The 144,179-nt window shown below is 36.2% G+C and overlaps 1 protein-coding gene across 3 annotated transcripts; it reads left to right on the forward strand.

Annotated features, from left to right (window-relative positions):
• The first annotated feature begins 19,687 nt into the window (after positions 1 to 19,687).
• On the forward strand, positions 19,688 to 110,603 carry LOC129004752 (LIM/homeobox protein Lhx9-like). Of its 3 annotated transcripts, none has more exons than XM_054433363.1 (6): positions 19,688 to 19,882; positions 35,555 to 35,696; positions 47,222 to 47,721; positions 80,705 to 81,123; positions 99,492 to 99,712; positions 107,733 to 110,603. In XM_054433363.1, exons 2-6 carry the CDS (start codon positions 35,649 to 35,651, stop codon positions 107,916 to 107,918), a joined length of 1,374 nt encoding a protein of 457 aa, XP_054289338.1. In that variant the 5' UTR covers positions 19,688 to 19,882; positions 35,555 to 35,648; the 3' UTR covers positions 107,919 to 110,603. The 3 variants fall into 3 exon arrangements, with proteins under 3 accessions (XP_054289338.1, XP_054289341.1, XP_054289339.1); XM_054433366.1 differs by having other exon boundaries at positions 80,705 to 81,114; XM_054433364.1 differs by having other exon boundaries at positions 47,225 to 47,721.
• The last annotated feature ends 33,576 nt before the right edge of the window (positions 110,604 to 144,179 follow it).

A 144,179-nucleotide genomic window follows, 5' to 3' on the forward strand; every position in this document is an offset into this window, starting at 1 on the left:
TTGATGCATAAGAGATATTCACGATTATTTCCGCGATTGCAAGGAATTTCCACCACAGGGGGAGGGGGAGGGCCGCTCAAGTAATTTGGCCTAGGGCCTCAAGTACCCTAAATCCGGCACTGTACTGTATTTTTAAAGCAATTCCTTGCCTTAAAACTCCATGAAATATGCGGGTTTATAACCAATCTTAAGCTAACCGTATAGTAAAGGCATTGAAATTTTCAGATAATATATAATAGTTAATAATATTCCAGATATAATAGTTAATAATATTTCTAGCAATCTTTACCGTGCGACATATTCACATTCACATTCACATTCATATGTGAGAAAAACATTTAATCTTAATCCAATTTAGAATGTCAAAATGGTGACCATTTATAATTTTTAAATTTAAATTACTATCTATATCTTTTCTCACACGGATTGCTTCTATTTAACATACCAAGTTTAATAAGGATCGGTTGAATCAATCCAAAGATAAAAATGTTTACGTAAAAATACAAAATGGTGGATATCTGTAACGAAGCGATTGTTCTTGATTTTCCTCTAATTTTGAACCAAGGAATCACTACTTTAATTATGTCGCCACCTTTTTGACCCTGTATAACTTTTCTGAATCTTGTCACGCTGTAGATATCAGGAAATACCCAGATTTTATATCCTTTCCACTCAAAATATACGTACCTTAAAGTATCAATTTTCGGATTATATAACTAGTCCCAACCTATTTGTGCCGTGTAGGTATAACAAATACGGAGATATTGGGTTTTAAATCCTGTAAATATCCAACCTGACATTAGTAATTAATTACAATCCGTCAAAAGATTTCTGTAAAGCAGATATAAAATACCTAGATGTTGGATACATATCATATCTATCTGTCACCGTACAATATTTATCAAGAAAATCTCATATATTAAATGTTATAGCCTACCCAAACCAAATCGTAAAGAAGATAGAGATAAAGAAATACCCATATAGTTGATAAAATATTCTGCATAAAAATAACCGCGAAGTATATATTAGGCAATGCCAAGATCTTGGATTGTATAACTTGTTTACGTCTAACCACATCGTTGATAAAAAAGCATATTTCTTGGATTTTGTAGCCTATAAATACATAACTGCGCCGTTATTATCAGGGAGTAGGCCTACCAAAATATAACATTTTCTTACCGTACCCCAGATTATAAATCATAAACATACCCACATAATATTTAAAAGTTTATAAACCCCTAACCAAACCTTAGATAAATACCAAAATATTAGATTATATTGCCTATCTACAGTTAACCGCGCCACACATAAACATCAGTAAATTTATAAATATTGTAACCTTTCTGAACCTAAAAGTACATTGGAAATTGCAAAAATCTCCAAAAATTTGACAACGTGTTCTTTCTAAAGCTAACTGCACATTAGATATTGGAAAATATCCACAAATATGAATATATGATAAAATAACATGTCAAAGCCAAACCGAACCTTAGATAAGAAGACACTCAGATATTGGATTGTATAGTCCTATAGTAGTAACACGGTTATTTTTAATTAAAACAGCACTCGTGAGCGAGTATATCATTTCCAGATGTTTATGTATGACTCAATTTGCCGAATGGTTCTCATTATTTTGATTGCTGGTTACCCCTCTTAATTCACCCGGATTTCGTTTGTTTTCGAGGGTGATTTGGAGAGGTGATAAGCCTGGAAAATTAATGGTGCTTCTCGACTTGGAAGGAAGGTGATGAAATTATAGCTGTTACTTACCATACCCAATAATGTGAAAGACTTAATTGATAGAACTATTTGTGAAAACAGGCTTAAGGAAGGGTAACGTTCTGTAAAAATATGCCCACGCGTTTATCATTTACTTAAACGCATCACAAGTTTTTATTTTTTATCATAAATGTAACAACCGTATAATTAATGTATCCCGGTTTACTTTGTCTCGACTTAAACTGAAATAGGTGTAAATATTTAGTTAAAATAATGTTTGATATTTTTAATTTTTTTGGTTGGTAGCCACTGTAATTCCATTCAATAGTCTTCTCGAATATAGTAAATTCACAAATTATGGCTTCTTTTTACTACAGTTTTCAGGATATAAAAAAAGGAAAATGTTACGTAATTAAAATACAAATTACTCTAAGTGTTTAATAAGGCGCTGTAAATTTATATTTTTAAAACTATTCAGTGTTGCTTAGTCATGTGTAGAATTGTCTTAAGTCCCGGATCATGATTTTACCATCGATACATAACAAACAAGCTGCAAATCCATTTCGGTCCGTGGTACGAACGCTATTTTTCACCACACTATACCCTAACTATTCACAAAAACAAGAATGTACACTAACAGTAACACAACTACAACATTAAGGTTATGTGAAAAAATAATTTGAGGAATCAGCAATAATAATAATAAATAGTTGCAAGGCAGCGGTGACGATAAAAAGTCTATTGCAATGCTATGGATACTGATTGTGTATTTAATATGCATTCATATTTTAAGAAAGTAAGTGGACAGCTGATTTTGCGGCCCTAGGGATGTAAAAACCTGCTCGGTCCCCAAATGACGATGACAGCTGGCATGGCCAGCAAAACGCAACTTCCAGCCACCAATTAACGTATGTTAAACAGCTTAAAACATCAAAGTGTGGTGAAAAATATTTTTCGTTATTTCTAAAAAAACTAATGTATAGTAATTAAAGTAAATTGACTCAAATGGATCCTTTCATTGTTTAAGGATAATAAATAAAAACACCTCTTATAACAAAACAATACCCCCGTCGCAGCAAACCTGACAACTAAGCGAATTTCCATTTGTCTGAATTGATTTTCAATTAAATATATTTAAATGAGTACCTAGGTTTGCTGCTACAAGGAAACTAATAAAGTGTGTTTTTTAGTAAAATATTAATAGCTTAGTACAAAATAAATAAGTTTGCCAAGATTGATCGAAATATATCCATAAACAACCAAACTACAACATTTTACAATATTCTCCATAAGAATAACATGGGAATTTTTAATTTAAATTTTTTTTAATTTTCTCCGTTACCAATAACCGTACAAAAATACTTTTATATACTAAATCATTTGTTTTTTTAAGCTCTTTAAAAAGGTATAAAGAGAAATTGGGAAACTTTGTGTTTTGAGGGTCAAAAGTGAGAAAACCCAATTTTTACCCCATAAAACCCCCTGTAAAGCCCTGTTCCCATGGTCCGATCATGCTGGTTCGCGAACTCATTCAAGTTTATCCCGCTTTACACCTTTAAACCAAATTTCATCAAAATCGGACAAAAATTACTCAAGTTATCGCGTTCACGGACACACACACACACACACACACACATATATATATATATATATATATATATATATACATATATAAAAATTTTAACGAATGTAGTTTTTGGCCTCTGGGGACATCAAAATGAAAAAGTAAATCGCTCCCGGGCTTAGGTCTTACCATGCCACCTACGGTAATAGCTACTTCCCTATAGGGAAATTCGCTAAAAGTAAATTAGTTCTAATGAAAAATAATCTTGAATAGTTACATAGAAAATCGCTTAATTTACAACACCTGTCAAAACAAAGATAGTAACACTATTTTCCTATGCGAAAGGATTTTGAGTGGACAGTGATTTTCAAAGAAAGTCACTCCTCATGTAAAAACTTCATAAATAATAAGGCCATAAAGACTTTGAGCGAAATTATGATTATGCAAACTGCCAGAGAATGTTGTAAGTTTAGAGAGCAAACCCATGAAATTGACTTAATGACAGCTTTAGAACCAAGAACAATCGCAGATACAATATCTCCCATCTATAATGCCACTTACATATTTATTCTACTGCATAATTACACACTGCCACGAATTTATAAACAGATGCGTGTTCCTCTTCTATTAATTTCTCAAAATTACGCATTTTTAGTTATTGCTCAGTGGCACGACCAGGCGATCCAACTAGACATGTCGGCATGCTCTAAAAACCTACATGTAGCCTGACCTACCCTACAACATCAATGCTTATACGTCTACTCGATAATCCGACTATAAGGCTTTTAAAATTGATTTGCTACTGTATCATGTTATGGTTTGCAATATAACGTTCCATTACGAAATCAGTGGAAAATCCTTTTATCACAGTTACTCTTGCAATTATTTCTTATTGGACTATCTTATATCTATTGTACGGGTTGGCGTCTGCCTTTTTCACCACTTTTGCCTACATTTTATCATTTTATTCTAGACAGATCATCATAGGTTCATGAGATTATTGTCATTCATGTTTTCAATCATTGGGAAAATCTTCGATTGTGTAATACAATACAAATAATACAAGTGCAGAAGTGTCTTATTAGCTTTAACAGTAACCCCACAGCCAATTTCTCAAAACTATGCTAGAGAGTTATTCATTGGCACAGAAGTACGATATGAACTGACGCGACGTGACGAAGGAAAAATCAAACTTATACTGTAACGGATAGACCTCTTTTTGAAGTTAGAACGAGTTTTCTCGTCAAACAGATATTATTCTCAAATAAAATCAAATCATAGATTAATCTTTATTACACTGATGAAATCGCGAAAGTTTTTAACTACAAAAGATCCACCAATACGATTTTAATACCATTTAAATTTTCTTCCAAAAGAAGAGATACCAGTTAAAATACTAATAATAACTCCGATGACGTACGGTATGGGAAACATTTTATTCATTGAATGATCAACCATATTTGATAACTAACGCAATTCATATCATTATATTTTTACACTTTTACTCTTTAAAAAATGCTAAATGCTCAAAACATGTATAATTTCACTCTATTTATCGCAGTTAGATGAATTAGCGTAAGCCTTGAAAGTAACCGTCAATTTCGACGGGTTTCACATAGTAAAATTTATTACAGAATGTAGTTCTAAGTATATCAAAACCAGTATAAACTATATTACAAAATATAGTTCTATATATCAATAGGGTAAGAAAATCAAACTTATGTACACAATATTTTGTAATCCTAAAATATTACGTCATCAAATTAATCAGTTTCTGCATAATGTTTATTGAATATTTAAATTTATTAATTTTACTTAAAACTCAGAAGTCGAGCTATACCACAATATCTACGGTAGTTGTTCAGAATATCGTAATGTATAGTCTATATGTACTGTATTCAGGCATACATGTATTATACAAGCTTCAATGCTTAAAGGACTGTTAATGCCTAATGCTTTTGTAACACAACTTATGTCCATGTAAAGGTAATATAAGTAACAAATCTTCTAACGTTGTCCTGCACAGGTGAATTTATTTAGAGATTCTATTTTAAACCCAGGCGAATCATAAATCTGATCAACATTTCAAATCCCCACCATGCTGTAAATCTTAAACTATTTACCATTCTTATTACTCAATTACTAAAACACCCAAATAATTCGTTAACATTTCATCGAGCCAAACTTATCTGATTTACAGCAACAAATTGACTCGATCCCTCACATTTACAATCTAATAGTTTTTCAAAAGCCCATAACACTAAGACAGAAATCGGTTATGAGGCTATTAATATTTGAACCAGCTTATCGCTGGCGGCAACAGTTATCATGGAACCGATTACTCACGGGTAGCAGATACCCCCGGGCCGCTCCGAGTGGTAACCTGTGATAAATCACTGTAACGTGACGAATCTGTGACCCCAGGTCAGATAAGCTTCCCTTGATAGCATATTTGTGTAGGGTCTGGGAGTAGCATACCCTATACACTCGGGGATCGGTAACATTAATAATAACACTGTATGACACATTAATACATTTCCTTTTATTTGATTTTAATTTTTTGTAGAAGCCTAAGTGAAAGTTATTGGGATTTCAATTAGTTTTCACCACAATTATAAAAAAAAAATGTCATGACAGAGTCTGGTTCTGTCCTGAGGCAAGGAAGTACCTAAACATTAAAAGATTTGTTAGATTATATTACATTTACAAAAACCTGCTCTAATCTTAAAAAATTCTCAATGTAAAAAGAAATTCCCTATTTCGGAGTTTTCTTTTTTCACCAAACAACTCGTTTAGAAAAATGAAAAGGTGTATTAAAGTGAAGACACCAACCTTTATTCAATCAAAAAACCTTTATATACATAAAAAAAATAGAACAGGACATTTTTAAGACGTGAACTTGAATTGAGTCTAGCCTCCTTGAAACGCGGTAAAGATTTTGACTTCTAGGTGATGTATTTATTTATTTGACGGCAAACGCCATTTTTGAAATAATTTTAGATTGTGATAGACACATAGGACAACATGAAATTATTAGCGGAAGACGACTGCCTACGATGCATTTTAAATTACCACTACAATATGTATTTATTTACATTACCTATTGGTGATCCGAAGGTTAATCAAAAATATTCTGATTAATTAATTAAAATGTTAACACCCTGAAATTAAAACATGTAAGGAATCTGCTTCATTTCGTCGAAGCACGTGACATCACTTTCGCATGTATACTTGATTTTGTATTAGAAAATCCGGGTAACAAACAGACCCCATGATTTCTTCTATTATCTTGAACCTTAAAATATGACGTCCCAAAAATGCTTTAGGAAGGTATGGTCTCCCTATATCACCATCCTATACCAAACCACCATCACGCTTGCTATATGAAAGGTTAGGCCTACAGCAACTGTGGTAGCTTCCACCCTCCGCTAGGAGGAAGCAGGGGTCGAGGACACCTCGGAAGGAAGGAATAGTCCTAATCCTTGTATTGTGTTGTCCATTGTAAAAGGTCAGTCTCCTATAAGGCTCACTGCACTTGGCATACAACAGGGTTGTTGGCCTTTGTAAAAAATAACAACACCTGAAGGAAAAGAGGTGAAGGGTTTCTGAGCCTCTTTCAGAATTACCGTCAAAACATCCCTTCTTGAAGAGAGTTAAGATGAGGAAAATTTTGTCAATGGCAATTCCAGCAATAACTTAAACATCTTTATAAATATTATTTAGATTTTTGAGATAAACCATTCTTTAAAATGTTTATTTAAATCATACACACTCTTAACGTAATTTTACTATTTTGTTTTGTTCTAGTAGTTTATTACAAAGAAACATGAGTGGATACTTTTTTCCATCAAACAAATTAAAATTAGTAGGTTTTTCTCGATCTGTTTATCTAATTTAGTTCCATTCCAAGGTAGGTAGCCTACGGGTTTACCGGAATACACTATACAATTGTTTAAAAACTTGTATCGATTTAATAAGATTCTTGCACTTAATGTACCTAAAGAACACTGTAGATTGGATAGACAGGTCTGAATATGATCTATGGACAAATCAATTTATTTGTTTTCTTATTATTTCTTGTCCTATAAACAATAATATTGTTTACGCTGTTTTGTGATTACAAATTTGTAGCCAAAAATGATGCATACTAATTTTTAGTAATTACTTAATTGTATGTATCACACGATTGTATCGTGTAAGCTAAGAATTTATCAGTTTATGAAATATATCTAGAGATATAATACGTTTTTAGCGAATTTCCCTATAGGGAAGTAGCTATTACCGTAGGTGGCACGATAAGACCTAGACCCGGGACCGATTTACTTTTTCATTTTGATGTCCCCAGAGGCCAAAAACACCATTCGTTCAAATTTTTATATATGTATATATATATATATATATATATATACGTCCGTGAACGCGATAACTTGAGTAATTTTTGTCCGATTTTGATGAAATTTGGTTTAAAGGTGTAAAGTGGGATAAACTTGAATGAGTTCGCGAACCAGCATGATCGGACCATGGGAACGGGGCTTTACGGGGGGTTTTATGGGGTAAAAATTGGTTTTTCTCACTTTTGACCCTCAAAACACAAAATTTCCCGATTTCTCTTTAGAGCTTTTTAAAGAGCTTAAAAAAACAAATAATTTAGTATATAAAAGTATTTTTGTTCGATTATGAGTAACGGAGAAAATTAAAAAAATTATAAATTTAAAATTCCCATGTTATTCTTATGGAGAATATTGTCAAATGTTGTAGTTTGCTTGTTTATGGATATATTTTGATCAAACTTGGCAAATTTATTTATTTTGTACTAAGCTATCAATATTTTATTCAAAAACACACATTATTAGTTTCCTTGTAGCAGCAAACCTAGGTACTCGTTAAACCTAATGTTATTAAAATATATTTAACTGAAAATCAATTCAGACAAATGGAAATTCGCTTAGTCGGCAGGTTTGCTGCGGCGGGGGTATTTACTAAATATGAATAGTTAGTTTCTGATTAATATGTATCGTAATGCCAAAGAGATTTGCTATTTATTTTAAAACCATTCAAGGGAGGTACTATTCCGTTCCGTCCAGTTATTTAATCAAATTTGGATTGGATCTATTCATATTTGGTCGTGCATATAAATATCCAATGTTTACAAGGGGGTAAAATTCCGACCGGTAGAAACAAATAAATCTGGTCGTAAGAATGAGACGTCACCGTGACGTCACTACCTCAGAGAGGTACAATTCCAGAGGGGAAAAATTCCAGGGGGTACCACTCCAGGGGGACACAATTCCGCCACCCCAGGATGTACGTACTCTTGAGTACATAGCAGTTGTCTCATTCTAATTACGAAAGGTCGATTATCTATCACCTCGGCAAAATAAAATATACTTTTTTTATGCTCACGAGGCTATTCCACTATCAAAAAATTTTGATAATCCTAACCATAATCTCTGCTAGATCTGCAGAAGCCTGATGTCATTCTGTGTGGCCTCGGTCAGTCTACTAGGTCTACTAGCAGAACACTCACGTCACGGGGACATTGGCTTCTTCACCGCTATTGTCCTTTGTAGGGCAGATTCTATAGCACCGCCAGGACATTTGTCTAAGTTTTCCTAGTCTTGGACAAAGATTTGAAACGAATTCGGTTTATGAAAACGTCAGATTTTAACACTTGGACGTGGTTTAGGCATGTTTAGGCCTATATATCGATATATATTTCGGCCTATACATTATGCTAAATGTATGGTCTGTTTCTATGGGATTCATGAATCAGTTCTTGCAGAACAATTCGTAGCGTCATCGTGGAATTTTTCAACGTTTTTCATTGTCTTGGATTAATATTTCAAACAAATTTGGTGGCGCATGATACCTAGTCTATGACAATCGCGCCTTTGACTATGAAGATTGGAGACTAGAAGTCAACGGATTCCCAAGGTAATTGAAGACAGATTTGATTTAAAGTTATCGTAGTTTAGCAAAACCCCGACAGAGGTTGCAGCTGTCAATTACTGATGACGGTTGTATTCACCCTTGGTATACCCGACAAAACTAAACCACAAGGCCATTCACTATTGACATGTTATAACGTATCAACAATCATAGGATCAGAAACCAACAAAGAAAATATACTTTTGACAGTGGCTCACTATAAGAGTAGTAGTTCTTGTAAAGTGTTTTCTATTACAATAAAAAATCAGCTACAGCTTTTCAATATAAAAGGATGTTTGCCCTGGTGTTTAAGTCAATATTACTACCAAACTAAACTTCCCTACGACTTCACAGGGTTTTTTTCGCATTAGCCCGGGATTGTTTTTCACATTACTTCAGGCTATACCTTTGGCTAGTGATTGCGGCAATATTATTTAGATAAAAATCCATTGGTGATTTAATGGGATCTAAACCCTGGACCTCAGGGATCGAAGTACCGCGCTCTAACCACTAGACCAGCTCGCACCCGAACGACTTCACAGGGTAATGGTAACTTAAAATGCAATCTAAATATCTAGAAGTCGTATTTCATATACATGTAGTAACTAACTACCAAACATAACTACTCCACATGGTAATGGGGACCGCATATACAAAATGTAGATCTAGAGGTCAATAAACCATAACATTGACAACATTAACATAACATTAGTTTGATAACATTAGTTTTTCAGTTATTATACATTTGTCGTAGCCTATCGAGGAGTATGGGGGAGCGAGCTGGTCTAGTGGTTAGAGCGCGGGACTCCGGTTCCTGGGGTCCCGGGTTCAAATCCCGCCAAATCGACAATGGATTTATCTAAGTGATAATGCCGTAACCCCTGGGTCTAGCCTGAAGCAATGTGAAAAACGATTCCGGGCTCGTGCCTAGCGTCCTAGGACAAAAAATTATCTAACTACCAAACTTAACTTTCCCACGACTCCACAGTGTAGAGGGATACAATGTAGATTTAGATGGCAAATATAGTATACTTGTAGTAACCAACTAACAAACCTAATGTGACGCGCAATACATATAGATGTAGAAGTCAAACCTCTTACTTTCAGTGGTTGGTAGTGACTACCAAACTTTAACTCTCCCTTGCCTCCACAGCGCAGTGGGAACCTCAGATGCAATCTGTAGATCTAGAAGCCAAACGTCGCCAAAGCCACCGCGCTCTAATGGAGACCTTCCCATCACCCGAGAGATAAGAGACTAGCAGGTGGTCTCTCGTAAATCGCTCCAGATAAGAGATAACGCCCTTCACCGCGCGTGATCACATTTTAATAGCGCACACCCCATAGGACATCCATCGCGGGGACGTTAACGTTGGACAGCGCAATACACCCTGATACACTGTTGGACAACCATAACCTCTGTCGTAATAAACTGGTTATTTATGAGATTCGAGATGACTTTTGAAATAGTTTCGGAGATAGGTTCGTGAGTGCGAATAGTTTATGGGATTCAAACGAGTCGAGAAAGTGTGATAAGGGCCTGGTAGATCCACGTGTGATGTCATTCTTTAAGATTTAACGAGAAAAGTGGTTTCTTATTATTTCAAAGTTGTACGTAATGTTAAGATGGCCTATAAAATTCTATCCAGTCACACATTTTCTTAAATACACTATCAAGAGTGGCGTGGTTTTTCAAATGTATAACAAGATTTTTCAAATCGACACAAATGCTGCTTTATAGTAAAATTATCGGATTTAAAATGCATATCGCCATATTTTAAGTCTATATTCGAAAGGAATAAATAGGTGGTCACGTTACGTTTGTTTATAAGGTGATCTTCCCATTAAAACTGCCATAATTTTTGTCTATGCGTGTAAACTAGATGTTCTGAATTATTCCGTTTCACCAGCTCGTTTATAATAAAATCAAAATAAATATCAGCGCTTATTGACAGTAGAACGGTAGAACGTATCTCCAAGGTGTCCTTGTTTTCAAACAAAGCAAAAAAAATTGTAAAAAAATACAAAACACGACATCTACAGTACACCGGACAGAGCTAAAAATTGGCTTCAGCTGTTCCATAAGGATGGGAAATGCACTAAGGAGTATGTTTTATCTATGGTAACATCTATCTTTTATATTACGAGAAATTGCCATATCATGCTTATGTTAATAAGTAGTGTAAACATGTATAGAAAGTCGAAGGAAAAATACTAAATGTGTGTGTTAGTCCAAGATAACAGTGAATCTCCTAATCAATTATATAAACATCGTGTGGTATTTTTCCGTTTGGAAACTAGCACCAGACCGGAGGTCTTGCGAGTTAAGACTAATTATTAATTAACGATTGGTCCTAATCCTTCACGAAGGTGAGATGTCGCCATTGAACAATTATCCAACTTAATCACAGTAAATATTTGCGTTTCATCCCCCAAAGCTATATTTCTACATGCAATTTGCAACAGTGATGGGCAAACTAGGCTCAACTACAGTACGATCTATATGAATAAAGGATACAGCTAGTAGGGTGGCAATGTGTGTATAATATTGTAAGCTTTTAAACCATCTTTTAAACCAGGCCAACCCGAAAGTAAACTACTGAAACATTACTGGAAAGTGCAGCACGTGTTATGTGTCACATCAGTACAGAATCGGTAACACAGAACATACAGCTTTACGGTATCAAGATGTCTACTTCAGTACCTGGTAAAGTATCCAAATGTGTATTTTAGTATTACAACTGAATTAATTTGAATTGCTTGCTTTTGTACTCACTTAGCTCTACTTTATTCACCTAGGCTAGGCCTAATTAGTCATTATACGATAAAATTCGGATCCTTTTGTTACCAAACAATAAGAACCGTTATCTATTAATTACCATGTAATTAAAACAATATTTAATACAGTTTTCCCAGATATCCTAATCCTGCCCATAAACTCCTGTCACTAAGCCAGTCTTGACCTCGTACATTACGAACGCCGGCCGGCGCCACGACGCCGATGGTCACATGATAGCCAGGGCGACGCTTGCGCGGTCTAGCGGCGGTGGCGTCTTCCGTAACGATGGTAACGGACTACGGTCTCAAGACCGGCCAATTATTGTCCGCCAGATGCTATAGCTAATTATTATGATAACTCTAATAAGTAAATCGTGATAGCGTATATTTGCATACAAATTATTTGCCAACACGGCAACGGAGAGCATTGCGCATTTATTTGCTTTTCGTCAGATAAGGAACACATTTAAAACGAGATATAAACGTAAATTACTTCATTACATGTACGATTGAGATCTCACATTTTCGGCCGTTCCAGCCCATTACGCACAAGTGCTGTTATTAGTTTGGGCTTGTAAGTACAAGGAATCGGAAATGTGATTTTTATGTAGATCGGAGAAGGCGTTTGATATATTATACCCTCGCCGGCGCGGCGGTGCTGATGTAATGTTTATTTTAATGTACCTTCGTGTTTTAACGGTTCTCGAGCAGCTAATTGTATTTTAATGTCGGCAATGCTGGTGATCTACGACATGGCACAATTGATTTGCGACTGATAAAATGTGATATGGTTGAGGCGTCTAAATGATACGGGGAAACAGTATTACTTTGCACTGATCAATTCTCAATAGTGAACTACTTGGTAGTGCCAGTACTAGTGTTTATAAACTATGACATATAAGGATAAAATAATTTGGGTGAATAAATAAAAGTTTCAATTGCGAGTTTCACCTTTTGATCGTACAATGAAAAGTAAATTTCACACTTTTATTCGGAAATTAATTGTTTTCTGACTGAGGCTATGCTGTTGAAAATGCACGGAAAAATAAATCATAAAATAAATCTTGTTAATGAATAATGACTGATTCAAGGCGTGTATTCATACAAGAAACGACAAAACACTAGTTACGCCTAAATAATGTTTAGTGCCTGACTCAAACCTTTTGTACACACAAAAAAGGACAAAATAATTAATCTGAACAATACATGGTGACTGACTGAGTCGAAATTAAAGAAGTTTCATCTTTTGATCGAGGTAGAAAATGTATATCTGAAGCTTGATCAGAGCATTGTTTATTTACTTAGGTTAGGCTATTAACACACGGAAAATTAATTACACAATTCATCCATTCAATGGATATGGACCTAAAGCTAAGCCTTTTAAAATGTCTAAAAAACGACAAACCACAATAATTCATCTAAAAAATAATCAGTGACTGAAACAAGCACTTTGAACATGCAAGAGAAGAGTTCACACACTTCATCCGTACAATGTTCAGACCTATCAACCGAGACCAGTCGCCAACGAGCCAGTCGCAGATCAAGAAAGTAATCCAGGTTTCAAAACTTCACCTTACCTAGTCTACATTTTGCCCATAGTTTAGACATCAAGGTAGAACCCTCGCCGAAGGGTCACCTGCCAGTAATCGAGGACAGATGATCAGAAACACCAGGTTTTATTCGGGTCTGCAACAGTTAAAAGGTCGTTTGTTCCGGACCCAGAGTTCATTGAGAGGTCGGGGTGTAGTAAAGTTGTCAAGATAGACATCGGACACCCTCGGCCGCTACGTCTCCATTCTAAGGTCACCCGAGGGATATTTATTGTTATCTAAGTGTTGATAGGCCCGAGGTTCCATTCCGGTGCCAAACAGCCAAATAAATTATTGGCCCTGACTCTCTGCTGACTTTAATGTCTGCGTCTTTGCGACTTTCGTAACGTACACCGGGAGTCCTGGGAAACAACGTGAACGCGGTGAGAATGTTGGAGGAACGTTATCAGTGATGTAAATGATAAATATATAACTGTACGCGTATGATGTATGTCAGTAAAGTTTTCGTGCTTGGATGAAAATTACAAAAGTTATCGTATGCAATTGGAAGAAGCTCTCCAATACAGAGAAATAGATTCATACCTGAGAAATTCTTTAGTTTTTTTCTGGATGATCAAACCAAGTTCAAGCAAAGATTTAGCTATTGACCTTTACTGAAGTAGGCTAGACATCTCATCTGCCTTTGAACCAGTTGTAGTTATACCTTTGTTCATACATGTAGTTGAACGAGCCTTTCAAAGAGTGAGCTATTGTTAAAATTGTATTTTCTCCTTTAGTTGTATGATAGTTGATAAGATATACAAGATGGTAGAGTTTATAACAAATGTCCTTTTAGTTTGGCAGCCGAAAGCTCTGGCTTGATAAACAAGTTGGCTGACACAATTGGCCACACGCTTTTAACGTGAGAATGGGATTACCACAGTACTTCAACCAAAAGTCAAAAATAAACCAACTTATCTTTCTTATTGAACAGCTTAAGAAAATCTTTAGTATAGATGCTTATGTCTGGTTTATAAAGAGGATGTTTCGTAACAAAAATCTGTTCTTGTTGTTAAACCAATGTAACAACTATTTTAACTTAATAGAGCAATATTTTCTATATACTAGTGCTTGTCTTCTGGTAATTTACAACCAAACGGGAGAACAAGATTGTATTTTAAACAGAACCATGTAAAGAGAGAGGGGTACACATCAACATCATAAAAAAATAAGGGAAACCAACATAAAAAGCACGATGTCAAATCAAGCCATTCAAGTAAATAACTTAAAGGGGTAGCAGAATTTTTTTAGTGTCCGCGTTTCAATCAGATGAGTCTAATACACTAATATATTAAAAAACCTAATGTTCTCTGATGAATCTCTGAGAATCTGAGGGTTCTCAGAGGTTCGATTCTGAGTAGGGTCGATTGTCTGTTGCCATTTGTCATTGGTTTGATTGTTAATCATCGGTGTTTTCTGATAGGTTGTCATTAGATAACAAGATCAGATTTTGGACCGATCCGTACAAACAACGTTAAACTTAACCTTCCAAATCACATATATGAAGTTATGTAGTTATGTACATCATATATGTACAAATCATAACCAGTCTTTTGTTTGATAAGATATTTTTGGTAATTAAATGTTTTTAATGGAACTTTAAGTCATTTAAGCTATCCCATGAGTTCGTTAACAAACATAATAAAACGTTACTTGTCTTTTCAATGTCTTCAACATGACAATTCTGATATTGGAAGTACAAGGGGATGCTGTGAGGTAAGATTGCATGTTTGACAGCAGCAAGTGAAGGGGACATTGTCGAAAGGAAAAATGTAAATGAAGTTGACTTCCGAGGACATGAGCTATTTATCTGCTTCCTTCGTCTACTTCCAGCACTCACTTTCAAAGTCACCCGTCATTGACTGCAGGGACAACATGACGTGAGGCAACAAGAGACAACTAGACACTGAGGCTATACGAGACAACTAGTCTCTGAGACAACGCAAAACACTCTGAGGCAATAACACCAGAGTACCAGACTCTGAGACAACAACACGAGAGAAACAAACTCTGAGGCAACAACACCAGAGTACCAGACTCTGAGACAACAACACGAGAGAAACAAACTCTGAGGCAACAACACCAGAGAACTAGACTCTGAGGTAACGACACGAGAGAAACAAACTCTGAGGCAACAACACCAGAGTACCTGACTCTGAGACAACAACACGAGAGAAACAAACTCTGAGGCAACAACACCAGAGAACTAGACTCTGAGGCAACGACACGAGAGAACCAGACTCTGAGGTGATAACACCAGGGAACCAGACTCTGAGACAACAACACGAGAGAACCAAACTCTGGGGCAACAGCAACAACACCAGAGATTCATACTTTAAGACAACAAAATGAGAGAACCAGACTCTGAGGTGATAACACCAGGGAACCAGACTCTGAGACAACAACACGAGAGAACCAAACTCTGGGGCAACAGCAACAACACCAGAGATTCATACTTTAAGACAACAAAATAAGAGAACCAGACTCTGAGGCAACGACACGAGAGAACCAGACTCTGAGGCAACATCACGAGAGAACCAAACTCTGAGGCAACGACACCAGAGAACCAGACTCTAAGGCAACATCACGAGAGAACCAAACTCTGAGGAGATAACACCAGGGAACCAGACTCTGAGACAACAACACGTGAGAACCAAACTCTAGGGCAACATCGCTAGAGATCCAAACTCTGAGACAACACCCCGAGAGAACCAAACTTTGGGGCAACGGCAACAACACCAGACATCCATACTCTGAGACATCAACATGAGAGAACCAGACTCTGAGACAACATCACGAGAGAACCAGACTCTGAGGCAACGACACCAGAGAACCAGACTCTGAGGCAACAACACTAGAGAACCACATTCTGATGCAACAACACTAGAGAACCAAACTCTGAGGCAACAACACCAGAGAACCACATTCTGATGCACCAACACGAGAGAACCAGACTCTGAGGCAACAACATGAGAGAACCAGACTCTGAGACAACAACACGAGAGAACCAGACTCTGAGACAACAACACGAGAGGACCAGACTCTGAGACAACAACATGAGATTACCAGACTCTGAGACAACAACTCACGAGACAACAAGAGTGTTGTCTCGTGTTGTCTCACGGTTGTTCTGTGTCATTTTACGTCAGTCGGGTTGTCTCGTATAACCTCAGAGCCGTGTTTTCGTGTTGCCTCAGAGTTAATCTGCCCCCATGTTGTTATAGAGTCGTTAAGTCAAATGTAGCCTTTAGCGTAGTTTTGCCTCAAAATTGTGTTTTATCGTGATTCCTCAGAGCCACGTATCCTGTCAGTTGTGTAGTTGTTTGATCTATGGTATTGTCTCAAAGATGTGGTCATCTCATGAGGCAGCATGACTCTAATACAACAAGACAAGAGCTAGTTACGCTTTGATTTTAACCTAACAAAAGTGGAACAAGGAGACTTACTGATCGTTTTCCTCTTATACTGTTTTACACTCTGACGGTTGTTGCCTTCTCAAAGACATAATATGTTTACTTTAAAAATAAACTACCCATTGTCACAGAAAACATACTGTGCCATTGTGAAACAATAGTACAATAAGATAAAACTGTATTTTACAAATACGGCAAATCTTTCCTCTTTACTCTCTTCATGCGAACTTATCAGAGCGAATTCAAATGTATTCGAAGTAGTTCTTGATAGCAAAGAGTACTGTATACAAATTTGTAAACGTAAAATTGTTTTGACTAAATTTTTTTGACGTATCTTATGACTTGTTGAATTGAATTAACGATAATTAAAGTGTATTTTTAAATTGTCGTAAGTGTTTGTACATCGTCATTACTTTTTCAAATTTAGTTTTATCTATATTCTAAGACAGTCACTTCCACAGTCTTTTTGAGCACTTTCCCTTTGTAAATGATCAATTAAATTTTCAAATGACAATCAATGTGTTTTATTGGCAACTAGACCTATATGCCGCTTGTGTATATGGTAAATATATAAGGCAACCAAGTTTAATGTCCCTTCTCTAGCATTGTTTAACGGTTTGGTTCTATATCTCGCTAAAGATGAAATCAAAGTAAACACCCAAATCTTTTATTTTCTGGACCTTTGGAATTTGAATACCTGATATCAGGTTCTGGTATTCAGCTGGAGACTTTGATCGGTAGAATGTTATTGTAGAGCATTTGCTGGGACTGACAGACATGCCATTGGCAACGTATCACTCCTCGGTATGCAGAGAGACTTTCCTGCAAGTTCTGATGATTTTACTTCTGTAAATCTTCAGGTCATCTGCAAATTGTAAAGCATCGACATAGATCACGTCCAGGAGGTCGTTGATTAAGACGTTAAAGAGACATTTACCCAGCAATGAAACGTAAGGGACCCCAGAAGATGGGGAGAAGTGAGGTAATCTTGATCGATGTGCCAATTTTCACTGTTAACATGTGACCCTGCAGATAGCTGGAAACCCAGGATAATCGAGGGCCAGCAACACCATATCCTTCAAGCTTAGATAAGACGATGGAGTGAACAACTCGGTCGAATTCTTTGGCCATATCAATGAAAATAGCGTCGACTTGTGTATTTTTCCGGAAGGCAGCCATGACACATATTCTTGAAAGAGCAGAAGGTTAGAAGCTGTAGAATTACCTCGTAAAAAGCCATTCTGAGATGGGTGAATGAAGATTCGTTGAAAAATGTTTGGAGGGGCCCAGCCTGAAGGATACGGCAGAAATGAAAAATTGAAGTGGGAATGTTGTCAATACCTTGGTCAATACCAGCTCCCTTCTTGATATTCAAGCGCTACAACTTCAGGTTGACTTCTTTCTTGCTAAATAAATCTCACAAATATAATGGAGTTCAAGACTGGATAGCCCTGAGTAATGGAGGAGTACGATGACGGGGAGTACACTGAACTAAAGAAAGTGGCAAAAGATTGCATTTCTATTTGGGATCCTTGGCTTCAATTCCATCGAGATAAATATGGGAAGGTATATCAGATGTCTTCCTCTGTGCTTTGACGACTCCCCTAAAAGTTCGAGGAGATAATTGCTTCTACATTAGACATATAGAGCTTGTAGCATTCACGGGACAGAAACCTGCAGGTATCGCTTAGATTGGCAAATTCATAATATTAGATAAGATTAAGGCTGATTTTATAACGCCTGTTAGCAATCTTCTTCTGTATGATGTGGTTTTAAGTCCTTTACCAAACCATCCCGGGAAATGCATAATACCAAACCTTTTCAACGGGCTCGCACAAGTGGCTACACTGCCTAGGATGCTCTGCAAACAGCCGAACTTGTCTTCCATAGGAATTTCATGGCTGATGAAGCTCACATCAGTACGTTGCAAACTGGCAAAACAGAAGGAAGGTCAGATTTCCACAAATTAGGGTCCATATACATTAGGAGTGAGGATGAACCAGAGGTCCGTCTGGGTCTGAGTGACGGCCAAGGAGAGTGATGATCGTAGGCCTCAATCAAGCAATCAACAGCTTTGGTGACCAGCGTGCCAGCGTACCCTGATTCGAGCTTAAGATAAGATTCCTATAGAATATAGAATATTCAAATACGAAGTGAAAGGATCGTTAGCTTTAATATTCTATAGCATATTTTTCAACTATCAAATATCTCAGGAAAAAAAATATGGAAGGAGAAAGAATTTTGTACTGTAGTGTAGGCCTAATGTATTCTGCGAGTGGCTCATTCAATGCATTCTTTTCTAATAAAAACAAATTGACAACAAGTCCATATAACTGGGATGCCTACTTCAGTAGGCCTACTCAAGTCAATGATCAAAGGTACGTCTAGCAAAATAAATAATCTACTTCGCCTAATATTACACTCTCAACTCGCAAGATTAAACACCCAATCCTGTAAAAAGTGAAAATCCCACAGCTAAACCAGTGGTACAATTGAACCGAACAGCGGCGACATGGCTGGGCCGTGTATTTGTCTCGACAACAAAATAATCTCATTCAATATTCCAGTTGTCGCCCCTCTACGCGACGCCCCGCCCATCCCCACCACCCAGGCCACGCCTTCTTCCCCCTCCACTGTGCTTAGTTCTCGCGGCGGCCGCTGCAGCGCTGCTCGGCTGTCTCGCGCACACTCGCTCATCCTCGGTCGTCCCCGGCACATGCGCGAGCCACTACGCGAAACTCGAGTGCAACGTGAGCACTATTAATTAACGCGCTTTTTTCATAGGACACATTGGATTTTTAATCAAGCTTTTATGAGTATGCCAGTGATATTTAGGTGTCTAGTGAACTTGGTTGTGAAGTGTGTAGTGTCTTGGTGCTAAGTCTTCCACGGTGGTAAGTAGCTTGTGCAATGTTTACATCATTTGTTTTTGTATTGATAGTTAAATTGTCATTTATTTAAGAAATTAGTATAAGATCAACATTTTTATTTATTGAGAATATATCTGAGTGTATGTATATATATGTAAGTGTTATCCATGTTTGAAGTTATAAATCAGAGTAATATGAAATTGTAATATGTAATGTATCACCATAGTTAGCCTACTTAATATTTCACATACTGTACTCAAGTTTATTTTTAATGCGTTTTATTAACTTATAAAAAAATATAATACTTTAAAATATAACAATATAAAAATAAACAAAGATATACATACATTAAAAGGACAGTTAAAGACTAGAGATGTAATTAATACAATTACATTTAATGTTGGATTGTATTTGCACAACAGTAGTGCATAGCTTCCTTTTATAAATTTATATTTTACGTTAATTTACGGACAACAATTATACGTAGCCTATTGCAAATTCACATTTATAAACAAAAATTAGTTTTCAGTTTAAAACTTTCAATTGCACTTTAAACGCCCTGGAAATTATAAGTTAAATTCTAAAATTAAATATTAGATAAAGCCTTATTTATTGCATGGGCCAAAGGTCATGTTACTTTATAGATGCGTTTTACAAATCATTGAAGGTTAGGGCGGCCCAAGTAAAAGAGACAAACATATTTCTAATTTATTATATTTCTTATGGCTTGTATTTTGAATAATATCTTATAAACTTCTGTAAAGTAAGATAAGTAATAGCCGTGTAAAATTCTGATCCGGATCTGTTTTACTGTAGGTAATTTATTAATATTATGTTAGAATATTAATTAAAAACACTCTTTTCTCTTTTTTACAACTTAAACGATTAATTCTAAATAGAGCTTGCATAAATTATATATTCTTGACCTTACATGATTTTCTTAAAAGTTTACTATTGATAGTTGGAATAAAAATAAGAATATGAATATGTATTTTTCTTTTGACAATAGTACATGCATTTGGAAATGTCAGAAAGGGTAGAATGATTACAAAACTCTTCAAATTCAATAAACATGCTTCTACAAAAACTCTCATCAGTTCTACAATAAATAAATAAATACATTGGCCCTAAATCAATGATAATAAAATTTGGTCTAATTTAGTAATAAAAATGACAAAATTTGTTTCAAATTGTGATTCTGAACACAACGGCATAGCTTGAAATTATTATAAATTATTTCGAGTTCAGCAAATAGATTATTTTTAATTTTAGTAATCAATGTAGATACGCATTGAAGTATAATAGTTGTATTAAAATATTAGTAGGTCGTAAAAGAATAAATTATATTTAGAGCAAAAACCTAAACTTATGTGTAGCCTAATAAGAGTGAACACAAATGAATTTTCCGAAAATTTTAATGCATTTAAAGTGTTAATGGGTATATTTTAGTATAGGTATGAAACGGGTTATTTCCACTTAATAAACTACACAAATCTCGAGCGCTGTTTAGGAATAAAATTAAATTAGTATGAGAATATAAAATCGATGTTAATTTAGAATTATTAACTTCCATATACTTTATATTTAGTATTAATCGGATTGTAATAGAGTATATTAATTTGCGTGTTGGTGGAACCGAGAGCTCTATAAAAAAATACTAATAAATAACTAATAAATACTAATAAATAAATAACTAAATAAATAACTAAATAAAAAAACTATAATACTAATAGGTCTACATCTGGGTATTCATTTGTAGATATTTTGTATCATTCTATATTGTTTTAATTCATTTAATATGTACACTGTATCCATCACAATAAATATAACTTTTCAAATTGTCATTTGGACGTTGACGATGTATGTACGGTAATTGTTGTGAAAAAAATTTGAACTATTAGGAATAAAACCCGGACTTTTAACTCCTCCTAGATACCAGCATAAGCTGGAAAGGCTGCGTCACGATCATGAATGTTTATAATAAAAATAAAAATACTATTTACAATTTATAAGGATCTCCGTTAACTTTCGGATTTTACTTTTCTACGACTTCTTATTAACTCATAATAAGTATTGTCATGATGTTCAATACATCTAGATGTATAATGCATGTAAGTGTATGAAAGCAATATCCGACAATCATACATTTTGCCAATATTTTTTGACTCAACAAAAGATATGTACCTATGCTAAAGTTGCATGATAGATATGTTTATGTGTTGTTTCTTTGCTGCCTTTTAATCATATTTTAATGTGATAATGATAATAATATGTATCAAAAAGCAAATAATATGTAAGACAAATACTGTCCCGTAGGGGTTTGGGCCGTCCTTTTTCAAAAAGTAAAAAAAGCACTAGAGTAGAAACATGCAAATAAAAAAATAAAATAAATGCTCTATAGATACGCCGATAACGCTGTTGGAACAATACACAATAGTATATTTCATCACTAGGAATTATAGGGACTCTTTTTGACCCGAGGTCAAGTTTTTGTCGGAAAAGCGAGGGTTAAAAATTCATTTTTACCCGTGTGGTGAACTATATTTTTCATCATATTGCATCATTCATTAACAAAACCAAAGCTAGAAATCGAAATCATTTTTATGTAAAGATAACCTATCAAAATGTCAAGCAATCGACAACAAGAGGCCCTTACCTAATAAATCAATCGATAAATAGTATCGATCAATACGATTACCACAATCGAAATTTCGCTAGAGAGTAAAAATCCTACTTTAGACCCTCAACGCATGCATTAAAAACTAATGTTTTTGCTACAATGTGACGAAAACGTATTATTCGTGTTGGCTTTACATTAGCCTAGTATATGATAGTTGAAATTTAACTTCAACAGAATTACTCTTGAAATAACTATCACATTTTCCACTGTCAGCTATTTACATAATCTCTAGTCAGTAGTGTAGACAGCGAATCAAGTTATAAATCACTTAGTTTGCATTTAAAATCGAGCATCATCACAGTTTTAATTATTTCGTCTCTGATAGTGATCAGGGGTGAAATTGAAAACCTGCCTCGGTTGGTTGAGTGATTTATATTTTGGCCAGCCCAGTTTGTGCATGGCTTCTTTATTTAGTCTATACATATCTACTTGTTCATCTATACATACTAAACACGTTTTTATGTTGTTTTATTTTCACGCATAAGCTTTTGAATGCAATATAATTCATGCTCTTCAAATTCTTAACAAAATGGTACAATTTATTTTCCCATAAACATTATGGTTCAAAAGTTATTGTAAATTATGTTCTTTCCCAATAAAATAAGAGACAATCGTATTTTCGAAAAAAGCCGGTTTTGATTGAAGTTAGTATGAAATGGTCCTTATAATTCTTAAGAAAATAGTGCGACCCCCTTCCCATTCCTGTAAGAATTACGTTTCAAAAGTTATTTTATCTTATGTTATTTTCCCATAAAAGCCAATACAGACCGGGAAAATGGGTTTAAAAAATCGATTCTGATTAGAAATTTATTTGTTATGGTCTATACCTAATTCTAAACTAAATAGTGCAAAAATTATAGTTACTCTCATCGCTTATGGTTCAAAAGTCATTGTAACTCATGTTATTTTCCCATAAAAACCCATGAAAAACGGAAAAGTGGATTTAAAAAAAATCTATTCTGATCAGAAATTTATCTCCATCCGATAAAGGACAAGCAAATGGGAGAAATGTCGTTTATTAAATATGTTGACATGTTAATGACCATTAGCAACAAAATTCTATAGGCTACTTATATTAAGGCTACAGAAAATATATGCCCATACATTTTTTTCATCCTGAGTATTTTAACCAAAATACATAGAGTACAGTACGAGTACTGAGTGAGTGAGCATATTGTTCAATTTGCAATTACTGAAAGGCTGGGATCAGCTGTTTTTTTAGCCGAGATCGTTCTTAAAACCCAATGACCAAGGACAGCCAGGTCCAGTTTTGAACCATCAATAAGCTATTGACTTTTCTTGAGATGAAACAGGACGATGACCTTCTCAATGTCCAATGCACTGTCATAAGGCGTTTTGTATGGTCATCACAAGGAATAAACTTCATTTATTATTATTTTGTATTTTCAACTCTGTTATAGAAGTAGATAATGTGCAGTCTTATTATTTTAATCTTTATTCTTTTACACCACATTTTAGATGTAGGCCTAGTTTGTTGATCTTAAAGTGTAGGTCTCAATTAATATTAGTTTAATTTTTTCATTCAAACGCAATTGCTTAAATTAAAAATACAAAACCGCAATTTATTCACCAACCACTTGTTATTTTATAAGTGGTTGTTATTAAAGTACATAGATTTTAAATCAATGGATCTCCAAACGATGCAAATTATAATTTTTTAAGAGATTAGTACAAAAATTGGCTGAAAATCCTTTTTATACAACGTAAATAATTTGTTCCTTCGTCCATTCATTCATTCCGTGCTGTATAAGATCATTATTGAAAAGAAAAAAAATATGAAAAAGGTAGCAAAATATGTTGAAAACTGCTCCATTTTATAAGCTTTCCAAACATTATACTACACTATTGAGGTTGCATCTGCTTATGTTTTAGCGGTTTGAATACTACAAAAAAAGGTAACTTTTTTACTGTTTTTTAGTTTTTTCTGTTCAAACTGAAACAAAAGTTTTGCTAAATACATGCCTATTATCTATGTTTAGAATGTAAAAACCGCATGTTTTTGAGTCTTCAAACCACTAAAGAGACACATGAGTGGATCTAAACATCAATAGTGTAGCATTGGAAAGCTTATAGAGTTGCGCAGTTTTCAACATATGTTGCTACCTTCTTGTATACCGTGTGTAGAAAATGCAATAGTCCAAACTCAAGAATCGGTAAACAAACATTCAAATTTAAAAACTTGTTGGCGCCAGTCAGCAGTCTATGTTTTTAAAGAATGTTTTCTTTATTTTTATCAAAGGCCTTAATTTTAATCGTTGGAACTATTTACAATGAAGTTTTAATTATTTATCCTCCAACATTTTCAATGATTATTATTTATTAAAAATTTAATGTAGATCACGAAATTAATATTTTCTACTCAAATCCGTTTGCATGTAATTGAGAAATTGATGTATTGTGTTAAAAAACATGGACATTTTAAAAGAGATTAAAATAATTCTTTGGGAAGCTATTTTTTAGACTTGTAACCTCTGATATGCATCATCACACTTCATTTACTTTGTACTTACACCAAAATCAACATCAGTTTGAGTCCAATATTCATACCTAAACATGTAAATCCTCCTACTAGTGAAGTCTCTATTACACCAGTTTAACCGTAATCGTTCTCAAGCCTTGTAACCACGCTGATATGAAATATTAAACAATAAATCCAACACATGATTCTACAAGGGCTTAACTCCGCCACGGCGTGTGAACATATGCATTAGAGCGAAGTGCAACGAGTCCAACAATGCTCTACGGCGCATCAGATGAAGATTGCACACATATATTACACTCATAATTGTCTGTTTATGACCACTTTAATGGTGTATTTCCTCAACTTTCTTTATATGCGACCATTCCAAATGTTACTGGTGTTCTGGTTTTGTTACATAGGTAGGCTACAATAGCTCAGAAGTGGTGGTCGCATTTTTAAAAACATTCTATTCACATTCACAATTTGATGACAGGTGAAGTGTATGTTTAGTTCACGATTTTCTGTCCTCAAAATCAGCTGATCAATGATGCCTAATTGTTTTGTTTTAGTTTTTCAGTACGACATTCGTGATGACTACTTGAATCAGCATTTAATTATGTTAATATGTATCAAACTCCTAATAACTTTAGCACAGACGTTTGTTCACATTTGAGCAACATTGAGTACATTGATTTGCCAACAATATTGGATTTATAGAAAACTTCTTAAGTAACGTAGAAAGGAAACATTAGCACCGCATATCCTTATCAATTTGGTATAAGAAAACCTTGTTTTGTGTTCGGTGGATTGTATTCTATTTGGCCTTAGGTGAAGAAAAAACAAATCTTGTTGGAATTCTATTGAAGCAAAAAAATTATTAAATTTATTAGGATTTGTTTTTACACCTCTTATAGCGAAAATTCTATTAGGCTAATGAGCAACGACTGTTAAAAAATAAATTTTAACGAACAAAGGTCCTGAAATTATTTTTGAAAAAGAGCAACAGCAGAGATACAAGCATCAGGTGTGTTAATATTTCAGAACGCGCTCGTTTTGTGTGTTCTCCGCAAACAAAATGTGCCGTAAACTTAAGTAACGTAGAAAGAAAACATTAGCACCGCATACCCTTTTATCAATTTGATATAAGAAAACCTTGTTTTGTGTTCGGTGGATTGTATTCTATTTGGCCTTAGGTGAAGAAAAAACAAATCTTGTTGGAATTCTATTGAAGCAAAAAAATTATTAAATTTATTAGGATTTGTTTTTACACCTCTTATAGCGAAAATTCTATTAGGCTAATGAGCAACGACTGTTAAAAATAAATTTTAACGAACAAAGATCCTGAAATTATTTTTGAAAAAGAGCAACAGCAGAGATACAAGCATCAGGTGTGTTAATATTTCAGAACGCGCGCGTTTTGTGTGTTCTCCGCAAACAAAATGTGCCTCACTTCAGTCAACGTGCGGCGTTTACCAATTATTTTTGCGTTTGCATCAACATCAAACCACGCTTCGGCGAAACAACGCAACGATGTTTTATTTTTGCAGTGTTTTTGTTATTGTTCGAATTAAATGAAGCTAGAATTGTATGTATAAACATATAATCCACATATAACATATTGGACAGCGTTTTTTTGGGAGTCATTCCTAGTAGTTCTCAATTCACGCACTTTACGAGTGCCCAAGCGTGGTCGATCTTTTATTGAGCGGAGCGAGCGAAGCGAGCGAAGCTCTTATACGTCGACTCTTATGCATTTCGTAATACGCAAACTCCTCCTAGACGGCTGGATCAATCGTTTTCAAATTTTGCATGCTGATAAAGACCATATCGGTGAGTGCCAACATCTATATGGCGTTAAAAAAGTCTCTCAGGAATCCGCCCCACTGGGACTCAAAAGTTTCAATGTTATCCTTATGGAAGCAGTATTTGACACATAAACAAAGCCATATGATCAGCTGTTGTCTTTTGAATGCAGTAATAAAGAAATAGCTGATAGCATTATTCCACAGATATTAGAACAGAAACGGTATGTATCATAAATATAATAAAATGACGACACTAGCTTGAGGTCCGTGACGTAGGAAGTGGTGAAGTAAGTAGTAAATGCGAGCAGTCCGGAGTGTGGAAACTGTTTATGACGATTAGATTTAGGTATCTGCAATCCTAAAATGCTATGGAAAGGGAGGGGAACAGGTCTGCGACGTAGGAAGTGGTGAAGGAAGTAGTAAAGGCGAGCTGTCTGGAGGGGGGGGAACTGTCTATGACGATTATATTCAGGTATCTGCAATCCTAAAATGCTATGGAAAGGGAGGGGAACAGGTCTGCGACGTAGGAAGTGGTGAAGGAAGTAGTCAAGAAGAGCTGTCCGGAGTGTGGGAACTGTTAAAGACGATTAGATTAAGATATCTGCAATCCTAAAATGCTATGTGAAGGGAGGGAAACAGGTCCACGACGTAGGAAGTGGTGAAGGAAGTAATAAAGGCGAGCTGTTCGAAGTGTGGGATCTGTTTATGACGATTATATTAAGGTATCTGCAATCCTAAAGTGCTAAGGGAAGGGAAGGAAACAGGTCCGCGATGTAGGAAGTGGTCAAGGAATTAGTAAAGGCGAGTTGTCCGGAGTGTGGAATCTGTTTATGACGATTATATTCAGGTATCTGCAATCCTAAAATGCTATGGGAAGGGAGGAAAACAGGTCTGCGACGTAGGAAGTGGTAAAGGAAGTAGTCTAGGCGAACTGTCCGGAATGTGGGAACTGTTTAAGACGATTATATTAAGATATCTGCAATCCTAAAATGCTATAGGAAGGGAGGAAAACAGGTCCACGATGTAGGAAGTGGTCAAGGAAGTAGTAAAGGCGAGCTTTCCGGAGTGTGGGAACTGTTTATGACGATTAGATTAAGATATCTGCAATCCTGAAATGCTATTGGAAGGGAAGGAATCAGGTCCGCGATGTAGGAAGTGGTCAAGGAAGTAGTAAAGGCGAGCTGTTTAAAGTGTGGGATCTGTTTATGGCCATTAGATTAAGGTATTTGCAATCCTATGATTCTATGGGAAGGGAGGAAAATAGGTCCGCGACGTAGGACGTGGTGAAGGAAGTAGTCAAGGCGAGCTGTCCGGAGTTTGGGAACCGTTATGACGATTCGATTAAGATATCTGCAATCCTAAAATGCTATGGGAAGGGAGGAAAACAGGTGCGTGACGTAGGAAGTGGTGAAGGAAGTAGGCAAGGCGAGCAGTCTGGAGTGTGGGAACTGTTTAAGACGATTAGATTAAGGTATCTGCAATCTTAAAATGCTATTGGAAGGGAAGGAAACAGGTCCGTGACGTAGGAAGTGGTGAAGGAAGTAGTAAAGGCGAGCATTCCGGAGTGTGGGAACTTTTTATGACGATTAGATTAAGGTATCTGTGATCCTAAAATGCTATTGGAAGGGAGGGAAACAGGTCCGTGACGTAGGAAGTGTTGAAGGAAGTAGTAAAGTTGAGCTGCCCGGAGTGCTCACCGGATTGCTTTATTGCTTGCTTTTAAGTCAATCTATATATTTAATATTGTAAAAAAACAATTTTTTTACCGAATATATTAAGATAATTGGCTGGTTAGTTATGTTTGAGTTGTTATGAAGGTAGCAGATTTGAGAGATTGCCATATATTTTGTGTTTTCCCTTATATAATCACCATCACATGAAGTCCTCTAATGCAGTTACTGAATCAGCCAAAATGGTTGAATCCGAAACTGTAAGGGTTGATTTCTAGATTATCACTAGCTGGAACTGTAACGCCCTATTTGAGAAAAAGCTAATGACCATCGCAGAGGTTTTAAACTTGAAATGTAAATGCAGGCTTCCAAAAAGACCTAAAATGACATCTCAGTGTTTTTACTCCCCTTCACTACAAAACAATGTGTAGCCAAACTAATTATCCTATTAATTATATCCGCACAATCTGTCTTCACTTAAAACTGTAGGTAAAAATGTTTATAAAGCACGAATCGATACATATTTTCGATACATGCAATCGTTTACAATCGAAATTTACAACTGAGTTGAAAACAGCTGATATTTGAAACTCCATAGAGGCTAAAAAACGATTTTTACTCCCTAAAGAGTAAAAATGCTACTTTAGATCCGCAACGCCTGCATTAAAAACGACTTTTTCCTACAGTTACCTAACAATGTACATGTTCTCTCACTGATTTGAGAAAGCAAAGTGGCCAATTCGCTCATCAGTGAGACAATGTTAACAGTATACAAGTACTGTTGTATTTGTCACTTCACGTTAAATGTTATATTAAAAGTTCACTTCTGTGTAAACATAGGTTATGTTTCTTCACCAATTTATTTGTTTTATGGTAACTGTAGGAAAAGTATAATGTGCAACTCGAGTTCAAAGTACAATTGCCTCACTCGAGAAACCATTCCTCACTCGCCTACGGCTCGTGAGTAAGGATTTCTCTCGAGTGAGTCAATTGCTCACTTTTCTCACTAGTTGCACAAATAACTATTTCTACTGCAGTATGACAAAAACAATATAATATGAACCCTTGATGACTCCGCTCAATTTTGTGGATGCCTCTGCGAACGCTACCTAGTATAATTATATTTACTTTCTTGTGAGTCAACATACCTATTTTTATTTATTTTCTGTATATTTAATAACTCGTACAATTCTGACCAAGAAGTTATTTAGGTATGCCAATGTCAATAATTTAAAGTTCACAAAATTTTACAGATTTTTCAAATGCTAACCGAATAGTTGAATCGCCTATGTTGGTAGTGTTTTGTTACTTTTAATTAAGGCTTAAAATCGTTGATATAGATTTAGGCGTATGCAAACGATACACTCATCTGTTTCTAACTGTTATATGAAGTAGTGTTGTTTATTTTTAAGGTTCAATGTAATGCGTGCAAGTAAGTCTTGTGTAATCCGTGATCGAAATTGAACATCTGACAATTTATCATCCATCGTTTACGAAGTTACAGTTATATTCCTGTTATGAAATGGGATCGCAACTGAAGAATTAATTAATCCAATAAATATGAATTGAGAATAGCTGTGTGATGAGGGTGATGAGTAGCTGCATTACAAACAAGCAGATCTTTGAACTAAAAAAACTATTAATTTTTGCAGTATCAGACCGGCGACCTGACAAGAATTTTAACCCATCCACTCAGCTGTTTTATTTAGGACTCTTGCATTTCCACGGTCTCCACTAAAAGCCAAATTCGTATAAAACCTCAAGAGCATAAATAAGATGTTAATGCGCAGCGTGATTGGCATTTCGGGTGCGTGCAGCGTGAGCCGGTAAACCAACATAACATCTGATAACGTCCAAAGTCACGTCATGTCAAATCACGTCACCCAACTACGTCATAAATCGTGCGAACATTGCCTTTGAATTATTTATGACGTAACGTGTAAACTGAGAAGCGCGACTTTGAACGGCGATTTTTATGAGTATTTGCCGTCCTATTTTTGATGATTTGTGTTTTAGTTGTTGTTTTCTATTAATATCCGTCAAAATTTGGATTTTCGTTAAATTTAATCCCTTTTAAAGACTTTGTCCGATTTCTAGCGTGAAAACAGGTTGAGTTCTTTTGTGGGTTGCGAACAGTTTCTATTTAGGGTGCTCGTAATTTATGCTGAGAGATTATGCCGAAATTATTCATTACAAAATGATGGGCTAACTTGTGTTACTTCTTCATTTCATCACGAAAATTGATGATAAATTTTCTTACGCTATCAATTTTTTTTTATCATCAACAATAGTTAAACTCACAATAGGCTTCTGGACAATCAACATTGGTTCATAAATATGCATTGTTTGGAAACGAAATTCGACCGTAAAGCACTAGAAATGAAGGCATCGATTAGCGATTTTCGCGTGTAAAAAGAGCCGCGGTACGGCCGACGGTCGTTTATAGGCGTTCATAAATCATTTGAAACTGGCTATAAACAGGGAAAGTGAAAACAATTAAGTTTATGTTCACTTAACTTGGTAATGAGGTGCCCCTGCTCTGAGCCAATCACGGCAATATAAACCACGATATAATATATAATACGTACGAACAAGATATTGGACTTAATCCCAGATTGTTAAAGTTTCATTATCGTATAAATTTATCCAGGTGAACATTTATATTCTTGTGAGGAATTATAATTCTCTGTGAAATTGCACAATGACTTTTATATGTTGTAAGGTAAATTTGGTATTTTATTCTGTTGTCATGATGGCGCTACAGCATATCCTCGAGATTATCGATTGGTATTAACAATCGTGTACATGCTAACGATAATAATTCAAATTACATTTAAATAGTGTCAGTGAAGTAGGCCTACTTGTGGATTAGTGTGTATCTTTTGTGAAGAGTGTGCATGAACAGCCTGAGGATAACGCCAAAACTAATTCCTAAATGCAATTTGATAATCTGTTAGTAGGTATATCATGAATAATGTAAATTTCGTCTACTTGCATAGAGCATAATGGTGTCAAAAATAGACATACAATTTTTAACCGATTTGGTATATCGTACACGTACGTTAGTTGCGTTGCAACCGGGGTAATGTGATAATTCGTGAATTAAATTTGCGTGTCATTGAAAAATCTGTTAAACACGTAAAAATGAACCTTTCTGGTGACAATGGTTCAATGACATGCAAACAACAGAAATGTATGGTGTGTTAGTAACCCCTGGCGTAATTACAACAAAACAAACAAAACAGCTGATAGTCAGCTGTTAATGAGTCGTTATCCTGCAATAGTTAAGAATATCGGGCTACTTGATAACTTCTTAGTTAAAGAAGAGCTGAATTTTTATACACTGTTTTGTACAACACTGTTCAACTCTGAGAGTGTTGTTACCTAAAATACCTTTGACTATGAAATGATCAATAGGTACATGCTGATCCCAAGATAACAGTTGTACCTAGTTTTAAAATATAACTAATTGATCCTCTAGAGTTGTTAAATGGCTGATTTTCGTTGGAATCACCGTATTTTTAACCTAACCAAATTTTAAGGCCAATGTATTGTAATATTTGGAACCTGTAAAGAATGAATCGAAAAATTAGAGAGAAAACATAGTTTTAACAGTAGTCACTCTGTGATTGGATAATTCATCTATGTTTTATTTGAACAACAATAAGATATAATTTGCCCATATAGATTTGTTTTCCTTATTTGTTTCCGGAATCGTTTTCCTCATTACTTCAGACATGGTATAGAGGGGTCGAGGTATTTATTATCAGTAGATAAAATTCATATGATAACGAACCCATATATATTAGATTACGGTATTTCATTATCCAAAAGTCAATCAAATAACTGAGTATCCATACCTGTGCATTTAAGTTTAATATGTATAGTTTCGGTTTCAAGCGCTTATCGTGCATTTATAATTTAAATTTTTGTCGATCGTGCGAAATATATTTGTATCAACGTTCTGAAAGAGTGAACCAACGGCTTCTTGTTTTTGGGTTGTTAGTCAATATAGGGTTTTCTTTGGAATTAACTGTTGTGTGGTTCTTTTAACTTAAATATAACACGGTATATATATATGGGCTTTTCGTTCTAAATCAGTTCTATCTTTTTAAATCACCACAACGTATAAGAAGGTTTAAAAAGTCGTCAGTTAGCAATAAAATAACTTAATTTGCGAATTAAACCCCTATTATTTTGTTCGTAACAGAACACCACCTTAATTTGACGGAAGTATTTAAAAACTTAAGGCCTAATGAATTAACCATCGCAGATATAAACGAAAACTACAACACCTAACTTCTTGTAGAGGTCGCAAACCGCCCATTCCGCGGGGTTTACGACCTATAAACTATAGAGCAGAATTACAGGTGCGATTGTATTAGAGAAATAAAGATTTAAGTAGCCACATTTGGGGCTGAAATATTCATGGAGTGCTTCAGCCGGAAAGATCCGAGCTAAAAGCCGCATCATATTTCATTCGCAGGAAACTGGCACGGACCACGTTAAACGGTACCGTAATTGCCAGAGTACGTGCTGAAGAAGACTTATGTCTGCTGGGCTGATGTGTCACTGATAGCGGGCTGAACAAGATGTCGACGTGGAGGCATAATTAAAACTTAAGCGTGTAATCCCTCAAACAATGGGAGGTAAATTAAATGAGGACGTAAATTCGGAAACTCGTCCACAGCTTGGAGTGACAGCTTGGGACTGTTTACTTTGTGTTGAAAACCTTGGTTCAGGAATTGTTTGTAACTGCATCGAAAACCATTGTTTTCAATAGATTAGGTATTAATTTGTATTCCTAGGGTAGGCCTAAATAAGAATTAACTGTTAAGAATCAGTTTCTATGCCACATTTTCTGGTTGATTGATTGAAAGTCATCGATTGCTTTTTATTAATTCACCTTAATGTTTTGTTTTGTTGTTTTTACCTGACAAAATGTAGATCATTGCATGGATTAATAATTGTTCAAAAACATTATGTACTTGACGTTTCTTCAATGATTATTATTATTGTTTTCTTTCAACTGAGCTGTGTGTAAACATTTCCTCGGCTAATAAATGTTACTTTGTGCACTGCACATCTAATCCCATCAGAAATGTAATAAACGAATGCGTATTCAGTAGAGTCACTCACCTTACAGTTATCACAGTGTCGATTCCAACCGGGACAGTTTTGGAATTAACACGTCCTAATAAATTATCTTTGTAGCTCCCGGTCTACAAACCAATTAACTATCGACCTGCGCTTTAATTACGAACAATAATAACCAGTCAAAACAACACGCCCCTACACTGATCGTTCGTATTCATAACACAATAAAATAAAGATGTCTCAAGCCGTGGCCGTTTGTTTAATACCATTTCTTACCTCATGTATATTTATTACTAATTATCTCACTTGGCTTTGCTGCAAACGCGTTAACGGACAAAGGCCTCTGTGGGTCGGTTAGCGTTGGCTTTAGTCCGTTTGTTTGATATAGGCCTAGGTGAGTATTTGTATATATTATTGTATACAGCTATAAGATTTATGTAGCAAATTGGGAACAACCATGACATGGACAATTCTCACGAAGAGCAGTTATTCGTATAGTTAGAGATATATAAGTCTAAAATGGCTTGTAGCACTGACTTTGAAAAAAAGTAAAATACTCTTCTTATTTGAAAGTCTGAAGAAAATGTATCTTTTAATATGTGTTTCTTGTTAGTATCTTTTGAAAGTTGTAATGCCAACTAAATGTTTCCAAAAAATAAAAAAGACTACTCTACTCTTAGAAAGGATAGATTATAGAATCAACGATGTATACGATAAACGTATAGGTACGTTAAATCTACGCTAGTTTACTATAAAAATTAAAATCCAAAATATATGTAAATTCCACGTTACCAACGGTGTAGGAGTTGGAGCCACTCGTCTGGTCGTCGCAGAATGTTTCCAGGCATTGGCAGGCGTGAACCTATCATGCTAAATATACACCATACAGCCGTGAATAGCTTAGACCAATTAGTCGACTAATTAAAGGAAAGTGACCCGAACGTACGGGTTTCAGCCGCAACGCCTCTACAGGCTCGGGATTTGTCAATGCTACTGCTTGCTGCTTTGTGCTTTTTACCCTTCGCTCCAACTAATGATCTTGCGACGGTTCATAAATCCCGCCCGACAGTCGCGGCCGACGTTTGGCCATTTAAATCACACGGTTTCATCGTGTTTACCAACATTTCGTGTTCAAAACAATTCTTTGAAACGCGTTCGGGGTGTAAAATGTTGAAGATGGCTTTTGATCTTTCGAATTTATTTCGAAAAACTCTGTTACATGTGGAACAAATCTGACAAAATGAATTTCAGTATTCTTTATGACTCGCTAATATTAAATTTATATTTTAACTCTAACCTTTAACTCTTGGAGTTCTACCTCTCCTACGGTGGTGATCATAAATTTCCAGTGGGTGGAAAGAAGTTTCTCTAGGCCGATGGCCTTTTCTAGCATTGGGCGGAGCACCTTTGGCTTGTGATGAAAATATTTTGAAGCTAGAGCTGTTCTACAGTTTGGCAAACGGTATCTTTTTGGTGGTGAGGTAGCTGGTTTTATTTAGTTGGAGGGGAAGGTTAGTCCTAGTTCATTGTAGTTGTTGAGTTGTTGTGATTGATGCGAGTTTACATGTTTTGACTTGACATATTGGTGAGATGTTCTGTGGTGAGATTTAAGTGATGGTGAAGTGAGGGTTGAAGAATCGTTGGAGGTATTAGGACGTTTGGGAACGGTCAAGGGATTTGAGGTTTCCCTGAGGTAATTTTTGAATGGTCAGTAGCATAGCTATGATGCTATCTTTCAACTGCCTTAAAACTAGAGGTATGGGACAACAAGATAATCAGGTTGGCAATGATACGTGTGACAAATTTTACTGCAGGAACAATCGCAAACTCTCCAGTCATTTGCCTGAATATCACGTTTCGTTTTGTACCCTAACATTGCTGCAGGTGCTCTTTATCATATTTGACTGTATTGACTTTGATGGAGAGTGCAACATTGTATTTGACTGTAGTGTCTACCTACAGGTGTGGAGGAGCGGACAGCCTCTAGGACCATGACGTGCAGGTCCAGGAGCTAGGTGGGAGTCGCTGCTGTAGCCAGAACACGGAACCCACCCTCATGGGAGTGTATGAGGTGCAACCCCAGTACACACCCGGGATGCATTGGGTAAGTGGATACTTACAAAGCTTAAGAGTTTCTAAAGACAGTACATCATTTTGTACAGCAAATTTATTATTAGGTAAATTCAACGAAAGGTTTCGGTGTACCAATACTGTACTTATGACGGCTTTTATAGTGGTTATTGTATGTTGCTACTTAAAAAAAACTGTCCTGGTTCAAATCCCGCCATTCACCAATAGCTTTAAGGTGATAATGCTGCAACCAGGTGGTTTAGAGACCATATATATTATTCTAGAAAAAAATTCTCGGTTGAAGAGATCACTCTTTACTGGTGTTTGATTTGATAACTCCCAGAAACTTTTTCAAAAGTAACATAATACTTTTGTAAGAAGCCAATGTGGATATAGGTGCATTAGTAAAAGCGTATGTTCAATCTATGAGTCCTTATAAAAATATAGATTAACTTAACTTAAATCTACTTTACCACAGTTAACTGTCGGTAAGATAATCTGCTGGTATACCACTAATGCTAATAAGATCGACTCAAGTCTGTGTGTAATCATACTATAGGTTTATTATGAGAAGATACATTTACGACTCTTCACCTATTCCGTAAGACAAATTTACGTTACCGCCGTGAACTGTCGGTAAGATAATCTGCAGGCCGTGTACAGCTAATTGTCCAAGTCGCCGCTGTACGCCAGATCGCTAGTGTCGCAGATTGAGACGTTCACGCAACTATGTTAATTACCGTGATTAGAGGCTTACCGGATAATTATTGCCTTGTAATCGATAGCTCGCTCGGCGCGCCCTGCTAGCCACATCGGCTATTAGCTTAACTGCCTCTAATTCTGTTTGCCTTTAACCCTATTAATTTGCTCCACTTCCGAACAAATTGCAAGATAAGTGTAAAAATTGTGCTAATCAGTTGATTGATGTGCGGTTGAAATATTTTCTATGTAGGAAGTTTGTCATTATTAAATAGCATATCATATCGCAACAGGTTGAAGAATATCTTTAGTCTGAGTGCTAACAAACTACTGTTTCTATCTTTAGATCAAGAAAACAATTATGTTGTATCGTGAAGAAAAACAATGAATCAGTTACAAACTGTGTATGTGACAGTTTATCATACGAGTATTTAATTTCAACACAGTATTTATTCATAGCTCGTTTTCAAAATGCAAAATGATTTGTAGCCGTTTAAATTAAGCTGTCAAACAAAACAACAAAGCGTAATAATTTTCACCTCAATTCCGTCTGGGTGGAGTCGTACATTTACATTTCCTTTCGAGCCTGATTTAATTCCAGACTCGTGGTCACTGACGGTGCTCAAAACAATTTGTTCGGACGTGTTACGTTGGCAAAACGACACGGCCGGGGAGTTTTCCCGTGTCAAATTTGAAATTCATCGTCCAGTGCCATATTTTTCTCGCGCCTTCCGTGTCTTCTCGGAGGGAAACGATAAATTATCCGTTGTCTGTTCACATCGCCAAGACGGTGACGCCCATGGTTCGCTGACAATAATTGTTGTGGGGTACAATAATTAAAAGCTAATTGTACCCCACGGTTTCTTACGGTGCAGGGCTACACTGTACGATAACTGGTCGCTCCTTGTTTATGTGGCGGGATCCTGACCAAGTACAGATTTTAATTGTGCGAAATTAACCGTGTATGCACAGAGAAGTAGTGACGGTGCGCGTGGACAAATGTAAGAACACTGATTAACGGTAGACATTGTAAAAATCGTCGAACCGATTATGTATTTTTTAAACTCTTTACTGTGTCTTTCATTTGAGTGAACTATTTATTATAGGGCCTGCTTTAGGTTCTATTAATCTAATATTTTTTTTTACTAAACCCATTTGCTACTGGAGTATACATGTTATGGGGAGCGAAGCACAGTAAATTGAGTTTGAACTTAAAAAAATGCAATTATATCGCTGGTTGTTTCTTGGTTAGCACTTCGCTACGTCCATCATTCAGAGCTAGGAAACTAACAATTTTTGCATATGTGCACAAATATAGCAGTTCGCTGTGTACATAATGGACAGCTACGAAGTTTAACCATCTTTAGCAACTTAAATACTCAAACGTAACCTCAAAGTCTATACCAGATTGCACCAGCCAGCGCCATCTCGCGTCGTGGCGCACTGCGCCGTTGCACTTTACTGCGACTGCGCTGCACTATGATAGTTTGATTGTAGCCTGTCTGCGCACGCGCATTGTTGCCGGTTTGGCCCACCCACACACGCCGGGCTACTTGTTAGCGGTCTACACTAGATCTTATCTACGGACTTAACTTTCAGCTGTTCTCTACAACATCCGCGACCGCGGTGACACGGCCTCCTACTCGTTATCGTCCTCGGTCTGTCTCTTTGTTGTAAGATGTATGGGTTGGTGGATTTGGGGAAATTGTGCAATGGTGAAATACGTAAAGTAGCTGAGAAAGTCAAAAAGTTTAGAAAAAAATTATGTTTTCATATTTGTTTTAGTTTTTTTCTAAATTCCTATTGTAAAATATCCGGCACGAAAGACCATAAAAGTATTTTGTCAGTAGGCCATTGGCATTTTCAAGAGGGAATACAAATCGATTTTAGTCCTCAGATTGTCTATTATGCAATAGGTCCACATAGAGTTATCTAATAGCAATGACAATATTCAGTATTCATAAGTATTCATATCGACGTAATTGAATAGAACCTCCGACAGTTTGCTGTTGTGGTCAACTGACTTCCTGTTGTATCTACATTTTGATCAAACCAAAACTGGAAGAACAGTTAGTTTATTGTACACTTTTTAGCATTTTTATTTTGAAAAATTATGGAGGAAATAAAAAATACTGACACTAGCACACTCAGCAAAATACTTATTCGGTTATGATCTCTTTCAGTAAGAAACTTAATACAGATGGTAATATAAATGCAATGTCCCCTCTAGTATCTTAGTAGTCTATGCAAAAATTGAACATGGTGATGAGATGTCTACTGGGTTTAAACTATACCAAAAACTGTTGTTCAGAACCCCAAAGCAGTACCCACATAAATCTATATTTTAGCTCATTTTTACAACTATTAAAATTACACTTGTATTTTTTATTATGTATATTTTTTATACACGAAATGAGCTATTTTCATTTAACTATTCTGCGGTCCATAAGACCATGATAGGCTGAATAATTTACCCATTAAAAGTTAAGACATTGTCCTTTCTTACGCGATTACTACACGTCCGCTCTCTTCGGATTAGTAATCAGCTGTGTGGATATCTTCTGGATAGAGATTACGTAGCGGATATCCGGTGTAATATCGTCCAGTTAATTTGACGAGATATCGGCGCGTGGCGTCTTGTGCAACGTACGCTCGGAGGGGGAAGATTGTGAAAGTTAAAGTGGATTTTATCATTTTTTATAAATGATACTACGTTTATTATCTTCGATAAATGCTGTTGGAATACTTAAATATTTTTGAAATTTTAGTTATGAAGTTATTTTAATTTAGTTATGAAACTCATTGAATCCGATAAGGTTACCACTTAGTCACTGACAAACCCTTAATATATCACGAACTAGTTTATAACGTAGGCGTAAACAATATGAAGTATAAATTTAAGAAGATGTTATTTATATTGGATTTTCCATTAATCAACTCAAAATTTCGCGATGGGGTTTCATAAACAACATACTGTATTAGGGAAACAAAACTGCATGATTACATCTCATGTTTACTTATAGATTAGAACGTGAAAAGCTGAAAATGTTAAAAGCCCACCACATACATTAAACTAAATATTATTTTACATAGGAATAGCATTTGGGTCATAGTTGAAACACCAAATTTTCTAATAGCCTACATTCGTTGAATTAACGGTTGGGAAAATGCCATTTGAGTCCGTCTTTTCAATATGTAAACTAGACATTATGTTCGTAAAATTTTGAACCGCTGGTATCTTCAGCTTTACTTTATTTTTTATGGCTTAGCATATTTTATTTTAGCAATCGAGGACTTGTCCGAACAAAGTTTTTATGGACTCATGGTGTCTAAATGATTTTAACTTAGCACCATTTATTTAAATCAAACAAAAAATTAATAGATATTGAAACATATTGTTTAGACCGTAAAGTTTAGCCTACTATTAATCATTGTCTTTGGATTCCATTTTAATTTATCCATGAAAATCCGCAAAAAAATTCTTAAGCATAAAATTTTCTAAAGGCCGTTTTAACCCTTAAAATATTTAACTTTAGTTCCATATTTTACTTTACTACCCACACATCTCCGAGTCTTCACTCATAGCATATGCAACGTGACAATTTATAATTGTGGAGAAAACATTGACTGCAAATAGTTGCCTTATGTTCAGTTTGGGGCAGGAATTAAGGGATTAGCGAGTCACACAATAGAACTAGTCTCACCAATATACTCTTCTCGGAAACGCAGCCCAGGATAGCAGCAAGGGCTGGTGGGACATGTTTCTACTCGACAAGAATGTAAAGTCGTACGTTGTGGAATAATATATCTAGGTCAATGTGAATACCCAAGAAAGGGGAAGAATTGGTAATATATGGAAAGATTGATAAAATAGCATTCCAATTTCGTGATGGAATAGCTGACACAATTTATCAGTTTCCAGGTTTTAATGTCGTTAAATATTTTGTTTACTCAATCTTTTTACATTTTTCTAAAAATGTGTACAACTGTAATATACAAATTAAATTTTAAACGTAAATAAATATAGTACATAAATTCAGATCAAATGTTTTAATTTCACTGGTCACTTTAATTAAGGGTTTATTGACGTAAAAAAACACATTACCTCTAGATGTCAATTATACTGCATATTTTTATTTCAAACTAAATTTAAGTCATAGAATACCTATTTAGGGGTTTCGCTTCCCTGGCCTTACTCGATATTTTAAAATAAAACTTCATGCGTATTTAACACAGGCCTATTAATAAAGAAACAAATCTTCCAGAACTCGAAATAGATTGCCATTGTAACATATTTTTCACAGTCTTGTACAAGTAAAAATGTAAAATATAAGTGTATTTATAGAAGACTACTTTTTGCTACAATCATACGTCCATAAACGCTTTATACTTAAATTAGTTATATAAAGTATATATTTAAATATAAATTAAATTAGTACTAACTAATAAATTATTTGACAAATTGCTAAGATCAAAAGTGTTCAATTAGCAAAATACGTAACATATTCCAAAATGTCGGACGCAATACTCAGTGTATTTAAAAGTGTGAATTTAGTTTTTCCCACAGTTAAAATTTTCATTCTTCCATTTACATAGCAATAAAATTTTTACAATTTCCCCCCGTGTAACCCACATAACCTACAAACACATAATCCACACAACGAATACCTCCAACTCTGGCTTATGTAAATAAGAACGCACCGTGCATGCGTGTTCTGCAAGGTATTATGATTGAAGAAAGCGTGTTCCCTTATCAGATCGTCGCCAAGCCATGGAAACGAGAGATAACGGCTACCATTGCCACTATGAATGTCTTGATTGTATCTGGAGTCTAGTGTTCCCAGAAGTCAACAGTAGCTGCAGCATCCCCTACATTGTCACGGCGCGGCGCCAAACCCCTCACATGCCTGTCTAGATGGCATCTAACACATTGCTGCATTGCTACAGTAGCGTGAGAGATGCTGATGTAGCAATTGCTTCGATGCATCACAATAAAATCGAAACAAAAATAAAATGCCAAGATGTATCAGTTGATGCTATCTAAAAAAAGGTTGGCGTTACGTAACACGATTAAGTTTTTTACACTATACGAAAACAAACCTTTAACAATTTCATTAGTTTATAAAGTCACAATAAATGAACATGAATAAGAAATGCATGCCACTTTCTTGGTATGGTATTTAAAATATTACTATACTTTCATTATTATTAGAGATTAATAACAATGCAACAATTAATTGTTGGAATCGTATTAGAATTGACAATTAACAATTGCCACACCAGTGCTCTATACCTATTACTGAATATTGTCACGCCATTGGATTATTTTGCGTTTTTTAGGGAACGATCCTTTGACTTGACGTTACGTTGGTTTACAGTATTGTAATGGAGGTTCTCCTCCACTACTTTAGAGTAGCCTACTTTACGAGAGTAATTTTACGATTATTTGTATGTTATATTCAAATAGAACATAGTGGAATGAAAAAGTAAGCAATTGGCTAAGTTAGGTGGGTTTAAAAGTCCATATATTATTTTATGGTGATGTCATTGTGTGTAGAAACTATTTCGTTTTCTAATCAATGGTGTTGTTCATTATTTTACGTCGATCACCATAAATCGAAATCCATAAATCTTTATTTTTCTGTTGCGAAGTCAATCTATAAGTGCTGAAAAACATATATTTCGAGCCCGATGACGTCCAAAGACAATTTTTATTTATAAACACCACAAAGGTTTCCGCACCTGCGTCTAGCAACACCTGTCCTGTGGCTGACGCTGTGACGTGAGAGGAGAGGTTTAGAAAGTAGCACGCGCGTGTGCGTGTGTGTGTGCGTACGTACAACATACTCGCCTTATCACACATACTCATACTCAGCCATTTGTATAATGCCAACTCAACTGATAGTGAACATTGCAATTATGTGCATCTCGGTTACGCAAGTTGCGGTTTATGTAATTCATAAGTGTTTTATGTAACAAATCGCCAGTGGAAAAAGTTCAATTTAAATTAGTTAAACATGCGTTTTATTTCTAGTAGACTTATTCTGACTGTTGTCTTTTTTCAGTTTCCTTCGCCAATGGTAGTTTGTAAAAGAACTGCACAGATATAAAGAGATTTGTATTTAATTCGTGTAGGTTTAGTTTAAATTAATTTCACCTGTTTCAACACCATTTGCATACGTCGTTTTGTCTGGGAACGCCGCTTTAGATAGGTACTATGTAACGTCGAAATTTTGTCATTTAGCATTATCATTTATAGTCCAATGGCAAATAGCATTAAGGTCCAGAATCGATTAAGATGGAATCGAACCATCAACCTCATATTTGTAGGCGAGCACTCCAGTCGCTAGAGTCAACAAACCATTTCAAAATACTGTTACTGAAAAAAATAATTGATATTACTTCAATTTGTATTTAATTACGAATATATAATAATATACTACTAAAACCAACACTCATTACAATATGAATTAATGCATTCGGTCTGGATTAATGCATTCGGTGTAGATGAGAATATATATCTCACCTAATAATTAATGACTAGAGGTCGTCCCGTGGTCGAACACTCGACCAAAAATATGTTATTTACAGTCTTCTTTATTTTCACCCTACACTGTAAATAAAACATGTGATTGGAATTTCTTACATTTGTTTTGATTTTCTGTTTATGGTTCGTTGTTATTTCGTCACCAGCATGGCAACCCATAATACCCATGTTAATTTTTTTAAATTTCAAATTCATTTTTTGTGCTTATTTTTTTGCCTATTTGAATTTTTAAAGGGATTCTGCACATCTACAGGAAAATATCTTTCTAACAGTATGAGTAGATTTTTCCTGCAATGCACACGAGCTGAGAAAAAAGGTTTTAAAGAAACATGCTTGCCTATTAATATATAGATAGATAGATAGATACTATCTTACAAAGGGTTGACGTTGATAGTAACAAGACCAGGTTTTAGACCGCTTCCTTGGAAAATACAAATTACGTTAAAAAACCAAACAAACAATTGAAAAACTCGTCCAGACGCCCAGCAAGAACAGCCCTTACCCTGAAGTGCAAAAACCTAATCCAAACCTGGTAAACACGATTGTACTCAGATTAGAACCTTCCTTAAAGAGATCTTCGGCTATACTACTTCCACGGGACTATATTTTTCAAAACCCGCAGCGGGTCGAACCCCCGTAGCGCCCAACACGCTACACATTATGTCCCTATTTGTAAAGAGCCTTCACAATACACGGATACTCTACTGAGAACCACGACCAGCTGAGGTCAGGAACCTCCACTGGACCTGGACCTGCCTCAGGCCTCAGGTAGGACGATCTACGGTTGAAGAGTCCTCAAATAAGTTGTCATCTCACTGTCAGGTGAAAACGAGGGGTTCTAAAAATAAAACTGCGAAGACAGACGTCAGAACACACGCGGGAGGTCGAAAGAACAGGGTGTCCAAAATGTGGCTTTAAGCAGTTTAAGTCGATATGGAATATTTTTGCTGTTTCACACGTGGTGTTTCAGCACCTTCTAAAGTTTTATTAAACACTAAGTTCTTTTTATGCCGAATTACAAAAAATATAATAGTAACCAGAAGTAACCAAGGGTTTAATTTTATTTATATCTGCAAAGTCTATTGAAATAGTGTGTTCAAATTTTCATTTCTTTTATCTTGTTTCACAAACCTGGGTAGGCGATGTGTTGCTGGTATTTAAATTGGAGGATGATAGTTCAATATCACGCGGGATCGAATTTGGATGGACCAAGATGACACTTGTCAATGGGTAATATAGCTAATAAAATAAAACACATGTTGACGTTAGATTACTGTTGAGGCTAGACTTGGGCAGTTCTACAGCAATAAATATTAAAAAGTACCCAATAGGTAGAAACTTAAGGAGTCATACATTAACATGTGTAAATGTGATAATTGTTTTATTGCAGTCGGAAAAAACACATTACGAACGTCAAATGCACAGTGACTCACATACAGAAACTTTAATTGAAACCCCGCATGTTTGAACTAGCTAACTTAAACCACACGCAATTCCACCCACCCTTACAAAAAGCGTAAAAAACACTAAATCATGTCTTCAATCTATTTTATTTTAGTGAATTTCATATAGGCCAATAATCGGGTTTGATCAAAACACACACAAATGTTTGCTGTACGCCAAGAAAAAAAATTACCCTACTTAGTAGCAACCCTCCAAACATTTCTCCAACGGATAATTGATTGGGCAGCGCCGAGGTGGTCGGTTGCGCGCTTCGCCGGGAAGTGCATTGTGCGCGCTGGACCTTTATTCCGTTATCGCGCAATCCACCGAGTAATTTTACTTTGTAATGTACGTCACGCACCGACTAGGCTGCGCATCTCTCCTTACATTGTTTATTACATGACAGTCTTACAAGTAGGCCTACTCGCAGTGCTTCTCAGTTCCTCTTGCCAAAATATACTTATTGGATTACATTAGATTCATACGACGCTTATCAGGGTGTGTATTTAAAGGATAATGTGATTAAATGGAGACTTTTCGGGAACATTTATTTAGAGCCCAATGCCAAGCACGATTCCAACTCAGCCTATCATTATGTTACTGTCTTTTATCAGGATCGAGCCAAAAACTTCTATGTATAACCAGGCGAACACTAAACCACTCAGCTACCCAGCGGTCCTCCACGCTGCAACGGAGGTCTTGATAACAATGAAAATATATTTCATCTTTAAAATTTAATTATGATGATATACTGGACTTGGGTAAAAGTAGTGAATTGATGCCATTAACGTGCTCTCCCAACAATCATTTAGTGGTAGCTTTGTCCAATTTGCTAAATTTATAAACAGCGAGCATTGAGTTCAAATCCAAATCCTAAAACATAAAATTTAAAGTTGATTAAAAATTACAAACCTAATGCGTAAGCAAAGTGCATTATCTCCTTATCATCTTTATCTCATTATTCTCTGTGATTGGCTACCAGAAATGTTTGCTATTTTAACTTGCATTAACAATTTTTCTGTAACAGCTCAGACTAATCTTTGAAGTGGACGACTATGTTTCAGCTTCTTCAAACAATGATCATATCCTCTAAGACTAAAGAAATCCATCTTGAAATGAAAATGAAAATTAATTGTTTGTTCAGGAAAAGTTAAAGCAACATGTCCCTTTCCAAACGGAACATTTTGCGTTCTTGTCAAGTGGTTCACACTTGAATAATACCTAACAGAATATTGCTCGCCCGGGTCATTGACTACAAGAACGAGTTGGAGTTTCGTATGTTCATTAATACTTCACCATGCACCAGAGGTCTTACTCATGCACCGGAGTCCGTGACGTTGATGGATCTGTTTAAGCTGCATCACGAGTCCAGATCGCATCTCTTGCAGCTGGATGCACTCTTCTCACCGTTTATCCAACAATTACACTATGCACCCTGCTATTTGCTGATATCGTGTTCCACAATTATCCGATGAAGACGTTCGTCACGGGCTGGGGACTCTGCCCCTCTGGCCCCCAGGCGCGACTCCGGAAATTCGCGAATGACACTTCATTATCGTTATAAAACAGCTACCAGCGAACGACATTGTTCAAACTTGGTTTTTCGCTCGTTAAGCACTGTCAAAAGGCAATGCGACAATGATACGAGCCGAGTTTTCATGAGCCCGTTATGCTTCCTGCTTGATCTTATCTTCTACAAGAGTTCCTTTGCACGCGTGGTAGTTCATACGATTGTTGGGTCATGTTTTGAAGAGTATAATTTCAACTGTCTATAAATATTTGCCCTTGCCATTGTGCATTGTTATTGTCTGGCTTGCTTTTTAAGACTTCGTTTCTTCAAAAGTGATCATCTTCAAAGCTGGCAAGCATCGACTGGTCTGGAGTTAAGGTTGTAGATAAACAATCGAAAATCATCCAATGTTTGACCAAAAGAACAAATCTAAAGAAACCGACAATATTCTTCTCCATTCATACTTGGCTTAAAATACCTACTTTGAATGGTCACCATTTCATTGAACAGTATCAACAGTATTGTATTCAGGAAAACCACAAACGTTTGAAAAATATATGAACATATAAGGAGAAAATAAACACTCAGTAACACACAAAATGTCTATTTTCGGGCCGAGGGGTAAATTGGTTTTGATGTTTTGTACTGATACTTAAGAAATATTCTCTTTCTGTCTTAAGAAGTCAAAGATGTATACCGATTCACCAAAAAAAGAGTGGATAATTGGTTAAACAAATGTTCAGTCAACTCAAAGTTCATATTGTTCTAGTTACGCCCATTTCATGTAATTCATATGTGTGTGCAATTGTGAATAACCCACCTACTGCCCCTAAATCTAATTTAAAACCCAGACTTAACTGTCAACACATAGGAAGCCACTTGACCTTTAGCTAAGTTAAACTACCGTAATCATGCTAAACGAGTCCACCCCTGGATTCGTGTAATTTTATATAATGACGGTGACCAACCTTCTACAAGCGTGTATTAATACAACGACGCACGCAAGGGCACCTGTCTATAATGACACATGAACCTGTTCTAGTTGTCTAGGCGAATTATAGATTTAAATTGTGTTTGCCTTCAATAATGAGTGGACATTATTGATTTGGATTGTCATGAGTTTGAAATAATTATTTGTGTTGTAATTTAACAGCTATCTAATTCAATCTTTAGTTTCTTATTCCTGCACTGCTTGTGTTGGTCCTTTTTAAAGAGTTTTAGGTTAATAAAACTCTACTAAAAACAAATATACTCGCTCAACATTCCTTTTTTTTTATTTATAATAGTGTAATATTAACTCTACTTCACAGGCTAAAATGCTTCTGGAGAATTGTAACTAACCTGAGTTTTTTTCTGTTAGCAGCATCATCCTGAGAGGCCCCACATGCTCGCCGCCGCGTACGACCCATCTAGAGACCTGAGTCCCAACCTGCCCACCACCTGCCACCCGGCAGGCGACTCTATGTCCTCCTCCTCCACGAGCTGCTGCAGCTTCAAGACGGAGGCGGAGTTCACCCACCCTTGCCGCGACTGCGGACACTACGACCCGGCCTCCGAGGACCAGGGGTTCTGCCGCAAGAGCTGCCAACAAGAAGAGTTCCGCGAGAGGAGAGAGGTTCCTCTGCAGTACCACCAGGTGGAGCCCAAGCAGGAACCTCCTCCTCAACCTGCTCCTGAAGACGAGGACGTTGTGTGTGCCGGGTGTGGACGGAGGATATCCGACCGATTCTACCTCTTCGCCGTAGAGAGGAGGTGGCACAGTAGTTGTCTGCAGTGTTGTCAGTGTAGACGGGCGCTGGACGGCGAGATCACCTGTTTCGCCAGAGACGGCAACATTTACTGCAAGAAGGACTATTACCGGTGAGTCATTTGATCAAGTATTCAATATATTACATTTATATTTGTTAAAAAAAAAACTGTGTTCTCCTAAGTTCAACATTTCTCCTAGCCTCGTAATGATTTACGTTGAAATAGTTTCCTTCGAGTATAGGGGGGGGGGGGGGGGGGTTGGCTACTGGTCGTCTCCGTTTCCCGTTTCCTTCAATACTCTACGTTGATTAGGAGGAGGCGGTTTCTAGTGGAACGTGAAAACTTAAGTCAAGGCTTGGTCTTGGTGATCTCTCTCTCACTGATCTCTCTAGAATTACTTTTAATAAGGCCCGGATGCATTGCAAACAGAATTCATCTTTACACATTTACGCGAAATGGATTTAGTGAAATTGTACTACAATCAAGTACTGTAATATAATTTAAGCACGAAAATTATGAGGCTACTATGGAAAGAAGAATTACCATATTTAACAACCTACACAATCTTATACTGTTTTCCATTTATAAACGTGCTATTCTTAAACTGTTTTCATAACTACTTAAACCTTGTTTTAGTGCTAGGAATTATTACTTCAAAAGTCAATAAAAACCTATTTCATTGCCATAAACGTGGAGAATCTAGATAATAATGAACACGATCGTAACTCCAGCAAGGCAGGACGTTAACTATGTAATGAAACAAAGTAGACTGGTGTATGACAAGGTGCCGTGAGCAGCTCTGTAGTTCTGTACATGCGATAAATTCAGCATTTCCATTTATAATTACCAAAAAGTACCCGGTTGTAATGTTTTACATATATCTTCTTATATTGAGTATGTGAACAAATATTGAGGTCGAAGATCTTCATTTAGTCAGATCCCTTCCCAACTTAAAAAGAGTTAAGGGAACAGAAACTGGCCATACAAAATGCAATACAGTATGGGATTACGCTAGGTGGGTAGATAAGTGGTTATAGTACCCCCTCTTTAAATTAGTCGGTCTCTTGTTGACAGTTCGGTACTGAACCCAGACGACCCTGGTCATCTTGCTACATGTTTTTGGCCAGAGAACCAAATGATTTTGGCCAGAGAACCAGACGATTTTAGTCAGTAAAAAACTACCATCTCATCCATTTGACAATCACCGATAAAGTGATCTGGTGTCCCGGCGTCGTGTAGTGTACTCAGCATACCACCAAGGTAGACTATGAGATCTAGGTTCTTCCTATCAACGTATAACTCACAAACCCCTACTCAAATAAGAGAACGACACAGCTTAGTCCATTGCTACCACCTTCCCAGAAAGATACAGCAAATTCAAATTAAGACATGGAAACCTCCATGAAAGCACAAAAAGTTGGAAATCCGACATCCCCGCCAGGATAGATTTGTGTTGCTGGGTTCCGTTGACACGGCAGCAATGTTGTGCGTTTAATTACCGGGAACAGGTCCTGTTACATCCCAGGGCCCGGGCCCCGGACTCCAAGGGCCACCCAGGGCCTTGTGGGCGTCGTCGTGGGGAGCTGCCGTGTTGTGACTCTGCCACATTTTTGTCAAACACTCCCCGTAGGCGTTACCTCCTGTATAAATCAGGTGCCCGCTGCATACGTAATGTCTCTGGACGCGAATTTGTCTCTGCACGAGCTGCTGCTGATGGCGAGATAACATTCCCGAGAATCATTAGGGTGACTTAGAATTCTCAAGTCGCTTCCAACATTCGTTCAACGTTCTTCATTGGTGGAGTGAATACATATATAGATGCTTCAAAATCCAAAAGGTATAGGGTTGGTACTAAAGTATTGGATGGGAGCTGAGTGAGTAGATTTGCATTGGTCTCCCTCACAATCAGTAGGCTACCAGTTAGATCATTAGAAAGACGGTAGTACTTAATGGTTTGAAACTGGACACGCTGTCTTTGTCCGTTGATCATTTCACAACAGTCCTATCCAAATAAAAAGTTAATATATCAGCCATTATAAGCTGCACGTGACGTCCCAAACATTGTACTTATATTCAGCAATATTGTATGCACACAAAGTACGCCGATATGGAGTAAGGTAATTAAATTATTGTGCCCAACATCAACCATTTGAAATAGGTTCTGTCAAACATGTCACCAGTCATGTATCACACCGTAAGATCGTTAAGAACAGGCAAGTTAATGCTCTATTGTCTGATAAGAATGTCACAATCACTTGGCGTCTCTAGATTTGCAATCCATGCGATCATTTTACGATCTTGCTATCACACAGACATAAACACTTACTCGCGCAACCAATTGCTAAAGGGGTTATGAAAATAATCTATAAACTTCTAACTATTGTACTACAGAAAAGCTTTGGAAACGATTCAGAAAAACAACTCAATACGTTCAACTCTGGTAAACCAAAACCACTGTTCTCACAACCGATCCTCTTCTTGAATCTAACTCTCAAACTATTAGGGGATAACATATAAATAGATTCACTAAGAGAAGACGCCTGCACAGCTGGCTGGATTGGACACATTTAATCGACCAAGCGAAGAGCTTGAACCAATTACTGTCCTGTTCACTTAGTGTTTGCTTTCGTTCCGTCTTATGGAGTTTGACGTTACACCTAATTTTAAACAACACCTTTATTCTGTCAACCTATTGCGAGCTCACAGCCTTTCTGCGCTCCAGAGGCTGCTCAGGTTCTTTTGGGTCCGTCTACTTGAGGTAATGTTTCAAAAGCCATGGTATGTTAAAAATCTTAAATTCGAGACATATAAAAACTTAATAAAACAACATATAACAACGACGATATAACAACTAAATAACCCTGTGTACATCCAACACACACACAAAAGGCTATTATTGAGATATGTTTAATTACAGAGTGCCTTATAAATCAATTGCAATACTTAACGTTGACTAAGAGATACAAAGATATATTCCTTTTACATTGCCACAATCCATAGCTTAGTATGTTTGAGAATTCGCCTGTTTTTCCATGCTCAAGCTCAGTTCGAAAGTTTTCTTTTCAACAACAGACTCAAAGCCCCCCAAAAAAACTCGAAGTGCGGAACATGCGGCTAAACACGAAAAAGATCCCAGATCATCCCGTTCAAAAACGGAGGCCAACAAGAGTATAATATTAATAGTTCTTGAAGCGGGGAAATACAACCAATGATTTTCGAAATACACGAATCAGGCAAGATGTTTTACCATAGACCGACCCATGTTTTATCTATGGTTTTACTCATGAATTTTTATTTAACAAACAAAGTAATTTCAGCACATAAAATAGAAAATATATGAAATATAGTAAATTCCACCACCTACAATGACAATGAGGTATTTGCTATCTGCGGTAGCCACAAGTCGGGCGCCCGATGCCTCCCGGCAACGCTGCAACGGTCAGCACCAGCACCACCGTAGATAGCTGTAATGAATCACGCTCAACCGAGACTGGCCACAATAGGCGACTTGATAACATATCAGGGTTACTAGACTAACCCCAGCCCTGCACAATCTGATAGCACAGACCACGACTAGCCTTCGTGCAACTGCTGATACGGTTTTTGCTGTTACCCAAGTTGTAATCATTGACGGAATACGTGGTGACATGGTGGCATGTCGTAACATGTGTTGACGTTGCTATTCAACCGGGGTGGTCAGTTATCAACCTTGTCAGTGAATCAACTAATTATTTGTGATATATGATCGTATGTTTGGCTAATTAGTTTATAAATTCGTGGTGAAATGTTTTTTCATATGTTTTCCCGATGTGGTAACATCCATTGATAATGGTAATCAAACCTTAACCTTCACCATAACACTTTCTAGTTACTCTTTCTAGTTACACTTTCTATACTCCAGTATCAAACTCAGTATGTAGATCATTTCATTTAGTTGATTTTCATTTCAATCCTGACTACAGCTTTGCCAAGGGATGTCTGCTTCTATCCATGATCAATGTTTTTAGACTATACAACTAAGGCGTCATGTATATTGATGCTCCAAGTAACACATTACCAAATGTCGCAATCGTACAATTGTCCTACCCATACATTTTATACATCGGCGCAATCTGCACCATTCGCCGGTAGACCATGGCCCTCGTTCCAGCCGAGATGTCTCGTCCAGATGCCCACGAAGGGCGGTCACATAAACAAGGGGCTCGCATTATCACGATGTTCTCTGTACTGGGTACGCTGTAGCACGTGTAATGATAGGCTCTACCTAGCGGTCCTAGTTATCGAGTTGAGAGTGTCCCGGTGAGAACGGAAGTCCCGAGAACAATGAATGAGGAGTCTCTGGTCTCGTATCTAGGCTATCCTTCTCCCACAATATGCATATGCATGCCGCAGTTCAGGGTGGCGAGTTGTCAACCTCATCTGCATTTCGCCGAGATGTCTAATTGACTCAGGGTGCTGGGGGAAAGGATTTCTCCGGGCATTTTAGTTGAAATATCTTTGATCTTGGAGTTTGGACCTGTTAGGTCTGTTTTTGGAAGTAAGTTAGTTTAGATGAGATCTCTATCACGCCAACAAATTTGGTTGCGTATTTGAATGTGATGGTGAGTTTTGCAAGAATGAGATACAGCTTTGCTACTTACAACGATCAGATGGCTCTTGATACAAAAAGAATAATTAATTAATAGGGTCCATCCAGTCTATGGTGTAACTCTAAATGAACATACTGGGTTCAGTTAGAACCAAAGGCTTCTGAGTTTTCTTGGCATCGAACAAACAACCTACTGATTAGCGATTACCAGACAAGAACTACTCACCTACTATGTGAATGGAAAGCTTCATTAGTAGTCGAGTTTTGAATTTCCTCCCGACTGTTTGTTCTAGAATCAAGGATTATTAGTAGGATTGCCAGTGATAAGGAAATTAGTATTGCTTTTTTGTTCCCAATAATTTCATATACGTGCAAGCAAAATGGTAGCAAAAATCATTGTTAAAATTACGCACCATGGTGTCTATATCTAAATTGCAGCATCTGAAGGTGGGGAACTAATTGTTAACAAAATTGTAAATAAAACTAACTTTGTTGATTCAAGAATAGAAAGAAATATACTAAAACAATCGTATAAGACTGATTTATTGCTAAAATAAGTTTAACATGGCAAAACGATTCGCCAATATCTAACTAAATACTAGTAACTACGTAGGCACGTGTGTGATAAGATAAGATAATTATTATGCGATGCTTCACAATAATAATTTACTATGATTGGATACGATACGATATTTGAGAGTGAGTGGAAAGGTGGTTTACTCTAAACCTTTTGTGATGGGTTAGGAAAATTATAGCGGGTTGAAAATGAGCCATACTATTTATTTAGGAGTCAAAAATAACCGAATTCATCAACGTCAGGTACCAACAGATGTTTGCTTATTAATAGTTTATTACGAAATTGTTTTTAAAAGAATGTAAATTCAAAATTTGGTGGGTATTCAGTATTGTGATTAGACCTATTAAGCTAGGTAAAGAATTTTTTTTTTATTAAACCATTCTATGCTCTTTCTCAATAAGTCAGACATTTTTAAAGTGGTTGTCTAGAACACCAAATTTACAAGGTATTGTTTGTTTCTTGCAAGGATATTTGGCTTGTTTCCTTGTTTGATCAAACTGTTCAACATTACTCTCGGCTGTAAGGAAGGAAAGTTTCTCAGAAGACAATAAAAAAATGTAAAGTTCTTTTAATATATTTTAAGGGTTATCATATCTGATACTGATAATATCCAGTTCGGGACGCATGGCAAACCAAACCTCAAAGCGCACTAACAACTGCACTAATATTATTCACTTGGCAAAACGTTTTATCATCGTCTAACAAAAAACTGTGCGAATCTCATAACCTAAATGAGTAATGGGTGACCGGAAGTCGTAAATACTAAGGTCATTTCAGAATCAAGAACTCGCGTGTTGGTAGCCGTGTTTCCGGCGCGGCGGGTTGGAGATTCAGCGCGGGTCGACCTTTCTCAACCCGGCAGGGATAACACGCAGTTGAGCGCATTTCAATTTGAAATCAGCTGAGTTGCCGTAGTTAACTGTTACTGTGATCAGCGGGGCGCGGCCGCGACCCCTAGACTCAACGCTAGACTTCCCGCGCAATGTGCAGCGCCACCCAGCAGTCAGCAGAAGAAACGTGCGCGAAACCTACGCTTGCGGCAAACGTCCAGGGGTTACGTTACGGACGGCCATTCCGTGCGAGGGGTGCGGATTTGTGTACGGACGTATCTTTAAAAACTTGGAAGGGTCTGGAGTGCATTCCCAGAGTTAAAAATAAATAGTTCAAAATTCCACTAACCAAAATATAAAAATGATACTTTGAATATAGGTAGTCCCGATCTCCAGCAGATAAATGAAATAATATAAATAATAAGCGTAAGATTTGTAAGAGAACGCGGTGCCGGGTTTCAAACCGGCGATCTCTCGATTGTCTGAGCGCCAGATTCTAAGTAGCTTAATTTAGCTATACATCCTAGTCTGGCATTACATAAAATCCTAATCTAGTGGGTAATCCACCGCCGTAAACAATATTACATTGGCCAACTATCACCCGGAATACTTTCTCATCTTGGCAGACGTCCGATTTCACAAATCATCCGTTGTCAGGCGGCCGATTATTTGCACAAGGAAGAGGTTTCGAAATGATTCACAATTAGGCGTTGACACACATCCTCGTTCGTTACATTCGACATTTGAGTGGCAAAGAAAGTCCATGTGTGATTAGTGTAGGGTCGTGCTCGTGGTCCAGATATGTACAATTTCGTAGACCCCACGTGACCCCTGCTCGTGCCCTGCCTAATGGCTGGTAATGATCGGTAATGGGTTATTCGAAACCCTAGGAGTCCCCCGAACCAATAATAATCGTGAGTCTGCCTGTTGTGGGTCATTTACTTCAGAAAAGTCCAAATGCGATAAAAATAGCGAAATTTTATAACGAGAGCTAACACAAGCTGCTCCAGGTAATGTGGGAAACAATGGGAAATCGGGCCTGGTGTGATAGAGACATTAAGGTGTATCCAGGTAGAGTCTGTTGGGAATGGGTTTGTAAGGGCAAGCGTGAACTTCGTTAAATGGATTCAACCTTCAACCACCTTGATATCTTAGCGTAGTGATTTAAAATTACCATCTGAGATTAGTAGTTGCGACAGTGGTATATTGGTGCAATGAAGTCATATTGGCTGATCACTCAAGTAATGAACTATCACCTCGGATGAGGAAATTTGATAAAAATCATCGCAATTTTGTAATTTTGATGCAAATACTAAGAAATTCTCTGCACCGCAGATGAAGACTTCTCGAACCTCTGCAACTGCAACTTGGATTACAGTATAACTAACGGCTACGAGTCTATGGTTAAGGAATTGATGTAAATGGCATGGGAGAATCTGAATAGCGGTGGGCAGCAATTTGTAAACCTCTGATGACACGCGGCGCCGGATCGGCTCAGCGGGCGAATCTGTTATTAGCTGGCGAATATCATTCGCCCGGGAGTAAGCAATTGATCATTCGATTTAATTGAGTTTAGCGATCACGCGAAGCTCAGTTTGTGTGCGGTAGCAAATGTATGCACACAGTGGGGCCTCGCGGAGTAATAGGGACTAATGCCTTGGGAACCGAAATCAATCCGCTTTAAGTTTTAAATTATAGCTTTATTACTCTGTGCGGTTCGCACGGGAGCGATCGGCCAAGTGCTGCAAGGTCGCAATTACTGCTTGTGTTACCAGGTCGTCTAATTTGAAGGGTTTATTACTTCCTCAAGGTGACCCGGAGGATCGATTTGAATTGTAAGACACGAGCACCACGAAGCACCAAGGTCTTGGGAAGTTAGGTGTCAGTTGAATCTTCAAGGTGAATTCAGTCTTCAGAGTTGTTATAGTTATGCAGAAGAGGATATCCGGATTGGTGGGTGACACCAGTAACATACACCTCGTTGAGTTTTGTATTTGAAGCATTAATTTCCTGTGTTCTCGAAGTAAGAAGACCTTTTGATTGTGTGTATGTGTGTTTTGAATCAATTGTCATTTCGTCCTATTCAAGAATACAAAAAGTATTTACTGAGCTTGATACTTTGACTTTTTGATTCTAGTCAACGGATCTATATGAAAATCATTGCAGTTGTACATTGGACAGGGTCACAAAAAAATGTTGTACTATTTACTTTGTTTGCATACTATATTTGCTAAAGGAATCGTATTTCAATTTTGCATGTCCAAAGTTGCATTTCGCTGATCATCTACGCCGACCGTTAGACACCCATCCAATCCCACCTCTCCCTTCAGGACGTCCACAATCGAATAGTCATTCCGTCACAGACCATCGCTTCTGCGTAACGAGACCTGCCGCGGTGTACAGTTTGGTTTACAAACAACGACGTAAAAAGAGCAGATAAAAAGCCGGATTAAAAAAATAGACCGCCGTACAAAAAACCGTCTAATCGTTTTCCCGGCGACCGCTCTGACGGAAGCTGCGGACGTGACCGCCGTTGGGACCAGTTTTGAGTGACTTTCGCATCCGGTTTTTATGCATAGCGGATTTGGATTATTGAGCAGTTATCGTTTTATGCCTCGCGACAGTTACCGTCGCTGGAGTCAGTTCAATTAACTGTCATTGCGGGAAAACGTTCCGAGGAAATATGAATTACCTGTATTTATGTTCGAAAGGAATTTGACGTTGCGAATACATTTCACTGTGACATTACAGACACCCAATTAAATTGTAAAAATATTTTATACTACAATTACTTGGTAAGTATGATTGGTGTTACCTTGTTATTTCTAGCACTAGTATCTTATGAGGTCTAGTATATATTTCAATGAAAATATTTTTGTAACCGGTCTAGATATAAATAGGTTTAAACCACCTTTCGTAGCCTAAGGTTAAAACCTCCGAGTTGACTCTAGACTTAAAACTTTCATTTCAACATACTTATTGCATATCCTAGGATCTCGGCAGCTGCCACTGGCGCATCTCCCGCCACTTAGTGGCGTGAAGTCTTCATCAGTTATGACTATGACGGAATCTGATCAACAGCTGTATGCTGCCGGCACAATAGTCTAGTGATGCTATCTACCACCTGCCATCCGACACTGGTGTTAATGCTAATTTAATTGCTGCTTGGTGTATTGAATGTTGTCAGTAATTGAATTAGCCTGGGCCGTGGGCGAGGACATGCCTTCGACATTTATTTAAACGACGGACAACGGTCGTTTTCAGCTGCATTTCCTCATGACGTTCAAGCTTCCGCCTTAAGGTTAACGGAAATAGCCTCTGTTGTTTAAAGTTGTAAAGTGGTTCGAGGGTTGTCATCCAGGTTTCAAGGGCAGTCGCTGGGTTCGTTGCAGATTTCTCGATCAAAAATAACTTAGATTCTTTTATGATAGTAGGCTACCTATATATTGTTATCGAGAAAATATATTTTCATAAAATGCATTTTACCGAAAGAAAATATGCATATAATGCAATTTCATATTTCCATCGAATCCAACTGATTCTTTATACCTAAAGTATACAAATACACCATGTTAAAAAAAATCTAATTTTGAATATGCAGCAGACGGTTTTTGTTTTGCTTACTCGGATCTTGGGTATCGTTGGCCTTATGACTTACGCTTTCAGATAAGTAAAGTCGAGCTCAAATGTGCCTAGTTTGGTCTGTCATTGTTTATGTACAAAGTTTGCTCTGACAGTGTTTTGGACTGCGTTCGACCTCGACCGGGCGGTCATCTTTATAAGACTTATCCGTTCCGAGATTATCGGCTTATTATACAAAAATGTAAAATAGGGTTGAAACTGAGTGAACGTTTAGTTCACTTATTTCATTAGCTTACAGCGAGTCCACTTTAATACGCTATATATTTTCAACTGCCCATATGGAGTTGAGAGAAAACTGTAATTGAGGTGTCTCTATTAAATAGTTGTCCTTAAATACCTTAACTCTCTATTGGGCCATTTCATAGGTTTTGGATACCTATTCGCATTTTCATACAGGTCACGGTGCTTCTTATTAAGTTAATCTGTTTTAAATAGGGTAACATTCCTTCTGTAGCGTAGTCAATAAACAAGTCAAGTCCTTGACCTCAATCAGTTCAATTTCTACAACGTATTCAAAACTACTAAACAAGTAGTTCTGCCGTTCTAGGGCTAAAAGTTCTCCACATTATTTTTTAGAATCAGCAAAACCTTGTATTTTTTTTAAATTTGGATGAGCCGTAGAAGCCCAGAATCCATCCAAGAGAAAATACCAAAACACAGTTGTTTTATAACCAGAAAGCTTTTTTTGTACTTTATTAGGCTTATTTTCTGTCGTATTTTTTTCAATCCACAAACTAAATACTACTCAAATTTCATGCAGATATGGAATCTCAGCATCCCAAGTCACACTGCACCCACTCACAGAAGTTACGGTCATTTCCATAAACAGGTCCATCTCGCACGAGTTGTTTTCTAGCCGTAGCCCGACTGATAAGCGGCGCTGCGGTCGAGGATGTCTTATCAGTTCTGGGAAGATGACCTCGCCCAGGAATGTGTCTGATAACTCCATCAAAATATCATTATTTATTGCATCACGTGGCGCCCAGAACTGATTTCATTGGTCTCTTTCATTCGATCCGAAAATTCATGGATGGATGTTTTGACGGTGATTTATTAGACCTAGTGATTTATATAAGCTATTAGGTTCGTAGTAATGAGGTTTTAATGGATGGAGTGTCAAGTTATAGGAACCGTTGTATATATCAATTAGCTATCGTTGAATTTCGGTCTTCGTTCATACTCTTAATGTCAAATTGGAATTCAATTTTTTTCAATTGCCTGTAAAATCTTAATTAATTGTGATGTGTATTGTTCAGTGTTGGGAAAATATCGTAAAATTCAGTTCAACAGACTAGTACATCCCCCTTCATATACATTTGTTTTTCAACGGTATTCCGCACTTTTCGTACTAAAAGCGTACATGCATGATCACAAGAATAGCCTAAAGCACTATCCCAATGCGATTACTATTTGAACAAACAATAAAATAACGAGTTACGTAATCAAAAAATGTTTGAGTATGAATCATGAGTCGTGGTGACGGTATTATCTCACTCCTAGTGACCGGTTATTAAAAGTGAATGCCCACGAATACTAACAACTAAAAACGGAACACCTACAACGGCGGAACACTAGTATTCCATTGGCTGTGCTAGAACCATTGACTACAAACCTCTACAGAGGTAGAGGTGTATAGTCAATGCTAGAACCCTTGAAACCGCGACAACTAAAACGGAAAAGGGAATGGGCGGACCACTGAAAAGTGGAATAGAACAGAGAAACGACATAACAAAGTAAAAGTTATATACAGTAATCAATGAAACACTAAATTGGTGGAACACCGAAAAAGACGGAACACATTCTCGTCAGACAGCTACTCAGAAATGATAAATCCTTTATTGTCCTTTGGATAATAAACATGTAATAGACATGGTAAAACAAATTATGATAACGTAAGTTTACACAGTAACCCAGTTAGACAAGATTAATGGGTTAATATCACAAACAATAAAAGGTAAAAGTTTTAAAGTAGAAATTAAAACATAGGTTGAAGGCTAGGTGAAATATTCTATAGCACTGAAACTCCGAAACGGCGAAACGCATGCGAGGAAGTGTCAGGAACGGCGATAGCCAATCTTACACTGGACACGGGATGGGAGTGTAACCTAAATAAATCAACCTGGTTTGACGCAAGAAGTTGCGTGGAGCAAGCGATATCAGCAGAGTAGTGAGACGTGGGAAGTGAAGGAACATTTGTGAACCGGAGTGTTTTGGGTTACATCTAGGAACCATCGTTATAACTTGAATTGTTGACTGAACAGTTTATTAGCACAAATCAGTCAAATAAGTCTAAACGTATAGTAACATTTTGATAGCGAGCACAGGAGAGCACCTCTCTAATATATAGTTTAAATGTATGTTTTCATTCCCGAACCAATACAGATACTATTACTCGCCATGTTCCAGATTTAGGAGGGGAAAATTAACAGGTCAAAGAGAAGGGGTCGTTGCTATGCCGAGAGGTTTTAGCATTGTATATAACGCTTGTAGGACCAGTATAGCAAATACTAGAATTGAAGAATGTTCATATTGTAACCTTTTGGGACTCCGACCTTTAATAGCTACGATAATCATTTCCCGTGGTCCAGGTAAACCATGGGTCGTACATTGAATCCTTCCTGAAGAAGGATTGTGGAACTAGCATGCCCATTAAAATCCACCATATTACATTTTGACAAAAGGATTCTGATATAAAGTTTATAGCTCATATCAGATAACTACAGACTATTAAATTCATATTAAATGTGGTTAGATCTACGCACCTTTTGCTGTGAAAGATGGAGGACTATAGCCGTCCAGCATTAGGGTAAAAACACAGTGGAGCAGGGCAGGTAGCTGGTAGCCTGGCTGGTCGCTTACTCGCTTAACCGCTGGTTACCTGGATGGTAGCTGGGACATACACACAGTGGCGCTCAGTACAGTCGCTTGTCGAGATGGCGAGTTCTAGTGACGAAGAGTTATTGCTCGATAGTTCAGGATCTAAGTGGTTTTTAGCAAGTGAACGCGAGTGTCAGATTCATCCTGTCAACAAGGAAAGAAAGCAGCATTTTTAAACATGAGCTAAATAACATATCCCAATACATTTGTCTTCAAATAAATATGCTTTACTATACGTATAATTGATTTTCTACCTCATCATTGCTGGTCACTATTATCTATTGAACATTATCTCTATAGTCTGTTAATATCACATCCATCCACATAAATACCAAGTTTTATTTGCATAAATTCAATGACAAGCTTTTTTAATATTTTTTAATTATTATCCATCAGAATAACAAAGTGGGACCACAAAGGCACACGAATAAAAACCTCCGATATTAATTTGTCTACGTCCATTATTTTATTTCTTGTAAACAAAACAACAACCAAATAAATCGATTAAAACAAACAACACTCCGTATACAGAGAATGCGCAGTGAAAGATCCGACGTGGAACTAGCGAACTCGAGAACACGTGGCTGTCAAGTTCTGCTATTTGCGCATGCCCCAGTCGAGCCATCCCCGCTTGCAGCTCCCAAACAATCGACTTGGCAATTCTTCTAGCTTGCCGCCTAGCTTACTGCTACCATCTCGGCTACCTGCTAGGCGCGACTGTGTGCGTACCCATAACAACGCGTGTGTTAATTCTACATAGCAGTAAGCGAGTAAGCGACCTGCTAGGCTACCAGCTACCTGCCCTGCTCCACTGTGTTTTTACCCACACATTTGAACCAAAACATACCAAACATACGCCTTGTGAACCAAAACGTTCAACATAACTGTTTTTTTTTCAATCTACAAACCCAACAAGAGACAGGGGCAGACAGTAGCCCAGCTATTAAACAGTAGCCAGTGTTTAGACGCGTTGAAAGGTGTTGTTATCCCGTCAGTTTTTGCCAGTCTGCAGCAAGTTGGCGGCGGCGCGGGAAGAGGACCCGAGTAATCGTAGCCTCGCTCAGGTGTCATTATCAGAAGCCTAGCCTCGAGCAGTGATTGTTTAGACGCTGATCACAAGGATTACTCCCAAATTAACTCCTCCTTTCGACTCAACCATTAAACAGAAGGGCTCATTCCCAGGCTTTGTGGGATGGGAGCTGTCCGAATCAGTTCGGGGTTTGGAAATGCAGTTTTGCAGACGCTCTACAGCGGTTCAATTGAAAGTGCATTCAATGTTTACATAATTTGTTGTATTGTATTGTTCCTGGTAAAGCTTGACGTCAGCTTTTCGTGGTGAAATATCAATTTGATAACAACTGACAACAATCACAATACAAGTATTATATGTGTGAAAATGCCCATTCAGTCATAACAATTTAACAAATTTAAATTTATATTGAGGACCTAATCAAGGATGCAAACATAAAGTTTATGATTTTCTTGATACATTTGTAGCATTTATTTTACTGTTTTAATTTACGACTCTCTAATATAGCTAATATTAACTACTTTTAACGCAACAGTAAACCTCTAGAAACCTGTGACTTTTATTTTCTGATTTATTACACTCCGAGCGAGTTTTTATGGATTTATCTACGACAGGGAATAAATGACAAAGTAGTCAATAAATTGATAAGACTGTCTGATATACAACATCAACTACACGTGGTTGGTAAAGAGCCAATAAGTATTGCGTTAAGTCAGTTTAATGAACAATCGAGTTTTTTGCCATAATAATAATGAGTTTTTAAATAGATTAGTAAGATTACTTCGTCGCATTAAAATCATTATTTATTTCAGACCTGTGTATATTTTCTGTTCACATTACCCCCTGGAGGATTTTAAAGGATTTTTAAGCTTATGTTTTCGCAATTTCTTTTGTTTTCTCATCCTGAATGCATTTGATTGTTACACCCTCTCCAGCTTTTACGAGTAGTATACACTCTTCCATTTCCTAACTTGAACTTAAAAAACTTATGAGTCGAAATTTAAAAAGATATAAACAATTCTTGATTTCGTCATTTCTTATGTACGTCCCACTTTCTTGAAGCTTCTACGGTAAACATGAGCTCTTAATTTCCAAACTTTATCCTTTCCAAGCTTATCAGTCAACATCTAAAAGGTATTCAACATTCTTGTTGTTTCTCATGCCGCATGTTCATTTTACGCCCTGCAGCTTCTACCGCGGAATACCCGCAGTGACGGCTCTTGGCTCTTCTGGGAGAACGCGCCGTAAAGAAGTGAAACATTCATAATGTGTCGTTTCCACTGAGCGATGCGAGGATCAGTTTCAAGAGCCACCCTTGATATGGATCTGTACTCGCGTTTAGGCATTATTTACGACAGAGGGTGTTGGGTCCCCCGTGGCGCTACCGTGTTGCTGGACGTGACGAAATGTGGGCACATTGTGTCCCGAGAATGATCTTTACACCTCACTCCACGCGGCTTTAGTCCTCTCTTGGGACTGTTGGAGTTGTCGGTCAAACTTATGTCTTGTGGAGTGGTAATGTGCGCAAAATACTAGTCTATCAAAGAATTGGGTAATCGTGGTTGAATGTAAATTGTGGGCTTATTAGTCAACTAAGGTTTTTGGCCATATGAAAACCACGTTTTAAGGACTTAAATGTAGACTACAATGATATTTACAGCTTATATTTTTAGAGTCAAGAGCAATAACTCAACGGGAAAGTGTTGAGAGACAGGGAGGCTTGTTTCCTATTAGTCTATTGCTTCAGGATTTTTATCAATATCCATCTGAATGTGTCTTCAAAACTTACAGAAATCCCTGATTTCAGTTTTATTTCTCAATCATTTGGTACAAGTTGGGAACATACACTGATACTATAATTAGGTTTACATTACTGTTGCTCAGTGTGATTCTCCGATTAGCCAAACCAAAAGAGAGGTTCAGGACCAAATATTGCCGAGCAGTGACAATTTGCTGCGACAGTGATACGATAGTTTCCGCAAAACAGTTATCATTCAGCCATGGACTTGATAGATGTTTCGTAAGATCGACATAGTGAACTACGACGGAAGGCACACCAAGCATTCGGAGTTGAGACCTGTAACACAGATAAGGTGTTGGGAATGTCGACGCACGAAGACGATGAAACAGCAAGAACTTGACGGTGGGTCAGTGACGTCATCAAGGTGTCGTAAGATTTCGACGGGTGGGAACACGAATGCGTGCGCAGTGCTACAAATTACCAATGCCGCGTCGGATAAAATCAATGTCGAATATGAAAAGCAACTTCCAACAATAGAAGGCTCGTGAGAGATGTACAATGGCGCTAGACCGGCGCCAGGCTCGCCTGTCAGGGAAGGAGTCAGGAATGCGGCTGCAGCAGCGTATCTTCAGCGTCAGGAGTGTACAAGCTCACCACCATGGAAGTACCAGACTTTGGATTACATAGAGGCATACATCGTTTACACCAAAGGCTCTCTGGTTCACAGATAACATGATTCTTCGAGGACAGCTTCCATTAGCAAAGTGTATTAAAAGAGACAGTTCTATTAAAGATATTCTGAAAGTCATAAGTGAACGGTTTACTTAGAATGGTTCTTCAAGAACATTTTTCATGAGTGGTTTTTACTGAAAGAGACTCGATCATCGTGTAAGCCACTCTTCAAAATTGAGAACAGAAAGGAGATATATAAACAAATATTCTTCAGATAGTTTCATAAGTGAAATATTGGTGGAAAGTCTTTAGCTGGCTCTTGCCAAGGGCGATGATGAAGATTTATAAATGACATTACTTCTGGTGCGTTAAGATCCATACCATGTGATTAAGCTAAAAATTGTGATTGGTTAATCTAAATTCCAGTTGAGTGTTGTCGGCGTTTGTTTTTTCCTCACAAAGAAATTCAATTAAATATTCTTACCAAAACACAACATAATCTTATCACAATTAGTCTACCACAAACAAAACTTGATCATCAACGACTTGTCTCAAAAATGTAGAATTAATCCAAAATGCAGTACATTGAAAGATATTTTAAGAACAGCAAGTGAATCGTCTCTTCTAGTCCTTGATAAACAGTAGTTAAAAACTAGTTCAAATGAAATCACTGACCACAATTCAATTCTCTACGATCTTCCATTTTACTTCAGCCTAGAGCTTAAACTGTATAGTAACTTACCACTTTCTTCATATATTTTCAAACTATTCTTGTACTATTCAAAATGTGTACCCAGTCAGCACAACTTTTTCGCCATGTCTGTCAGAATTAAATTGATCGAGACACAGTTCACAGTTTTCCCTCTTTGCGTTGTATTAGGTTACCATTGTCTCATCGGTCACTTTATCTAGAACTCTCGGGTTTTAATCGGCCGAAGTGGCGACAAGTCTATCGACGGATCGTGCTGCTCGGGTCACTCAAGCCCTCCGAAGAATCTGAGAGACGGCGAGAGTAAAAATAGTTGAAGATCTCTCCGACAGATTGCGCCTCGGTTTATTTCTGCTGGGACCTGCCAAAAACGTTCGCCACTAAAATAAACAATCCCACCTCACCGATTTAAAATCATTTGGTGGTTGATTGGCTCAGGCATTGTTAGATGTTTTGAATAGTTTGACATTTCGGCAATATGCAATTATTATCCGATAATGCTTATGTGTACAAACTATAGTTTTGTTACCTTCTAACTTTTCTAAAAAATATTGGTAAATGGTATATTCCTCATACTCATACACAAGATATCGCATCAGTAAGCAGTGGCTCATGTAATAATTGCTGATTTGTTGCGCAAATATATTTTTCTTAAGGGAAGTTTCATTATAGTACATTAAACATACTCCCCAATAGACTTGCCATCCTTATAATCTTCAGAATGTTGAGGTCATTTCGGTTCAGGTTATGTAGTGTGTGCTTTATTGCTTATTATTTTTTTATAGTTACCAAACCAATAAATAAAAAAAAACTTATTAAAATTTAAACAATATATTTTTACGCTGTTGCTCGTCCAAAGGTTAATCAATAAACCTGTTTACATGCGATTACGAGAAGTCTACCTGAAGTATCCAATGTCAATCAACGTAGCCCAATAACTATGATTCTTTCATCTTCGATTCCACCAACAAAGAGAAGCCTCGCAGAATCCATTGTCGAAACCCAACCACTTTTCTTTCATTCCGATTTCACCGATTATCTTTTAACAGTCCCTTCTTTTATTGAGGCATTCTGAAGGGATTGTCGGGCGGCTCTAAAACGTTTTACTACGTATTAGTTAAGCGTAAACAAACGTCTCTGTCGGAGATTTACGGAGGCGGTGACAGGCTACGAGGTGGCCGCCTCTAAGCAGCTGATTTTAATGCAGAAGCTGCTAAAAACCTCGGTTTACTGCCAGCAGTCAGCAGCCAGCAGCCGACCACACACGGTAGCGCCTCGCTTATCTCTCCCATCGCTCAATGATAACTCGCAGCTTCGTTAACTGACAGCTTCTATAAAACGCCGAGTTTATTAACGACGGTCCAGTTATGAGTTGTTGCATTTCGTGCCTTTCGTTTTATTGGAATCCTCCTCTTTGAACTTTTAAAACTGAATTCCGCTGGACTCCTTATCGGCTTTGGGATAAGTTCGTGGTGTGGTATTTCGTTCGAGGGTTTTACCAGCTGTAGGAAGATGGGTACGATTATTAATTAACTTACTATCTTTATAATACCTTGATTCAATTTTGTTGGATAAGAAGCGGTTCCAACTGAAATCTCATCGGAAATCCTCTTAATCACAGTAATGTCACGTAATTACATTTAACGTGTTGGCTCCAAACGAACATAACAAAATAAGACTTCCTTCTCTTTTCTATATACCTACACTTATATAGACAAAGTTAATTTAACTCTAAATATACACAGGGTTTTCTTATGTTTTCAGTACAAGATTAGATATAGGGAATAGTGTTTGGAACACATTTCTTTTTCATATAATTGTGCCAGCTCATAAAACAAGTTGGACACTACAGTTCGCACATCCTATTTTAAAATTGAAACCTTTTTATCAATTTTTTCATGTCCGACAACACTTAAGGGTGTTCATGATTAGTAACCGTTTCTTATTTGTTTTAGAGTATATTTATACATAAAGTATTCGAGTAATACTTAAGTAAATAACAATAAACAAACAGTAAACAATTATTATTAAAATCCCTCATCTAAAACTGGGCAGATATAACCTTACAGTTTTCAACTAATTTACATTATAGATGATACTGTAGGCCAATATCTTGGAGTACTTTCAGTATTAGGAACAGATTGTATAATGTGCAAGCCGCTGTGTGAGTTGCTCCAGTTTCAGGTCTATAACTTTGTTGGCAGAAGAACAGATTCGATAGCAATCAGTTTCCTGCGCCGACACCCTGACAGTGATGTATACATACGAGTCGTCACGGTAGAAGGCTAGGTCGGAATGATATTCAGGAAAAAACGTGTACTGTTCACACACTCGCTCACAATCGCATTGAACAAAGACAACTGTGGTGTGCCGCAAGGGAGCAGTTTAGGTCCACTACTATTTCTGCAAGAATTCAATCCATGTGGTTTTCGTTTCAAGCGAGGACGGGGAAACGAAGTGAGGGTGGTGCATTAGGTGATCGTTAATGGGTGGTGTAATAAAAGGTCAGAATTCATCTTGATGTTAGATTTATTTAAATATTAGATCACATAGTGTATCTCCCTTTGCTTTTTGTCGACACACATTCCTCTTTCAGTGTATCTTTCCTTATACGTAACAGCAACTACGGTCTGTAGGGAGAGAAGGCGAATGCTGAGGAAGGAGGAAGTGATGTGTTTCTTAAGTATCATAAAACTTTATAACGTTAAGATTATTGTTATATAAATGACACATGCATCACTTACCACAGTTGCCAAAAGGTTGTTTAGCGATAATATGCCCAGGAATGTTTGGTTAGAAATGTTTAGGTAACTTTAGATTAGATAAGGTTAGATTGCTTTAGATCAGCTAAGATTAGGTTGGGTTGGATCATATTGTGCTAGGTTCACTATTTTTACTTTCTTTTCCTCTTTCTACATCCTTCCTTTCAACCACGGTCCTCACTGCACAGTACACACGCTTCTATAACACTCTAATACCCTCGTCAAATATTTCACTTGGTCCCTCACTCCCACAGTCAGTTTTCAAAGAAAAAACTAAGTAAAAAATAAATTTAACATAAATATGAAAGCGCGTGTAAAGGAAGTGAACGCGGTCACGCAAATGCTGACAACCACCGATAATTACACAACAGACCGAGATAACGGAGTGGACAAGACCCAGGGTACGCTCCCTGGCGGCGTGTTTTGACAATTATCTCTCTTTCGGGACTCCGTGCTTCTTATGTGACCTAATTATACACCGTGGTCGCAGCCTAGTTTAATTTGGGGTTCCCGGTAGCGCGTCATGCTCTTTGAGACCGGAGATAAAAAGCATCTTATTCTTCAATTTACCCGTAGGAAGTGAACTTATTGCCATCGCTCGCTTACTGTTATTTCGTGCACTTATTTTTATCTCTGATTTAATAGCGTATTCGGTGTAATTACTGTTGGAAATTGCTGTTTACTCTTTTTACTTAGTGGGCACCGGTGGGTTTCGTACTTGTGGATTTCTGCGGTCGTTAAATTAATTTACCTTTGTTATCGTAACGTGTGGTTAAGGTAATGACGCCTCTAGTCAAACACTGTGATCTCAGAGTTGGTGGTTCCCTGTTCACGCACTGTTGACGCGTGCAGTTAATCTATACATCTCTGCGTCACTTGTACGATTAACAATGAAACTAAATCATGACAGTTGTCTTTCTGCTCCAGCGGCTGATAAAGTTGGACGCCTTTATATGAGAGAGTCAGACAGTAAAAAAAAAAATTAGAAGCTACATTAGGTTAAGTCCACATTTTATATTATATATTTATATTTTTTTCTCCATATTTTATACAAATTCATGTGTGGACACAGAATTTTAATTTGGCGAGACGTGGTCGTGACATTTCAGAGGGTAATGAGCTTACTGGGATGTTCTTCACTACTCTTTAACCATTGAACTTGAGTACAATATCTAACCATATAACACCAATAAAATTACAATAAAAATGCAACCAACTCCGATGTTCCCACCAGGTTGATAAAAATAGTTCAACCTTCGCCCGCCAGCAGCGCCACTTGCTAGATACTTGATGAGGCAGATTGTAGCTCAGCTGGGAAAATACTCGCGATGAATAAAAGAAAGGCCTCGTTTTCCACGGACTGGTTGGATAAGCGGACGAGGATTGGAAGTGGATAGCGATCAGAAAGGTATAAAACGTTAACATAGAGTTTACGACTCCTGAGTGGACTACGTGGTTTATTCAGTGTCTCGATCTACCATCGGAACAACCATGATGGTAGAATTGTCTTAGTTAGTCGGTGGAATGATGTAAAGTCTGAAATGATGTAATTGTGAAACGTGAGTTGTGTGTTGATTAACAACTGTATTACAAGATTATTATTTTCAAGAATCATTCGCCACTACCAATGGTTGTGAGATTTCTTTTACCAAAATGTTATCTTTTTACCGAAATTAACTCAAAGGACAACTTACTGTCAGCTATATAGCTCCTTTAATGGCACATCAGTTTTTAAGTTTCGAAAACTAGGAGATAAATTAGTATTTTATTCAGTACCCTGATTTATTAGGGGTGCATTAATGTATGAGGTTAGCTCATATTTAAATGGGATTATATTTCAGTACTTGTTCTCAAAGGCAATGTCTGTAGTTTTTATATTGATGATTTTTACATTTCCAATTCTTCTTAGGTGTTTACATTTTTAATCATGTTAAGAGTTACATGATCATGCGCATGTTCAACGTGTTCATTTTATTTTATACATGCAAAAGAGCATGTACACATTTAGGGCAATTTTTTAGGATATCCACAAGACCATTGTTTTTAGAAGAAACAGCAATCTAATTAAATTACTTAAATGATTCAAAATTAACACCTCAACTTACACAATCCTATCCCGAGTCGCTTACTCAGAGGTCCCTAGCTACCAGTAGCTCCTGACTCCCATATTTGTCCAGAGCCTGAGGCTACCACGCAGTTGTATCTCAGACAACTGACTTGTAGTTCTCCTATCTGGTCATATAAAGTTCTCTATATTCAGGACAGGCGCACTAAGTCATGCTCCTGAAGGTGTACAATTTGTCAGGCTTGGTGGGGCCGCGTGGACGAAATTCCGTAGCAGCCGCGGGGGGCCGCCGCCGCAGCTTCTTTATGGCCCTGACACGACCTTTATTTATACCGCCCCTCAGTTATTAAAATAATGTCTTTATCTCCGTTTACAAGAGTCTTTTTGCATATCGTGCGACAGAAGCGGCAGCCATCGCGTCACCTGTTGTAAATCCTGGAGGAAGAATGTTATCGTGGATGCCTGTCTGCCGTTCGCTCCTGGACTACGCAGGACTCAGGCAGCTGCCCCTGGGATTGTGGGATTGGTATCTTCGTGGCTCCGGGGTTCGCGGGAGATTAAATTATCTCTTTTGTTCGACATAACCTTAGTATGGAAGAATAAGAATAGAGTATATTTGATCACTAGACCATTAAGCTGTTTTTTTACAATAGCTTTAGTTTTAACCAGATTAAAATGAAATAGGGCTAAAATGACACTTGTGTCCCGTATGATGAACTATATTGTCGTCCAACTGTAGTATTCTTAAGGCAAAATTGTATCAAACCAAATTCGTATTTGTTTGCCTTTATGCCTTTATCTACTATTAAAACGTTTATATTATTAATAACCGAGGTGTTCAACTGTTTGGTCAGTTACGAAGTGTTACATTCCGTGTTAAGCATCTTGTCAGAATCAAAGTACACACATCTCAAAGGATCTGACAGAATGCAGCACAGGACCGTAACGATAGTAGCAATCGACAATATTCTCAATATTACAAGACAGAAAGTGTGCTGCTGATGCACTCGACTCTGATTCTTTTATCCATAGGGATTAAACCAACTACTCTACTATCGCCGTTTTCTCTGCATTATGACGATTTTTAGATATAAATTGAAGGGAGGACGTATATCAATCGTACAGGATAATGATTTCTCCTCATCAGCCCTAGACAACCGAATCAACTGAGCATCGAAGGACTTGCACTATCAAATGAGTAACGTTTCCATTTCACTTCTTAAACTTCTCTTTTTACGTACAGTATTCTCTTCCCAAAATAGTGAAATCCATTTTTCTTCTCCTCTGGCTGTTTGCCACCTCAGGTGGGAAGCTGTCTGTGGTCCCAATAATTAGTCCTTCAACAAACATGTAAACCAGACACACTCACATGAATCATTTCTCTCCTGAATTATTTATGTTCGCAACTGTCTCTTGTCTCTTTATTTTAATATTCCCCCCAATTATCTTGAGGATATGAATCAAGTGATGTCGATTCGTTGACTATGAATACATAATTCATGCTGTCAAATAGGAAAGTCGCTAGGCATTATACCACGCCTAGTGTTATAGTATATTGCTTGGCAAATTGTTAGGGAATTGGCTATATGTTTGTTGCATACGCAATATATAATATATAAGTAATTGTTGCAGTTCCTAACCTTTGTTAAATGCTTGAATGGATTCATATTTTAAGGGACATAGTAAAATGCCTATAGTTAAGTTACACAAGAAAAACAAAACTTAGTAAGAGCTTTTAGCTTAGTAAGCATTGCATGAGCAACATCATGCATTTAAAATCATGTTACCATAATTTAAATTGAAACTAGCTTTGTTACATATGAAACTTGTTTTCTATATAAAAACTTTAATCTTTACTGTATACGTATACTATTGAATAAACGTTTTTCTTTATCATATATCAATCGTGTACATACTGCTGAATGCTTAAAATCGTAAACATACTTTTCTCTACATAGTTTGCTAAGCTTTCAAATCGCACATAAAGGAATTCTTAAACAAATAATACAGTTTCAGCAAACGTTTATCTTAATTACCATCGCGTCAACTTATCTGAGCTCTAGATCTTAGCTGTTGCAGTTCTGTAACAGATTTCTCTCGAGACGATCTGTATCCATAATTTTGATCATTTGTACGCAAGGTGTAGTCTCAGTCTCAACTGAATTGTATCAGACTCAGCTTGTTACCTGTCTGTAAATATAGCAAAACATTGTTTACAAATGTGGGAAACGTTACTACCAGTCTCAAAACATTGGTTGTCTAACAAACAGATCGTAAACTTAAAATTAAAATTTAACTTCATTTGGCTGAACGTTATGGTTATATCATACAAGCTTGCTGTTGGTTTTGTTTGTCACTATACTGTAGGCTATTTATTTCCGAGATTTTGTAAAACCGTCATTTAGGCTGAAGCGTAACTGAATAGTCAATAGCTGAATAGAAATCCGAGGGTTTGAATTCTATCTCGGTGAGGTATAATGTGCAACTAATGCAACTGTGGCAGAACTTTACGGAAGAGGGACCTAAAGAGTAAAGTTGATAAAGATGGGTCTATGATTTTTTTGTGAGTTCTGAGTTGCACCTGAAATCAGGCATTTCGCATCTTTTTTACTTTCCAAGCAAAACTCAACACTAAAGGGGATCACTAAACACCATTGTATCCTCAGGCCACAAAGCAAGTATCGAACAACGGCGGCAACAACGTTTGATGGACGGTTATGACGGTTTAAGAGGCTCCAAATTGAGATGGAGGCAACCACCGTGAACATTGTGAATGGAGCCGCTAGTTTTTGCCCGGCACAATACACAATATTGTGACCCACCGAATCAATTACCATAAAGTTTGCACAAGGGGCTCGGCGCGGCAAAGGCGGAGTCGGCGCGGCGTAAAGGAATGAATAATTGTGGGGTGCTTGAGATCTCCTGCAACAAGTTTATGGGTCACACAAGAACCATAATAGTTCACGGGTATAAACAGATGATAGGCGGACTGGCACAAAAACTAGCGAGGGCGCACGCGAGACCGCTTTGACTGGGCCGCAGGACCGCTGGGTGACGGGTGCGAACTGGACATTCATCTGGAGTCGGGGTTGATGTGATGTCTTCTTCAAGGTGTTACAGGCTGGTTGCAATCGCTCAGCAGTCAAACGTGTAATTGTAGGATCAGACTATAGTGTGTCGTGGTCATCTGCATTGGTCAATGTGGAAACGCAACAGCTTGTCATGAAATAAAACGCATTATAACTACCATTATATGTTTCAGTAACAGTATAAACCTAGTTATTGTAGCCTATAATGCGTATTTGAATATAGTATACCTTTCATACATCTCGTAGAATTGGCAATGTCACACTTAACTATACAGCCAGAATCAATTACGCTAATTTTACTCAGACGATTATTTATATGTCAAATATTCAACATCAGCTTCTGGTTTTGCATTGCGACTGGCGAGCACAAAAAATTATAGCTAAGCATCAATCAGCTAAAGACACAATGATTGTTTATTGATTTTTTTAAGGGAGAGGAGGGAAAATGTTTTTAAACTACTCACTAAAAAACCCCACTACTCTGATGGACACAGACCTGGAATTGTTTGTCACATTACTTCAAGTCAGGCCAACATGTGATTCTTTATTGATTGAGACGACGATTCTTTAAGATACCGGTGATCAACTACTGTCTTGCCTTGTAAATAGTTATACCATATCTCAGTACATCAATGCTTTTTATATTGCGAATTTTTTGTATAGGAATATACCATCCGAGATTAGAGATCTACAGGTATCTCTTCCAGTTTATAATCGTTCGGTAAGCAGTTGGCTGTCGGAGATTGGGCTCGATCAGTCTGAGACACTTATCGGTTCAGTATACAATACCTAACAATAATTATACACAAGTACACCAAACAATATTTAGCGTACATATATCAGTAACTGCAACTCCATTCACTCGACTACCTTTTATTTAGCATTAACTGTTCCTGTAGCTGTCTCATAGCTTAGTTGTAAATAGTATTTTGATTAATTTAGTTTTAAATTTTTAAGAATATTTCTAATTTGTAATAGAGCTCGTCCCGCGCACAGGTCTTTTACGGCCTATGCGGGACTATTGTTCGTATTTTGTATATTGTATATATTGTAAAAATTTTTTGGAAATAAAGCAGATTTTGATTTTTGATCAATTTTAAAATCGAAATTCTCAAACAAAGAATTCTATGGCGCATAATCACAATAAACTAACGATTTTTTTTATATCCATTCAGTGTCATCAGCCTATACTTATCCCATGCTTATCTTGCCCAAGCAACGTAAAATCTTCCATTTTTTTCGGACGGAAAGTGTACTAAGCCCCATTTGTGTTAGTTTTGGAATGTACCGTAGTTAATTCTTTCGAAAGTTCCCAAAGCTTCACAGATGATCACCAGGGACAGTTTGTTATCCCAATCCTAGGGCACGGGCATTATCTGTTGTCCAGTTGACCTGAGGTCTAGGGGACGTAGCCCCAGATTAGCATTGTTCCCACGTTGTACAACGCTAGTCCCACATAATCTTTGTCCACTTGACCGCAACCGACCCTCATCGTCTAATGCGGATTATCTTTAGTTTCCGGAGAAAAAAACTGTTTACGCTCTTGCACAAATGCGACTAACGGATCAAGAAGGCAAGGGAACAACAAGTAACAATGTAGTCTGAGGATCTATTCAACTTATTTGCTCCACTGGACTTTAACATCTCATGGGTTGGTGATTTGTGAAAAGCGTAACACCTGGTTTTGAAGAGGGTTATCCATGTGTTTATCGTTAGCTGTTGTTACAAATGTTAACCCAATCAGTGGATTCGGACTATAGGCTACCAGTTGAATCAACTAGTTTATTTCGCTTTCTTTTTATATTTTTCTTTTCCCTTCGCCTTACTAGCTATATTTCAAAAAAAGTATCATACCCTACCCTTATTATCCTCTATCATCAAATTACTTAGACATTAATTAGGGTAGTTTTGCAGAAGCTGAGTAAATGTCTGACTGCTTATAGTGCCCACAAATTAATTAGTTCGTTAACGGGTTGATCCTCAGACAAGTCAGTAGCTTTTTGATGGTTCGAAATTAAGACTAGCTACCCTTATATCAACCATGTCGAAGAATTGCCTAATCATAGTTAGTGACAACGCTACACAGGATATCTCACTCCGTTCTAAACTTATATTCATACAATCCACTTGAAATACCCAGCTAAAATTTGAGTCGCTGTTTAAAGACTGTTTAGATTGGGTATCTTCTCATGAAGCCGTCTGCATTAGCTTCAGCATTGAATACAATGAATACAATGAATTTGCAGTTGCCTACCCTTTTATCTATCATAGACCTACTTGAATGTGAATTGGCCCCTCAAGAGTTAATACTACTAATCCAAAAAGGAAGGAAAAAGGAATACTGCCAAAAGGACTTACATAAAATGTTAGTCCAGCGTTATATTTTAAGATTTTATTTTACACAACGTAACATTATTTTGAAATACCCTAATTTTAAACTTAATTATCAAACACTTGATCTTTTACAAGTTCGCGAGTTTCAATCAATGCAAGGCTAACATTGATCTAATACTTTTAAGACGTTTGAGTTACGTTTCACTTCAATGACCCGGACCGATCCAAGACCGAAGACCAGTAGTTTGAGAGCGAGAGAGAGAGAGCCAGTGAGTGTGAGATGGAAGCTCGTTATCACCGTTATCAATAGATGGCGTCACGGCCGTACGGTGGGCGGGTCCGCCACTGAATAGACTCGGATATGCTTTTGTTGCAACTGTGTTTCTCTTTTCTTTTTTCACTCACAATAAAACAGTTTTTTTATTGGTCGGGTAGAATGCCTTTGTTCGCGGGGCGGCGCGCGCGCAGCAGGTCGTCGCATTGTGTTTGTTTCTTGTTTGTAACGCAAACTCGCTAAAAAATAACTGGTTGAAGGGTTGCGCCCCATCCGTCCACGGGCATTCACAACTACAACTGTCGATACACCCTTGATTTGCGGTATTGCGGAGGGTAGCGTTTAGCGTTCCAGGAGACCTGTGGGAAGCGAAAGGGTTTTTGGAAAAGGGTGGCCCAGATCTGAAATGTAAATGTGTAAATTGAATGTTGCTGTACAGTATAGTTAAAAGTAACATTTAATAACGCTAAAATATTGTTCGGAAAATAACTAGTGTTATATTATTATTTGCAATTGTTGTGTCTACGCCAACTAAACAAACTTTTTAAGAAAAGTCAGTCTACTGTCTTATAATATGATCGTTGGTCTAACTCTAAACTCCTGAACTTCTTGTGAATTTGCTGGGGACGTCTCTTACCTAAATCATGAAACTTTTAAATAACTTTTACCAACATATTAATTCCATTCTATCAAGACTGATAGAATCTTAGGAAAGTGTTACAACGTACCTCACTTACTGTACCTTCTTTTCAACTGTTTCAAAATAAGAAATAACGTTATCGATGATAGAAATCAAAATATGAGTAAACATTTAAAACTTACAAGCGAGCAGGTAATAAAGTTATTGGAACCTCTCCAATCTCTGACTATGGTTACAAGAAAATAACTGTATATAGGATTTTGCATCATAAAACTATAAATTTTATAGTCTTGGACTAAATTACGATATGAATTATTGACTATCAAGCAAATAAATTTAAGTGTAAAAAAATATACGTCGGTGACATTTCCAGTGGATATTTTCTCCAAGTATGCAGTCGCAAACGAATTCGACCTTTACGGAATGCTTGTTGATTTATTGGGTGGAATCCTGCGGAAAGAATTCATAAAAATATCACCTGAAATTCTATACTTCAAATTCATTTTTGGAATGCCCCGCGACGACCGAGTACATAAACCAGTTGGTTTACGGTGGGAATGGTTTTGGAACGAAGATTTGGAACATTCTGTTATTTCAACCCTCCCAAATTTTTTGACTTGTATCATCTTTTATACATTAAGAAATTGTTGATACTCACTATTGAATTATAACAGGATAATAAATTTGAGGGAAAATCACAAGTTTTTCCTTGTATTGAGACGAAATATCTTCTTGTTGTATTCGGTTATAAAACTGATCATTTATGTAAAAAACCTTCTATGAAATGAAAAGTTAAGTTCGTTCTCCTACAAAGAAATTTATATTGTGCTAGGAAATGTTGACAACATACGTAAAGTAATTCACACACTTGAGTGCAAAAATTCTCGGACTATCACAGTATCCTGGAAAAAGACTATTACGTCTATTGAAGGGGTTTAATGTAACATGGAATAGTATATTACGTTACTAGTCCTGAAAATAAGTGTTTACCGGACGAGTGAGGTCGTTCCCGTGCGAGACGAAGTCGAGTACGGGATTACCATACGAGTCCGGTAAACACATTTTGGACGAGTTACGTACGATAGTTTACGCCATACTACTTAATCCGTACAAATCCTTATATATTTCCACCAACTAAAGGACTAAAAATCACTAGTCATAACCTCTGAGAGAGGTTATGTTTTTGTTTATAACCAATCATTGCCACGCAAATACAGTATAATCAGCTGATTGGTGTACGGCAAAACTCATTGCAGAACAGTATTACGCAATGAAACCCCATTTGAATAAGCTGGCGGCAAACAGCTGTTTTCTGGACTAAATCCTTGCTTGGGAAGTTCGTCATAATAATGTAGTGTGGCGTAAAAAGTATTACTATGATTATTGATGGGTTAACTGTTTGTAAGGAGTTTAATGTATATATCAAATGTTCTTAAAATATGGATGAATAGTGAAAGAGAACTTGACGGTTTACCCTTGGGCTGTGTATAATTAACATAGTGACACTATCATGCAAAATAAAAATTAAATAATATCCCGAGTTTATCTGGTTAATCAAACTAATTTAACCTTTTGCCCAATCAACACCTCATATGACAAAAACCTTTGACTGCCAATATGTTAGGTTTACAATGTGTCATGAAACGTTTCAGTTGTATAACGGCCGTTTCTCTTTTTCGAAACGGGTGCAGAAAAGTAGTCAGACATTCAACATCTACATTCGACAGGCACCAGTTTCAACATCCAACATTCGACATCAGTAACACAACATCTGCATCGGAAATGTTCTCAGACTCGACTGGAAACATCGTTTTTCAATCTCAAGATAAATCTGAAACTGACCAGGATAAAACCACTTTGCAAATCAAAGAGCTCTAAAATAAAGCACTATAATTTACGATCGGCATTTGCTCCCGAACGTCCGCGCTATCAAAGCTGAAAACATTGTCGGACCTTTCTGCCTGCTGTAAATTCCAAGACAGCAAATAAAAGTCGGTGGCAGAGCGTGGTGTCTTCGCCAACAAATATTTGGGCATCGAAAAGTCCAGTGGGCGTTGCGCTGCCGAAATGTCGCAACCTGTTTTAAATGTCTCTTTCCTTTTAGGGGTCCATACATTCCCCATGGGAACATACCCGATAAGATGCGCGATAAGATATATGCAAATAACAAATGTGTTGAAAACTCTTGTGGAGGTTTAAAATTTTATCGCTGTTGGACCTTCAGATATCATATCTGCTTGAACATGTTTCCTTCATGATTTGAGTATTTCAAATATATTTAAATGTGCATGTAGGTCATCTAACTCCAGTTATAAGAAATGGCTGGTATAATTTGTTGGGTGAAATCACTTAAAATTAGCAGTCTTTAAAATTTAAGTCTACCTTTTTTTTGATGGCAAATAGCTTGTGAAGGCGATCGCTGGAACCAATCATCCAATCAGCTGCTGTGGTATCAACAACTTCTCTCAAATCTTCCACATTCCTCGTATGTAGTAAACTTTTACAAAACACTTTTTCAACAGATCTTCTGTAAAAGTCAACATCAAAAACCAACCTGAGCCAAGTTCTTATGAAAGTCAATGCACTTTTTACTGGAAAGGTAATTAAACGTCGCCTAGTATAGCTGTTGTTGAGTCAGTCGCAGGCTTTCCATCTTGACCACATCCACAATCTTGGACAGGACTGGGCGTCTACGTTGAATAACCATGAGATGTCTCATTGTCGGTAAAGGAAATTGGGTCAAACTCGCGCCGGCTTTTTGGTCCCAATTACACGAGGTTTATGGAAATACGAGCCACAAGGACGATTTGCACCAATTAGTCAAATATCTAAGACTCATTTACAAGCTGACTCTCGCCTCAAGGGCCCTCGCAGCTCGCCTCTCATTGCAACAATTAAGGTATAACAATATTCTACGTTCGAGAGGCTTAAGATTTTTTACTGGGTTTTATAAAGAGGTTGTTTTAATACTGCTATTGATTCTATCAGTTCAAAGAAGAAATATTGGTAAGCAGCTTAAGTGTTCAATTGTTTAAATTTTACAAACATTTTTCTACTCTGCCGTTTCCGATTCTGATATAATATTAGACGAAGGTCATCCAATCCTATCAGAACCATCCAATTTCACCAGTCTTTAATTATTTAAACCTGTTAGTATATTTTGTAATCAGTCCTTCCCAATTACATCAATACGTCTATAAGTACTGGAAAGCATATTTAATCGTTAACAGACCCAATTTCTATATATCAGAATCATGCAATAAAATCGTTCGATTAGTTGGACCGATGAGCAATTTATTCAAGCTTCTCAAAATTGCACCATTAATTTCCTACAATAATAACTTGAAAATATTCAGACCTTTTAAATAAATACATAACTGACAGTATTTTGTTGTATTGTCGAACTGTAAATTTTGCACCATCTGACTGACATTTCAATTTGAATCCGTTTCGTACACAAACCAGCATGAAGGAAACAGCTGCGATTTGTTCCACCTGTCCGACAGATAAACCTACCTCGCAGAACGTCAGATTACACATATGACGTTGTATAAAAACACAAGACGCAGCTGACAGAGCTAGCGACTTGCCGCGTAAATCTATACAACTATCCCGCATTGGAAGCGGCATTTATATGCGTTTCCCGGAGAGATCGCTGTAATTAGTTGTAAACAAGGCGCATTGATAAACACGATGTGATATATCAATTGGCCGCACTGCGGCGGTTGTCGGGCGCTGCGCACTACATCTCTTGTGCTGCGCATGTCTGCGGCGTCGCTATAAACATTTATTGTTTAATAGCCGATATTCCGCCGACCGACGTAGACAGTGCGTGTTGTCGGTGTCTGCGTGATAAAGGTGGGAGAATACTCAAGGTCGCTTCATGGTGAAAAAGGTCAACATCGTAATGACTTTTTTGAAATATATGGGGGACGTGTATTTTACGAAACCATTATCGTCGTTTGCTGATATAGTATTTCATATGTTGGTTAAATACTGGTCTGCTGTATCTTATCGTTGCAGTCGCTAGCGATATTTATGTGATGCTCTGAAAAACAAAACTCCAAATTACAGTTTCGGAAGTGTTTATCGGAGTAGTGGCTGTACACCTTTTCCAAAATGGTTCCAACTATAGTTCGGCCGCTTAGAAAACGACCTGCGCGCTAATGCTAAACCAATGTTGGAGGAGGTCGCTTTCTAGGCGGCCGAACTATAGTGGTTTACGCCAATACGAAATCAGCTATAAGCTACTCAATTTTTCTCTGTACAATATCTAAATTCGACACTATACTTCTTTGGCTAATGTTTACACGTGTCTAAAACCAATGATTAAACATAGGACCAATTACAACTTGATATTCGAACATCGCTTGCAAATCTCCATAGAACGGTGACACCGGTGACTGGAGTGGAGAGGCAGGTCTAGCAGCGTCAGTTCCTGGAAGTACTGCGGAGAATGTCGCATGTAGTAGTCTGGAGATTGCAGCTGTAGTTGGCGGTAGTTGCATAGTTTCCAGGGTCGTGTTGGTCGTGTGTTGACCACACACACGGTACAGAGTCTATCGCCATGCGGTTATGACGGTCGTGCCGCCGTCGACCACTAGATAGCGCTGTGGTCACCCCCGCCACCTACCCACCTACCACACCGTCCACAGCCACTACCAGAACTCGGCCACCCATCACCCACACCCATAGCAACGTATTGTGGACACTTTGTTTGTAAACGGGTGGTTTTGAATAGATTTCATAAAAAAGACACTTTAACAGTACCAGAACGTGCGAATTTTTAGTATTTAATTAACGAGAGACAATGATGGTGAAATACTATTTCTAATGTAAGACGCTCATTTTTACATCCTCCCAAATCCTTGGCTGATTGCGGTTTTATAAGGGGTTTTGATTTATTAACTACTGAATGAGAAAAATAGACGGAATTCAGATACAGTACTCCTGGTACGCTTGTGGTTATAGTGCTTACCTCACAAAGGTAAGAACAATCGGTTCGAAAATCGGTAATTGGTCTCAAGACCTTTTTGATGGTTTGAAACTAGACCGTGTTATCCTCGATCATTGGGACTAATTCCGGAACATAACTTACGTCAACATCATCCACTGCAATAGAAAACCCCATAATTGCGTCCCCATCCTAGTTGTTAGTTGGTAATTTAGTCTCGTCAAATCGCAACACACTGTTGCCTTAGCACTATATATTATAAGATGTACTATATGAATTGGACTTTCCTAATTCTCCACCTCTTTTGCAGGTTGTTCGGCATGAAGCGCTGCGGAAGGTGCCAAGCTGCCATCCTAGCTTCTGAGTTGGTGATGAGAGCGAGAGAGATGGTCTTTCACGTCCACTGCTTCTCCTGCGCCGTCTGTCAGACAGTCCTGGCCAAGGGAGACACCTTCGGTATGCGGGACGGAGCGGTGTTCTGCCGCCTCCACTACCAGGAGCTGCCTCCAGCGCCTCCCCCAGACCCCTACCCTGGGGACCTGCACTACCACCCCCGCCTAGGCCCTGGCCCCACGCCGCCTCTGGCCGCCACTCCGCCGCACCCCCACGTCGACCAGCCGCGACCTCCCGCCTTCTTCAACGGCGCACCCACGCCTCGGCAGAAGGGACGGCCCAGGAAGAGGAAACCGAAGGACTTGGAGTCCATGACTGCGAACCTAGGTGAGTCCTGTGAGTATGCCGGAATTTGTTTGACTAATAGTTATAGTTTAACATTAGTGATGCTATAGACTGTAATGCACTGAAGTTCATATATCATCACCTCACCTGTTGTTTTTATTCGTAAAAGGAAAATGCACAAAATACTGAAAGACTATTCTGTATACACAATAATATATGCATAATAATATGCATAAAGTCGCTGAAACTTTTCTCTCTTAGATAAACTATATAACTGACCTAAATTGCCATTAAAATACAAGTGAATCAAATTATTATATTGTGTACTTCCGTTTCTTACAGTCAATAGTACTGTATACATTTTTGCATGCTGATTAACAATCTAAGAAGGCATGAACTATTTTACTAACATCTGTGTGACAATATTTGGTTTGTTGTGTCTGTTTGATTGGCAATTTTAAATTCAAAACTCTTGAAGGGAATGAAATGTCCTAGAATAACATAGCGAAAACGCCCTTACATAATAATATCCCTTACGAAAACGACTTGGTATATACTATTAACTTCCATATTACTGAAAGACATCACAACTTAACCTTTTATATTTCTTCTTAAAATTTTGCACAGCATTATCTCGATGCAGGAAATATCATAATGTTACGGCCCAATGCTATCGGAATGATCAACATTTATCCATGGCCAGATATAGACAGTGAGCAACGACCGGCACAACACATCATCGCGTCGTGAGAACGCCAAAACACCTTCGAAGAGCGAGCGATTTGTCATCGTACGACCTTGATAGGTAATCGTAATCGATTTGGTGGCGAGTGCGCGAGCTGGGCGACTCGTCCGAGCGTAGCGAGCGAGGAAAAACCTACACCGCGGGGCACGCTCCAGCACCCTGGGTAGACAAAGACATTGAGATTGATAGGGCAGTGACGGTAGTTCACGTTGATACACTGGCAGTTCTTCACGTTGGCAGTAACTTACTTTCGTTAACAGTTTTGATTACTGGCAGTAGTTCACATTGACATCAAGCTAGCAGTCACTCTTAAAGCACATTGCGTTCACGTTCACATGAAAATGGTATGATAATGGCAGTTTTCACGCTGACAGTGTATCAAACGTAATGCTGAATACGTTGACAGTAGATTAAGCTGACGGTAACACACCTTGACGTACACCTTTCTTTCCTTTTTTGCTCAAACTGACAATAGATTAAAAGGCAGTACACGATATGAGGTGACAAAAAAAGAATCCGTCAAAGTCCATAATAAGTATTAACTTTCTCCAACAACAGATGGACAATACTTTACACGGAGTAATTATCTTTTCCTATCATTTTGCGTATACATTGTCATTCTAACCAATTTATTCGCTGGACCAATATATTATTCAATAATCCCCTAAAACAAAAACGTTAAACCGCTTTGTACCATCGCGGATATTTATCACAATCGCAAACAAATGTTGAATGGCCAACTAATACTCACGAAGGAGATCTCAAGTGGACGATAATGTGCGAGTTTATGGGAGCGGAACAAAAGATGTCATAAAGTGACGGCTGGCTTTACTGGGGCTGTTAACCATTAGCACGTTGTGACTGGGACTGTACCAGACTGTACACGGCGGTAAGGTAATACAAACACGAGGGAGCGTTTCATAAACTCCAAATTTCACAAACTCCAACGCTTAAAATATTAAATGAACAGAGCGGTTCATAACCTCCAAATTTCATAAGCTCCAAATCTATAACATTCAAATAATCACTGGTTCACAATGTCCAAGTTTCACAAACTCCAACGTTTAAATATTAAATAAACAGAGCGGTTCATAACCTCCAAATTTCATAAGCTCCAAATCTATAACATTCAAATAATCACTGTTTCACAATGTCCAAATTTCACAAACTCCAACGTGAAGATACCAAATAAACAGTGCGGTTCATAATGTCCAAATTTCATAACCTCCAACGGTACAGTCTGAGCCAGAAGTCTCTACAGTGGTTGCCACAGCTTATTAAACGGCCCCAAAACTCAATGTTCCGCTTCAAAATAACTCGACATTTAGCCTACTTAGACTTAAGTTATATGGTTGAAACTTCGTATGAGTGAAGTCAATAAGTCTATGACACTATTGGTTTTAATTAAAAGCTTAAAAGTTAGTATTTTCTATTTTAAATCTTCAAATAAAGTCGGTACTTTTAAATGAGTTTTAAAATATGACATGAAAAAGTTCGTCGGCTGCTAATTTTTTTATTTTTTGGTCAGGTAAGTTAAAAAACGGTGGATTTTGTAGCTAAAGAGTTGAACCTTTTGGATCATATTTTTTAAAATTTTTAGCTGGCGTAGTTTGGTTGTAATTTAAATTGTAATATAGGGGCTACCCGCCGCGCCGCGTGGCGTCATGCGGGCAGATTCTGCCTACAACGTCACTTGTAATACAGTTTAGATACTCAAATTTGGAGCTATACAGGAAAGTTACTAAACTAATTAGAAAAACACGGATTACGAGTCACACTCAGCTGTGTGACTCAAATATGTGTTAGCACATAATTTGCAAATCAAATTACATATTTATATTTTTAATAGCTTTAATTCAAGCTTTCAGCTGAGTTTCTTAACTGTTCCGTCTCTCAATTAAAAGCCATTACAAATATAGTAAGAGATTTTTTTTACCGATGAAAAATTTTAAAACATATAAATTTGTTTTATAAGTATATTTTCTATTAGCTGTTAAAATTTCATGATGATTACATCAGTAGTTTTTTTTTGTTATGTGTAAAAATAGCCCTTTGTTAGAAAAGTGCCGAAAACCTTGTACTTTATTTATTCTACCCACTAAAAGGACGAGAGTTAAAACAACATAAAAAGGTAGAAACTAAAATACATAAACGCAGAAATACATTTTTATAAATAGGATTTAACTTATTCATCATATTGTAGGTATACTGGTCAAGTTTCAATAAAAGTTCATACTCGAGTATTTACACTTTTTTACTCGACAGCAGTCTCGTTTTCTCCTTGCAACTTAATGTGGGTAGTTCAATAATGTTAAAGTTTTGACAAGGTGATAATTTATATTTGGATTTGCCTTTTCAGTGGAGAGTTAGGCATTGTATACCTTTTATTTACCAAAAAAATGCGTAATCACAAACAGTGGAGTCTTTGACTGTCGTATAAAATATTAAGGTATGAAGTTGTTGTTGTAACGATTATTGCATATTCTATTTAAAAATAATGTTCAATGTAAATAATTCAACAAGTTATTAGATAGGTACCTTTTATAGTTTTTAGTTTCTATTTAGCAAATTTCCCTATAAGGAAGTACAGTAGCTATTACCGTAGATGGCATGGTAAGACCTACGCCCGGGACCGATTTACTTTTTGATTTTGATGTCCCCAGAGGCCAAAAACACCATTCGTTAAAATTGTTATATATGTATATACTAGCTGTACCCGCGGGCTTTGCCCCGTTTAACTTCATAAGTATTCGCATGGCTCATTCACGTCCTGGTTGAAGTTCGTTCGCTACGCTCACTCACCTTTAGGTTGGAGCTCGTTCGCTGCGCTCACTTGCCTTCAGGTTCGAGCTCGTTCGCTGCGCTCACTTGCCTTCGGGTTCGAGCTCGTTCGCTGCGCTCACTTGCCTTCAGGTTAGCTCGTTCGCTACGCTAACTCGCCTTTTAGTTGGAAATTAGCTGTTGTCATAAATTTAAAAAAAAGAATAGTGCTGCACCCTGTTGGTAATCCTTGTAACTTTTATGCTATTGAACATCATAGAACATAACGACAGAACCAACTTGTTTAATTGAAACAGCTGTTAAGATTCATTAATTCCTTTTAAATATGAAAAATTATAAAGTTAACATAAAAGTTAACTAAAGAGCCACTGGGGCGGAGCCCGAAAGGATTTTTGAGATAAGAATATGCTTTAATGTTAATCGGGAATGTGAGCTATCATCATGCCAAATTTCAGCCCAATCCGTCCAGTAGTTTATGCGTGATTGAGCAACACACACACAAACACACACACAAACTCACAAACTTTCAGATTTATAATTAGGTTATTAGTAAGATAGATAGATAGATTTATATATATATATATATATATATATATATATATACTAGCAGTTACCCGGCGCGCTTTGCTGCACTTAACAAATATTATTTTAAATGGCAATTAGTTCATTACGACGAATAATAAAAGTGTATACAAAAAAAACATATTTTACTTAATTGCTAGTGGATGAACAATGTTTTTTGTTTTTTCATTAGGTGTATAAATATATAAGTTTTCAGGCGTACCTACCACCACGTCAGCACGCAACATACAGCTGTCCGTGTGAAAGCATGCATATTCTAAATTTAAACCGACGACAGTCAGGGATTGCCCTGGTGTCTTAAAATGGTTATTGCGAAAGCAAGACACAAAGGAAATTTTAGTTTCTTAAATTCAGAGGGTAATTCGGATGAAATCATCAGTATTCATGTGATTAAAACTATTTCTCCTTTAAACTTACCACTGATAATTCTTGCTTCAATCATTTTTGGTGTCAATTTTAGCGAATTTCCCTATAGCGAAGTAAGCTATTACCGTAGGTGGCATGGTAAGACCTAGACCCGGGACCGATTTACTTTTTCATTTATTGATGTCCCCAGAGGCCAAAAACACCATTCGTTAAAATTTTTATATATGTATATAAATAACGATGTACGGATGGATAATGCTACTTGATATTTAGATTCAGTGATATCACTACCTGCCGTCCCCCCTCCGCGCCACTTCGTCACGCCACACGTTTTGTGAAGTTTTACGTTCATTTATACAATTTCCATTATGTACGGACTTTGTCTCGTTATTATAACACGCATATGACCTTTGACTATTAATACAATAGTTCTTCTGTATCCAATAGTGAATGATATAACATACAATTTCCCAAAACTTACTAGTGTATTATTAACCAATCGTTTCAATTGTTTTAATTTAAAATTCTCATAATGCAACTGGTTAAATGATATATAAAATTCCAAAGTGCAAATGATAAAATCCACGTCATCTACCAGACAAAACTACTCTTAGTTTTTAACATTGCCGTTATTAACTCCGTTTAGTGATTAATTTCAAATGAATGTAGGATAAGTAAAATCAGTCGATGAAGCGTAGAACCATTGCAATAATTAAATGCTGATAAGTTTCCTACTCTAAATACCCTACTCTAAAATATTTACCTAATGTTACTTTTTAAATTCCGATAAATTTAAAATGTGGACCATTAAAAAAATATGCCGGCACCACCCATATTCACTGGGCGACAAAATCTCAGGACTGGGTGACACTTGTGTCGCCCAGTTAACATGTTATTGTATGCCCTGAGAGGAACCATACTACTCTTGCAGCGTTAAAATAATTATAATATCCAAGAAATGTTCAAATCCATGATATTGATTGAGTAATCCATTATCTTGACTTAAGGCTTCAAACGTTCAATGGCTCAAATTAAAGCCTATAATTTACTGATTATTTTGAGTTTAAAACATAGAAAAAAAACATAAACAATACTAGAAGTATTGATTTTCAATGATAGAAAGCCCGTATATAAAGATTCATGTTAAAGAGAATACGAATTTCACAATATATTCTTATATGAACTACATCATGTGAAATGTTCACAAAAATCCAATATTTTCCAAATGTAACACACTGTTACTCATAAACAAGGAAGTAGCTTTATAAAAAAAATCAACTTAAAAAAAGTTTTTATTTGCAATTACATGCTGAAATCACAATAAAATACAAGTTGTCAGATAGAAAATACTAAAGTTAATTTTAATAAGGGAAAATATTGGGGATATTTAAAACAGCGGATTTGTATTTGTTAAAAGAAAATAGTTCATGCTTCCTAAATGTTTTCTCTAAATCTAATAGTGTCTGAGAAAGCAACGTTAAAATAAAAACGTTCGAACCACTGCAGTTTCTAATTTTATATTAAGGGTATAGTTAAAAATTACTCGTACAGTAATCAAATAAACAGGGTAACGAATTGAAGGATAGGTACAACTATACTACAGTATAAGGACGCCAAATACGCGTAGGTACAACTAGGTTGTTGTCCCTAGGAATCGAGGTACAAGTAGACGGCGGTACAACGAGAGGGCATACATGTCTAGTTGTACCTACGTCTAGTTGCGTTGGTTGTACCTACGACTAGTTGTCCCTAGGTATCGAGGTACAAGTAGACGGCGGTACAACGAGACGCGTTCTCCCGATGGACTAGGGTTGGGACTGATGACTCGCCCAACCAAGCTAGCAGTGCGGAGTGTGGGAACTGTTGTGACAATTAGATTAATGTATCTGCAATCCTAAAATGCTATGGGAAGATAGGGGAAGATAGGGTTAAACAGGACCACGACGTAGAAAGTAGTGAAGGAAGTAGTTAATGTGGCAGAGCAGAATGAGGGAACCGTTTGTGGCAGTTAGATTTATGTATCTGCAATCCTAATGTGCTATGGGAAGGGAGGGAAATAGTATGATTAACGTACAGAAATCTTGGGCAAATTAAAAAAACGATAAACAAAAACGTGTTTGGAAGCATTTAAGATGTATGCATGATTATACTTAGTCAACTGTAATTTGTACTACTGTATACAAATAAGGGAAACATATATTAAGATTTGTACCGTTGGCTATCGTTGAAAGTTGTCCCAAAAATCTTGTTAAAAGCTGGTATGTATCGTACAAAACATGTATATTTGGCAAATATTTCGTTATTCAAAATTCGCAAACTGGCTCTTTACTCCTATATGGAGTGAGTTATCGAGTACAGCATGAATCATCCAAAGCACCAGTTCACCATTGGGAATATCCTTCAAGGCCTATGCAAAGAATTCATGTTGATTTTGCTGGACCATTTTATGGCCATTATTTTCTACTAATTGTGGATGCCTACAGTAAATGGCCATAATTTTAACCATTTGGTCCAGCAAAATCAACATGAATTCTTTGCATAGGCCTTGAAGGATATTCCCAATGGTGAACTGGTGCTTTGGGTGATTCATGCTGTACTCGTTGACATCCCAAACAATTTAAAGTCATATTCTCAATGTCTGCATCAATTTTAGGCCACCAAACATACGAACGAGCTAGTCCCTTCATGCGAACTATACCCACATGAGCCTCATGAAGTTCTTTCAAAAATTAATTCTTGCACGAAGTTGTTTGGGAATCACCACACGATTCCCTTTTAATAAGCATCCAAGCTGAATTGACCATTCTTGTTCGTTAGAAGACATCGGGTGATGGATTGGCTCCCCTCTGATTAGTGAGTTTCATAAGTTAAGTCTATCGACGGGATTTGTCTGAGTTTTCATTACCATGCTATCTCTAAAAATAGTGTTCTCGACTATAATATCGCACTCAACGTACTAATTTTTATTGACCTTATGGCTACATTATTGATCATATTTGTAATAACCACTGTGAATCAGCATTATTTGACGTAGGGGTTGAGACCGTTATATTTAAATTTGTAAACTGTGTAAATTGGTGCACGGTTACGTGTGCCAGGTTCGCTAGTTTTTATTATTTATAAAACATATTTTAGTAATACCAACCAGCTTAAATTGCTTACAACAATTAATAACAAAACTTCAATGCTCTATCAATGAATTTGTACATTGCGAACACTATGTTTTCAGTTAAAGATGTATTACAGCAGTTCTAATTACATTAACCTATATGTTTTGGACTAAAAACCTTTAGTGAAATACCAGCTTTCGTTTGAGCTATTCATTATTTACCTAAAGAACACTGCTGACTCACGATTCAACAATAATTATAATCGTTTTAATACTTATCTGCAATCAATGATACGTAAATCAACATTTATTTCATTTTTATTTGTATTTTATTCCATTTATTTTGCTAGGTTAAACAGTAATATCACGAATTTAAGGATACACATTGCAAAGGAGTTTTTTCCCGAATTATTTTACTTCCGTGTTTTTTATTGTGAAGTGTCACACAGTTTAATGAAAGTCCATCCTAGTGAATGAGTAGCTGGTGTATTATTGAACTGTTGAACATTGACAGGTTTAATTATTAAGACACCAAGAGTTTGAGATATCAATCTTTGGTGGGATTCCTGTATTGTGTTTGGTGATTTCAGATAAACTGTGCCTAATTTACAATGAAAAAATGCATCGCATTTAGTAAAACAACAGCAAACATAAGAGCTAGTAATTCTTAAATTAAATTTACCAATTGAAAAAACAACTACTTAGAGATGGAGAACATTATCTCTGGTCTTGATCTACTGAAATACGAGTTAAAGGATTGAATATCGATTTTATTTATAAAAAAAAAATAAGCGAAATAATTTATGATAAAATTGTTGTTGATTGTGTGAGTCTAACAGTAGAGGACGAAGATTATCTCAACTTGAACATAGTGCGTAGTATCTATGAGCAGAGGACTTGAAAAATTATATTTAAGTTTTGATATAATATCATACGATAATCAGGAAAAGAACCTGTATCCAAGAGAATAGTAAAAAGCTCACGCGCGCGCACTGTTTTAAGTATGTTGTGTACATTTGCGACTTTTCGGGTGCTTCATATTTGGCGCCAGAATGTGCCTTGTTGACCTTCATTATTTTTTTCTCACGCCCGTCCATAACGGATTTATAGTACATCCGCTTGACTAGTTACTGATATTTTAATTCACTCCACAAAATTCTGCCTTAGTACAGTATTTTGTTAACTCTAGACTTCTTTGATTCCTAACAGGACCAAACAGGTGAACAGGACAGTTAGGTGATAGGTCATACTGTCAATATACCTGATTATATAAAAGTAATATCGATAAATAAAATAAACTACAAATGTCATGTTTTATTTCCTGAACCACGAATAGGCAATAACAATACATTAAGAATAAGATAACAGCTGGCTGGAGTGTATGTAATGTATGTAACGCAACTGCAGGTTTGCTGCGGCGGGGGTATTTTCATTTTAAAACATATGTTTACGAAGTCTACAAAATTATTTTACTTTGTTTACATGTCTTCATATTTCAAGCGTATTATTGTGTTGAAGGAATGTTTAACAATCAATAGCCACTTTCACTAATTAATTATGGATTCAATATTAAATGGAAAACTCCTGCTTTGTTTTTATTTCAAAAACATTATAATGAGATGATATATTCTAAACGTTTCTGTTACACAAAATACAGTTAAAATACAGTTAAAATACAAAATACAGTTGAAGCATAGACATGAACATTTGACGCTTACTTTAGTGTTTAATCAATATTTTGTTTAAAGTGGAATGACCTCAACGGCTACTCTGGAACTAACCTGAGAATTAAACTAAAAAAGTTCGTAGAGACAATATATTTTTTCACTAAAGCAATTACTATGACAAGTTCCAGTGAGCGGGATTTATTAATTTTGTTTGGAGAAGGTTTTAACTAGGTACATTCTGTTTCAAAAAGGAAAAGGGGTTAAGATCATATAGACTAGCATGCATAGTATGAATAAAGTACAGGGCAAAACCTATAACAATAATATTTTGAGGTAGTTTCCTTTTCTTTATATGCATGTCAATGCTGGAGAAACGTAATTTCGTGATTGGTTTCGACAAATGGGTAATCAAACCCTAACCATGCACTGCAGTGGCAAAAATGTTAGTCGTGAGCCGTTGATTAGCTTTTTCAAATATAGATGAATATAAACTCGTTAAATGTTTTAAAATAAAATTATAATATATCAATTGAATATAACATGTAATACTATCTAACAACTAAATGGCTAAAGAGGATGAAGAAACAAATAAATAGGTATTGTAATGTGGTCTCAACCATGGTCTCAACTATGAACCCGCTGAACGTTTTAAATAGGCCTATTTCGATAGAATGTAAAGTCAATCGCACTTTTAGCAGGAATTCCACCACATAAACTTAGAATAAGAGTAGTTTCTATTTTTGTTTCTATTATTTGGACCAGAACCAAATCTAGGGTAAAGTTTAGTCAAAGGGATGCATTTACACTAATTTAGTTTACCTTAACGAAAGGAGAATAAAAGTAGAAATAATAACTGGGCCAGGTCGCTAATTCAGTGGGTTTTACCAAGAACTTAAATTATCTCCACATTTCACGAAGACAATTTCCGAAATTACAATCGGGAAAGCATTTATATCAAAAAATTTTGTTAACTATAGACTACCGGTAAGCATTAAAATGCACAAACATACGCCTGTAAATTAAGTTACCATTCTTCGTAATGTAATGACATATTTGATGTAATATAATGATGATTAAATGCTAGAAACTCAGTTTCTATATCCCGCAAACTGATGCTGAGCCGGCCAAACTCCTAGCGCCAATGCCGCGCCAAGCGATTTTAGGCCTATTTTTAATCGCTTAAAAATGATACAAGCAGGCTCCGTATCAAAAAAAGCTTCAAATAAAAAATAAAATTCATTCTTTGATCTAAAACTTTGCAGCAGGATTTTTTTTCCTGACCAAAAAATAAAAAAGTTCCTCGCTTACTACATTTTTCATGTTTTTTATGGTGTTAAAAAACAATCATCTGTTTTAATTTGCCTAAATAAATTATAACAATTATGTTAAGGTAAAAACTAGCTACATAGTAATGAGCACTGGTTTTTCCAGAAAAATAATATATCAATTTGAAATTTTTATGTTAACAAATAAGTGCAGCAGAGCAGGTTGAGTGAATGTATGTTTGTGTAAAACAGAGAGGTTCATTCGGCCCGTCCGCCTCGGTATCCCGATTGACTTATGGCAGAGACTGTACCGTTGGAGCTTATGAAACTTGGAGGTTATGAACCGCTCTGTTTATTTGATATTTAAAAGTTGGAGTTTGTGAAATTTGGACATTGTGAATCGGTGATTATTTGAAAATTATAGTTTTGGATTTTATGAAATTTGGAGGTTATGAAACGCACTGTTTATTTAATATATTATCGTTGGAGTTTGTGAAATTTGGACATTGTAAAAACTGTGCTTATTTGGAAGTTATAGTTTTGGAGTTTATGAAGTTTGGAGGTTATGAAACGCACTGTTTATTTAATATTTTAGACGTTGGAGTTTGTGAAATTTGGACATTATGAACCTCACCCAAACACGATTACCAACTGAACAACAAATAAAAATACTGAAACAGTTGAAAGCAGGGTCTTGAATGGCATCGTTCAGTTTTCCCTTGCTGTTTATGCTTATTTTTTTAGGTTAATAAATACCAAAACTACACGTACCCCTCCGTTCCAAGGTCAATCAGCATTCATAATGCGAAAAATACATCCTAAGTACGTCGCTATCCTAGTGATTCAGATGAGAAAATTAGATCATGATTGATTTCTCCGGTAAAGTCTCGTTGCACAAATTGTCCCCGCAATAATCCGTCTCAATCGCCGTCCCTCACTGGAACACCCTGTATGACAGTCACGTGACCACCGGAACTGTTTAGACAGTGATGAGGGGAATCACACGGATCATCTGTCCTCAGCAGAGCAAGGAGACTGCTTCCTGTGGGGAGACGTCAGCCGTGGTGACGCGTCCATAGGAAACTGTGGTCCTTTGCAGAAAATTGTGCATTTCTCTGAATGTGCTAAGTAGTAAATTCCGATGAACTTTGTATGTAGATAATAGTTGACAAAGATAACTATTATTTAGGCTAGACTAACATAACCTACCCCATCCTAACTTCACGTTACACAATTCCCTCCTCATCTCAACCTAACGTAACTCAATCTATCTTATTAGACACTAACGTTACCCGAACCAACCAATCCTGTGACATTGTCGTGACGTTTCACTTGGTGATGAGCCCAATGACTATTCGAGGCATTTGGTCCTCTTCAGCACCATGTCAGTATTTGAAGGAGTTTTAGGTAGTTAACGAGACTTTAGGGCAACAACGACCAACGATAACGGAGCTTTGTGTATTACACATGCAGTAATAAGAGTGCTCACTTGGTTTTATTTGTGTACTAGATTTTTTATCAGGAGCTACAGTAAATACAGTTTTAATTTTTCAGTTTAATAAGATTCGTTGTAGTTGCTTCAAAAACCCACAAATAGATTTCGAGCACACAAATATTTATGTTTAGGACATAACACACATTATAATATCTACACTACTTGATAATACTTGCCCAGTCTGTACTACTTGATAAGAATACTGTAAAGTCCCCTTTAAAATCCTCAAACTAACACTTTTCCCAATCCACTTTTCTTCTACAGTAAAGTACGCCACATTAATCACCTCCAACAGGCAACCCTGACACTTGGTATCGGTCGACACACTTTTCCCACTTTTCCTTGTCATGTCACATACGTCACTACGTCAACTTCACGGTTTATCACGTAGCACGTAGCGTAGTTACGTTGCGTACCTCAGTAGTACCTCACGCCACACAACTCTTCCTCGGCTTTCTCCGCGTTCGTCCACCAATTACAGCAGTTCGTCACTCTCTTCGGACGAACGACTTCCCGATATGGTGTCCAGTAAGTGTGGTTTTAATTGATCCTGCTCCATCTCGCACGAGCCGGTAGTAAAAGTTATAAGTAATTGTTATGTTGCCTCTTCTATTGGTATGGGCACGTGATTGTTTGGTTAGGTTAAGTTAAATAAAGTTTCAATTATTCTTAAACTTGTTTGTTTGGTTTGGTTAATTTATTTTTCAGTCATTAAAATACTGCATCACCTGTACATTTATCAAAGTACAAATTAGGATGGAAGGATGGTAAAAAAACGCATTTTAGCAATGTTTCTTCTGTGGAAGATACAGTAATAGACGTGTAAAACCAAAACCAAAATGTCATTGTTTGGTTAGGTTAGGTTTAGTAAGTCATCGATTATCTGCAACACTGATTTATCGTTTTGTTTAGTTTTAGTTCATAGCAATATAGGGTTTTTTGGTTTGAGTGTGTTGCCAACTTATCGTTTATTGTTTCGGTTTTGAGTGCGTGATCGACTACAACACTTTGCGAGGTTTCAGTCGTTTTGCCTCAAATTGTCTATGGATATCTACTCGAATTCAAAGGATTCGAAGGAGTTGGACGAAATTGTTTTGCACTAAACAAGATTAAATCGCCAATATTTTGCATTGAATTATTGAAATACTGCCACCCCTACCCACACTAGGTACAAACAATGGTCTATATTAATTATAAACTTCGAATGTCTATTCTATATTTAGTCAGAAACTAAAAAAAAAAAAACTCGGTAACTTATATCTCAACCATCTTCTGTGCGCTGCGTAAACAATGATTCAAATAATTACACACCCAAACCAAATTTAAAATTAATTATTTCGAAACCTCGCTCCAATATTTAAACCCCTTGGTGATGTTTTATTCATACGTTCATACATTTATTAAACTCCTAAACCCTCTAGTTTACGATCAATGCTGGCCGTTGGCACATTATTAAACCACTCAAAATATCGTAAAGCGTGCGGTTGACACTTACAAGATTATTACCGTTCCGGACCGTAAATAAACGTTCGATTAGGTGCGGACTGCGGACTGCGGACAGCGGACAGCGGACAGCGGACTGCGGACTGCGGACGGTCAGCTGTATCTCTGTGTCTGGTTTGTGGTCGTAATACATTTCAGGAGTCGGCCTCAGGCGATGCGTTTGTTGTTTTTCACTGAGGTACGGTCTACGCTGGTTGCCGGGTTTAAAGAGGCACGAATTCGATTCGATTCGGTCGTTTATCGTACCTTTTTTTAGCCGAGTTACACGAGTACGTCACAGTAAAAAATTACTTCCCGTCGAACCGATGTATTGTTTATTTATTCATCCCCCGGGCTTACACCGATTGGTTTTGCTTCTCTTGATGAGTTTAGTTTTATTCTGAAGGGGAATGTTAGTGTTGGGTGTTTATTCGTTAGTTTGTAAAATATTTCAATTAAAAGTCGAATGATGAATTAGGAACAAAGAATTTAGCATTTTGAAATAGAATGTAGTAAAAGTACACAGAATTTCAAGTGATAACACATGAAACATACACCGTGTCCCAAAAAGAATGGATTAAATCTACAGCTTAATATACGTGTTATTGAGGGTCGTAGGAAAGTCAAGTATGGCTTATTTTAAAGCTGACATCTTTAAGTTTTTTTAGTATGATTCAACAAAAATCAGCTGTTCATTGTTGTGAGCACGCTTGAATTTTCAAAACATAAACAAACCACACAGTTGCATTATGAATGTGCAGTTAAAAGCACAGCGCCTTGAGTGCTTCATTGAGACTAAATCAGTGGTTAGAGTAAAAAGAAGATTTCGGACTGTGTAAAATGTAAATCCACCATCCAGAAACAGTATGCAGCGATGGTACAGGCTAGAAACATCGGCCAGATGGATGAAACCTTCCCAGTTGGATTGGTCGCGGCGGTTCCATACGGTGGCCTCCTAGATCTCCTGACATTACGCCTCGTAATTTTTTGTATGGGGATTCGTGAATCAAGTGTATAACTTGCCGATCTCAAACTTAGATGAACTTAAAGCAAAGATAAGGGAAGCCTTTGAAAAAATATCCAAGGAAATGCGACACAATGTGTGGTCTGAGCTTGAACACCGCCTTGACTTTCTCCGAGCGAACAACGGAGAACATGTAGAGATTAGGCGGTGAAATCTTGTTAGGAAAAACTTAGAATGTTAAGAAATAAAATGTATATAAAGTTAACTTTTTATCTTTAAGAATAAAGTGTTCATGTCAGTTTACTTTTGATCCATTCTTTTTGGGACACCCGGTATATTTACACCTTAGCTGTTGAGTCACAAGACGGTAAATATATATAAAAGATGGTAAGTGGTGATTGATTTTGATTCGACTCTCCCATCATCATCAGGCCCATTAGACAGTCTGATGATGATGACAATAAAGATGGTGGATGATCAATAAGTTTCGCCTATTGGGTCTGATATTGATTGGATACCCCAATTGAAATCGATCACCACTTACCATATTTTGTGTTAACCATCTAACAAGTCAACAGTATGTAAATAAATGTTTTAAGTGTTAGTCGTATTTTTATATACTTTCAGTAATTCTTTTAAAATTTCTACAAAACCGAGAGCCATTGCGATGTTTGAGGTAATTCTAACCTGAACATTATTTCTTTTATAAACAATCCTTTAAGCAGGAGCCGATGCAGGACAGGCCGCTGTTATCAGTTCCTAGGCTGTTGTAAGTCGGATGACTCCTTAGTCACGTGATTATAACGTCCTTGGCTGAGTCACTGATAACAAGAATGTCAGTCACCGCCATGGTCACTCACTATATAATATATCCCTCTTCTGTATACGCTGGCGACAGAAATATTTATAATTATTGCTGGGTAACTAACTAGGAGGTTTAGAACTCGCCTAAAATACATTAAATATCACCAGGTCGATTTTATGAACAGTCGGCAACTATTTCATGTTTAGATTACTGATATTGCTTAATTTGACATTTCAAAAAAATGTTAAAGTGATAAGGAACCTTTTTTTAATTTTTGGGAATATTTGTACCTTTTGAAAACAGCAGTAAGATTCTAAGTAGGATCTTTGTTAATAACTCAAAAATTATTTATAAGGAGGATTATTGATTTCCTAGCTCTTGCTTGAACTACACAACCGTGTTTTATTTTACTGTTCATACTCGTATTTTTATAAATAACAGGGTCTATGTTACCAGACTTAAAATAAAATTATAAATGCCTTAGCTGATTATTATTATTGCCTTAGGTGAACTATTATTGCCTTAGGTGAATTATTATTGCCTTAGGTGAATTATTATTACCAGACTTAGCTGTCACATCTGATGAATTGTTCATAACCGGTTAAAGACCTGACAATCAAACCCACAAATTATATAGTTCTTTATTAGGCTTATTGAAATTATTATTTTTAAAAGTGGTTTTAAATTGAAAATTTTGTGATTTTAGAAACCAAGCTCCACAGAGTATCCACATATCTTTCTTCACTCATATTTAGCTTACAACAACCACCCAAGTCTTTACTTTTGATTGATTGATTAAATATAATCGTTGTACTGAGAAAAAAGCTCATTCTCTACACTGATAAAAAAACATTCGAATATTATATCGTCCGATTTCCGTTTATGGATTCCTTCCAGCCAATTTGATATATATTTTTCACCCTCACCGGTTGTTGATATATAGTCTGAGAGCCAATATTTCGCGTTCGGCCGACCTGTCGTTGTGTTATTGCTTATAATCCTGCGGCTATTTAAAGAAGATGTGATTTACTGACTATAAAGGTCTGTCTGTGTCTGATATACAGCGTGTGTAGACAATAACATAACCTGCCAAGTGTGGGCGCGCTTTACACACCAACACACACACACACACACACACGTCATACTGTATAAGTTATTTACATATGTTTGCACCCATGTAAAAAAGGTTATATATGATGGTCATATTAAAATTGTCTGGGTAGCCGAATGGTTAGAGTTGGAGGCGATTACTCCTGAAGGTTGCTGGTCCAATCCCAAACGGTGTAGAATTTGAACTTAGCTATAGTCGTTGGGATTCAATTGAGGATGATTTCTAATAAGAGTTAGACGTTAGTAACAAGACGAATTTGTTATGAATTTATTAAACAGTTTTTGATATATCATTCGATTTCCATCATTGGTTTTCTTATTGAGCTCGTCATATACCGTAATTGATGGTCGATCAGCTGTCATCATACCGTTGCCCCGTTCTTGTGAGTTAGGTCTACATGAAAAGAGAGAGAAATAGTGATATTCGTTATCAGCTGCCAGACATCCTGCGAGGGTCACCTTATCAGCTGATAACCCGTTCACATCACAACGGTTACGAAACACCCCCCCCCCCTAAACTATCCATTCAAATAATGCTGAAAATTGGATGGATAAAATATTTTGATTTTGCAATTAAAATCAATTTAGATCAAAATCATTTTCACAATAACTATTCAAACAAAATACAAACTTTTCAAAAATAAAATACAACGATTGATAGTAGTCATCCAAACTATCTAATCTACAATCTATATTATAGAATTGTTTATGAAAATGAATTTATGTTCATGTCAATGAATAATCTGTGTCTACCTCTGAAGGTTTCGATGTTGTCAATTGGCCTGTTAATGGTACAACATTAGGTAATAATCCAACAATGCAAACATTTGATCTAATTGTAATTCTTTGAATAAACTTGTGGGTAATGCAGCCCCACCCCCAAATAGGCGACCCTATTTTACAGAGTTGTCTGAATGGAAAAAGGACTAAAATATTAAACACATGAATAGGAAAATGTGTTGCGATCGTGTAACTTGTTTAATACTTGACTGTAAACCAAAACCGGGACGAACCCGTAGCCTAGTCGATTGTTCGATTGTTGATCAAATCACATCAAATGATAATCTCTATCGATGCTTGTGAATCTACAACAGATACTCCAACTGTTTATCCCTGTTTATGCTTCATGTTACGACAAACGTTAATCAGATCAGTGTTTGATATTGTGAAACATCGGCGTTATAAGGGGATGAGGGGGGGTATATTCAGGGGGTGCGGTAGCAGGCAAGTACACTTGATTAGGCTACCTGGGGATTACTTCGGTAATCCGCGCAAGGGTGTCTAAAAACACAATCAGATTACAGCGCAATCACTTCCATGTCAGATTTGGGTAAATTAATTGGCTACTGTCAGTACAAGCCGCTTACGCCTTGATTGGCCCGCTGTACGCTATACAGGGTGTGTCAACAACCAATCCTCGTCTGAGCTGGTTTTGATTGATTATTTTCACAAAACGTAGATAGATTGTTGAGGATGATTTAACATTGATAGTCTCTTGTTTCAGGTTTTTGAATAGTTTAAGTACTGTACTGTAGTCTGTAGCATACTAACACGATTACTTTGAGTTTGTATAATAATTTAAAATAGTTGTATAAACAATTTAACAGTGTTATGAGTTATACTGTATTTCATTTTAATACTACAAATATTGGGGCATTTTTAGGTTACCGTATACCATATACCAGTTACCGTTTTAGATTACCGTATACTGGTGGTATTTTTTTACTATTTTATGTAGGTAGTTTTTTCGCTGCAAATCTGTAATTTCGCCATACTTTGGTAAATGTGAATTGGTATGTGTCAGGGTAAACCTTTGTGATGACGTTCTTCTGGATCACGACATTGATAAGAAAAATAAATCTTACAATTCCTGTTTCCCTCTAATAATCCTGTGTTGTATTTCGACGCTCTTGCCCTAAGTAGATCCATACAAAAAATATTCTTAAAAAAACTCAATATTTTCTTCAAAGCAACAATTTAACGTGTGAAGATGCTTATGTTTGCACTACTTTGGATTCCTGAAATCATCATCTACTTCTTTTTTCCAGACTTGAACGCAGAAGCCTACCTCGACGTGGCATTTGGCCCAGGGACTCCGGGGATGGGCGCCAACGGAAGTCACCACCAGAGGACAAAGAGGATGAGGACGTCCTTCAAACACCATCAGCTGAGGACGATGAAGTCATACTTCGCTATCAACCACAACCCCGACGCCAAGGACCTGAAGCAGCTCTCGCAGAAGACGGGGTTGCCTAAGAGGGTACTACAGGTGAGTTCTGAATTCATTTTATTTAGCCGATCTTAGTTTTCAAATGAATTTGAGTGGAAAACATGCCTTCTTAATTTTAGAGGCACAACAGTTAAGGATGACAATCTCGTATGACAAAGTTTTACTAGCAGTCGTGATCCGGCTCATTGTGCTCATGAGTTGAAGAGCGAGAGTCCTTGCGAAACTGTCTTTGGATCTTTTGCTGAAAGGAACATGAAAATTTATTTCAGCTGAGGTAGTATAAGTGGATGCAGGAACACTAAGTCAGTCTTGCTTCTTACACCTAAAGAATAAAGCCTCATAACAGAAGCCAAGCCATCAACATCATATTTTCAGAAGTGTCGGATGTTGATAAAGTGTATAATGCAAATCTAGAGGGATTAGAGTCTTTTCTGAAGAAAATTTTGGTGCTCGTGATTTTGCTTCGCAACATTTCGGTGTTGTTTGTGGAAAATTTACTGAGCCACCTGTAGTCCCGACACCTTCCGTCTACCGCCTCCAAGGTCAGGGAAAGTAGAAGTTTACTTCCCCATCTTCGCCGTGTTCCTTGACGTCCATCAGGATGTTTACTTATAATCGATTATTTACATCGCGTAGGTTTGTTTTGTTTAGATAACTTTCCTAAATAAATAAACTGTCGGGATTTTCGTCTTTGCATAACCGGTGGTGATGTCTTCAACGCCGATAGCCATTATAGCTTTCACCTGTTCCTAATAAGTAAACCTCCAACTATTCATATACAGAAAATTAGTTCTTTGTTGGTGTGTATATGATGAAATGGGTCTGAACAGGTACCGACGGATTTGGGTTTTTATCCATTTATTTACAATGAAATACAACACTAAATTTGTTTTCATCATTATAATTTATCATTATGTAGCTGCATTGAGACAGTGACGTATTTCGATTTTCAACCAGAATATACGTGAAAAAGAAGATTAATCTAATGGAGTGAGGTATTAGTGTAATTTTTATATTCAAATTACTCTTTATTTGTAGACAATTTTAGTTTGGTTTTCTATTTTTTGGGAGAAAGATTTATTTCTGTTGCCGTGTAGCCTAAGATCAGATTTTCTTTTAGGCAGGATCAGTTATTAAAAGCTCTAAAAGCAGAGCATTTAAGTTTAGTTTCAAACCATCGTAAAAGCTGATAATTCTCCGTATTGGACCGGATCCTTCTGTTTACGCTGTAACCACCCCCTTTATTTGTATTCATTACTAAATGTCTTTCCTAACCAAACATGACTAAATGCTTGCCGAACGTTTTTAAACTCTCAACCGAGTTATCAAACACGATAAATCTTCCCTCACTGCAGAGCAGTAGCAGTCTTCACCACTTGAGTCGGAGCCGCCATCATCCTGCCATCGCGACAACCGTCCTCCATTGATCTGGCCCTCGGAGAATGCGGATGGTCGCTTGTATTATGGAGGGAATGTCGTGTATCCTCCCGGAAAAAAAGGAAATCGCCGGGAGAAAAACGAGGAGCTAGCGTTTGTGCGCTCCAGATCTCCGTGGCGTTTTTCTGTCGTCTCAAAGCACATAATTAATATTTCAACGGCCGGTGCTCCATTTGTCGTCCGCCATCACAGAGGTGCGCGCCGCGTTCCCGCTTTTTCTTCGTATTTTTATTTCTTAACGACTCGTCAAGAATTAATTTCACCGGCGCGGAACGAAACCTTTTCCTTTGCCCTTTGTTTACCTTCTTATCCTAGACTATTAAATTCTGCCGGGCTGATGGAGTTTCGCGAGCTCCTATCGACCTGTTGTCTACGTCGCACTTGTATTGTGCTGTACTGAATAGACGGATCTTTGATGGTGTAAACACTCTTGTGTAATGGAAATACAGTACCTGAGATAGTAGTTTAACAATGATCCTGGCCAACAAAAACTTATCTTTGTCAATAGGAAATATATACTTATCTTTGTCAATAGGTAAACAAGGAATTTAAAACACCCTAACTCAACCTGCATTCATATTCAGATTCAGTTTAAAATATACTCTTTTAGTGAAAAGCTAATTTTATATTATTTATTTATTTATTGACGAAAAACCCATTACATACAGAATACAATTTTTGTGATACAACTATTGAGTTGATGAGTGATGACTAATAACAAAAGTGCAAACAGTAATAACAATAACAATAAATAATAACAATAAAAAAGGGATAACAATGAAGTAACAATAAGGACGAGCATAACAATAAAGAGCAACGAGGACAACAAAACATAAAAATGATTTAACACATTTAATAAGAGATTAGATATAGATTCTAATAGATTCTAATATAGATTCTTTACACCATTGCTGGCATGTACTCAGAGTATATCGTTGTATAGCTTTTATATACTTTTATATACTGTATGGCCTATTTAGAAATTGATTACTGTATATATAACGGTATGTAGGCAGTGATATGGATAATAGGATATGGATATTTAAAACAGGTTATACAAAAGATTTAAGGAATTCAGATGTTTTGTCTATTTAAAAATATTTAGGGCTTCAGTTAAATACTATGTTTGTTCTCAAAATGTGTCATTAGCGTCAACGGTCCTGAAAAAAAATACTGTTAAAAGTATTTTGATGAGATAGTAGTGGCACAATCGTTTTCAAAGTTTTACTGAACAGTACATTTATTACAAACCCGAGCCAAGACTATATTTTTGAACATTTACAAATTTGCAGTAGATTACAACCAAAAACAAACCAAACACAGTGTTCCACATTTCCAACACCACCTGTTCCCAGGTCCTGCAGATGTCATCAATAAAGGCGACAAATTATCCGAACAGACCGATTCTGGGAAGCACAAATAATTGAATTTTATTTCGGAGCGCGTAAAAACAAAAGAGGAATTCCAGTATGGCCAACTGCGAGTTTTTGCGCAATCACCTGTTGAAGGTGGCTAACCTGTAACTGCATCAGCTGTTCCAATGGCGGACGAGCGCGCATCTTGCAATTGAATAATACATTAGGACTTACGTCCAGTAAAAAGACCGTTATATTTGTCACCACCGGTTTTATAGAGCTGCTTGAAACAACTAATTGGAGATTGAGATATTTGATACATTGTAAGCAAAAATGTGTGACGAAGTGGGACGGGTTTTTATTTTGAGTGTTTGAAGTATTGAAGAGCAAATGTTGTATTTTAAAACTTGAATTCAGTAGGTATTCTTCACATAAAATTATTGGACATTACATTGGTTTGTTATTGCTTACAATGTAATTTTCCCTTGCTTTTGAAGATTGAAGCTAATACACATTTCTTGCATGCAATATCATATTTAATACCCACTGATAGCAATTGTATATTGATAATCAAAACACAGTTGTTCTTGATTATTTTAAATGGTTCTGACTAACGGATAAGCTGCTTTAGTCAGTTTCAAAACTTTCATCTAATTCAATCAACACACATACTGTACTTAACTCATTTTCACCGTAAAGTACGCACCCTTATTATTTCGTTACCTATTATTTCAATCAAGTATAATCCATTAGGTTTCGCCATGAAGGTTAGGTATACCACCATGGTTCTTTTTAGTACCAATGGTACCACGTTTCAGAAGAAATCTGAGAACTTTGTTTGGTTTTATCTTGGCTGTCACTACCAAGCTCAATAAGTCTCCCATCTTCTAGCGGAGTTAAATACGCTTTTAATTTATCGCTGTCGTTTATTTATAATCATACCAAATCTGCAGACTGACTGCCAAAATCAAAATAATGTTTGGCAACTACTCGTAAACACTGGGCACGTTAATGAAACTTAATTTCTGGTTCATGTAATTCAAGAGCTTGGACCGAATGTTATAGGACTGATGCAAAGAACTTCCAAGTAGTACTTACATGTAGTTTTACGAGTATCATTATCTTGACACGCTGAAGTAGACATCCCAGTTTCTAACGACCGTTTCACCACTAGGCGAGTTTTTATTTTTTTATATAGTAAAATGAGCCTCCTATGGAAGACAGCACTACTGAAATTCGACTTTTGATACTACGATCGGACTATGATATAAAACGGTATTTTACCGCGGTACAGTGTCCAGCTGTTGCTTAATTTTCCTTTAAAGCTTAAAACTGGTAAACATTTTAACAACACGATGAAAAGTTCACTTAACGATAGGTGTATGTGTAGCAATGTATGGTATAGAAATACAATTTCGATTTTACCACTTGGATAGTGTTCCCTAGAACTTCTTCCTTGCTAGTAATTAGAATGTCCAAGCCACGCTTTGAAATAGGGTTTTGTCTCACCCTCCATAACTATCTCTGTGTATTAGTTCGTAAAAGTTGTTGAGGATTAAGATTTGGAAAAATATTCATTAAAGAATACCCTAAACATTATTATAAGTCTATCATTAATGTGAGATAGCAACGGATACCAACCTGGGTATTTCAACTGAAAAAGAAGCCAAGTAAAAATAATGTAGAATGAAGCGAGATGGTCTCTGTAGCTTTCAACGGTTTAGCCAAGACCAATTCTGAAAATCCCAATGATCAAGGCTAGCTGGAAGCTGGATCCAGTTTTGAACCACCACAAACCTCTGACTTCCCAGAATCAACCGGCGACCTTTTATGAGTCAAACCAAAGAACAAAAATACCCAACCATCGAGAGTCAAACCTAACCTCACTCACCACATGATAGAAGCTGTAGACTAATTCAGTCAAATTGTGAGTAGGAATGGGAGGGGGTAAAGGGGAGAAGGTTCTATATCTGTCAACATTGCCGAATTGAACCAGGCTCGGTTGAGATCGGGGCATTTCTCTCCCTAATTGCTGAACCTCGGAATAAAACACTTCTGGTTCGCTTCAGAGATGAAGGGGCAAGTTCCTTCCGACTTGTGATGGATTGAACGCGCGTGTGTGTGCGTGAGCGTATGCCAGGAGGGGCTGCTTTTGGGAAATCTGAGTCGGATTAATTTGGGATAAGTGCTTCTTATTGGATCGATGCTTTTTAGGAGTTAGCATCGTACTTTTTGCTGTACCCAGTCGGAGAGCAAAACCTTCAAACACAACAAGCAAAATCTTTAAGACGTTGGTGTAGTTTCTAAACACGTGGTAGATGACAAAATACTACAGAAATACGTGGTCTACGAAATAGAAATAACCGGTCATTGTTGTGGTAGGGTAGGCCTATACACCGACGCAAACTTTTAGTTTAATTAATTACAGAAACACAATTCGATAGTTTGCTCATATTTGATAAAGACAGCTTCATTTACACATTGACTCTTGCTTCATATTTTAGAAATGGATACTGGTAGTCTAGTATACAAAGTCAATGGTACATGAAACATCAATAAGATCATTACCAATGATTACATACTCTTTAATTAAAATATACTCCCACCAAAGTCAATGCTACTACTCTTTCATGTCTCAATTAAAACTTACATCCTATAACGAACACTCAAACCCATAGCGTACTGATGACACGGTATCGATTGAAATAAAGGTAATTCACACAATTACTCAGGCAATTAACACGTCTGTAATTACACATGTAGGGTGAGTTCTGATAATGCCAAGGCTGGAATGTAGTAATTAATGTCTGGTATTGTGCGGTCTACGTTCACACAGAGAATGACCCAGCAGAGTGAAGAGTGGAGTGGTCGAGAGGGCTTACTTCAGAGTAGCTCTTTAAACCTGCCCTTTAAACATATTAATAGGTTTTCGAAAGTGTAGCAAGAATTTAGTAAACTATTTGGGACAAAATTTTAATTGGCTAAAATTTACTTTGAACAAACTTTTTCGTGCGTATATTTTGTATGTGTAAACTTTAAATGTGTTTTCGTGGTTTAGTTAAGAGGGGTTTCAAACATAAAAACCGATTAAAATTATAAAACTACACCCAAATTTAATTTTTAACTGTCTACGATCCACCTAGCTCGTAAGATTAAAATTTTGCATTAATCTACAGATTAGCAGAAAAATTTTAAGTTTATTAGTGCGTCACAACGAGTAAATAGAGCAAACATTGATTTTCTCGTTGTTTCTTACAAACCAATTTTTAAAATATTTCTATCTGCTAGGCAAGGTAACTTCAAAGGCCTGATGCACAATGACCAACTAAAAGTTATGTCAATTTTTAAGACAGAAAACTTTTTTTTTAGACGGTAAAGAAACGTTCACAATTAAAACTGCATCCTAAAATTTTGTTTCTTGCCGATTGGATTGACTGTTTACCAAAACACCAACACTGTCACATATTTTCTTTGATATAAATAACTGTATCCCAAGAGCACATTTTCCACTTCATCTCCACACCGGAAACTCTAGAATCCTATCACCAACATAGCGGATGTTGCACTATTTTCCACGCGCTTGGCATCGCCGGCTCATCGCTCATAAGCGACGTTGGCTCGCGCGTTTTTCGTCATTATTCAACAATGATAATTCCGTCACAAGATGGACGACACCGCGTCGCCTTTGCTGCTAATTTGCGCCGAGCCGCTGCCACTATACACTACAGACGCCGCTACAGACGTTGGGATGCCTAGATGCGCCTAATCGCTCCTCGCGCCTCCCCGCTCATTATGCGCGCGTCGTTTATCAAATGTCGCTTATTACACACCTTAGCACCAGTTTTGTTTCTATGATTTGTCGACCGCGACACTTCCACTTTGATGTTCGCCTCGTAAAATAGATAAGGCGAATAATTAACACGGATTTAGCTTTTTTGGTTGGTGCAATGTTTTTGGATTTACATTAGATTGTTAGGAACATGAGCGTTCGTTGAGTATTTTAACAGGTTCAACAACCGCCTTTTTTGGATGATTTCTTTAGGTTATTACCTCCCCCATCCTCCTCGATCGTTTATTTGTTCAAAATTATTACAAGTTACCACTGAATAAATTTAGGGTGAGATCAACGAGTCACTTTATATGATCAATTACTGATAAATCTTACAATAATCCAAAAAGAAAATTTTATAGTTTTGAGCTCTCACTCACACGCACACGCCAGCACACACCTCTAACAAAATATCTTCTTTAGCTTGACACTTATCATGACTATTCCTTTTTTAATTTTTCTGGTATTTCTGAAACGTGTGGAAACAAATCATGTATTTTGCAATTTGTATAAAGTTTTATCGTTGGAAAAATCACACAGTCAAAAAATATGTACCAATATCAATTCAACATGTTGTATTATACTCTAAAGTAGGTCTATTACTTGTATTTTAAATATTCCAGAAATATAGTTCCGGATTACAACTACTGCTTGAATTCGTAAACATTTACTTTTCGATGTTTATTTGTTTATAATCAAACGCATCGATAATATCCTCAAAGCACAACGGTTATAGGTTAATTTCAAAGTTATAAACGGTTACAAATCGTAGCGCTCGTCGTATTATTAGGATCTGTTTGGAGTCATTTGGGATCATCAGGGTCTGAGGTCACGATGATAAGTCGTGATCCGAATCGACACGGGCGGAGATCGTGCTTGAAACTCTAGGCTGAACGAAGAAAAAATCGTCGCGTTCTTTTTGTTCTGCTTTTTGTGGTCAAACATTTATTTTTATTTACTAGTTATCGTGACTTTACAATCTTTAAAACAACGAGCTTACATTTTCATAACGTTGATCTTGAAAAATCTTGACTAAAACGACAGATAAAAGGAAGTAACTCTTCTTGAAAATATTGACATTTATTTTACCTAAACCAAAAAAATAAATCTTCACGTTCACATAAACCACATAATGAAGACTATTACCATTGGCCTAAACCACAGAAAAAGAGACAGAATGATCATAAAATGTTGATCTTAATCTAAACCACAGAGTAAAAAATACAAGAATCTTGGTTTATTCTATAGTTAATATATTTCAGGATGTGTTCTATAGAAGGTTGCAAAATGGATTTTCCTATAGGAGAACTTTGCCTAGTATTTTTAATTTTAATACTCCCCTTCTCATAGTTTGTATTACACTGACATTACATTTCTGGAGGCACCACTGATAGGTTCCTCATCCAAGGGCAATACTCATCCACGTTGTTGTTTGCAGGTGTGGTTCCAGAACGCGCGGGCCAAGTGGCGCCGGATGATGTTGAAACAGGAGTCTGGAGGTGGCAAGTCCGGAGACAAGTGTGGGGACGGCTCGGGGGCGGCGTTGGAGGCGGCGTACCATCTACCGCCCCACGGCAGTCCACAGCATTACCTGAGTCCGTCGCCGCTAGAGTGCAGCTCCTAGTGAATGGACGAACAGAGTGATTGTTTACGAGATATTGTGTAATGATTAGATTAAACGGTAAAATTGTAGATACTAGGGTAGACATCCCATCCCATATGGAGTTGAAGACATATGAGACACTCACAAGTGGACATAGTCCTAAAACAGACGCAGTAGGTTTTCAGCCCACTGGAACATCACAACAAAGCAAATATCAAAACTATTTTTTTTGTAAATGTTGATATTAATGTAATTTATGTGGTAAAAATTCTATAGTTTACATTGATTTGTTCCTTTAGATTGGTGTAGTTTAAATCTTTGGATAGTACGGAAAACCCTCAATAGCTCAATTGAATTAGAAACATTAATTTTAGTTCTAAAACTAGCTACAACTGGTACTGTACAAGGAAATGGGATGTCTACTACTACTACTTTTCATAGTCTAAGATGGTATACTCCAGGATAAATGTGGAGTTTAAGGTAAAGCTTACAACCTGCATAATTTTACTACAATATCATTAACGTCACAAAATAAAATGTTAATTAAGTTTTTTTTTTTACAGTAAAGTAAAACAATGAAACAATGGTTCATTCAAGAGTGTCGACAGTGTTTTGTTTGTTTGAAGAAAAGTATAAGCGGCAAAACTTATGATTACTGTACATCACGAAAATGGAAATGCACAGAAGATCTTGTATTTTTTTGTTATCGTGTGTTTTTGTCCTATGGAAATGTTCAATTTTTTATGAGGAAACGGTTAAATCCTTATTCTTGTTAGCGGTACTATTAATAACTTTGACTGATATCATCTTGAAATGTTTGTACTGTTCTTTCCAACAGAGCTTCGGTTGTAAAATTAGAAATTGCCATTAACAAAGTGAATTTAAAATAACTAAGTCTTAACGTTGTCTTGGTACTCTATATATAAAAAAATAGCCATTTGAACAAGCCCATGCTCTAAAAACCAACACTTTTAATAAAAACCTTATACTTAACACTAACGGAAAATAATATTTTAAAATCTTATATAGCATAAAAATTAGATCGTGTTTGTGGCCGCAGCATAATGAGGTGTTGCGGAAGTCAACGTCTAGTAACTGTGTAGCCATGCACTTGCCGCGGAGGCGGACACTGCGTGCACAGGGTGTCCCGTAAATAATGTCACTTAGTGCACAAATATTGCCGCTTTGTTTATGCCGTCGTGCGCAAGGTCTAAATCACGCTCGGCGCGCCTACTGACGGTTACACGGCGAACACGCACTCCTGGCTGGAGCGCAACTTACTAACTGGTTACTGTGACTATGCAGTTGCTAAGTAACAGGTTACATTGGCTATCCAACCGAGCTGCTAGAGAAATAAAGAGTGGCGCCACCAACAAAGAGGACTGAGATGAAGCTGTGCCACAAACATTACATATTATTGCTACGTTGCTACTCAGTCGTGTTATAAAGAAATAGGTTACTCAGACTACGCAACTAGGCCATAAAGTAACAGGTTGCCGTGCCCTGTTACAAACTGTTACAGCCCTGAACACATCATACCGGTAGGACAGTCGATTAAATCAAGTATCTAATGCATGAAAAAAGTTCTTGAAACTAGTTGACACTCTTGAATTGAATATTTATATACAATTTCATACATTTGTCATTTACCACACATCGTAAGAAAATGCAAACTAAAAATTCATGTAATTTGCCACTTATTTTGCTAATGTAAATCATTTCCAATGTCTCCCAATGACTGACTACGGTACAGCTCTCAGTGTTTGAGACATCAAAAACTAGTTAGTAAGCAATCGCTATATTTAGGCTACAATTTGCTCGTACGTACCTACCGTAATGGAGGTAATGTGTAAAGTTGTACTTTAGTTTGTACATAAGTTGCCCTAGCCTGGTAGGACTGATGTAAACATTTAACTTATTTATTGACATCGATAGAAACTAAACATTCGCAAATCGAATAAATAGATTCATCGCACTTCTGATATTATGTAAATACGATTGTAAAATACGCATCTAAGTACTCGAAAAAGTACTTCCTTTAGTTAAACTAAGTACCTTCAGTGCTTCTCAAAATTATAAACTAGAGTAAAAACTCTAATTAAGAATAGTATAACTAATTGTCCTTTCACAATTTACGCTATGAGCACAAAACTATGTACCCTTTTGTTATTTTTGTCTTTGTTTGATATTTCTTGTTATTTGTTTTATTTTGTAACAAAGATTAAATACGGGACGTAGAAGCAATCGTAAGGGAGTGACATAACTTAATGTGGTTATATTGTAAAGAAACTACTTAGCTGATGTAAATATTCCTACAAATTGAGTTTTACGTAAAATATTTGTGATGTACATTTGTGAGCAGGGTTAAATGTTGACGAAAAAATATTTGTGAGAAATTGTGCTTTAAAAACGATTTTATTTGGAATTATTTAACTAAACTATTACTATTGTATTATTTAAGGTTTCAAAATTAAGAACCTACAGCTTACAGAGGAAAATATTTGTTTAGAATAGTTTGTCTTTGTAAGACAACCATGAAATGGCATTTCACATGTATTACATGTTTTTACAAATTTCCCACCTTTTGACCCTGTCTGTGTGATGCGAGTTGTCGAAATGGTTGTTTGTTTGTACAAAGAACGGTTTATCACACCTTTGTATTTGTACTTGTAATATATTAACGAAAATATATACTGCGACACTTCATGCAATGTTTTATTTAGGACATCACATCTCCATAAAATGTTACTGTTTTTCTTCTCTTAGTAATCATAAATATGTGTCCATGATTTGAAAATAGTTTTAAATTATTAACACTTGCTTTTATATTGCGAAAATAAGGTTTTCTATATTTTCTTGACAAATACAGTTGACAAATAAAAGTCATATATTTTTGTTTGGTCATCGCTAATCCATTTTTTAAACGCTAAAATGGCCGAACACAGCAGCGTGCGGTGTGCCGCAGAGTATAAAAAGGGGTCTAAATATGGGGGTGAGTATAGTGGAAACATCCATATTTTGATTATTTTACAGATTATAGGAGACAGATTATAGATCATTATTTTCAGAGCTAACAGCCACCATAAACCACCATATTCAGGTAATTAGAATTACATATAGAACGGTTATGGTGAAACATTAATAAACAATTAAGTTGATGATTTATTGTTCCCCATAAATGTACTGTAGCCTAATCCTTTCTTTCAAAATAATTATTTTTCGCTACAAGCAGTTTCGCATATGATATGATATTAAAAACTAACTTCATCTCATTTGTATTAATATGTCTTTAGTCACTATGTTTGCCTGTCATGTAATAAATAAAAAAAAAACATAATCAATATATGATGTTAATGCAGCTAAGATTGATAAAATCTTAAATGGTTTGCGGTTAAGTCATGATTTGTTCCAAGCGAAATTGCTCACCGGACTTGAGTATGTATATAAATAAACTTCGTTTGGATGTTTAACAGCAATAACTTATATTAATACTCTGTTTATTTTTTGTATTTGAACATTTTAAATTTGTTTAATAACTAAGAGTATGTTATATGAAAGGGTTATATGAGTATGTTATATGTTATATGAAACACAAGACCATGTTTTGAAGTATTTCAGATAAGGAAATCACATTCAGTATGTTCACAATTTTTGTAAAATTATTTTTAACATTTGGTGGCTATGCAGATGTTTTTATGCATAGGCGATAAACGATGATAGTCAAAAGAGTATGAGAAAGGTAATCTACTTAAATAGTATAAGAAACACGAATGACTTAACTCGAGAGTGTATTATTCACTACTGCAAGAGTGGATGGGCAGATAATGCAAGATGAACTTATAATGGAAATTCAGTGCCTAATCTCTACCCTAATTTAGCATTAATTTTAAACGATTGGTGGCCATGCTATGACAAAAATCATAAGAATGATTGGACGATAAACAATTATGGGTGAGGTTCATAATGTCCAAATTTCACAAACTCCAACGTCTAAAATATTAAATAAACAGTGCGTTTCATAACCTCCAAACTTCATAAACTCCAAAACTATAACTTTCAAATAAGCACAGTTTCACAATGTCCAAATTTCACAAACTCCAACTTTTAAATATCAAATAAACAGAGCGGTTCATAACCTCCAAGTTTCATAAGCTCCAACGGTACAGTCTCTGCCATAAGTCAATCGAATTGGCCGGATACCGAGGCGTACGGGCCGAATGAACCTCTCTGTTTTACACAAACATACATTCACTCAACCTGCTCTGCTACACTTATTTGTTAACATACAAATTTCAAATTGATATATTATTTTTCTGGAAAAACCAGTGCTCATTACTATGTAGCTAGTTTTTACCTTAACATAATTTTTATAATTTATTTAGGCAAATTAAAACAGATGATTGTTTTTTAACACCATAAAAAACATGAAAAATGTAGTAAGCGAGGAAATTTTTTATTTTTTGGTCAGGAAAAAAATTTCTGCGGCAAAGTTTTAGATCAAAGTATGAATTTTATTTTTTATTTGAAGCTTTTTTTGATACGGAGCCTGCTTGTATCATTTTTAAGCGATTAAAAATAGGCATAAAATCGCTTGGCGCGGCATTGGCGCTAGGAGTTTGGCCGGCTCAGCATCAGTTTACAGGATATAGAAACTGAGTTTCTAGCATTTAATTATCATTATATTACATCAAATATGTCATTACATTACGAAGAATGGTAACTTAATTTACAGGCGTATGTTTGTGCATTTTAATGCTTACCGGTAGTCTATAGTTAACAAAATTCTTTGATATAAATGCTTCCCCGATTGTAATTTCGGAAATTGTCTTCGTGAAATATGAAAAGGCATATAAAGATGTGGAGATAATTTAAGTTCTTGGTAAAACCCACTGAATTAGCGACCTGGCCCAGTTATTATTTCTACTTTTATACTCCTTTCGTAAAGGTAAACTAAATTAGTGTAAATGCATCCCTTTGACTAAACTTTACCCTAGATTTGGTTCTGGTCATAATAATATAAACAAAAATAGAAACTACTCTTATTCTAAGTTTATGTGGTGGAATTCCTGCTAAAAGTTTGATTGACTTTACATTCTATCGAAATAGGCCTATTTAAAACGTTCAGCGGGTTCATAGTTGAGACCATGGTTGAGACCACATTACAATACCTATTTATTTGCTTCTTCATCCTCTTTAGCCATTTAGTTGTTAGATAGTATTACATGTTATATTCAATGGATTTTATTTTAAAACATTTAACGAGTTTATATTCATCTATATTTGAAAAAGCTAATCAACGGCTCTCGTCTAACATTTTTGCCACTGCAGTGCATGGTTAGGGTTTGATTACCCATTTGTCGAAACTAATCACGAAATTACGTTTCTCCAGCATTGACAAGCATATAAAGAAAAGGAAACTACCTCAAAATATTACTGTTATAGGTTTTCCCTGTACTTTATTCATAATATGCATGCTAGTCTATATGATTTTAACCCCTTTTCCTTTGAGAAACAGAATGTACCTAGTTAAAACCTTCTCCAAACAAAATTAATAAATCCCGCTCACTGGAACTTGTCATAGTAATTGCTTTAGTGAAAAAATATATTATCTCTACGAACTTTTTTAGTTTAATTCTCAGGTTAGTTCCAGAGTAGCCGTTGAGGTCATTCCACTTTAAACAAAATATTGATTAAACACTAAAGTAAGCGTCAAATGTTTACAGAAACGTTTAGAATATATCATCTCATTATAATGTTTTTGAAATAAAAACAAAGCAGGAGTTTTCCATTTGATATTGAATCCATAATTAATTAGTGAAATTAGTGATTTGTGTTGAAATTTTATTTGGCGTTTTCTGGTATCTTGGTTTTGTTGTTAAAGTTAGTGATGGTAAAAGGCCTAATTAAGTTCGCAGTTTACATGCCGATTTTGCATTTTTTTTTAAAGTCAGTAAAAGATAAATTAATTTTTATTTTGTCCTTAGGTAATTAAACATAAGTCCATACGGCACGCGTACGATTGTAGTTTCTTTCTACACGTTGCAAAATGCTAAATTGCCCTACATGTTTAAGCAATCTACAGAAACATTGTTTGTAAACAATTAAAAAATACAGGCTATTTTATGCATTAAACTATTGGCTACAACTTAGCCACAGGCAGAACCTCTCTGACCAAAACAAAAAATAGGCCTATACATTTTTTTGCAAAGTATGGTGTTTCCTCTTGACGATAGCTTCCCTCTTGACTGCAACGCCAGCAAGGCCGTGGTGCGAAATTTTTGCTGGACTGTACTTTTTCTTATCCAACCTAAACCCCTAATCAATTCGAGCTAAGTGCTGCATACATTTTAATTTATATTCACTGAAAAATTGAAATTCAGACTAGTTAAAGTTAAACTGTGTAATGAAATGTAAGTGATAATTTAAGGTAACATATTATAAATAATATTACAGAAACCCTTACAGTTAATAAAACACTATTCTACAAATTCTCTCCAGAAAGTAAATCTCATGAATAATTAACCACTACGGAAATCTATATATATAATACGCTAACAAAATCAAAATCAAAAAGTAAATCGGTCCCGGGCCTAGGTCTTACAATGCCACCTACGGTAATAGCTACTGTACTTTCTTATAGGGAAATTTGCTAAATAGAATCTAAAAACTATAAAAGGTACCTATCTAATAACTTGTTGAATTATTTACATTGAACACTATTTTTAAATAGAATATGCAATAATCGTTACAACAACAACAACTTCATACCTTAATATTTTATACGACAGTCAAAGACTCCACTGTTTGTGATTACGCATTTTTATTGGTAAATAAAAGGTATACAGTGCTTAGCTCTCCACTGAAAAGGCAAATCAAAATATAAATTATCACCTTGTCAAAACTTTAACATTATTGAACTAGCCACATTAAGTTGCAAAGAGAAACGAGACTGCTGTGAGTAAAAAAGTGTAAATACTCGAGTATGAGCTTTTATTGAAACGTGACCAGTATACCTACAATATGATGTATAAGTTAAATCCTACTTATAAAAATGTATTTCTGCGTTTATGTATGTTAGTCTCTACCTTTTTATGTAGTTTAAACTCATCCTTTTAGTGGGTAGAATGAATAAAGTACAAGGTTTTCGGCACTTTTCTAACAAAGGGCTATTTTTACACATGACAAAAAAAACAACTGATGTAATCGTTATGAAATTTTAACAGCTATTAGAAAATATATTTATAAAACATATTTATATGTTTTAAAATTTTTCTTCGGTAAAAAAATCTCTTACGATATTTGTAATGTAATAATTGGCTTTTTAATTGAGATACGGAACAGTTAAGAAACTCAGCTGAAAGCTTGAATTAAAGGTATTAAAAATGTAAAAATGTAAATTTGATTTGCACATTATGTGCTAACACATATTTGAGTCACACAGCTGAATGTTCTTCAATCATAAAATGCACGTATAATCAGTAGTTGAGCGCTGGCGAACGGTGCCTGCTATCTGACTGTGGCAACCACTGTAGAGACTTCTGGCTCAGACTGTACCGTTGGAGGTTATGAAATTTGGACATTATGAACCGCACTGTTTATTTGGTATCTTAACGTTGGAGTTTGTGAATTTTGGACATTGTGAAACAGTGATTATTTGAATGTTATAGATTTGGAGCTTATGAAAATTGGAGGTTATGAACCGCTCTGGTTATTTAATATTTTAAGCGTTGGAGTTTGTGAAATTTGGAGTTTATGAAACGCTCCCACAATTATACTATAGTGAAAGATATGATTAGACAAAAGAATTCACTTGTAAGAAACACAAATGACACCGGTGAGTAGGATAGATTCTAGCAGCTATGGTAGTCAAGCGGAGATGATCTGGTGTGAACAGTGGAGCAGTATGGGAGGATGGGTACTAGCCACGCCTCCTGAATCCTCCAATCCTGGGCCCCATCCTAACACCTCACCGCTACTGTCAATGCTGCACCAGAAGTGGACTACGGAATCAAAATTATTAAGCGTCATACTCTTGGTGAGCATACCATCTCTATGAGTACAGAAGGGATTTTTATTTTGAAGATAACGAATATTGTTGAATGGTATTCTCAAATGGCCAAAAATAAGATTTTGTTATACCGAAAATAAATAAATATAAAATACTTAGATAGATGAAGATTATAAGTAAGATAGTACACAAATTCAGGCAAACCTAATGCTGTAATATTTTACGTACTTCCTCTCCTTAGAATGCAATCAGATTCAAACCCCGAAAAGTGTCCTCAAATTTCTTTTTTGTGATGGGAAATGTTCCCAATGGTCTCTTAAATAACATTAACTTGGAACTTATACCATCACAAAAAAACCGACATTCAAACAAGTTTGCCTAATGAACTTCTCTCACAGTGTGATGGTGTTAAAATTTTATATATATATATATATATATTTTGTTTTTAGTTGTAAGAAATTATATTTATCCTTATATTATAGTTTCGTTATCTTTGGAACTCAGTATTTAAAATTACAGCAATGTTAGTCATTTTAAAACACAACGACTTTCTAAAAGATATATAATAAATAGTTCAATCGAATTAGTTTTGACAAAATGCTACGTGTAGACAACTATTGAAAACATCAACTGACAGGAACACACTAGCCTATGTCAGTAAAGTCACCTTTGTTCATATTCGATCCAAATAGTAACACATTTCACCTTTTGATTGGAACGTCTACTACAACTCTCTTATATACAAGAATAATGTAAGTTTTGCCTGTGAAATACAAATCAAAATGTAGCTTATTTTAAACAGTAAATAATGATCACAACAGTAGGACCTATATAAACTTCTTATAACATCACATTCACTGGTGAAGTATGCATGCCTATCATGAAGTATGCATACAACAGCTGATTTATTGTGCACAATGCATGCAATGTAAAGTTAGGAATTGTAAAGGCATGTGAACTGTGTTGCATAGTGATAGACTTACAGCGATCTGTAAAAGTGTCACAATTTGATTTCCCTCAACTAAGCTATAATTTTATTTGCATATCTTTTTATATTGGTAATTTACATTACGTTAGATTTTTAGTTAATTTTATTTTGAAAATTTAAAAGGTCCATGCTTTGAACTCATAAAAGCTAGAAATGAAAATGTATAAATATAGGTCTACTTTATATTTATGCTATTTTTTATATACTTAGTTATCATGCTAAATTACAAGTATGGAGCCTTGTTGGACCAGCTTAATAAAAGCTAAGGCGTACAAAATGCAAGAAAATAATTTTTATTTACTAGTTAGGTTAGGAGTTGAGTCACATTGGAGAATCTTCTAGGGATAGAATAATTGTTATGAATTTAAAATAAATGGACAATAATAATTTATATATATATATATATATATATATATATATATATATATATAAAGAACCAAGTTAATTCGGTTTGATTTTGTAAGCTTTTTCTGAATAAAATATGAAATACAATTCAATTAGTGTTATTTCTGATTTTTAACAATAATGAACACTTTTATGTTATTGTTTACTGTTGTTTATTGTTATCTGAGTCATTTATAGTTCTTCATCGAATACAAATATTTTATATTTTCTCATTTCACATGATACAATCTACTAAGTACAATGAAATTAAGTTGAATACGTGTAAACTTATTTGTCATTTTAATTCAATACCCAACAATATATTTTTTATATTACACCGTCACATTTACACGATCAAGATGGCTTACGTTTCCCTGAGAAAGGGGAGCAGGCGAAGAAAAGGGAGGGAGGTTTCAAGAAACTCTTTTATTGATTTTCTCCTCCACTCCTGTTTTTCCTTGTCACTTCTTTCTGTTTGCCTACTCCAGCGTTCTGGATGAAATAAACGAATTGTATTTACACAGGGAAATGAGCCCTACGGCTTTCTGGGTAGACTTTAATACTCTCGCCGCGAAAATGCAAATATTTGTAAAACCATCGTCGATTTTCAACTTAAACGTGGGAAGTGGAGTTTTGGAATAGAGTGTACAGTAAATCTGCACTACACCCAGACTCTATTAATACGGATTTTGAGTAATCCAGACAGTAATTTGAAACCAGTTGGTAAAAATTACATAAGAATCAAACAGTGTAAGCTACTTAGTTTGATTGCACTGTTTACTCTGTTTCGGTAGTTTACAGATTTTTAATTTGACTTAGAGGTCAGGCTTTTTCCAGTAAAATGAGCTTCATAATATGCAATGAGTGACCCAAATGGCCCTGGAGAAGGTCTCTTGTTTTTGTATTAAGTTTATTCTATGTAGTCCAGGTTTAACTTATAAACCAGGATGACTTTGAACCCCGATTAATTAGTACGGATTGATTAGAGTTAACCAAGTGAGTTCAGTATTTGCTAACGAATAGAGTAGAGAGGTAGGACTAACCCATAGGTTAAGTATAATAAACTTGATCGTTAGAAATTAAAATGTCAACAGTTTTGAATCAAACACTATTATTTTGCGTTCTAAACACAGTTTAATGATTGGTCGGTAATCATGTGTTCGGATGTGCTAGTCACTCGGTTTATAATTCGCACTAGCGCAGTTTAATATACTAGTATTTGATCACTTTTTCATCCATTTGCACTAGAATTTAAAAGTATAGTAAGTGAAGTACAACGACACGTTACACTAGTGAATGTCGAGATGTTAGTCATACAGTATTTTATTCACCATTTATTCACTTAAAAGCTGCTAATAATATACCGTAGTTTGACACTTAACAACAAGTCCTGAGTTTTCAGCAAAATAACGAAGAGAGTACTGACTATAACTTTAATATAGTCCTGATAAGAAATGTGAACGTACATCCGTGAAATACATGTTTTAATACACGTGAAATTGTATGCCTGTACATTAAGCTAGTGCACTGTTTAAGATAGCCTGTAACAATGTTTTTGATTAGCCAAATAAAATCATTGTATCGTTGTATCTGCGGAACATTATAAAGTCATCACATCGTCTTTATGAACAGTGTTTGTGAATGGTAAATGTCTGAAAACCCTTTTCAAGACTATTTTATGATATCGTTGTGCGATGGCAGTGAAAAGGCTCGGTATAGAGGCAAGAAATGGGGTTGTAAAGTCAAAAACTGCATCGCGACCCCAGACTTGGAGCCTTTGAGTCTGATCAATTAGCGAAAATAATTAGCAATATAGGGTTGCGGTCTATTCAACTGTTTCAAATCTACCTAATTGGGATTTCTTTCTGTTTTCAAACCGAGTGTGATTTCAGGTGACAAAAATCACGCTGCTGCAAGGGTTCTTTTGGGTGTGAAATCGGGTGTTTCCATTTGCACATTGAAGTGGAAGGGTGATAAAATGACACTGGGATGTGTTGAAAGAGCCCCCTGTAATATACATTGCGAAGTGGAATGATGTAATAAAGATGTATTGTGTACTTAAACTATGCATTAAATAATACATTTCATAACTGGCTATAATCTAAGCAGATGAAACGACAAGAATTAAACTCTTAACACCGAAACGACCTCAATGTATACCGGAAATAAAACATTAATTATTGTTTTTTAGTATCTGATCAGGCTGAAAAATGTACAAGAGAGTTTTAAAATCCAATTTATGCTTTTAAATAATGTTTTGCTGTACGAGATTGAAGCTGTTGTTGTAGGTAAGTTATATTGTACAGGTAAACAAATAACAATAAATGAAAAGGTCTGTAATAAATAATACATGAAAGATAATACATACATATTATACAGTGTAATACAGTATAAATTGACCTTAGGAATGGTTTAGTATGACAAAATTTCGTTACACGGGAAGGTAGACTGCAAGCGTTAGTGATAAAATACACAATGCACAATATTCATTGACAATACCTACTGTATATTCTACAGTATTTGGAAATCCAGAATGTCAGTAAATCGACAAACACGTCACTATCTTGACGACATGAACCCACAACATGCACAATGTGATTAGTACAAAAACTTATCTGCTTACAATTAATTCCCATTTAAAGTGGGGTAATTATGTTAAAAATAGATAATGCAATTAAATGTATGCAATTATATGTATGTCAAAAAGGTCATTGTCATATTGCCTAACAGTTATTCTTGACGACATGATTGCCATAATTTACGTAGATTTGGTATCGCTTTAGGTTATACATGTCAAACCATGTTAATTAAATTAATTAGTTGAAATTAGGGAGTGTGATTCAAGAAGAACCTGATAACACGCCAATATTTTGTGAGTTAGTCTGTTACATGAATTCTTTTTTTTATTGTAAAATTTATTTTGTTGGCTTACCTGTGCCCAGTTGTAGTAAGTCAACGAATTGTGAACAAATGAGTAAAGATTAATTGATTATAATCGTTTTACGTTATCGTGATACCTGGAGAGGAGCTTTATACATTGTTGGATCATTTCTTTCGGTTACAGCCTCAATTTAAAACTCAATTAATGTTATTAAAAACTCTACAGTTTGTATTGTTCTAAAATAAGTCGGAAATTACGATTTCGATAACCTCTAAAATCTCGATTTATCAAGTACTTGTTGTAGTACTTTGTCCACGGATGACTAATAGTATTACTATTTGTGAAGTTGTCAATAAAGTATACAACTAGCAAATTGAGTTCTAAACACACGCGTAATTCTATACATTCCAAATAACGCACGTAGGACAAAGGAAGCACAGTTTATCAGCTTCTCCATAATTACCCCTATAGGCGATACCAGCAGTAGTTTTTTCACAAAACATATTTCCTTTGCACTGAATAAGCACAATGTTCCTATGTCAAAGCTCGTGTTAAAAATATAGACAATTTTTAAAGTAAAATCTTATTAAAAATTCAATAAGTATACCTATGTTAAATTGATCAAGGATATACGTCAACAATCCTTAATTACTCATTGTTTACCGTGTTTTCAACACTTTTGTGTCATAACGGTACATTCTTCAACTTAGTTCCCAACACACCAGTGATCAGTACGTGTATTAATACATAGATGTACGCGTGCATACAGTATTTATTTAGTAAAGTAATATATTTAGTATATGTTTAGTCCGTGTGCATACGGGTCAACTCTAGTAACTCGATTCTACCCACTGGACGACCATCGAATATGAAAAATGACTTCCTCAATATATAAAGATAATGGTTGTGATAAAGGTTAATACATCACACAGGACATACATAATTTTAACTTAAATTTACTGTACTATCTATCTATCTATTAATAGGCAAGCATGTTTCTTTAAAACCTTTTTTCTCAGCTCGTGTGCATCGCAGGAAAAATCTACGCATACCGTTGAAAAGATATTTTCCTGTAGATGTGCAGAATCCCTTTATTAATTAAAATAGGCTAAAAAAAGCACAAAAATTAGTTTGAAAATTTGAAAAATTTTACATGGATCATATGGGTTGCCATGCTGGTGACGAAATAACAACGAAATATAAACAGAAAATCAAAACAAATGGAAGAAACTCCAATCACATGTTTAATTTACAGTGTGGGGTGAAAATACAGAAGTCTGTATATTACATATTTTTGGTCGAATTTCGACCATTGGACGACCGCTAGTCTTATCAAATACATACCGGCATTTTATTGTGGACCTTGTCCAGACAAAATTCATAGCACTATGCAATATATGCACACGTAATAAATCTGTTCATAGGCCTATGTTATGATTAAAATAATTTTCAAGCATAACTCTATTCAAAAGCTGCAATTTATTCAAAAAACGTCGTGAAATCTTATGGTCATCTTTTGCGGACTCTTGGAAATATTTAATGTGAACATTTTACAAATTACCTTTAGCATTATTATAATGAATTCAGTTGTAAAAGCAAGCAGCTCTGCACCACGCAATGCCCTAGTCTTTGCCGTTTAACATAATAAACGTCAGTAAATGGTGAATGTATTCAAATATTAAATCCACATCCACTTATTCACAACACCGCAATGTGTAGGACAAATTGTGCAAATATTTTTAATCTGTATATTTCCGCATATTGAATTGAGTTAAAAACATAAATAAAAGTTTTGTCTTAGAGTTATTATAATGGGACAGATGATGGAGACATTAAAGAAGCTAAGCTTGCAATAAGTTGACCACTTAGTTTGTCATCGGTTTAAAAATCGGCGTATTAGAAAATAATTAAATTATACACTAAAACTTCCTATCTGTGACGAAGTTTGGTTAATTAGCTACAACATTAACACAGAATATTATTGACGGTATTGTGCTACTGTAGAGGTAGGTTAAACATAAGCACAACACGAATCATATTCATCAAATTTTTACACCAAACAAATAAGTTATACCCTACCTGCATCAATAAAGATGTTTACATTTCCTAAAAAAACATGTTTCGTTTCGCTCAAACATTATTTTAATTTGAATCAGCATTGCCGAGCTAAGTGTTGCCAAAATCTACATTTCCTTGAATATGTTTTGAATATGTTTAGATAATTCGCAAATTTTGAGATATTTTCACTAGCAATAGACACGCAAATTTCTAAGACTCACAGCAACAAAGCCAGAGTAGACCCAAAATGTTATCTGCTTGAAAAATACAAAGTTTAGAACCACGGTTTTAGTTTCACAGAAGCTGAGACTAACAAAAAGCGCTTACGGATGAGATAACACGGAATTGATGCCTGAAGGGCGAAGCTCCTGTTTAACCCCAGGTCCCGTGATGGTATCGGGTGAGCCGGAGGGAAGGGTTAGACGATGGAAGTGGCAGGTTCCAGGCCAGGTCAGAGTTGAGGAAGTCGAGAGACCATGTGGTGGGAAATCATCCGCGACAGAGCATCTGGGAGACATATGGACACCTCCTTCCACCTCACCGACACGGATATACTACACACAACGACATAAACAGTAGACCACAACAACCACAACACAGCTAAACTGTAAACCACGACAATCACAACACAGCTAAACTGTGTACCACAACAAACACAACACAGCTAAACTGTACACCACAACAATCACAACACAGCTAAACTGTGTACCACAACAAGACATATGAACACCTCCTTCCACCTCGCCGACACGGATATACTACACACAATGACATAAACAGTAGACCACAAAAATCACAAAAGACCCTAATTGTATACCACAACATACACAACAGACCTAAAAGTATACCAAAACCACTGCATCAAAACTAGACACTAAACTGCAACAACCTTAATAAAGCAAAAATCAATTATCAGTTTGTATACCATAGCAATTACAAAAAATGTAAACCAGTAGACTAAAACAACACAGCAATGCTAAATACATACCACTACTAAGCTAAACCATAGTCGGCAATAACCACAGCAAAGCTAAACAGTTTACACCACAAAATGTACAAACTATTTATAAACTACAGCAGTGACGTTACTGAACACAGTAGTCTACAAGAGTCGCAACAATACGTTGCCACAACAACTAAACAAACAAATATCAAATCAAATCAAATCAAATCATTTATTTAGCCAGAATTTTAACAAAACAAGTTGCATTAGCCAAGTCATATTATTTTTTAAAACATGCCTTACATAGGTCTACAAATATATACAGGGTTTCATTATACAAATATATTCAGGTCTACAAAATGGCTTACATTATACTATAAATGATATAAGAGTCTTAGACCCTATAAAGAAATAGACCTCACCAACCACAAAAATAACTATTACCTTAACATAAACTCTCCTAAAAACAGTTGATATATCAACAACGTCGTCAGCATACAAACGATGGAATCAACTACAAATCACTTACAATAAACGAAAATGCAAAACTTAAAGATAAAACTCCGACAGTGACACAAACACAAAATAAACCCAAGTATGATGCATAACAAAACTTACAACACATGACATCCATTACGGCAACACAGTTGATGAAAAAGCTACAACAGCAACCTCGCACAGCAACATTTTTTACAATAAAAACATTCCTACTCAACTTCACCAACAATACATACAATACCTCTATTTGAACTTCTACAACGCAACACTCACGAACGATTCTTTTTGTGAGACCTGAGTAGCACAAAAGTATTATCGTTGACCGCAGGCAAAAACGTCCAAACATAAGTGAGGTGGCTGCTTCCTTCTTAATAAAAAATACACGAATAAACACGGTAAATCAACCATGCGTTTCCTTTTCCTTATAACATCTCAACAACGGAGTACGTTCATCCTATATCATAAAACTACGACTTCTCAGGTTTCTCCATAAACTATAATCGCTCTGAAAATCGTAATATTGTGTTACGGTGTTGTAAAATCAAGGAATACAATTTTAAATACTTATTCACAAAAGAAAATGACTGTAGAAACAACAGAACGTTGAATTAAGAGACGTTGTATCTTTAACATAAAATATACCATGGGTTAATTGAAAATATTTCACAATTATTTTAGGATCAAAAAAGTTTTAATGTAAAATAAATACTGTTGCAAAACAATCCATGATCAAAGTCCAAATGGCAAACGTCATTTCTTTCTAAGTGATGGGTAACACAAATAATTAAGTGTCTAATTATTTAGTTAATAATGATGTCAATTAATATTATTTCCAAACTGGTTGAAACTGGCGGTGTTGTAAAACATTTTAATTGTGTTTTTCATTGTAATGTATCTACCTAATTACTATATTAATAGAAATAATTGGGTTGAATTATTTTTATAATGATAGTTTAATGAGTGATTTTGCAAACGGTCCACTTTATTGAATTAATGAAGAAGAGTATTAAATTTCAATTGCGTAAATGCGTGTGGCAGGATTGTTTTTTTATGGAAATTTAATGTTTCCGATAAACTTATAGACTTTTGAAAAAAAATTTCACACTTATTGTACATTCTGGAATGTTAAAAATCATCTAAAATGTGAAACGTTCTTACTTTATAAGTTTTGAGTGGTCACATTAAATGAAACCTCTAATAAAAATTACAGTAAATGACATTATGACATTATACTTGTTGAGGTTTACTTATTCCAAACATCCAAAGTATGGTCAATTTTGTTCCTTAAACGGAAATTCCATGGAGGGGTGGACAATTTTAGAGTCGAGCTATGCCCTAGTTAATATTTTTGATGGTTCTAAAATTTTACGAGACTGCAGCTTAAACTTTTGTTTTAAATTCGTTCATCTTCCCTTCGGTGACCAAGTCTGACAAGGCGAATGAATTTGGGAAAAATACTTTCATAATTTAATTTTAGTTCATTTGTACCAACCTTTGAGGTACTTTTTATATTGTACTTCAGTTCCATTTTCTAAATTAAGACTTAAACAACATTTAAGTTATTTTTCATGCATTTCTTATTGAATTGAAAGTGATATTTGGTGAATCTAACCATAAATTAATCATACTGTGTTCATTAGTCTATGATCTAACTTTCCCCAAACGACCAAAACCGGTAAACAGTTCAATGCGTCTGTACAGTGGTTTGTTTTGTAGCAAAACACGACGATAGCAATCATGTGAGCCAACCTAAATTGATCAATAATATAATACATTCGTTTTGTGAATTACTTACATCAATAAATGATGCAGGACAAACTAATAGTCATCACACAGACCAAAAGTGTGATTTCGTTCCTCGCTCATTTAGTTTTGGGTTGAAAGCAGTCACTATGTGGCCCTCATGGTAGGTCCTAGTGATGAATTATACAATTTTGTGAGAAATCTTTATCGGCGGAAAAGTATTTCCTTGGTCTATCATATTTGTAATTGAAAAATGACCAAATAAAGAATCTTTAAATTCCCTACTATGGGTTTCCATAGCATTCAAGTATTATGCCCGGCAGCAGCATGCAGGTGTATTGGTATACTGCCGTTGCAGACAGGACGTTTAGAATATTTGGGTCGGCAGGTTCGTGCAAGACGGCGATGTATTTGTATGCGCAGACTATGGAATTAACACGCGTCCTTGGTTAGATCGTAGATCGCAGCATAGATTAGGTTATGTTGCGTTATTTCGGAAGAAGGGTACTTAGATTATCAGCAAGAGATTAAAATTACGATATGTAAGTGCTTGGATGCGTACTTGAACGTAATTATCAAGTACTTGAAGCGTACTTGGATTTAGCATTCAGGGAAGAGTCATTGTGAAGGGAGTTAAAGTGGTTAAAGCGTACTTAGATCATCGGCCAAGGATGTATTTCTATGTAATGGGAGTTCAAGTGTACTTAAATATCATAAGTCAGGGATTTACAATTAGAGTGTGCCGAAGCATTGAGATTATCAATTTATGTATTCACCTGTAGGTTACGTAATTGGAAGCGATCCCAAATTATCGATCTGTAATGGTTTAAGCAGAGGAAGTTTTGTCTTGTAAAATTGTACAGTATAATTGAAAAAAATAAAATAGTGTTTGTAGACGTATTACAGTATACTGTTTCCGAATTGTGTACGATACGCACCAACGTCTAAAATAATTTATACAGTTTTGATTTTGATTCTTTGTTTGATGACATTTATTTAGACTTTTTAATGTCAAAATCTACTTTAATGGTTCAAGATATTACATTTCCCAATGTTTCTAAATCTAATTTTAAAATTCACAAACGTACAACAAATTTTAGTGTGGTTTCAACAGAACTCTTTAACTCTACCAAAAAACTCATAAATACCTTTTTATCAAAGTCACACACCTACTAAAAATAGGCAGCGTAAAAAGTCGTGCTAAATATTTGAGACGGTGTTTTCCCTTTAATTAGTGTAAACAAATGACGGGGTCAAGACGGACGACCCGTTTGTCGTGTGTGGAACGGAGAGGGTAGACGACGGAAGCTTTAATGGGGACCAGACGGTGTTGTGTGGTCTTTGATGATTTATTGTAACAGGCTAATGCGGTCCAACTATTGACACCTAGACACACGCACACAGACATACCTAGACACACACACACGCACACGTCGTGCTCGTCTGTGTCCACCGCGCAAACAAATTTATGCTCCGACAACCCGGGAGAATTTACAACCTCTACTCGCTGCCGCATAAATCGCAGCGATGTCGTGTCAGACTCTAAAATACGTTTAATTTCGGATTGTTTAATGTAACATTATATATATATTATGAATTTTGATAAGATGGTTTAAAGCGTTTCTAGGAAAGTTAGCAAAATATGTAAATTTGCTTAAATTCGGCACATAGGACCAAAAATAGTCATTAGTATATGGAACTGAAAACATGAACATACCTTTTCTCGGCAAAGTACGCTTAAAATTCTGGTTCGAAATCTTGGCCAACATGGTACTGTGATCTTTTCTGCCTTTTCAGAAACACAAATAGTACTTTTTTCGTTATAGTTCGCTACACACTAAATATATAAATTAAAAATATACTCTTTTTATTTTTCTATAATGAGTCTATATTTTAATTTTGCTAATAAAAACTGTTTACTAACCTCTTCCATGAAAAGAAAATATCCCAACAAGAAGAAGTGGAGTCATAACATTTGAAAGATAAACATATTCAAACAATTCAAATTACTGGAATTATTCGTAGTCATGTGGTATTAATTTTCGCATTTACTTTCAAAGTTTTGTTTCTTTCCAAACCTAATTTGTATGATCAGTATTTTATTTTAGCTTGCAAGGGCGGTGCCTGACATTTTTGCGATGCAATCTAGCTGCTGAGTTTGGGTAATCTACCCCAACAAGTGAAGGAGCAAAAGTGACGACGACACTGCTGTAAAATTCAATAACATAACAAAATGTGATAAAATCGCTGTGGCAATGTCCACCAACTAGACTGTACCACGGAATTGTGTTATAATCTTCATGATTATAAATAAACTATCATACTTAACATTGTTTTAAATTTTTCCTAATCGATCCTGCAAAATGTGAATTTGTTTGAAGGTTTCACACGTTATCTACACAATCTTGTTGAGCTTAAATGTTGTACATAAAGATAAATCATGTATCCGATTAATTACATGCACTATAAATAATCTAAAAACTAATCTCCGTAGACCAACGATCACATTCGTGGATGTTTTTGTTGGAGTTGTATAAAATGATTGGTGCCCCGTGGGTGACCTTGGCAAAAACATTAAAGTTTACATAACATTCATTTACAAATGCAATAACTAATGCTGTCACTTAGATGATTGGGTTAATTCAATACTCTAATAGAATAAATCTGAGTCGTACAGTTAAGGTATACTTTTATAATCATTGGTGGATGTGCCACTGTTCTGACCAGTAATGACTGGATAGATTTCGTCAAATAACATAGAGATACACATTCATATTTTCTGTGTTCTCAACCCGTTACGACAAATAGATAAGTCCACTAGACTAAAGTTTACAGAATTTACAAAAAAATGTTTATGTAAGTGAATAATAATAAATCAACAAAACTAAGATAACAATTGAATACATTTTGTTTCTTGACTTAAGCAAATGCAAACCTTTAAACTTTTAGAGTTAGCCATTATTATAGCATTCTGAATACCGTATTAAATGTAGAAATTTTACCTGTACAAATACTATATTTAAAACTGGTCTGGTATTGAACACGATTATTACAACAGAAAGCGGCAAGGATCATTAACATAAACAAATTACAGTACGTAACTGGCCCGAATCATATACTTATAACATTAGCATGTGATTTAGACAGTTCCATTCAAGCAATCTTAAACAATGTTCACTTTCGGGCCAGAAACATCATTTGCTAATGTTTATGATCCATACAATTTCTGTTCAGTATTCGTGGTATTGGAGACTACTAGAAAAGCAAAAGCTCGAAAAACGGCGGGAACGGTACCCGCTCAACAGAACGTCCGGTGATATTTCAGGGACCCACGGTCTGAAACAGTGAATTTAATAGATCTCATAATAGTTTTCCCATTTGGTTTAGCATCGCGCGGACAAAATGAGCAATAAAAATGTAAATTGTTTTCAACAAGTGGAATGATTGTGTCGAGCACAGCGGGAACCGGCGAGGCGCGCCACAGGGTTCTGATTTAGTGACCATTCTGTTTACACTGCGTTGGGTGGCGAACACCTGTAATTATTGTAGTTTATTAATAATATCGAACCGTGGTGTCTGTGGTGTATTACCCGGTAAATCTGCGACTCGGACCCCAAGTCTGACTCTCACAGTACATCAGCTGTGTTTATGATGGCTAACTAATGTTTCCGGCGAATTCTAGCTTTTCTGAATTGTTTAGGATGTTGTCCAAGTGTCGGGTGACAGTTTATCATTGACTTTGGATGCTGAAAAAACACATCCTTTTGGGAATAGAAATATAGAATTTCCACATTATTATATGGTCAAAGGTTTAATATTTGTTTACTATCAGTAACTTCTCTTGTTATTGTCATCTGTACACTCGGCTGTTTGGAAAATATGGGGAATCTATAAGAACATACGCTATATACTTGTACATAGATACATCTTCCAAGGAATTTAAATCGAATCTATCCATTTATAAATTAAAGTGAGTCATTTGGCTAAATAACTTTATTGAACATTTGATCCCTAATGTATACATTTTTGTAGTTTATACTATCATCAAGTCATTAATGCTAATTAAAATAAAATAAAGCAGATAAAAAATAGGTAATTTAGTTTATTATTTTATATTTGAACAATATTTGGTTATAATTTAGGTTCAAATTAAAAATTTAAAAAGGACGTTTCTGGGTACAGTGACACAATGACGTAGTGCAAACAAAAAACGTTAGGTTTGTTGTTATCCGTAACACTAGGGGTAATTATAACAAAACAGCTGATAATCAGCTGTTAATGAGTCGGTATCCTGCGATAGTTGAGAATATCGGGTTACTTGATAACTTCTCCCTCTGTCACTCTGAGTCATGTAATGCTGTGGAAGTTATCGTCTGAAAACGTTTTAGTGAAAAAATTCGTGCTTACCTGGTAAGTGTAATAAGAATTCAATGAGAAAAATAAAGAAGTGTGTTAAACCTAATTTAGGTTTTTATTGTTTTTTCTGCAGCTAGTCTTATGGATGGAGAGTAAGAATTATGTCCTGATGGAAATTGTTTGAATCCCACCATCACTGACCAATTGTAGCAAGTCTATGTGTTAATGCTTTTACATGTGGATCAACACACTTAGGAGGTCCAAATAGTTAAAAACATACATCTCTCAGTTTGATGACAGGTTTCTCTTTATTGGAAAACTTCTTTTCCGCAACGTATTATATTTTTACAGTAATATTTTACTAGCTGTTACCCACGGGCTTCAACCAGTTTGACTTCATAGGTATTAATAAAACTACCGGTATTGATTGTTTAAGTTAAGTTGAAATAAACTATACAGACTACAGTAATACAAACAAATAATTACACCTGATTTTAATTAGGTAGTATTTTGAAAGAATAACAAACAAAGCTGAGGTATTTTTAACATGAGGTATATGGAAAGTCCCCTTTAGAAAGGATTTACGACATTAAAGGACAATTTATGAGATAATGGATAGTTTTGCGCATGGTTTCTCGTCATGACAAACATTTTAAGTACCTATATGGGTTATGGGGGTGTGACTTTTAGTTTTCTCAAAAGTTCATGGGTACTTTGGGATTTATATATGGATATGTTAACATCTATCCAACCCATTCCTCAATAAATTAAGGATCTACTAAGCCTTTGAAATCAAAGTATACGGGGGTTTATTTTGGTTATTTTGATTATGTATCAATAACAGTGAATTTAATCTATCTTTAAACAAAAAACCAGACAATTTAGAAACAAGTTATTAGTGGACACTTGGATATGAAAGATTAGCAAATTGCCTGATTTGAAGTGCTATCTCAATTAATCAATCCCTTCTATCAACTTCCACTATGCTTTCCACAGTTTTCAGGTGGACCTCTCACACCTAGCTCTATCACAAACAGGTAAACTTCTCATGAGGTGCAAACCAGACACGATTGAGACAGCATTCGATCTTTCAGACTACAGTGTTGTCTCCAGGCTTACGGGATACAACTTAAACTGGATCCTTTTAAGATTCAATGGTTTAAACCAATGATTTAGCTTAAATTATAGGTATTATCTTCTTTTCTCACATACAGTATCTTAACCAAAGAACTTGAAATAACTAAGTTTTCATTACTTCTAACAATAGTGAATGTTATATTAAAATGAACCGTGATAAAAGTCAACTTGCGAACTTATCTTCGCCATAAACCCAGAGATCCATAACCCAACGGCGTCTAGAGAAATACATATTCAGCACCTGAAGTCGTAAATTATAGTTACACGTAAGTGGCAGCCGATTATTACCCAACTGCGAGTTATAATAACTATTTTTATTACGATTATTAACTTTTACGAGTCCGCGTAACATCGAAGAGTAAATCACTTTGTGTAAGTTAACGAGAAAACGCACTTACAACTAATTGCGTTTGTGTGAAAAAACGACACCTTGAGCCTCAGAATGTGGAGTTCAATTTCATTTGGGGTAAAGTAAATGGGCAAAACGAAATATAATTTTCTTAGAACGTAATAGTACATTAAATGGCAGGCTGTACATTGTTAAATCATATCGAAAACAAGGGACGTTTTTATAAAGGCAAAGTTTTCAGTAAAAAATGTATATATATATATTTACATAGGTATAAGTATTATTACTGTTTTCAGTCATCGTCTTACCAGAGGAAAAATATGGGTGATACACATGTAGTCATAGATTGAAGGAGTATGATGTATTTGGGAATGAAATAGATTGATGAAGAATTTTAAAAATAAACCGTATACATTAAAATTAGTGTTAAAAAAAATGTTTGAGAATCATGTTTTAGAATAATGTTTATGTTCAACGTTTAGAATCTAAGTAACCAATTAATAATACAACTATCTAATCTAATAGCTGATAGTAGAGCTCACATGAAGATCATACGTTCTTAACGTTAAACGTTAAGTGAAAAATTCAAAATCTGTAATCAACATTAACAAAATAATCTCAAAAAATGACTTCATTACATAAAATTCCTTGTAATTTGCATAGTGAAACCCAACTCACACTACTTTATTTTTGTAATAATTTGAGGATATCTTCCAAAGGACTAGATGGCTAATTTAGTAAGAACGACAGCGTTTTGACGAGACGTCAATACGATATATGGATGGTTATATTTGTACCTAATTAAAATTTTACCCCTGAAATTCTTCAGTGTTTTTTTTTTTTATTAAACCTGTGACTAAAAAATATGCATTTTATCTCCATGTTATGTTCACAGTCCAAAATTTGGAGATAATAATTTTATAATGGTTTAATTACCTTCAGTCTCCAGTTCAAAGTAAGTCGATTGCGACCTAGGTTTCAGCACGACGTTGTGCTATCATCAGGCTTCCAGTCGAAAATGTGCAGTCCATTGGACGTCGTTTGGTAAAAACTATGTACAGTTCACAAGACACAAACACATACACATTTACCGATCGGTATTTACAAGGGGAGAACGAGTACATTTTGAGTATTATTATATTAGTTATAAACCAGTTCAGGGGCAATTCCACATCTTATGATGTCAAAACTAATAATTTTAGTTGGTAGCAAACTCTATGTGTGGTTGATTCAACTATGAAAATGAATTCGGTACGACTGGCCTATACAAGTGAGATGTCTACTCCAGTAGACCGCAGCGCGGTACTTGACCGCAAGGCCTACGACTGCGGTGATGGACAGCCGTCTTGCGGACACGTGATCAATCACACGAGCGGAAGTCTACGGCGACGCCCACCGGGTGAAATTAGGCCAGGAAGCTGGTCCAGGAGTTAAAATCCGCAAACTACCAAAATATCAAGGAGAAGCAGCTTATATAGATTTGTTTCCAACACAATTGATTGTTGAAACTAATTCCGGTGCGTATTTTGAACGTTTTATAGAAAACCTATACACATTGATGTTGATGTTCATGATTATTATTCATAATTTTATTCAGTGATAAAAGTGCACCTGAACTTTTTGATTGATTGGAAATCTTGTTAATTAGTTCAAACCTTACACCGAGAAACCAAAGGTAAAATATTTTACATATAGTGAATATGAGTTAAGAAGTTAAATTTCATTAAAATAACTACAGTATTTTCGTTGTGTTAACTAAGTTCTGTGAAACTATTCAATATAATGCAAATGTCTCATTCGTCAATAGAATAAGCTGATGCCTTTTGTGCCTTGTTTCACTAAAAGATCCAACCCTCAATACCTGTTACGCTCTTTCTAACTAATTTGATTTGAACAATAAATCATATATAACAGTAAGTCTATAGTGTATTCTAGAGTAGACTAGCCATATATCAACAAATTTCTGTAGCAAAACCTGCATGTAAAATAACCCTTTTTGTAATGAACGTGGTACATGTTGGTACCCTCAAATGTTAATCCTCTGCACAATATAAGCCTGTGTAACCGAGTACTTATAATGGTACTTGCCTTCAAATCTGAGGGTAGCTGGTTATTCCACACGGGGTGATTCTGGTCATTTGCCATTTAGTCAATTGGGCTATCATTTAATGATGAAAATTGGTCTTGAATTTAAGTAAAATAGTCTTCATTTTGGACCAACAAGAACAGGGTTAGACCCATCCCATCTATGGTGTAAAAAAATTGATATTGGTGAATATATTTGACCAGAGTCTACTGCAACAACCAAAGTTCGCTCTGTACATTAAACGAATGTCAATTTCTCCAGTATTAAAAATAAGAAACTTAACGATTTCTCTGATTACCCGCTGCCTCAGACCACATAAATCCTCCATATCCTACACCATGGTCCGCCCTCGCCACCTCCCATGACCAGGACGCGGCGCCGGAAGTCGTCGTCCGAGGTGTCAATTAGGCCAGTGGTCTCTCGCTCTTTGACATTTTCTGCCATAAATTACGGGAATGGACTGTTGGCACGCTATAAACAGTAATGAGTGGCCAGTACTCGTGTTACATAGGCTCGCCGACCACAGGCTAGGGTCGTGGGGTAGCGCGGGCCAGGAGGCGATAGTGTGGAGTAGGGGTAGATGGAGTGAGAAGAGTATGTCTTGTAAGTGCTTTGGAAACTGTATTTTTTTTGTCCTAGGACGAGCCCGGAATTGTTTTTCACATTACTTCAGGCTAGACCTAGGTGTTACGGTAATATCACTTGGATAAAATCCATTGGTGATTTGACGGAGTTTGGTTGGTCTCTAACTACTAGACCAGCTCGCTCCCCCAATGGAAACTGTATTAGACACGTGTAAATAAATAAGATGTGGCTCCCATACTTGTGTGTATCTGTTTTGTTTCAAACTATCTAAAATAAGTACTTTTACACAAAGGCCTTTGCCAAGTACTAATATCGTAGTGGAACAAATCACTAAAACCTCGTACTTATATGACATTTGTGTACAGTAAGTTCTGAGTAACATACTTTGGGAAATTAAAAGTTTTGATGGTGAATGTCTGTAGTTTTACAACTGTTAGACAAGGGCTCAACCTCCACAAAATGTACCTTAAAACATAGTTTTGCTTAAAAAATTAATTTAGTTGCACCAGGAACATCTTTGATCTTTGGTGTACGGTTGTTTGTTTGTCATACAATATTGTTAAGTAGTGACAATTGTTGTAAGATACATAAGTATCTTTAAAAATGGTTTACGAATTTCATATCTTCATCATATTACAGTTTTGTATGTCCAGATAAAAACAATTTATAACACATCTCAGATTTTGCGTCATCTCATTTTATTAGATTTCATTCTATCATGTTCCATCCCATTCTTTCTCATAATACTCAGTCCTACTATGCTATTCCACCTCTCCCATGGCATCCTTTTTTATTACATTTCATTTTGTATCATTCCGGTTCATTTCATTTTATTCCATCCCACGCAATTTCTCTTATTCCATTTATTATACACCATTCCATTAATTTTATCCCATTTTATATAATTCCATTTCGTTTGAAAAAGTTCGCCTACTTTGGTTATATATTTTTTAAGAATTATATATTTCAAAGCATAAAATTTTCGACCTAAAATCCCATTTAATAAAATGTATAAAATGAGTAACAACACATTATAATCACATAAGATATTATCAGTATAATTAGATAAGTTTATTTTGATTAAATGCGGTTTTAATATGCAAATTGTCTTGGCCAAAATTTATAATGCTACGGGCTATGCTGAATTATTCAGTACATGATTAATGGCTAATTATAAAATTGCAAGTTCAAAGCGTTCCGATTAATCTAATTAGCTCTGTTTACATCTCTCATTAACACAACAAGTTCCTACTTTGTAGTCTGCTATGGTTTCATAGCTAAATCCGATCATTAGCTTGTCTCTGCTAGTTAAGCGTAATGATTTAATATTGTTGGTGTTTTATAATTGTGTGCAATAATATGTGTTTTTGTCTGATCAATTGGTGAATATTAGTCACAAAAATAACACTATAAATTGTAGTAATGTGTAAAAATAACATAATTCAAATGGGACCCATAAATCCTAGAATTCAGAAACTTTTAGGCCCATGCATTGAATTTTGATAGTTAAAGTAGAATTATCATCATATTTAAAAATCTGAAGACTGTTTATAACGTATGTGAGTTTCATGTTGGTGACGTTTGGGTGCGCTGGTGTTGACATAAGGTTTTTAATGTCTTATTTTAATTGTCATCAGTGTACGAAGTTGATAAAGAGAAATATAAACATCGGTTTTTGGCTGTGTGTTTTAATATTAGAAAAAGGGACCCAAACAATTTAACGGAATTCATTGATTAAATATTTCTAAACAGTGGGACAAAAACCTTGTTTTAAATGTTTTTTTAAAATACAACGTTTTAAAGAGAATTAATATTCCTAAAAAGTAATATGATGATAGACAAAAACATCTATGTTGGAATCACCTCTTTGTTACAAATAATCAACAACATTTCGAGACAAATTAAGAAAGCAGTAAGCAAACAAAGAAAAGTAAATAACTCAATTTATTCCACAAAGTAAACCCTTATTCAATCATGCGTGGTTAACAAATATGGGAGACTTGTTTCGGCGTTACTTTTGTCTCGCCCACGAATTCTATCAGGATGTAATTTTCCCGGGTCCATAAATTATGAGATGAGACCATGAATCAATAGTGCTACAAAATCGTGGCATGAGACTGTAGACTGCACACCTTTCTCTGTCTAACAGAGATTTACTGTTAAAAGCTGGGCCCTAGAAACACTTTAAATAACACTACGTAAAAACACATGTACATTTTTAAAAGTAATCACTCAATGTATTACAAGGAAACTTTTAGGTTCCAAACACAACGGGTTCAGTTTTTGCGTTTTAAATATCATTTTTTAATACTGTATTACTAAACTAGCATGTTGGAAGATGAGTCACAGGATTATTAGTTTTTCGTGTTTGTGTTTATTTTCTTCAGGGACATTGTTTGATTAAAACGTTTGTCGTGTTAGAAATCAAAGTGTTTTTATTTTTAATTGTTACGACGAGAAACATTGATGAAATATTGTTCAACTGATATCTTAATCATTTCTTTTAGAAACATATTAATTCAATAATGGCTTTTTGAAAACCTAAGAAAATGATGGTGCCTAATCGCAATGACAAAATATATATTTTAGGTATTTGCTTACAGAATGCAGTAATTTGGTGACCTAGGTCTATGACGTTGCTCCTATGGACCGACTGAGTCATCGAATTACAAAATTATATTAACCCTTGATCATATTTAAAATGAAGCTAAATTAAGAATTTGCTAATAATCATTAAATAGGGGTTAAGGGGGTATAGGGGTTTTTACTATTTAAAAAATTAATCGACCGTCTTTAATTAAAATGTTGCCCTGGTATGGATTAAACATAGCGAACATAGTACAAGTCCATAACATTATTATTAAATTTTGCAATATGTTTGTATATCAGTTTAGACATGCAGACATAGCTTCTTTTACTGGTGGTTTGAAATATAAATTTCCCATATGTCTATATGGATAAATTATTTTAACCAGGCCTTCTTTAGTAAAAAAATTAAATAAATAGTACCATAAAATAGCTTTGGCTTTCAAGCTGTTAGCGACACTTTATTAAAAACGTAATTTTGAATTTTTTATAAAAAATTAAATGTTTGTCATGCGAAAGGGTTGTAAATCAGAGCGCGATTTCACTGTTTTCGCACGCGAAATACTTGCACCTATTAATTTTACTATCTACTCATGTAATCGTAATTCTGGTAATTTAGATGGATTGCTGCATACTTAGCTTTAGTTTTAAATACTGATGTATCAAACTCTTTGTATTTGTTTACAAGTCGTTTTGAAATGACTGAGTAAAGAAACCCTGCTAAAAATAAACTGAATGAAAACCCAGTTTTAAGCTGTTGTTACAATTATGTGAGGTTAAAAATGTGTATTGAATTTACATTTTATTATTGAGATGAATTTAACAGTTTTGTCTTTAAAACAATTTTTTTATATATTTAAATTTATCATTGACTTTTACCATGAATTTGAAAATAAAAGAAATAAAAAGTTTAAAATGTTTTACTTAAATTACTTTTAACATTTGCACTCAAACATAATAAATATTGTTAGAATGCTATGCCTCGGTTTTCATTAGCTGTTATTTAATACACTAAATACATGTTACCAAAGATTGTATTAGTACAGTCATTTTACCGTATACGTAGTTTACAATAAGATAATGCTAGTTAACCGTAGTTGTGTCTTTGCCTTAGGTTTGTTTAGGTTTAGAACAAACTCTGCGCTTCCTTTGCCAGATTATTGTCCAAATGAGCATTAGATATAATTTATTTATATTTTTATTGAGATCAAATTGGTGGAGATATTTATAACTTTGCAATCAGCCAAATTCAACTTGTTTAAGTTGGTGGATATTTAAAAATGTTAACCTCATTAAATAAATAATTTAATTTAGTAATGTGTTTTATGCACTTAATAATAAAATGTAATATTACGTAATTATGTTAAATTATTGTATTACTTTATCAGGTGCCTCATAACTTTATTAATATTTTCCCCTGGCTCATGCATTGTAAGAAAACTTATATACTTTGACTTTCTACAGCGGTGTTCACAGGCGTGAGAACAGAAATTTCTCAAAACTTAGGAATTTCTACCGTACCAATTGTGTTGGCAAAAATAGTTTTAATCTTATTCAATTAGCATAATTTGTTTAATCATCTACCAGATACTGTTGAAGAGTTGTCCCTATATACATCCAAAATTGCTAGTCATTAAAACCCTTTTTTTACTTTGTATATGAGCATGTGCACAACTGTTATGACCGATAATATGCTTGAATGAATTTAATTTATTACTTTAATTGTATTACTATAATTGTATTACTTATGCCAAAGTATTGGTTATGTCATACCTTATTACCATTATATACTTGTCTACCCTAATCTTTTTCAAAGGTTTTGCAATCCTTTAGGATTTTTATTAAATTCGATAACCAGAATTAAAAATTTGAAAAAAAACCCCGAAAGCAAACCGATTGTGTAATTGAATGAGGTAGACGAATCCCCCCTTTACCACCCCCACCCCCACCCCCACTGGTGGTGCATGTTTCCCTCGTAATGAAGCCACTACACGACGCACGCTCCCGCCCTTTTGTTCGACAACCCTTCTGATTTTTCATTCAATTTTCAAAGAAACCCTGAGCGTGTGATCCGTGTCCACGTCGTTACTACCCTCTTGACTCCGCTGGGCGTCTTGTATTCATCCACCCCCCCCCCCCCGCACTACACCCCCCCCCCTTACTGTGCTGGGGCTGACCCTTGAAAGGACGTCCGTGGATGTAAGGGGAGGGGGACAAGAAGATTTTTATGTGGTGGAATACTTTTAATACACTTAAACATTTGTTATAAGGTGTATTACAAGAGACTGGTTTAATTTTAGTGAATTTTATCAATACAATTTGAGTGATGTGGGGCGATTTCTATTCAAGTTAGTTTGTAGTTCTATAATATATATGTTAAACAGTCTACGTAAGTTTACTCGTAAAATGTTTCGTAAAGTTTATAATGTTAGGGAAGGTTAAGTACGTGGTTCTCATCAGCAAGAGGGGCAACATGAGAACTGACAACCGAGATTTTTTTATAAGTTTTAATCTGATATATTGTTGTAAAGATTTGGACAGATTTGTTGATCGTATTGTAAGGAACACACTCCTTAGGGACCTTACGATACTTACCTTAGGGACTTTTCAGGTTATTCGTTTGTTAGTTTTTCTTAACATCATAACCGAACGCAATAAAAAGAGCTATCTTGTTTTGTTGGTTATTATTGTTATTTCGAATACAAATATCAATCAATCGCACCCCTTATTGCAAGAAACCCTCAAAAGAATAGCTCAATTAATTGTCCGTTTAGGCAAATTCGGCATACGACCTGTATTTACAAAACCAATTCTTAGTTCAATTTTTTACCCAAACCAATTTCAATGACAAAAAACAAACATCAAACCCACCAATCATCCCCATAACGTAAACTACGTGACATCATCAACATTCGCACCCAATAACAAACCATGCGTCCCATTAAAGCAAACGTTCACACATTACGCGATCACACAAATACGCGAACCGTGTGAATAAATCTGTTTTTTCAGGGGTGATAAAAAGCAATATTGGTTAGTTATACGCCCCCGTAGCGCTAAAAAGGTTCTGAAAGTACGGATGCATTTCGCGAGCAGTGGTGAGGGTTGGCTTTATGGTGGATATCATTGTGTATGTGGGAACATGGGGGAGTTTGGGCACGCGCGGGGAGGCTCTACATATTGTCTGGTAGAGTACGAGACTGGTGCACATATCGAGCATTGTGCAAGAAACAACAGCCACCCCTTCATTATGTTGTGATTTCAGTTGTCATTGAAAGCGAGATGTGAATTTTCCGCCCCCACCGCAGGCATTTGCTACCGGGCACTTGCTGTAGGTCATTGAGAGCGGAGTGGTGTAAAACTGTGGGAGTTTATGATTCGAAGACTATCAGTTAGTTCTGTAACTACGATATTGTAGGATGGGTACTTACGTATTATACGGAGGCCACTTATTTTACAGCGCGCTGCGGCGGTTGGGTTAAGTTGGGTTATCATAAATATGTTTGTAGAACTTTCCTAGTTTCGTTATGAATCGAACTATACGAGATGAGTCATAAAAACTTATGATAACCCATCCATATTGTGGCGTGGGTCTTGAAGACACTAGAATTTAGTTCTCTGCAATCCTGGAACTCTTTTCATATGACTTCCCTGTTTCCTCACAAGCATTTGCTATTGGGAACTTGATTTTGTCACTACAAAGTTCGTTATTCACTAAATAAGAGTCATCTACAACTCAAAGATTGTAGGGATTACCGTTTTATATCTGCAAAATTTTCGGATTTTGTGTACCATGTATTGGTAAAGAAATTTAAGTTGTAGCTACCGCAAGACTTGCACAAGTTGCAAGCTTTTGCATTTAGTTATTTGTAACTGAAAGATTCTAGCTCGAACAAGGATTCAGCATCCATCCACAAGGACATAGGACTCATTTATCCAGGGATACATATATATTTATTGCTCTGCTACTGACATTTGTTATCCGGGATTCTATTGTAGGCCGTTGATGACCGGGGGACTCTAGGATTCAAAGCTTCACACAATAGTAACTGCTATGTATTGGTAGCTGGGTGGTGACAATACTCACTCAGTACCGGGTGTTAAAAGGTCACCGGTTTGATCTCGAGAACGGTCAAAAACTATTAAGTGGATCTAAACTAGATCCAGCTGCCCCTGATAATTGGTTTTTAGTAAATTGTCTTAGCCGTAACAAAGCTACACACGGGTTTGCAATCTATTACTCATATTTCTGGTTAAAACTAACCTGCTAGAGTCCCCTATCTTAATTGCAAATATTTAAATAGGGTATGTAATTTTTTCTCCAATACAGTACTATACAACCCAAAATACCCTTATTTACTACCCGTATCCTACGTAATCACGGGTGTTCATGGTCTTCATCCCACGATTGAAAACTTCAGGATATTGATATTGACAAATGTCACACTTATGTTTTTGTTTTACACCTTTGGCATGCACACCTCTACCACCTACCTTCATGATTATGATCAAAAGAGTGACACAATTCATTCTTAAAACGTCGCAATAAAAATATAAATTGTAACATCACATACAATTCGTCGTTTATACATTTACATTCCACCCTCGATCTGCTGAAAATTGAATTATATGAATTAGTTTATAATGTCTTTATAGCAGAAAAGTAAAATTATAAAATTAGAGTGTCCATGTATATCGAGGTCAATTACGTGTTAATTGATTGATGTTAATAGCAAATATTTTAATAATCACTATAATTAAATTTACAGATAATACAGTTCACTATAACCCTTCAGCTATTATCATTCATCCTCGATAACTTCCAAAATGATCATCAAAGCTTACAAAGCACACCTGCTCAAACGTCAATTATACAAACATCCCTTGTGACTTCACAAGCTTCGTCGCGCTCTTCCAATTTATCAAGATTTCCCAATCAAAGCCCAGACAATGGAGAGTATAATGATAACGCACGGTGCATCAGTAACGTAAAATCGCCGAAAGGGCTCTCAATCACGTGACTAATGAAGGGTGGGGGAGGGTAGAGTTACACCTGCGTCCTGGGAGGGGGGAGGTAAAGGGCGATCAGCTGATCCGAAGATTATCTGGGGGCGGATAGATTTAATGATTGTAAAATAGACATTGTTAGGGCAGGTGTCCCGTGGACGGTGCTACTTCACCTCAGCTGCTGAAAAGTGGCTGCGTCTGACGACTTTATTACTTCAACCCCTCGGAGTTGACTGTGGTAAAGTTGTGACTGAGGTAATTTGACCTTAGACTGGTGAAATTTTGTCAGCAATTAATATATTTGATTGAATAAAGAAATCATATATTTTCTAGTAATTTTTTGTATTGAAGAAGTTGGCGGTATCGTTATAGTTCAGTTATTTTGTGACTCGGCTATTGAATGATGTCTTCTGTTGACCTGAGGAGTGACTTTTGACTGTTCAATGTTCTGACATCGACTAGAACGTTTTCACAGTAGTGATGAGTTGACGTTGACAATGTAGTTAACAGTCAAGTTTTACAATAATGGTTAATACTTGACAGTTTATATAAAAATATTTAACAAATACTGCAAGGACCATATTTATTTCAAGTGACGTATCTTCTACTTCACAAAACCTTCTACAGCAAAATTGCCGATTGCTAACGGTCACACTCATGGATCGAGTCAGTTTATTCTTACTACAGAGGAACCTCGATATCAAGACCGTCGATATCAAGTCACCCTTGATAACAAGTTTCATTTTCAAATTGCCTAGTATTTATTCACTCCTAATCACATTTTAATGCAATCCTCGATAATAAGTCAGCCTGGATAACAAGTCTAATTTATTTATATCCATGAAAGTCTTGTTATCAAGGTTCTACTGCACTCAAACAATCTTTGCATTTTAATTGTTTTCATGCTTGATTTGTCTTAGTAATCGATTAGTAAAATACACTATAACCATAGAATAATCAACAAAAGAAGACTGTTACATTGTAAATTTCGAAGCTCTTTTTCGGTTCTAGTTCACGTTGGTGACACTGATAGCTAATGACGACAAAATTTTGTTTCTATTATATAAGTTTAGTTAGTTTGTCATTATTTGTGCTTTACTGTTTGGTTATATAACTAGGGGACCAGTTATTGTTTATGATTAGATAGTTTTGTTTGGTTAAACAAGGTTTACATGACTGAAATAACAAGAAGCAAATTCAGTGCACTGAGCAGAACCAACAATTAAACTGTGTTCAGCTGAACAATAGGGATGAGAAATCTACTAAGGAAGTATGTTTTATCCATGCTATAACCAAGAAAGCTTAGGAAGTTTGAAACAAAAAAGGCAGAGACCAAATCTTGAAATATATTAAACTGTATTGTTGTGTAACGTGTTAAAATAAATTTCCAAATATAATGGTATTGTTTAATGGAATTTTGAAACCAATATTAACTTAAATAAATTTCCAAATATGGTGGTATTGTAAAATGGAATTTTGAAACCAACATTAACTAACATTAATCTATTCTGACCGACTACTTTACAACCAGAAGCAGATGCAACCCTTAACACCGCACAGCTGAATACAAACATCTGCTGGAAATCGTGATTAGTCAAATAATATTCATAAGTCGAATTGACATAGTTAAACGGCATGATAAATCAAAACCACCCTTGTTTGCTGGAGGGGTGGCGAGTCCCGATAGCAAATCCCCAGTCGCCGTTGCAAGTGCTGCTTGTGCAAATCTTGTCCGCTCCCCCCCAATTAGAGGGAAAGTTCTCTATTTCATCCTGGGGGAGACTTCTTTCACAAATAAGACATTATTACAAGTTTTCGCTACTCGAATCTTTTGTGACCGAGCGTCATCCGGGCCTCCATTGAGAACGCGTCATTAAAATTTCGTCAAGCGTTAGTTACATGCTTCACTTGCTATTTTGTCAAGATTCCACTTTGTTGTTTTATTAAGTTGGGTCCAAGTCGCGGTTTTGAGAGTTATGGTGTTATTTTATATCATTGGCGGATTTCAAATCCGGCGGATTTAATTGGCGGATCTGTTGCATCTATATTCCTTCAAACGCCCATAATAGGTAAGGTAATGGAATATATAAAACTGTTTGCTGCTATAGCTGAAGAAGATATCAATAATTTTTCGTCAATAATTGATCCTTGCAAAATGCTTGTGTCTTGAACTCGTGAATATTTTAATCTTACTATCCAAGGACTTCTATATTACTTGGTTATGATAATTTCAACTTATTACTCCCTAGCATCTTGCATACAGTATTTAAATTCACAGAACTTTATTTCTGGGATACATGCTAATACTTGTTTTAGGATCAATTTATTAGTGATTTTCATTAGCCTAATTCACGTTACAAAAAGCACAAAGAAAAGAATTTTAACTCCTCCTAAATACTGTCGAATCTTGACCGCGACGTTTGTCTGGCGGAAATAGTGGCCAACGGTTAGAGGAGTTGCAGCAATTCATTTGTGGGACAAGCTACACTCTTTGACTTTTCGACATTCAACGCTACATTTCGACAATTGACAGAACTTTTATTCAGGAGCATACCTCGTGATTGTTTTAAAGTCCTTTTAAAATCTTGAGCAACGCAAATCTCAAATTGAAACCCGAACACATGTTCATTATTTCCTATGGGGGTTTTCAGTAATTTCAAGCAAAGTAGCAAA

The sequence above is a fragment of the Macrosteles quadrilineatus genome, unplaced genomic scaffold (genome assembly GCF_028750875.1).
Source record: "Macrosteles quadrilineatus isolate MER2022 unplaced genomic scaffold, UCM_ALF_1.0 Scaffold_11__1_contigs__length_5352618, whole genome shotgun sequence".
NCBI lineage: Eukaryota > Metazoa > Arthropoda > Insecta > Hemiptera > Cicadellidae > Macrosteles > Macrosteles quadrilineatus.

Excerpts from the sequence above, each read along its gene's own strand:
- LOC129004752 (XM_054433363.1), top strand. The coding sequence starts at position 35,649 with ATGGGAGTGTATGAGGTGCAACCCCAGTACACACCCGGGATGCATTGG. Across the intron at positions 35,697-47,221 it reads ACACACCCGGGATGCATTGG|CAGCATCATCCTGAGAGGCC; the intron begins GTAAGTGGATAC and ends TTTTTCTGTTAG. Across the intron at positions 99,713-107,732 it reads TGCCTAAGAGGGTACTACAG|GTGTGGTTCCAGAACGCGCG; the intron begins GTGAGTTCTGAA and ends TGTTGTTTGCAG.